Raw genomic sequence first — 144179 nt, 5'->3', positions numbered from 1 at the left:
TGGTGAGTTTATTGTTCACATTTCACTTCTTAAGAAATTGTTTTGAAATTCTTTTCCTATTTCATGGTTAGTTGCTTGGCTCTCCAAGGTATGGAGCAGCACCATGCCTTCAGAGTTGTCAGCATGTCTAAATGAGAAGCCAAGTTCACATCAAGCCATCCAAGCATTATTTTGATCACTGCAAATCTCCTATACCAATTCTCTGCACTGCTGATGTCTGCCTTTCACTCAGTGAGCAGAGAAAAAGAAAACTCAATCGAATCTACATTTTCTTTATTTTCAGCTGGGTGAAAAAAACTCCCTGCTGCCTAAAAAGCATGTGAATACTAAAATTCGCTGCAGAATGCACTTCACCAAGAGTTAGTGTGATTGTCCCAATGGTCAGAATGTCACAAGGAATGGCTTTGTCATTGGTCAGTACCTCCTAGAGTGGGTCTAGTAGATTTGTGTTTCTTAAAATGTTGTTGTCCCCAGGTATCACCAGAAGAATTATGTGGAGTAATTTTCCTGCTGAAAATGCCATATAAAGAGAGAGAGAGATTTATAATAAGAAATTGGCTCACACAGTTGTGGAAATAGAGGCTGGGAAGTCCAAAATCTTCAGAGCCAATGTCACAAGCTGCTGTAGAATTAGGAAGCGCTCACTATACCGATTTGAACAACTTCAAGCAAAAAGAATCAATATTTCAGTTTGAAAATGACCTGGCAGGAGGAGGGTCATTTGTTTATTCTGCTAAGCCTTCAGCTGATTGGATGAGGCCCACCCACATTAGTGAGAACAACTGGCTTTACTCAGTCTCCCAATTCAAATGTTAATATCACCCAGAAGCACCCTCCCTATAGAATATAGAAACACCTGGAACAGTGTTTGACCAACTGTCTGGGCATGTTTTGGCCCAGCAAAATCGATGCATAAAACTAACCATCTCGCAGAGTTCAGTAGTGATCATGTGGCCATAGAAGCCATATACCTCCAGGTCAGTTTCTTCCTCTACTTAATCTTACTTCCTTTACCCATCAAAGACAACATTCCTGAGGGTACTCACCCCCTCCAGTAAACATCTTGCTCACAAAACATCTGTCCCAGAACCAGTTTCTCAGGAACTTGACCTAAGGCAATAGGACATAATTTAATTTCATATAAAATAATTTAAAAACAAAAAAATAAAGAAGACTAAGTGCCGAAGAATTGATGCTTTCTAACTGTGGTGCCTGAGAAGACTCTGGAGAGTTCCTTGGACAAAGGAGATCAAACCAGTCAATCCTAAAGGAAATCAAACCTGAATGTTCATTGGAAGGACTGATGCTAAAGCTGAAACTCTGAATACTTTGGCCAAATACTTTGGCCTCTTGATGCAAAGAGCTGACTCATTGGAAAAGACCCTGATGCTGGGAAAGATGGAAGGCATGAGGAGAAGGGGACAACAGAGGATGAGATGGTTGGATGGCATCACTGACTCAATGAACATAAGTTTCCCCAAATTCCAGGAGACAATGAAGAACAGGAAGCCTGGTGGGCTGCAGTCCATGGGGTCATAAAGAGTCAGACAGGACTGAGGGACTGAACAACATCAACACCAAAAAGAAATCGAACTTCTTCCATTAAATCTATCTCAGTTACCTGTGGGGCACCACAGGAAGCATAAGCTGATGTAATAAATAAAACAACTGTCTCCGTATCTGTAATCCACAAAATTCTTGATACAAATGTCACATATTAAAATATGGAAATAACCATTTTCAAAAGATCCCACATAATTCATATAGTACTCAGGGGTTTCCTCCAGGCCATTATGGACTAAGAATTCTCTTAGGTTCATCCAAAAGACAGATTTTGGAGCTGTTGCTGGGTTCAATTTATGTCGCCAAAAGAGCAAGTTCTCTTGCCAGAAGCATTTAGAGATATGGATATGATTTACCTCTTTCCTAAGGGTCAGTTGATTGGTTCTTTATCAAAATATACAGGATCATCATGTAGTCTAAGAAAGGGAGATGGGTAAGTCTCACTGTGTTCAAAGTTGAACAGATTTCTCCAACTATTTTTCAAATTGACTGCAAATGTAAAGTCACAAAGCCTTAAGGCAAAAGTAAGCTGAATCTTGCTGACTCTTTTTAAAGTACAATACATCCAAATACTGCTATTTTTTAAAATGTCTGGGACAGCTGGTGATATTTCAAGAGGAAAATTGGAAAGATATTTTTTATACCTTTAGGCAAGAGTGAATTATTTCAAACAGCAAGTGGTTCAAAATCCCATTGAGCTCAAGAGGCTGTGTTTCCTAGGATTTCTGGTAGGCACTGTGTTTGGCATAATAAACTTCCTCTCCTGCTTCATTTCCTCCACCTCAAATAGCCACACGCCCTCCAACCAGCCCTCGAGACAGACCCCAATGTTGAATGATGGATAATCGTCATTTTCACCAATTCCCTCTAAGAACTATGTTTAGTTTTCAAATACAAAAGCGACGTGAACCGCTCCCTTAGGAACACAGTAAAAATACAATCAAAACAGTTTAAATTTCAAAGGTCAAATTCATAATTCCACACTCAGTCTAGTTTTCTCCCCAAAGGCAACGTGGTATTGCATTGTGAAGCACTGCATTCACACGCAAGGATTAGTCATAGGCTGTCAGAGCTGGCGAGGACCTGGGAGATTATCCATTTCTGTGCCTTTCTTTTACAGACGAGACAAAAGGCTCCAGGGAAGTGATAGCAGAATGGAGACAAAAAGGGACACAAAGTTAGATAACAAAGTTTCTTGAGTTTGTTTGTGGCCAAGTTGTGACCAGCCTGCTTCTGGAGAGCGTTCCCATATGCAGCACTTTCTCACATTCCCCCTTTCCCTTCACCTAGGCTCCACCTCTCACCCCTCATTTCCCACCCCACCCTGCCTACCCTCACTTTTGACACTTTCTAGGCAAGCTTGGGCTTCCCTGATAGCTCAGTTGGTAAAGAAGCCTCCTGCCATGCAGGAGACCCCGGTTCGATTCCTGGGTGGGGAAGATCTGCTGGAGAAGGGATAGGCTGCCCACTCTAGTATTCTTGGGCTTCCCTTGTGGCTCAGCTGGTAAAGAATCCACCTGCAATGCGGGAGACCTGGGTTCTATCCCTGGGTTGGGAAGATCCCTTGGAGAAGGGAAAGGCTACCCACTCCAGTATACCCACTCCAGGACTATACAGTCCATGGGATCACAAAGAATGGGACATGACTGAATGACTTTCACTTTCACTGTAGGCAAACTTTCATCTCTGTGAAGGCTTAAGATTAGAACATCCCTCAGGGGAGTACCATGCTTGTTATGGTCTTCTACATCAACTTCTTTTACATCAAGGGCTTTCCTGGTAGCTCAGCTAGTAAGGAATCCACCTGCCATGCAGGAGACCCTGGTTTGATTCCTGGGTCAAGAAGATCCCCTAGAGAAGGGATAGGCTACCCACTCCAGTATTCTTGGGCTTCCCTGGTGGTTTAGATAGCAGAGAATTTGCTTGAAATGCAGGAGACCTGGGTTCAATCCCTGGGTTGGGAAGTTCCCCTGTAGGAGAACATGGCAACCCACTTCAGTGTTGTTGCCTGGAGAATCCCCATGGACAGAGGATCCTGGCCAGCTACAGTTCATGGGCGGGGTCACAAAGAGTTGGATACAACTGACCAACTAAGCACACACTTCTACATCAAATGGATGAGTGCAAGGCTCTGGCTGGGCCGGAAGACAGAAGCAGGAAGCAGATTGTATCTCTGTCAATCACCTTGTATGCAGATCCCAGAAAACCAGGCCCTTCCCTTATATAGGACTGCAAAGGTCTCTCCTTTCTTATCTAAATCCAAGCACTGTAATGCGCAGAAAGTGAAGAGGAACTAAAAAGCCTCTTGATGAAAGTGAAAGAGGAGAGTGAAAAAGTTGGCTTAAAGCTTAACAGTCAGAAAACTAAGATCATGGCATCTGGTCCCATCACTTCATGGGAAATAGATGGGGAAACAGTGGAAACAGTGTCAGACTTTATTTTGGGGGGCTCCAAAATCACTGCAGATGGTGATTGCAGCCATGAAATTAAAAGACGCTTACTCCTTAGAAGGAAAGTTATGACCAACCTAGATAGCATATTCAAAAGCAGAGACATTACTTTGCCAACAAAGGTCCGTCTAGTCAAGGCTATGGTTTTTCCAGTGGTCGTGTATGGATGTGAGAGTTGGACTGTGAAGAAGGCTGAGTGCCGAAAAATTGATGCTTTTGAACTGTGGTGTTGGAGAAGACTCTTCAGAGTCCCTTGGACTGCAAGGAGGTCCAACCAGTCCATTCTGAAGGAGATCAGCCCTGGGATTTCTTTGGAAGGAATGATGCTAAAGCTGAAACTCCAGTACTTTGGCCACCTCATGTGAAGAGTTGACTCATTGGAAAAGACTCTGGTGGTGGGAGGGATTGGGGGCAGGAGGAGAAGGGGATGACAGAGGATCAGATGGCTGGATGGCATCACCGACTCGATGGACATGAGTTTGAGTGAATTCCGGGAGTTGGTGATGGACAGAGAAACCTGGCGTGCTGTGATTCATGGGGTCGCAAAGAGTTGGACACGACTGAGTGACTGAACTGAACTGAACTGAACTTTCTCTAACCTGTCCTGTAACACCTACTGTCCTTTCTATGGCTTCCTAAAATGTCAGTTTCTACCCCAGCTCCCCCCATCACCTCTGTTCCTCTACCTTTTCAACTATACTTGCAATCCAGGCACATTTTAGACAAAAGTCTCTTATAATGCTGGACAAAGATCAGGGAGGGATCTAGAGGTGGGAGACTGGGATCTCTTCTTACATGAAGAGTTGAGAGGCTTCTAGAAGCCATGCATGCAGCTGTGTGCTAAGTCACTTCGGTCATGTCCGATTCTTTGTGACCCCATGGGCTGTAAGTCTTTACAAACTGAACACATTCATAGATTCACTACCCAGATCAAGAAATAGAATATTCATAGCACCCAGTGCTGCTTCTGCTACTCCTAGTCACTGTACTTCGAGGGAACCAGTATCTTCACTTCTGTCACCACTGATTTGTTTCATAGTTTTGAAATTTGATATAAATCAGTATAAATGACTTCTTTTTTGTCTGGTTTCTTTTGATCATCATTGTGTTTTTTGAGATTCATCCATCTTGCTACATGGGCCAATAGTTTCTTCAGAGACACTGCTGTATAATATCCCATTATATAAATACATTGTAATTTGTTTATCCATACTTTCTTAGAAAACATTTGTGTCATTTATGGTTTTTGTCTGTTATGAATTTCATTGGACATCTACTTTGGTGTATGTATGTGTGCCAATTCTGTTGAGTATATACTGAAGGGTGCAATTGCTGGCCAACAGTGTATGTATAAAAGAAGCCAGATCTTTTGACTGTGAGGTTAGTCTCAGGCTATAAGTATTCTAAGCATGACCAGACTTCCTTCTGATAAACACATGATACAATGGCAAGATCAGGAGGTGAAGAGGTTAAGATGGACCACAGGCACATTTTGGATGCTATTGGTGTTGAGCAGTATTGCCCCAGGGGTGCCATAGAAGGAACATTTAACAGAGAGCCTGGAAACCACTTTCAAATACTGATTTGTTGCTTAGAAGGTGCACCATCCTCAACAGTCTTAGTCTCTGTAATCATTGTTCCTTTTGTCCAAATTGTTTATACCCTTCTTTTCATCTTGATCAACTCCTGTCCATCCTTCAGCTTAATTCTCATTTCTTCAGCACAGAATTTTCTGATATTTCCTCTCCAGATTCCATTAGCTGTTACTTGTCTCACAGAACTTGCACTTTTCCTTTTTCTAAAAACTATTTATCTTTTTCTCTAGAATTTATTTATTTTTGGCTGTGCTGGGTCTTCGTTGCTGTGACGGCTTTTCTCTAACTATGGCGAGTGGGGGGTACTCTCTATTTGCTGCATGGGCTTCCCATTGCCATGGCTTCTCTTGTTGCAGAGAACAAGGGCTCTAGGGTGCGTGGGCTTTGGCAGTTGTGGCACATGGGCTCAACAGTTGCAGCTCCCCGGCTCTAGAGCACAGGTTTCATGGTTATGGCACACAGGCTTAGTTGCTCTGCAATATGTGGGATCTTCCAGAGCACGGATCAAGCCCATGTCTCCTGGCAGATTCTTTACCACTGAATCACCAGGGAAACACCTAAAAAATATTTATCTTAATCATAGGCTTATAAAAGATCATTTTTATAAGTATTGGTTTATCACCAATATTATTAGATGGTGAGTTCTGTGCAGGCAGAGATGTGTCTTTCTTGCTCACCGCGTGTATTTGGAGGTGCCCAAGATCCCCCTCAAGTTCAGTGATTTGCTCCAAGGACTCATCGGACTCAGCAGTATTAGTGTGAAATGATACCAGGAACACTCAGCAAAGGGAAAACTGGGCACAAGGCTCCTTGCTCAGTGAATCTCATGGATGCACCAAATTTCTCCCACAGTGCATTGTCACAACATGTGTGAGACATTCCAACCAGAGAGATTCTTTAGATACCCCATGTCCAAGGTTTTCCTGGGGGCTGGTAACATAGGTAGCCTCTGCCTAGCACATCCCTAAGCCCCAGACTCCTTCTAGAAAGCCAAGTTTACCTCATAAACCACATGGTTTGTATAAGTAGTTTAGGCACAGTGAACTAGTCTTTCTTAGCAGTTCTGGAAGTCCCAGGAATCCTCCCCAGATTCACGTTCCCAGACACCAGGACATCATTTTCACAGATGGTTCTCAGAATAAGTGTTGCATTCAGGAAAATATCAGAAGGTATTGGTTAACAATGGAGGAGGGCATGGCAACCCACTCCAGTATTCCTGCCTGGAGGATCCCATGGACAGAGTAGCCTCGTGGTCCATAGTCCAAAGGGTCGCAAAGAGTCGGACATGACTGAAGCGACTTAGCACACATGCATGATTAGTTAACACATTTAATTTCTTTTTTGATCTTTCTTTAATTATGGGAACTTCAGAATCTCCAGTTGTATGAATCCCCAAGGCAGCATGTGAAGACAGAGTATATGATGTTTCCCAAATTCTTTGGCCATGGAGAAAAAAAATTTTTTTTCCTCTCTTGTTTTTTAACAGATTAGTGTTCCGTGAAGAATACACTGATAAATGTTCTAATTCCCACCTCTCCTTTCAGGCCAGGCACCTTCCCACATCAGCATTCTGCTGATAAGGCTTACTGCTGCTACTACTGCTAAGTCGCTTCAGTCGTGTCCGACTCTGTGCGACCCCATAGACGGCAGCCCACCAGGCTCCCCCGTCCCTGGGATTCTCCAGGAAAGAACACTGGAGTGGGTTGCCATTTCCTTCTCCAATGCATGAAAGTGAAAAGTGAAAGGGAAGTCGCTCAGATCGCGAAGTCGCTTCGAGATCCCATGGACTGCAGCCTACCAGGCTCCTCCATCCATGGGATTTTCCAGGCAAGAGTACTGGAGTGGGGTGCCATTGCCTGCTCTGGCTGATAAGGCTTAGGTTGTAGCAGTCCACAAAGCTCCTTTCAAGTTTCATACAACGTATTAGAGTTACAGTTGTTTCGCCTATTAATTCTTTTACTTCCTTCTCAGCCACTTGTAATCACGACCTTAACCCCATAACACACATCAGTGATTCTGATTCACAGATAATGGAAAAGTAAAGGGGTCAAGCGTATATGTTCACTGTTAACAAGACGGTATTCATCCAACATCCCACATCATGTGACACAATGTCTGTTTCTTGGCAGAATTTCCCAAAGCTACCTTAGTTTTGTAGAGGTGACTTAATTGAAACTCATTAGCATGTTCCTGACTGTCCAGGACAAATAGTGTAGAACAGAAGTAATTAACCATCACTTTCGACTTCACTTTTCACTTTCATGCATTGGAGAAGGAAATGGCAATCCACTCCAGTGTTCTTGCCTGCAGAATCCCAGGGACGGAGGAGCCTGGTGGGCTGCCGTTTATGGGGTCGCACAGAGTCAGACACAACTGACATGACTTAGCAGCAGCAGCCAGTTGAAAACCTTCATTCGGTTCCTTTTTTTAAATTATTTTCTTCACAGCTTCTGGGATTGAGACTACTGAGGTAAAGTCTGTGTCAAAGAGGTCATAAATAAAGGCACTGCTTTGGATAATTAATATATAGTGCTATGGTTTTTTTTTTCAGGCCAAGACTATTAATTTTTGATAAAATTCTATAGCTATTCATATAGGAACTCATTTAGAAAAATGGCTTTCATATAAACATTAGAAGAACACCTTATTTTTCTTCCCAGGTCTAACTGAACAATTTTAATACAAATCAAATTAAGTAAAATGGGGTCAAAGCTTTTCTGCAAAAAAAAAAAAAAATAGTTCAGCAAGTTTAGCTAGGTGTATGCTTAATGAAGGGTATCCCAGGGAGCTCCGTGGGTAAAGAAGCCACCTGCAATGCAGGAGATGCAGGCAGATGTGGGTTTGATCCCCGGGTTGGGAAGATCCCCGGAGGAGGGCGTGGCAACCCACTCCAGTATTCTTACCTGGACAATCCCATGGACAGAGGAGCCTGGTGGACTATAGTCCATAGGCTTCCAAATAGTCAGACATGACTGAAGCCACTGAGCGAATGACAAACCATAGTTTTTTCCATCGGTGGAGGAACTGAGACAATGGCTGTTAAACAACTCAGACTGGACATAGAGACTCCTCGGCCACTTCTGAATGTGTTGATGAATTAGCTGGCATCAAGTCACAACCATGAGCACCAAATACAAGCAGTACCCTCAAAACTGACAAATGTTCTTGCTGCCCTAAAGATAGGGACCATGACTTTATATTTTTATAATGAGAATACAAGAGAACTGCCTTAAAAATGACATTTGGCTGGATCCTCCTTTATGAGGTCTTGTAACCCCATTCATGAGGACTTGACTCTCAGAACCTCATCCCAAAGCTTCCTGAGACCATCACAATGGAGACTAGGCTTCAGTCTGTGAATTGGAGGTGGGAACATAAATAGCAATCTATAGCAGTAATGGTCTGAAAACTTAGTGCATCAGATTGAACTCGTGGTACATATATAATTTTAATGAAGAAGATGGAGCCCCATCCCAGGTCTGTTTAATCAGAATCAGTGGGAGTAAAGCCTAGACATCTACATTTTAAATATGCTCCACATACGATTCTTATACCCACAAAAACTTAAAAATAATCTTTTCAGATGACCACAGATGGATAGGATTGTATCCTGTTCTCAGGGCCGGCTTAGGTGATTTCTAGCTGAGTTTTGAAGGGTGAGTAGTACTTGAGAGTTAAAACTGAAAGGAAGGGCCCTCCAGCTGGAAACAATGGCACTGGCAGACACACAGGGACCGAAAAATAAATTACATTCATTGAATGGTAAGAAGACCTGATCTGTTGGAGACAAGGTATAATGTAGGAGTTATTTTTTTAGTCGCTCAATCATGTCTGACTCTTTGCAACCCCATGGACAGTAACCTGCCAGGCTCCTCTGTCCATGGGATTCTCCAGGCAAGAATACTGGAGTGGGTTGCATTTCCTACTCCAGGGGATCTTCCCTGTCCATGATGGAACTCGTGGCTCCTGCATCGCAGGCAGATTCTCTACCACTGAGCCACTAGGGAAGCCTCTATAATGGAAGAGAGTGGAGAAATAGGAAAAAGACAGAGGTTGAACACAGGTTGTCTCATTGGAAAGAACCCCCGTCCCATAATATGCAGAAGGTCACCAAGGTACGGGTGACCTAGGCAAATAGAGCCAACTTAACAGGTTCAAAGATGGAGAAAATCCCGTTGGGGAGGGCAACTGGGAGACGAGAGCTTTCTGTAGCCTGTGCACTCTTTTGTTTTTAACTATTTACTTATTAATATTCAGCTTTGATCCAAAAATTTAGGAATAAGCTCTGACAATCTAATTTTGTTCACGGCATTAATAAATGAGCTTTGTTGATGTGTCTGCATTCTAACATCCTCTGATAAAGCAGTGCTAATGGGCTGCTGTGGTGGAGGGAGATAAGCACACAACTGTGATGTAGCTGTCCTCCCACTTTATAATTAACTTTGCAATCTGTTGTGTCTTATAAAATGGTAGGCAGTGAAAGTTTCGTCATCAATTCCATTTCATAGCACCGAGGGATGGTAGTGCTTGCTATTTTATTGAATATTCTATTATTATTTTTTTTAGACTTCTGATTCTATCAGACTCTAAATTTTCATGCTTTGTCACTCTTAAACTACTTTGGCTCCCGATCCAGGAGTGTGTGCAGATTACTTTTGCTGAGTGCATGTTGAACTTTTCATTGACTCTCCTCGGTGGGAAGCCTGTACGCCGGGGGGACAATCTAGTGCTAGGCCACAAGCCCTCTACGCATGTCATGCTAGGAGGAATATAGAACTGTGATCTGATGGTTTTTCCTGCTGAGCCCGTCCTGCCATCGGGCTGTGTCCTAAAGCTGCACCGGAAGAATAGTCCAGGACCATACAATGCAGAGCACGGTGGTAGGGGTGGTGGTGTTAGTCACTCAGTCGTATCTGACTCTTTGTGGCCCCATGGACTGCTAGCCGGCCAGGCTCCTTTGTCCATGGGATTCTCCAGGCAAGAATTCTGGGGTGAGTTGCCATTCCCTTCGCCAGAGGATCTTCCCAACCCTGGGATGCAACCCAAGTCTCCTGCATTGCAGGCAGGTTCTTTATTGTCTGAGCTGCAGGGAATTTCCTGGTTACCTATACGAGCAAACACATCAAAGCTGCCCCAGGACCCCGTTGGAAGGGAGTTGTGGTCATGATAGATTTCACTTCCAGCTTTTCCACTTCAGGGTATAAGATGCTCAGCCCAGGACTTTTCATTATATTAAAAAAAAAGTTTGTTGTTGTTTAGTTGCTAAATTGTGTTCAACTCTTTTGGGACTCCATAGATTGGAAGCCTGCCAGGCTAACCTGTCCATGGGATTTCCCAGACAAGAATACTGGAGTAGGTTGCATTTCCTTCTCCAGGGTATCTTCCTGACCCAGGAATTGAACCTGCATCTCTTATGTCTCTTGCATTGGCAGGCGGATTTTTTTTTTTTTACCACTGAGCTACCAGTGAAGCCCTTAAAGAGCATACTCCATGCTTAAAAATAAAGACAATTCAGCCATCCTCAAATAATGAGGGCTTGATTTGGGATGCTTGACTGTGACTGACAGATTAATAATCCTTCATCGAGAAGTGGCGTTTATCTGATTTGAACCATAAATAATGGTATAGGAAGTAATTTCTGGTTTGAATCTGGTGGTGTCAAATTCAGGTTTATCAACAATATAGATAAGCCCTCCAAGATCTATGTGAAGCTCAACCAGTAGACCAGAGACAGCACAAATTGAATATCTGAGCCTGAATACAAATGTGGCTCCAGGGCTCTAGCGCTTCTTTTCCAAACAGAAAAGCAGGAATAAGCACATCCCTGGGAAGCTGGAGTGACGGTGTCCTCTTCTGCACTTCCAGGGGTTCTTAGCCTCTCTTATTCCACTGCTGGGTTCTTGGCACCCACTGCTGCTAGACGTGGAGCTGAGGAGCACACAGAGGACAGAGCAGCGGTCTCAACTCTCTCACGCTTGGGCTCTGGGCTTCCACAGCACCAACTCGCCACTGGGGAACCCCACAGTCCAGGGCCCCTGGCCAGTGTCCACATGGCTCTGGGCTTCTCCTGCCTTCAGCTGCCGTCTCACTTCAAACTTCGGAGGCTCTGCTGATGCTAATGGTGTTGCAACTGAAACGATCCATGAATGATGTGAAACCATTTCCCCAAAGCATGAAGCAGTTTGCCTTTCTGGTTTAACACCCAAGCTGTTATTTGTAAAAGCTACTTTAACTTCCATATTCTCTCTGTTCAGAAGCCAGCGATTTGTCTTCCGGTGTATTTACCTAATATCCCACCCACTGGGCATGGAGCAGTTTCATTTCTACCGTCCTGTCTAAGGCAAGAGTGGGTTTTACACAGAGCAGGCAGATGGCTCCCCCCATAAAAGTGGTTTCTTCCTTGGTTCTTGGGTATTTTCTTGTCCACAAAATGTCCCTGCCAGGAACCTCCTTTCTGCTTCTCCTCAGGATGCCTGAAGTGGCTTGAGGGTAAACCATGCTATTTAAAGTCTGGCAGATGGGTATTAGTTGTGTGACTATGGAAGCATTGTTAAACTTGGTTCTCTCCTCTGTAAGAGTAGGTCTGAGTGTGAGAACTTTTGAATACAGTGTGTGGCATGGAAAAAGGACTCCAGTGATGGCTGTCAACCTCCCCAGTACTGTTAACATTTATATGTTGGTAAGAGAGACTTTCATGAATCTATGAACTATGATAGATCATAACACCCCATGAATCTACAAAATAAGCCATTGTGAGCCAGCAGTGGGATGGATGGAGTCACTGAATTTGTTCTGGTCCCTGAAGCTACTCCAAGAGTCAAAGTTGGGCTGGAAGAGATACTGGCCAGTTAGCAAATAATCTTCCTCTATCTTGAAATTTGACTGCCTATGTCCTGCCAGACTAGATCCCAGATGGAAACTGAAATACCTCCCAGCATAGGAGGGCTATATTCTGCTTCTTTCCCCAAAGACATCAATATATGCACGTACATTCAGTGGTACTGGGCTTCCCTGGTGGCTCAGACGGCAAAGAACCTGCCTGCAGTGCAGGAGACATAAGAATGACGCGGGTTCAATCCCTGGGTCGGAAAGACCCCCTGGAGGAGGAAATGGCAACCCACTCCAGTATTCTTGCCTAGGACATCTCATGGACAGAAGAGTCTGGAGGGCTACAGTTCATGGGGTCATAAAGAGTCTAAGTGACACAACTAAGTGACTTTCACTTCATTTTCATTGGTACTAAGATTCTGAACTTTAGTTATTCCTCTACCAAAATACCTGCTTTGAAGTACCTTAGAAGCTAAAATCCTCATTGAAATGTGGGGTTGGGTTCTAACATGCTGGTATGCTGGTAAATCTTTTCTCTGAAGAGAACAAATAGTAATTTTTGGTGCTTGACGCTTTCTGCAGGGTATCTATTCCTACCAAGGCTGATTTCAGCCTTGAAACTCTGCTCCATAGAGTTATCAGGAGCTGATATCTCAAAGAATTTTTTGAACTTGTCTTACAGAGTAACAGATAAGAGAACCTCTTTGCTTGTAAACTGCCTTCTTTAATTAAGTTTATTTTAGTTAGTTTGTTTGTTTTTCCCCCCTTTCTTTTTACCCCTGTTTAATTCCGTACCTTCCTACCTTCACACGACCCAGTTGTTTGGTAGGAACTTGGAGTCAACTCCTCCCAGGGCAGGCTGCCCGGGGATTGGCTGGGACCCTAAGGCTGGGCCTCTGCAGCTGTCCAGATGAATGGCCTTTGGGTGTCAAAGGGCTGGAAACCCCACCCTCAGCTCATGCTAAGTGCCGCTATTTGAATAGCAAAAGCACGTGACCCAAATGCGCCTGCGCAGAACATAGATTTCCTCCCCTTCCTTGCCTCGAGTGGTCTTCCGCGAGCGTCAGACTGCCTGCTTATCTCGTAAATACAGCTGGCTTTCTAGGAGGCGGGTCTAAGACTTGTTCTCCCGTCTCCTTGCCTGGCTGCCTTGTGAATGAACTCTTTCTCAGCTCTGCAGCTCTTCATCTCAGCCTTTGGCTTGCTGCCTGTCAGACAAACCAACCTGGTTATCACTCAACACAGGACTGGAAAGAGAGGAGCAACTTTCTTGTGAGCTGGTACCAACCACCTCCAACACAGCAGTGGTTCCAGACCAGCTCTGCCACTTCCAAGACACGTGTTTTTTAAAAAACATTTTAACAGGAGAAAAAGAAACAAATTTTAATTGTGCTCATCGGGGTTTCTTAGAAATAAGAGCTAAGAAGTGGCCAAAGCAGGCAGCTTTTATACTTTTCAGATAAAGAAACAAATACATTTGTGAGGAATCGACAGGACAAACTTTAGGCTTTGAGTTCTCAATTAGTTAAGAATCTAAACCAGTTTTGGGTATGGGTTAGTAAAATTAAAGAAGTAACAAGGTTTTTTTTATATCAGCTTCTCTGTGGGCTTCCTGGCCTGAATATCCCATCTCTAGAGATAGGGGGGTCAGACACGACTCAGCGACTTCACTTTCACTTTTCACTTTCATGCACCGGAGAAGGAAATAGCAACCCACCCCAGTGTTCTTGCCTGGAGAGTCCCAGGGACGGGGGAGCCTGGTGGGCTGCCGTCTATGGGGTCGCACAGAGTCGGACACGACTGAAGTGACTTAGCAGCAGCAGCAGCAGATAGGGGAGTCCTTCTATCTGCAGATGCTGGGACCTTTCGCATGAGAGATTTATTTCCTGCTTTCAGAGAGACAGAGAAGAGTGTCAAAGTGTCCCTCTTGCATTGCCCATGTTGTCAGTAAATTTAATTCAAAATAATCAACATGCAATTAAGGCATATATAAGGGCTGGGCTGCCCTGGGCTCCAACAATATTCCGTTCACATAATTCCTGAATATTCAACAATCAGGACGTGTTTTATGAACCAAATCTTACTCTCTGGGTTTCTGTTTTCTCATCTATACAACAAAGAAGTAAAACTAGACTAAATAGTGGGAAGCTGTTATATAGCACAGGAAACCCAGCTCAGGGCTCTGTGATGACCTAGAAGGTGGAATAGAGGTTGGGATGGGAGGAAGTCTCAAGAGGGAGAGGATATATGTATTGCTGTTGTTGTTATTCAGTCGTTAAGTCGTGTCTGACTCTTTGCAACCCCATGGACTTGTAGCCCATCAGGCTCCTCTGTCCATGGATTTTCCAGGCAAGAATACTGGAGTTGGTTGCTATTTCCTTATGAATGATTCATGCTGTTGTATGACAGAAACTAATATAACTTTGTAAAGCAATTATCCTCCAATTAAAAAAAAAAAACTGAACAGACTAAAGTTTCCCAATCTGGGTGATAATAAACAAAAAATTCTATTTCCTGGCTCAAAGAAACTTGGGTAACTTTGGAGTCCATCAAATAGGTTGATTAAACAAGTTTTTTTTTACAGCAGGACTCCTTCACACTGTAATATGACGTTACTATTTAGACTCTGCCAGAGGAAGCTGTAGTGTTTAGCTTTTCCCAAATAATTTTAATAGCACAGCTATTAACAATAGCCAGAACTCTGTAATGTACTATGATATTTTTGCAAACTCTAAAATCAAAAGGAAGGGAGGAGGGAAGGAAGGCAGACAGGCAGGCTCAAAAATTCAACACCTTCTCACCCATTCCTGTCTCCCAATACAGTCCTCACTTTCTGAGTTAGGGGAGCTAAATGCTGTTGAGAGCTTTTCCTGTGCTGCCTGTGAAACTCAGCTACACCAAGGTTTTCTAATTTAAAGCTGACAGCGATCCTGAAAAATAGGAATTGTTTTCTTCTATACAATTTCCAGATGAGAAACCCAAGCCTCGCTCAAGATCACAGTGTATTTGAAATGAAGGAGGCAACTAATCCTGGCAATCCGAAAGTGCCTCTCCCAAAGACCCTGCTTAAAAACAAAATGAAAGCTGAGTTACACAAGCATAATCACACGGGGATCTGTAGGCCGAGAGCTGTTTTAGCAATAGTGACACCTTGTGGCTACGTCTGCCTCCGCTTAGTAGCCAGAGAGGCTGAAAGCGACCCTCTCTGGGGCAAGTCACCCCGAGAGCTGAGGCACCATCGTGATAAGAAGAGAGCTCTGAGAATTGTGAAAGATGATCCCTTTGTCATTTCAGAAATAACCTGAGATGAAGAGAGTCAGGGCTGTCGTTTCTCTTCTTCCCTTTGCTCTTTCCCTCTTCTTTGATTCCCATGATAGACTGAGAAGCAAATATATTGGCTTTTACATCCTACCCTACCCATATCCAAAACAAAATAGTACATTTTTTTTTTAATTCACGGGTAACTCTTTGATGTCATAAAAAACACTAATGGGCTTTAATTTCAATGGGCCGCTCAGACTCTAGGATGCCCGTTGTATATCCCTTTCATGTGTTTTCAGAGAGATTGCAGATGCTTCTTAATAAGATGGAAAGACAGACACAGTTTTCTTTTTCTAAAGTAGCCTAAGTGATGTTAGTGTCTCAGAAGATAGCAGGGCTGTTGTCATTTGAAGAAATATCTGTAAGGAAATCTTACTAAGATGCAAGGGAAGATAGGAAAGCCAAAACTGAACAATCCAGTGGAGAAGATGGAAGTAAAAAAAAAAAAAAACAAACAAACAAAAAAAACAAAGACATTTTACCAGCCTTTTATTATAAAACCAAGGCCATGAACTGGATCTTCAGATCTCATGGGGATCCCAAACATTGTGAAAGGTTCCATTGCGGGGAGTTGAACTTTATGCAGATTTTTAGGCAGTGAGGCAGTGGAGAGAGGAGAGGTTTTTATTAAACACTGCAGAGGCAAAATACAAAAGTGGAAAATGAATGTTTTTATGTCATGCTGCAGCCACATCAACCCTCAGAACTTCTGCCAGGCACAGAAAAGAATACTAGAGGGAGTTAGGAGAGCTGAGCCATGCAAAAGACCAACTGCAAAGCATTTATCTGTGCGGGAATGCACTGATGAGCTCAGGGTACTGGTGCCCTCTTTCATCTGCAGGGATGAGCAAGGCTTGCGAAACTTAGGGAAAAGAAAAAGGGAAACAGGACATAAAGGAACAGTGGAAAGGGGAGGAATGAAAGAATGGGAGAAAGAGAAGGCAAGCCAATGAGGATTCCTAAGTAATGTCAAAGTTAGGAGACCAACTAAGCTGTTTTTACCAGGAAAGTCTTATGTTCAAATACCTGCATGAAAATCCCTCAGAATTCCTGGTTGAAGTGAGAGCCAGTGAGCCCAGGAAGTTGAGCAGGGATTATCTGTCTCTGGACAGTTGCACATGTATTGTTTTTTGACCAGAATGCTCTTCCAACCCTCATCCCTGACCATCCAGCATCACTTCTCATGACTAGTAAGCCCTTTCTGATTTATATCTGTGCATACTCTGCTCCAAAATAATGGCTTACAAACAGTGTGTGCCAGAGTCACATGAGACAGTCATGGGGTGCAGAGGGCACGATGTCCTAACACCTTACAGTGTTAGGAGTTTGCTTCATGTGACGGGCGGGAGAGCAGTAGAGAAAATTCTCTGAATATCCCCTTTTCATGACACACGGCTGCATCTGTCTTGCTGAGCTTACTATTGTTCTTGAAAACAATTGCTTTATCCCCAAAGCAGGTTCCAAACTACCCAAGGACAGAAACATTTTAATCTTTGCATCCCTGGGCCATTGAAGACAGTAGATGCCTATCCCCCAGAGAAGGAAATGGCAACCCACTCCAGTATTCTTGCCTGGAGAATCCCATGGACAGAGGAGCCCGGCAGGCTTAAGTCCACAGGGTCACAAAAGAGTCAGACATGACTTAACAACTGAACTACAACAAAAATGGTCATTTTTTTTCATTGAATACTCAACTCACTCAGTGTAGGACACATAACTGTTGCTTTCATTCCTAGAGTACCAAACTCCAGCCAATTTGAGATAGAGGTAGTATTTTCCTGGCTGGCTTTTAGCTGAGGAAGGTCAGTGTTCAGCCAGCAAAGAGAGAGATTTAGTAGGAAGGCAGCTGGGAGAGTGACCTGGGGAAGCAGAGATCAGTGGGTGGATAACAAGTCTGATGAGGAGGCAAAACAGAAAGAGAAATGAACCCACCCAAGGGCCACCACAGGAATCCTGCTTGCCTTTGAGCCTGGTCTGCTCATTTCTTTACTCTGCCAACTACAAATTGGCACTTGCCAAGAGCGCCAAAGAATTGATGCTTTTGAACTGTGGTGCTGGAGAAGACTCTTGAGAGTCCCTTGGACTGCAAGGAGATCCAACCAGTCCATCCTAAAGGAAATCAGTCCTGAACATTCATTGGAAGGACTGATGCTGAAGCTCCAATATTTTGTCAGCAAAGAGCCGACTCATTTGAAAAGACCCTGATGCTGGGGAAGATTGAAGACAGGAGGAGAAGGGTATGACAGAGAATGAGATGGTTGGATGGCGTCACCGAGTCAGCGGACATGAGTTTGAACAAACTCTGGGAGATGGTGAGGGACAGGGAGGCCTGGGGTGCTGCAGTCCGTGGGATTGTAAAGAGTCAGACACCACTGAGTGCCTGAGCAGCAACAAGGAGCATTGCCAGCGATTGAACAACAAAGGCATTTGCCATCTGCCTCTGAGGAGACTGAACGCTGCTGCTACAGCTGCTGACCTCCAACGCCTCCTAAAGGAGTTCAGGGTGGAGCGAGGCACTCTGCGCTCCAGGGAATCTGCTGGGACAGGTCTTTAGATAGTTATATATTTTCAGGAGCTGAAAATGATCATGATCCCAATCCTTGCATCCTTTCATATAGAAAAGCACCAAATCCTTTCATGATGACATCAGCTTCTTGTGACTAGCAGAAAACCTTTTGCAAATGAACTCCCCCTTCACCAAAATCTGGTGTATTGACCTACCCCTCTGCCTCTTTGGAGCAGTCTCTCCAGAACTGAGGTGCTCTCTCCCAAGCTGCAGTCCTCATTTTGCCCAAAATATAACTTAACTCACAACTCTCCAGTTGTGCTTTTGTTGACAACTCTTTTACCAAGCCCACCTCTCAAGCCAGACCCTTCTGGACTGCTCTCTTGGTTTGAATTACTTCAGCTGCTGTTCTAAGTAGGAGAAGCTGTCTCATAGGAAGTAATTTGCCGGTATCAAACGTGCAGGGCTAGCAATGCATGATAACTTAATTAACACATTTTCAGATAAGATAGCCCTACGACAACAAAAGAGATGGTAAAAAAGTCCTCATAATTCATCCTTGGAAACTGAAACTCCTTAAACAAAATCACCAAACCATCTGTCAGAAGCTGCCATTGTGCTGCTCCCCAGTGAGCAAGATGAGCTTGCAGAGGGTAATGTTTACCCAGAGATGCTTGTCTGACCTGGGTTCCGAATCCCTAAACCAGCCTCTAAGACCCTCTTTTCTCTAACTGGGAGAAACACAAACTGGTAAAGCTATTTCATTATTATTTTTAAAAAGAAATTTCTGGGCTTGGGAGCAGAAAGATGGTAACAGCAGAATCCTCAACTTCCCTCCACACCTCCTTTTGTGCCTGGCGGAGGACTTCCCTGGTAGCTCAGACGGTAAAGTCTGCCTGCAGTTCAGCAGACCTGGGTTTGATCGCTGGGTCAGAAAGATCCCCTGGAGAAGGAAATAGCTACCCACTCCAGTATTATTGCCTGGAAAATTCCATGGACAGAGGAGCCTGGTGGGCTCTATGGAGTTGCAAAGAGTCAGACACGACTGAGCCTAACACCCTCACACAGAGCTGCAAGGCCACTCTCATGTAATTCCTTCAGGGATGTCATTCATTATCCTGACAAGGAGGACCCTAGATTAAAGAGGTTCACAGTTGTGTGTTCAGTTACCTTGCTCTTTGAAGAACTCAGCTGGACAAACTTGTCCAGCAGTTTCCTCTGTGATGGCCCGAGTACCCACCCAGTTTTCCCCTTCTCCCTTCCAAGACTCCCAGAAGCTTTGCCTGTCATTGACAAAATGCTGTGTGCCATTTTAATTGGTCTTTGACTATATTTTGTGATATGGTTCTCCAATTTTTTCGCTTCTTTTCAGATGTCCACTGAAGCTATGTGCATGCCTCTTGTTCATTATTTTGTATATAAATTATTATTATAAATGTGCACTCTGGAAAATCGTGAGTCTTAAAGATTAATAATAAATAGTGGAAAAATAAAACTGGCCCCAAATCTTCCCACCTTGAATGGACAGTTGAAGCTACTAATATTTCTATAATCATAAAGAATGTGTCAGAATGAACATACTCACCCAGTCTCTGTCTCCTACAAGGATTTTCTAAAATGGACCTTATCAAGATAAAGGGAGGCAATGTTGGGCACCAGGAAAGTCTTAGGGCCTCTTTACTCCCCAGGTCTCCACTCTGAAGTGGGTTTATAAGAAGCCGCTCCTCGATATAAGTATCATTTAGGAATTTCTCACCCAGTTTAGCTCAGCTTCTCACTGGCCTCTTGATACCACTGAACAAGTTGTCAAGAAACAAAACTACTTTGACTGAATGAAGTGACAGGTGCATAAAACACCAGACTATCTCGAGGTTCATCAGAAATGCTGCCTTGCATATGGAAGATGCAACCCATTTTTCCTGCCCAAAGAGGAGGTGGTGAAAGGATTTCCTTCTCAAATATTCATTTTAAGATTAGGGATAGGGAGAAAGAGATCTATAAGCATTTGATTTTGGATGGTTTCTTTGAAGGTTACTTTAAAGTTATGACAGCCCTTTATCAGAACACAAGGAATGTAAGTGACAAGCAGTCATTTACAGAGAATAATGCACAGTCGTCGGAAAAGGAATAAATGTGCAGATACCCTGGGAGAGTGGACTGGGTGCTGCTGCTTCTCTTCCGGTTATCTCTGGGTGGGCGAGGTGCACTTGGTAACTGAGTTTGTTCAACCTTTATATCAGGGTTTTTTTTTTTTTTTCTTATTGTTAAGAAAGAAAAATAATAGAGTAAGTCCTTTGCTGACAGTATTCCTCTCGTTTGCTTTATTAGCCTGTATGTTTTTACTAATGCTGCTGCTAAGTCGCTTCAGTCGTGTCCAACTCTGTGCGACCCCAGAGACAGCAGCCCACCAGGCTTCCCTGTCCCTGGGATTCTCCAGGCAAGAACACTGGAGTGGGTTGCCATTTCCTTCTCCAATGCATGAAAGTGAAAAGCGAAAGTGAAGTCACTCAGTCGTGTCTGACTCTTAGCGACCCCATGGACTGCAGCCTACCAGGCTCCTCCGTCCATGGGATTTTCCAGGCAAGAGTACTGGAGTGGGGTGCCATTGACGATTCTAGGACTGGGATATAGGGATTAAGTTAAGGAAAAGGTTTTTGTGATGTCAACCTAAGGTTGAATTTGAGTTCCCCATATTCTTGTTGAGTGACCTTACCAGGTTGACTAATCTGATCTCATCTGTATAAGGGAGAGAAAACTAGTGCTTACATGCTTATTTTATAGGGTTACTATGAAGATAAAAGGAGATGATGAAATAACATAAGAAACTGAATGAGTTGCTATGAAAGTCTTGTAACTTTCATTACATTTACTAGGAGAGAACATGTTGAGGAGTGTTATTGGTTTGTTTTTGTGTTTTTTTGGCATAGGGCAATAATTCTTAATTTTGGTTGCATGTTAGAATAACCTCCATAATTTTCTGAAAGTAGCAGTGCCCAGACTTCACCCTCAAAATTCTTTACATAACTTATCAGAGGTAGAGTGTATACATTTGTGGTTTTTTAAAAAGCTTCCCTGATACTCTGGTTTCTCTTCAGATCATATAAATCTTTCACCTGTTTTAAAAAAAGCTTCCCATTTGATCTGAACATACAGACAAGGTTGAGAAGTCTGACCTAGGGATGAAAGAGTGAAAGTGAAATCTGTGAGTTCCATCTCCCTACCAATTATTTGGAGGCGGGTGGCTTAGATGGTGAAGAATCAGACTTGAGCTGGATCCATGGGTTGGGAACATCCCCTGGAGGAGGGAATGGCTTACCCACTCCAGTATTCTTGCCTGGAGAATTCCATGGACAGAGGAGCCTGGTGGGCTACAGTCCAAGGGGTCGCAAAGAGACGACTATTTAGATTTTTTTTTTTAATAAATGTTTCTCATTTTCCTATCTCCTCAGTTTCCTAATTTATTTATCATTCTTTTGCATTGTGTGTATTTTTGTGAGCCAACTGAAAGTCTTTTGGGAACAGACAGAGTTTAAATAATCAACTCAGAAGCTGAAGGATGAACCAAACCAGATTTCCCAAGTTATTAAGATGTTTCTCTGAAATATTAAGAAAATATTATAAAAGTCTTGAAATAAAACTTCTTTTGCTATAAAACTTATTTATAGGGAATATCCATTGCATATGAATATTCATTTGCCAATACTTTGAATGCTTCTTTTAGCAAAAGGAAACACCAAAAGAAATAAAGAAATAATAGGCATATATCAAAACTTCAAAAAAACATTTGGATATCTTTAAAACTTAGTTTTCTGAACTCTGCATTAGTGTAAAATTCTGAGTGCAGAGCTTATTAATGTGTTGACTGAGCTTTGTGTGAAGAGGGGAAAACCTGGATTATTGAAATAGCGTAGCCACTATGGTTGTATTGTGAGACTGAACTGAATGAAACTGAATCACAGGGTTCAACTTATGTATTTGGTCAGAACTCCCTATAATGAAGTCAAGTCTCTTGTTCACAATTAAATATTACGATAATCTACTATAATTTTATCTTAATGAAATCCAAGCAGTCATATTAAGCAATTAGGGCACTATTAAATCTTTCTAATATAAGCATAAAAATTACATAAAATTGTCCATAATTGATCAGATTTAATTCCATAGCACCAAAACTTGCTGCTTCAGTTAAAATAGGACATAAAAGGGTAAGTGCCTTTTAAGCACTTCAAAATAATAATGGACATAGAAGGTCACAATCTTGACATAGCAGAAGGAAACATTGCTATAACTGAAACCTTGAACTGTGAAAATACTCCACTTATTCCATTTTATATATTTAAATTCAATCCCTTCCCTATTTAGGTTGCACAGAACTTCTAATATAAAAGTTCTAATACAGAACTTCTAATGTTTTGATATCCTTCCTATCTGTGTTTAAACATTATCATAAAAAAAAAACTACCAGAAAATCAATCTTTTGAAAACTTAATAAAGTACTTTTTTCAGAACAAGACAAAATCAAGAGAAAAATTAGGTCCATTTTCCCGCCAGACAGCTCATTGGGAAGGAAGAGCTCTGACTTGATCATATTTCAGGCATGCTGGCAAACGATGAGGTTGCTGGAGACGTCACAATGTCTCTCTGTGATGGTCTCTCTGTAAAATAGAACCAAGTGCATCTTCTACTTTCCTCCAGCTGGTACAGAAGTTATGTGATACTGACCTCTGTTCTTCCTGACAAGGAAAGAAGAGAAGAAAGAGTTTTCTGTTGTCATTAATCTATACAGTAGGAGCTTTGCAAATATGTGAATTGTAGACATAAGGAATTAATGTGCTTAGTCACTCATTCGTGCCTGACTCTTTGTGACTTCATGGACTGCAGCCCGCCAGGCTCCTCTGTCCATGGAATTCTCTAGGGCAAGAATACTGGAGCAGGTTGCCATTCCCTCCTCCAAGCGGTGTTCCCAATCCAGGGATCAAACCTAGATCTCATTGCAGGCAGATTCTTTATCATCTGAGCCACCAGGGAAGCCCAAGAATACTGGCGTGGGTGGCCTATCCCTTCTCCAGGGGATCTTCTCAACCCAGGGTCTTACAATGTTTTAAAAGCTCATTAAAACTTTCTACAATATGTGCTGATTTATGTGTGTGTGTGTGGCGGGGGGCGGAGTAGGAAATGGCAACTCACTCCAATGTTCTTGCCTAGAAAATCCCATGGACAGAGGAACCAGTCCATGGGACCACAAAGAGCCCACACACTGAGCATACACACACACAGGTATAGATAACATTACTTTTAAATTACAGTAGCAAATTCAGAGATGAATTCATTTTCCCTCATGTGCTCCATCTCATAACCTCTGGGATACAGCACATTTCTATTTCCCTGAATCACCTTCCCCCACCATCCCTTAATTGGCCTCTCTTGATAATTCCACAGGATAAAGAGGGAAATAGTCTCTGGGATTAAGTAACACTGAACAGGTGCAAAATGTACCATTGAAAAGCTAGGGAGACCTCAAAGGTGGAAGCTCCAACTATAAATTAAATGAGAGACACATAGCCTCATCAGTGCCCATCTGTTGGTCAACTGGGGATGCTCTTATCAGAAGAATCTGCAAATGTAACAAGCCTGTTTCAATGCTACCCACAGCATGAAACTTATTTCTATTCTGCATGGTAATAGATTATACAGCTTCAATTTTCAATGGACATGCTCTAACATGTTGGATCTCTCAGGAGGCACAGCAGCAGCATTGACAAGGAGGGGCAGAAGGCTAAGCAGAATCATGCCATATTTAAAATGTTTTGTTCATGATAACTAGCAAACTAAGATTACCAAATAGTATGATTCACCACTTTCAGCTGTCAAAAATAATAACATCTCCTATTAGACCCCCGTTACACAATGACCACCTAAATGTCCAGTTTCTGAAGCATATGTGTGTTCACATATTGATTATAAGATGAAATGTCTAACTTGTAAAATATGGAAAAGAATTATTGCCATATAGTTTTGCTTTTGTGGTGAGAAATAGAGTAAGGAAGAATGTTTCCAGCAGCAAACAACAAATTCAGCACCGCACCATAGGAAATAGTAGTAATACTTGCCGATGTTATGTGGCCTATGCTAGAATGGTCTCTTAGCAGTCACTTAACTAAGCTGGAAACTCATTTCCCCAAGACTGAGTGGTTTCCTGGGACCCAGAACTTGGAGTGGCAACATCAAGCACATCCCAGACAAACAGGGCTAAGTTGATCATCTGCTGGAAACTTTTCACTTGTCATCAGTACCCACTTTGATCTGAAATAGTGTAAAACCATATATCAGCTACCAACAGATTCACTCTCAGCTGGGTCACTCTTCTGGTGGAATTTAAAGGAAGACAAAGTAACAATAGGGCTTCCCAGGTGGCTCAGTGGGTAAAGAATCTGCCTGCAATGCAGGAGACGCAGGAGATGAGGGTTCGATCCTTGGGTTGGGAAGATCCCCTGGAGAAGGGCATGGTGACCCACTCCAATATTTTTGCCAGGAAAATCCCATGGACAGAGGAGCCTGGCAGCCTACAGTCCATAGGGTCGCAAAGAGTCAGACACAACTGAAGCGACTTAGCATGCAAAGTAATAACAGATTTTTCAAGATTACCTAACTATTAGATTTTGGCAAAATAGTTAAAGAATTTCTTCATTTTTTTTTCTAATTTGTACTGATGGTTTGGGCACAGTGATCTAAGAGATAACTAAGAAGATTTGGCAATATGATCTATATATATCAGAGTTAAGTGAAAGTCGCTCAGTCGTGTCTGACTCTTTGCAACCCCATGGACTATATACAGTCCATGGAATTCTCCAGGCCAGAATACTGGAGTGGGTAGCCATTCCCTTCTGCAGGGGATCTTCGTAACCCAGGGATGGAACCCAGGTCTCCCACATTGCAGGCAGATTCTTTATCAGCTGAGCCACCACGGAAGTCTATGCATATCAGACAGAAGTAAAACTGAAAAGGTATTAGGTAGGATTTGGCTAATTTCAACCTAGATTAAATTGTTAATGTTACAAGTTTAGAGTAATTTAAGACCAGATATCATGACCTGAATAGTGTAATGCATATGACTAGGATATTTCAACAAGATTTTCCTTCTGGAGGCCACCAGGCAAGGTGACCAGTTATGAAGAGTGAGTACCCTGAAGGAAGTGAAAATTTCCACTGTCAACCACCCTGGAAACTGGCAGCTCCAGGTCAGAGAATGAAACTGGAGAGGGGAAACGTAAAATGTAAACCACAGACACATCCAGAACGCTCCTGGAGAGAGGCTAGTAATACTGATGAGAAAAACAAATCGATCAGGAACCCAAGCTGAGAGGTGCACTGTGAGGTGTCCTAAGAGAGGATGTGTTCCGAATGGGACTCCATTTAGCACTTTTCCAGGATGTTCATCTGATGTCACTCCCCAGTTCTTTAGTTAAGTAAATCTTGTAAACACCTGCAGGTTGGTCTCAGCTGGGCTATGAAAAGTTAAGAGTTTTTTTTTGAGCATTTTTCCCCCTAATTGCTTCCCTCCTCATGAAATTTTCATGCTGCAGATAGAATATATCTGTTTATGTACTATATGCACTTCTGTGCTTTATATATTAAAAGAGGAAGAGGAGTAAGATGTTCTCAGCCCTCAAGAACCAATTCTCACCCGTGTGGATGCAATATCACCCCCATTGAGGATACATGGAGAAGGGATAATAATTTGAGAGACCCTGCATTCTCAGCCCTGCAGGAGGTGACCTGCGGTGGGGCAAATGGCAACTCAGAGGAGAGATTAGAGGAGGCTGAGACTCCCGAAAACAGCCTGGATTTGCAGAGTATGTAAACCTCCCCAGAAGAAACACTGGAGTCCCTGCAGTTGAACAGAATGCTTGTTCTAAGTCATCAGAATACGGTTATTAACAGAAATGTAATTTTATTTTGTAGGTATAAGCTAGTAAGTCCAGGGAACATTTGGCTTACAAGTGTAAGTCAAACATATTTTGATAAAAATTGATGAAGAAGGTGAAGCTTAAAGCTCTCAGTGATAATGGAACATCATGTATAGTCCCAGTGAAGAGGCATATGTGATGAAATACAACCAGAACCAATAATCGAGATGATTAATGTCTCTGAAAACAAAGGTCAAAGTTGAAATTATTAACCAATAGCGATGCTATAGAGTGTGTCTCAACGGCTAAGGCTGGACTGGTATTCTGGTAAAAGATAACCAGAGACAATAATATAAGACTTGAAATGCACAGCGAAGCCTCCTATGTTATAAACTCTATCCATCTTCAATCTTCGGCACTTTGGACAATATTGCCTGCTCTGCAGAAAGCAGCATGTTGCAGGGTGGGAGGATTTTGATTAGGAGTTCTGAGCTCTGTTTCCAGCTATGATATCCACACTTCTGGTTCTTCACTTGCTGCCCATCAACCCTATAATCTTTAAAGTGCAGAAGCTAAAATAGGTATCTCCCCACCTATAACATAATTTGAAGATATAGAATTATATGCTTTGCTTTCCCATGCCCCAAAGCATCTAATATTTGATGAGTAATCCAACAGTCAGCCATTACGTATTTACTAAGCAGGTCCTTCTTTTCACATTGACTGAACATTGAGACAGGGCTGGATTAACACACTTCATTCAACTGTAGCTCCTTTTCCTACTCACAAATATCTAAAATGTATTGTGTACATAAGTAAAGATAAGACTTTAGAAGCAAGTCGCACAGGGAGAGGTAACGCAATAACAAATTTATCAGATCAGATCAGTCGCTCAGTCGTGTCCGATTCTTTGCGACCCCATGAATCTCAGCACACCAGGCCTCCCTGTCCATCACCAACTCCTGGAGTTCACTCAGACTCACGTCCATCGAGTCAGTGATGCCATCCAGCCATCTCATCCTCTGGCGTCCCCTTCTCCTCCTGCCCCCAATCCCTCCCAGCATCAGAGTCTTTTCCAATGAGTCAACTCTTCGCATGAGGTGGCCAAAGTACTGGAGTTTCAGCTTTAGCATCAGTCCTTCCAAAGAAATCCCAGGGCTGATCTCCTTCAGAATGGACTGGTTGGATCTCCTTGCAGTCCAAGGGACTCTCAAGAGTCTTCTCCAACACCACAATTCAAAAGCATCAATTTTTCGGCACTCAGCCTTCTTCACAGTCCAACTCTCACATCCATACATGACCACAGGAAAAACCATAGCCTTGACTAGACGAACCTTTGTTGGCAAAGTAATGTCTCTGCTTCTGAATATGCTATCTAGGTTGGTCATAACTTTCCTTCCAAGGAGTAAGCGTCTTTTAATTTCATGGCTGCAGTCACCATCTGTAGTAATTTTGGAGCTCAGAAAAATAAAGTCTGACACTGTTTCCACTGTTTCCCCATCTATTTCCCATGAAGTGGTGGGACCAGATGCCATGATCTTCGTTTTCTGAAAGTTGAGCTTTAAGCCAACTTTTTCACTCTCCACTTTCACTTTCATCAAGAGGCTTTTTAGTTCCTCTTCACTTTCTGCCATAAGGGTAGTGTGATCTGCATATCTGAGGTTATTGATATTTCTCCCCACAATCTTGATTCCAGCTTGTGTTTCTTCCAGTCCAGCATTTCTCATGATGTACTCTGCATATAAGTTAAATAAACAGGGTGACAATATACAGCCTTGACAAACTCCATTTCCTATTTGGAACCAGTCTGTTGTTCCATGTCCAGTTCTAACTGTTGCTTCCTTACCTGCATACAAATTTCTCAAGAGGCAGATCAGGTGGTCTGGTATTCCCATCTCTTTCAGAATTTTCCACAGTTTATTGTGATCCACACAGTCAAAGGCTTTGGCATAATCAATAAAGCAGAAATAGATGTTTTTCTGGAACTCTCTTGCTTTTTCCATGATCCAGCGGATGTTGGCAATTTGATCTCTGGTTCCTCTGCCTTTTCTAAAACCAGCTTAAACATCAGGAAGTTCATGGTTCACATATTGCTGAAGCCTGGCTTGGAGAATTTTGAGCATTACTTTACTAGCGTGTGAGATGAGTGCAATTGTGCTGTAGTTTGAGCATTTTTTGACATTGCCTTTCTTTGGGATTGGAATGAAAACTGCCCTTTTCCAGTCCTGTGGCCACTGCTGAGTTTTCCCAATTTGATGGCATATTGAGTGCAGCACTTTCACGGCATCATCTTTTAGGATTTGGAATAGCTCAACTGGAATTCCATCACCTCCACTAGCTTTGTTCGTAGTGATGCTTTCTAAGGCCCACTTGACTTCACATTCCAGGATGTCTGGCTCTAGGTGAGTGATCACACCATCGTGATTATCTGGATTGTGAAGATCTTTTTTGTACAGTTCTTCTGTGTATTCTTGCCACCTCTTCTTAATATCTTCTGCTTCTGTTAGGTCCATACCATTTCTGTCCTTTATCGAGCTCATCTTTGCATGAAATGTTCCTTTGGTATCTCTGATTTTATAGCAGGATGTAAATATGGGATCCTTTACTGAGAGTAGAGTTTGATAAAGAGAAAGGAAAGACCAGAAGATGTAGAACACCTTGACCTAGAGAAAGGACATGTGAGTAAAGGAACAACTAGTCAGGAAGCCAAGGCTGTTTTGCTGTTGATACCCTTGACTTAATGCCCTTGGGTATATCCTGAGAACTCCAATAGTCTAGTGTGACAATGCTTTTGGCTTGAGTTGTATATTAAATATACTTATCTAAAGATAGAGTCAAACCCTTAGCCACCATTCTATTATGGAGGGGAAAATGACAGGAGTTGACTTCAGTTGATTAAAACAGAGCATCAAGTATATGGATGACATAACCTCTAATAAAATGGGATATACCCAAATTAATGAAGTTAATGATACACCTGTTTTATCACTTTAAATTTTTTTCATTCTTTAAAACATAAGTGAAAGTTATGGAGTTAGACTAGGAGAGAGAAGTTAACATTTGAAACCCAAAGTAGCAAATAAATAGAGAAATTATTTTTGACTTGGAGTATTTATTTTTGTATTGGTTGGACTTCCCTAGTGGCTCAGTGGTAAATAACCACCTGCAAATGCAGGAGAGGGGGGTTTGATCCCTGAGTCAGGAAGATTCCCTGGAGAAGGAAATGACAACCCTCTCTAGTATTCCTGCCTGAAAAATCCCATGAACAGAGGAGCCTGGCAGGCTACAGTCCATGGGGTTGTGAAAGAGTCAGACACGACTCAACAGCAATGACAACAATTTTTATTGATTAAAACACCACTGGCCAGACTTGAGTTAAAAAAAAAAAAAATCTGATGTATTTTATTATATTAAGTGAAGTCGCTCAGCCGTGTCCAACTCTTTGTGACCCCATGGACTGTAGTCTACCAAGCTTCTCTGTCCATGGGGTTTTCCAGGCAAGAATACTGGAGTGGGTTTCCATTTCCTTCTCTAGGGGATCTTCCCCACCCAGGGATCGAACCCAGGTCTCTGGCATTGCAGGCAGATGCTTTACCCTCTGAGCTGCCAGAGAAACCCCTTTGTTATATTAAAAAGGCAGCAAAAAGTGTATTAATCCAGCTGTGTATAACTCCACAATGCAGCTGTGAGGAAAATACTTTTTCCTCCTTTTTTCCTATGGACTGCTGATCACCATTGCCGCCCAGCTTCTGTAACTTCCTCCCCCTGTGCACCGTGACCTCCAGCCACACTCCAGAACTGCTTACTGGCCCTCCAGTCCATGGCCTGTGTCCACACAGCTTCTGTGTCTTATCACCTCTGCTACCATTAGTAACCATCTAGTTCCTCCATGGACTACAAGCTCCCCAAGGACAGTGACTATGATTATTCATCTTAGTCTTCCCCAGCACCTGGCACAATATCTGCATAATATATATGCTCAATTAGTGTTAATTGAATGAAAGCAAACTACTTTCATTTTTGGTGGGCTTCTAGTTATGTAAAGCAATGTAACTATAATGAGTACCAGAATCCTAAAAGTAACGTAACAGTGTTTCTCTGTTCAAAATTAAAATCTTTTAGAAATGAAAAAGAAAATGAATGTTTAGTCAAATATGTATTTTCTGATTTATATAAGCACAAGCTATCCTTAGATTACTGTTTCTCATGCCTTCTTTTATATGAATATGTAGAGGAATGAAGCCTCTTGTTACTTTTTATTTGTCCTGTTTGGTTTTAATTAGCATCGTTAACTTTGAACAAAACATGCAAACTTAGGAAACAACTAGATAATGATATTTTTCATTTTTTAATCCCCATATTTGAAAGCCTGTAGATATAGCCGCTTGGTGTCTAAATATTTATCTACAAAATGTCAACAGATAGGAAAAAGTGTAAATAGAAGTGCTAGTGATTTTAATGAGAACTAGCTCTGAAACCTAAGATTAACTGGGTCTCAAGTATTACAAATAAATACTTACTCTTCTGGACCAATACTTATCTGGATCCCACATCAAACACAGCTATGACAAACTTTCTATGACATTTTCCTGAACAATGGGTGAAAAGACCAATATAACAACAAATATTAACTCTATGGTTCCATCTTCCCTTCCTGTGCCCAGGTCTGTATAACTTATCAGCTGTAGTGTCCATGGATAGATTTCATGTGCTATCATGCACTAAAGAACCAGGATATATTTTTGAAGAATTGTTGATATTGCTAGCTAAATTGTTAGACAGGAAAACAAGCTTGGGATGGCAGGTCATTTCACAGATCTCCAGAAGTTCATGTTGAAGTGAAGAATCTGTTAAATTATTTTAGAATCTAGTGCTAATTTATATACGACTCAATCAGTTTCTGAATATTGATCTATGAATGGATTTTTAATAAAGTTGTAATACTCTTTGTTTTAAATGTGTTTATATTTACAACTCCCGTAATTACTTAAGGGGCTTCTCAGGTGGCACTAGTGGTTAAAGAACCTGCCTGCCAATGTAAGACTCAGGCTCGACCCCTGGGTCAGGAAGATCCCCTGGAGAAGGAAATGGCAACCCACTCCAGTATTCTTGCCCGAGAATCCCATGGACAGAGGAGCCTGGCGGGCTACAGTCCATACGGTCACAAAGTCAGACACAACTGAAGTGACTGAGCACGCATGCTCTTTGCAGTGGGATTTTGTAGATTGGTTAGTAAAGTCCCTGGCGTGAAGTAGGCACTTAGAAAACAACTGTTAGCTTTAGAGCAAAATAGGTATCTAAGCATATACAGATACAGCTGATATATCCAATGTACATCTGCATGTTAGATATATGTGCTGGTGAAATGTTGATCATGATTATAAAGTACACATTAAATTATGTGTGTTTAAAAATTGGGAATAACTACTAGAAGAATAGTAATATTCTAAGATGTGCTATGTTCTCAGTCACCAAGTTGCATCTCACTCTTTGTGATTCCATGGACAGAGGAGGCAGGCTACAGTCCATGGGATTTTCAAGACAATAATACTGGATCGGGTTGCCACTACCTGTGTCTCTTGCGTATCCTGCATTGGCAGGCAGATTCTTTACCACTGAGCCAACCTGAAAAGCTCTTAATATTTTAAGATATAACTGTGTGAAAGAAGAGATTTGAAAGATAAGGGTCCTATGTGCAGTAATATACCAATAAATATGAAATAAATTGCTCAATCTACTGGTAAAGTTTAAATGATAAAAACTGGCACAGATAAGTAGAATACCTAATTAAACCATTATCCATTGACTATAATGCAATCAAAATAAAACTATGCCCAACCTTCAAAAGGTACTAATTCCTAATTCCTTTACAGGTGATGTCTACTAAATCTTCAAGGAACATGGAATTCCCAGCTTATACAAACTATTTCAGAGTATAAGAAAATATGGAAAGCAACTAAGTTTATTTCATGATTCACACAAAACACTGGAACCAAATATGATACTGTGAATAGTGGTAGCAAATTACAGCAAACCATAGGACACTCTCATTATGTACAAAAATTGATAGTTTGTCTAGAGACTTACATAATCTATTGTAAAGTATACAAAAAGATGTCATTTTTCGTAGGCACAAACAAAATAGCTAATAATATAACCATCTAGTTTTTAAATCCATGGAAAAATATAGAATGCTACTGAAGGATGTAAAACAACGATTTCATACACAGAAAGATATATTTATGGGTTCATAAACTCAGTATTCGAAGAAGGTAATGGCACCCCACTCCAGTACTGTTGCCTGGAAAATCCCATGGATGGAGGAGCCTGGTGGGCTGCAGTCCATGGGGTCGCTAGGAGTCAAACACGACTGAGCAACTTCCCTTTCACTTTTCACTTTCATGCATTGGAGAAGGAAATGGCAACCCACTCCAGCGTTCTTGCCTGGAGAATCCCAGGGACGGGGGAGCCTGGTGGGCTGCCATCTATGGGGTCGCACAGAGTCGGACACGACTGAAGCGACTTAGCAGCAAATTCAGTATTATGACTATCAATTGTTACCATATTAATTTATCAATTTAATTAATTTCAAATCAAATCCCAATAAAATTTTTCACAGAAGTTGAAAATTTAAAAGTCATGTATAAGGGTAAGTGCAAAATGGTAGCCAAGACAATATTTTTAAAAAAAGATGGATTTTCCCTGTGTGACATTAAAACATATTATACAGTATGCCTCCCTGGTGGCTCAGACGGTAAAACGTCTGCCAGCAATGCAGGAGACCCGCGTTCGATCCCTGGGTCGGGAAAATCCCCTGGAGAAGGAAATAACAACCCACTCCAGTATTCTTGCTGGGAAATTCCATGGGTGGAGGAGCCTGGTAGGCTACAGCCCATGGGGTCGCAAAGAGTCAGACACAATTGAGCGACTTCACTTCACTCACATAGAGTAATCAAAAACGTGTGGAATTAGCTAAGGAACAAATATATCAGTGAAATTAAATAGGTAATACCGAGAATGGCCCAAGTATAGTCGGGAAATTAGGCATTATAGATGTAGCATTTTATACCGGTGGAGAAAAGACAGATTATTCAATAACTGTTTCCCAGCCAATTGTCTAATCATTTTGAAAAATAATTATATTATTCCTTATGGCAATTATAATATTAAATTCTGGATGGATGAAATATGTAAATGTAAAAGACAGCACAATAAACATAATAGAAGAAAGTAAAAATGATTAAGTTTTTGTGCTTGAAATGGGCAAGATCTTGTGACTAGACACCAAAAGTTGATGTTTGATTGTATCAAATGTTAGAACTTCATATTGATAAAATGCATCATTAATAGAAAAAACAAGACATTCAGAGAGAAAATACTTGCAATAATGATAAAGGGTTTTCATCAAGGATATACACAGAATTTCTACAAATCAATAAGAAAAGATGTGCAGTACAATAAGAAATCAGCAAAAGAAACAGTTTACTGGAGTGGGGAGCCTTTCCCTTCTCCAGGGGACCTTCCCAAGCCAGGGATCTAACCCAGGTCCCCCACATTGCAGATGGATTCTTTACCAGCTGAGCCACAAGGGAAGCCCAAGAATACTGGAGTGTGTAGCCTATCTCTTTTCCAGCAGATCTTCCAGACAGGGATCGAACCGGGGTCTTCTGCATTGCAGGCAGATTCTTTACCAAATGAGCTATCAGGGAAGCCCTAATTCAAAGAACAGAAACCCCAAAAGGTCAATGCAGATATAAAGATTTATTCAACCTCACTAGTATTCAGGGAAATAAAAATTCAAACAACATATTCATCTATCAGATTGTCAAATACTTAAACGTTTAATGATATCAAATATTTATGAGGGTGAAAAGAATGCAATACTCTCATAGAGTTTAAAATTTCAAACACTTTTAGCACATTTCCCAGGAACAACTGGACATCTACCCTGAAAAGGTACTATACTTGGGAAAAAGATGTCATGAGTAAAATGTTTGCTACAAAAAGGTAAAATTATCCTATGTATCTCTTAAAATTATCAATACAGATTGGGACCTGTAGATTTCATGGGCACTGATACCATGAAAACTAAAAGTGTACTGGAATACAGTTCCAAATAAAATTTGGAATTGCTACCCAAAGAGGGAGGAGATGCCAGAGAAGCAAATGATAAAGATGTTCACTGCAAATGTCTACCTTTGTAATTAAACATTCATATTTAAAAAGAAAGAAAAATCATGTGTTTGGATTCAAATCGTGTACCTTACTAGTGATGTTTTCTTGGATAAATGCTTGTATTTTGTCCTCTTTAGTAACTTGTACACCATAGAGTCATCTTTAAAGGTTAAATAGGAGCAGATAGGTGGACAGTATGTCCAATCTTGGTATAAAACAGATGTTTAATAACTGTTATGAGATGTTACCTGTTGCCTGCCATGCCTGCTCAGTTGCTCAGCCATGTCTGACTCTTTGCTACCCCATGGACTATAGCCCACTAGGCTCCTCTGTCCATGGGATTTCTCAGGTAGGAATACTGGAGTGGGTAGCCATTCCCTTCTCCAGGGGATCTTCCCAACCCAGGGATCAAAGCCAGGTCTCCTGCATTGCAGGTGGATTCTTCACTGTCTGAGCCATCAAGTGTTACCTATTACTGTCCTAGAAATATGACATAAAGCCAACAACACCCAAAGCCACTGATAATTATAACATTAGTTACAAAGGAGAGAAGGATGAATGACAGATTGTTCCATGATCCGAAGTTAACTTTTGTTTTCTTTGCTTACCACCCACTCCCCGGCCCAGATTCTACCATTTTATGGGGCAATGGTTTTGATGTTGCTGGCCTGTAATAATTTGGAAAAGGCAATGGCACCCCATTCCAGTACTTTTGCCTGGAAAATCCCATGGACGGAGGAGCCTGGTAGGCTGCAGTCCATGGGGTGGCTAAAGTCAGACACGACTGAGCGACTTCACTTTCATTTTTCACTTTCATGCATTGGAGAAGGAAATGGCAACCCACTCCAGTGTTCTTGCCTGGAGAATCCCAGGGACGGGGAGCCTAGTGGGCTGCCATCTATGGGGTCGCACAGAGTCGGACACGACTGAAGCGACTTAGCAGCAACAATAGCAGTAGTAGCCTATAATAATTAGCCTAAAATAAAGTCTTATTTCCCTAAGGCTGTTTATCTCTTCTGAGGAAGACTGGTTGCACTCATGGCTCAAGTAAGGGTCTCCCTACATCCATCATCTTTAGAATGTGGCTTTGAAATTCTTCCCATCAACAGGTAGAGTCTATATCCCTGTTCCTTGAGCATGAGATTATCTTCAGACTTGTTCGGCCAATAGAATGTGGGGGAAGCAACAGCTTACCAGTTCTAAACCTATGTTCTCAAAACATTTATCTCCACTTTCTCAAACCTGGAAGAACCACTATGTTGAACGAGCCTGGGCTAGTCTACTGGACAACGAGGGGCCACGTCAATAAGAGCTGAGGCACCCCAGTTGCTAGCTAGTGGATGCTTGATTTTGTGAGGCAGCCCTACCTAGATCCGGAGAGCTGCTTACCCCACCTGCAGATGACCAGACATGCATGAGTGGGTCCAGCTGAAACTTGAAGAATCACCTAGCTGCCATAGAGGTTTGAACAATAGCAAACAGTTATACTAAACAGTGAGAGCCAGCAATTCACCTTGTCTATAAGATGCAATCTCTTGCTGCTGATCACCAAGCCTCTCAGGATGGTCCTCCTGAGCATCCTTAGAATCCTTCTCTGTGGGCTGGTGTTTTTATGGAACGAGGGGTCCAAATGACACAGGCAAGACAGGCCCCTGATGCCCTCCTGCCTGATGCCCCTACCTTGTCCCTGGTTCAGGAGCTACTAGAAGAAGCCCCTGGCAAGCAGCAAAGGAAGCCATAGGTTCTAGGGCATCCCTTGTGGTAAATACTGGCCTTGTACCAGCATCCAGCTGATGCAAGTTAGCACCCTGGGGAGAATGACTCCACTGCGGCCACCATCTGAGCTTAGTTGCTCAGTTGTGTCTCTTTGCAACACCGTGGACTGTAGCCCTCCAGGCTCCTCTGTCCACGGGGATTCTCCAGGCAAGAATACTTGAGTGGGTTGCCATGCCCTCTTCCAGGGGATCTTCCCAACCCAGGGATCAAATCCAGGTCTCCCTCATTGCAGGTGAATTCTTTACCATCTGAACCACCAGGGAAGCCCAGAGGCTGGTGAGGCCATTGGCTAATGTAGCAAGGCCTCTCAGAGGCCCCTGGCACATACAGACCCTGGCCTTTCCTCTGAGACCAAACTGGGTAGCATATCAGCCAGTCAGAGCCACTGTGGCTTACCATCATCACTTTCACCTGAACAGTGAGGGCAATACAATTCACCTTGTCTGTAACATGCACTTTGGCTTTTTCTGGAAATAACATGCTCAGTTTCCTCATCTCTCTCGTATAGCTCCCGAGTTAAGAAATATTTGTTTTAAAATATGTAACAAAGTAGAAATTTAAATCTCTGAATTTTGGTAAAATTAGGGTCATTCATCACTTTGGACCAACTTTTGGTTGGCCTTTTTGAATTCATGAGAAAACATTTGTGCCTTTTCCTTGTGTTTTTTTGGTTGTTGTTATTTCTGTTGTCATTCAAGGAGAGTAGAAATGTACAAATAGCTGGGGGAAACATGCACGGTTTTTTTTTTTTTTATGTGTTAACCTTTAAAAAGAAAACAAACAAAGAAAATAATAGTTACTTAACTCTCCTTCAGGAATTGTTGTTTTCCACCCGGGATGTTCTCCACAGTTTTAGGTAGAGTTGGTTTTACATCTATTCCCATAACATCTAACTCTTAGACAAGTATGTGACTGAGCATCTTCCTCTTTAATTGATCTAATTTGCACACATAATTCTGATGGAATTATTCATTGTAAAGTGTACCTTTGAGCCTCCCAGAACTCTGCCTTTTTTCTCTGAATCCATTTCATTAATTTATCTGCAAATTTCCCTTCCTCTAGAGTCCTGTCTCGGTTATGTAAATACTTTCGTACAGATTTTTCATTACACACTGTTCTGAAATACTGTGTTCTCTCATTTTTTCCTGTTTAGATTTGGACATAGACCTTGAAGCTTCACAGCTGCAGTTTTAATGATCTTTTTTTCTGATAAATTGGATATGTTTGTTATGTATCTGCTTCATTAATAGCACAGTTGTAATAAACACTGAAATGTTCATACAGAATTCTAGCCCTTAAAGGCTGGAATGTCATTTCCAACACAGTTTAATCTTAGTTTTGAAGGGGTGTTAGTAATAAAGATACATGCTTTTCATGAGAATTTTACCCTGGTCTGTTCCACCATAGACTAAAGTAACAATTGAAGAGAGTGATTATAGAAAGAGTTGTGATGGCAACACAATTTCATTATTTTATTTCTGTGTGGCATCAGTATCATTATCAGTCAATTTCAGCTGTTTCTGCTTGAATTGTGACCTTAAAGAACCCTTGTAAATAGACTAAAGTATGTGGAGACCAGCAAATACACCCAACCTGTCAGTCCATATAAACTAACTTTATATCGCATCAACCTTTAATTATTTTTTCCCATGTTTCTGTCCCTCTTAGATGGTGTGCTTGCAGAGGACAGGGATTTGTCTAAAATACAATGGATATTCTAGACAGTGTATTAAAAAGAAAAGACATCAGTTTGCTGACAAAGGTCCATATAGTCAAAGCTATGGTTTTTCCAGTAGTCATGTACAGATGTGAGTTGGATCATAAAGAACGCTGAGTGCCGAAGAATTGATGATTTCAAACTGTGGTGCTGGAGAAGACTCTTGAGAGTCCCTTGGACTGCAAGGAGATCAAACTAGTCATTGGAAGGACTGATGGTGAAGCTGAAGCTCCAATATTTGACCACCTGATGCAAAGAAACAACTCACTAGAAAAGACCCTGATGCTGGGAAAGATTAAAGGCAAAAGAAGAAGTGGGCAGCAGAGGATGAGATGGTTAGATAGTGTCACTGATTCAATAGACATGAATTTGAGCAAACTTTGTGATATAGTGAAGGACAGGGAACCCTGGTGGGCTGCAGTCCATGGGGTCACAAATAGTTGGACACAACTTAGAGACTAAACAACAAAAATGGATATTCAATTAATATTTGAAGAGAGAGGGAAGAAAGAATGGGAGGGAGGGAAAATTCAAAGCAGGTGCAGATATATAACTATAAGATTTACAAAACGAAGAATAGTCATATTGCAGATATTGCAGCTGGGCTTATGTTGAAAGCTTATATTCATGAGCAGGTGGAGGGGGGGGTCCATCTTTGGTAGAGCACATCGCAGCTGCCACTCTGAATCTTGTTCCAGTCTTAGAGACTGAGATACTTTTTTTAAAAAGTTCCTTTTGCATTTAATTTTTATTTTTTCTATTTTTTATTTTATCTTTTAATTTTATTTTATTTTTAAACTTTACAATATTGTATTAGTTCTGCCAAATATCGAAATGAATCCACCACAGGTATACCCGCGTTCCCCATCCTCAACCCTCCACCCTCCTGCCTCCCCTCCCCTCCCTCTGGGTCGTCCCAGTGCACCAGCCCCAAGCATCCAGTACCGTGCATCGAACCTGGACTGGCGACTCGTTTCATACATGATATTATACATGTTTCAATGCTATTTTCCCAAATCTCCCCACCCTCTCCCTCTCCCACAGAGTCCATAAGACTGATCTATACATCGGTGTCTCTTTTGCTGTCTCGTACACAGGGTTATTGTTACCATCTTTCTAAATTCCATATATATGCGTTAGTATACTGTATTGGTGTTTTTCTTTCTGGCTTACTTCACTCTGTATAATAGGTTCCAGTTTCATCCATCTCATTAGAACTGATTCAGATGTATTCTTTTTAATGGCTGAGTAATACTCCATTGTGTATTTGCATTTAAAAAAATTTTTATTTACTTTTGGCTGCACTGGGTCTTCTTCAGTTTACATGAGCTTTCTCTATTTGCAAAAAAAGTTAAATTCCAAGGAGGATCAGAAGGAAAGTATGCAAAAAATGCTATTTCCCCAGGTTCACTATCTTGTCTCATTAGGAAAGAGGGGTCTGACTGCCAGTAACAGTCTTAAATAAAATAATCAAACAAGCGAGACTGAGAAAGTAGCCTTCTCACATGAGCAGGGGCTACTCTTGGCTGCAGTGCATGGGCTTCTCATGGCAGTGGGTTCTCCTGTTGCAGGGTGTGGGCTCTAGAGCTTGGGCTCAGTAGTTGTGGCACATGGGGTTTAACTGCTCTACAGCATGCGGAATCTTCCCAGACCAGGGATCAAACCCATGTCCCCTACATCAGCAGGTGCATTCGTAGCCACTGCACCACCAGGGAGCTTCAGACCAAGGCACTTTTGCAGGCAAGTAACTTGTTGCTTTTAACTGGTACCAGCTGCGCAACATCAGTCCTCTCCACACATCAGGCTCCTTTTTTGACTCTTGTGTAACTTCAGGCTCCTGGCTGGTGAGGAATGAGGACAGCTCAACTCTTTCCTACCTTCCTCCCTCTTTTCTCTCTCTTTTTTTTCTTTTCCATTCTGCTTTCTTCTACAAAGATAAAAGATCTTTTAAAAGGCTCAGGACATAGTGTAACTGATATGTTAAATATATTAACTACATGTTCAAAAACTTTTTAATTTGGTTCCAATTACAGAATTAGCATGATTTCATACACAGCTAATCAGACTTGAAAGCTTACCATCGGTTGATTTCAGCAATTTCAGATCCCTGAAGAAAACATCATGACTAATCAGTTCTGCTCAGGAGAACAGACCCAGACTGAGTAAAGAGGAAACTTGTAAATTGGTGAATTGTCCTCATATGCCTTCAGCCTCAGATTGGATTATATCTTGAAATATTAATACTCTGGCTAACAGTGCGGTGTGACTCATATAGGCTGAATTGAATATGAATGAGCTTTATTAAGGAGCTGAAAGATTTGCAGCAAATAAACAGCATTATAAATGTTGGTGCTTGTTCCCAGGACAGATGTAATCACCCAGGAAGAGAACACCAATGTGCGTTTTAGGAAGGAGGTAGTTTGAGGTACTACTGCGTAGGAGCTAGATTTCCTTTACTTAATGATATGATGTCATACTCTAAAAATAAGGACAACCAGGTAAAAGGACCTTCTCATGACCTTAACCTTTTGCTGGTTTGAACATAACCTGCATATTAAAGTGTATTATCTTACTATTCAGCATAAAGAAAATGCAGGATAATTCTCCCCACGTGGGGCTATCCACTTCCTTCTCTTTAAGAAAGCAGCCTGAGTCTGTGGACAATGAGGGTATTTACTTTGATGGTGTCATTCCTGAATCACTTATCACTGCCAATGCTCCACAGAACTACTGGGACCCCAAAAGTGTTAAGAAGTTATTATATTCTGAACCTGCTACCTTATTTCTAGTGTGCGGTGAAATGAGCTCAGTATCTGTAACTTTCACATTCATTTCCTTTACTGTTTACTGCATACAAAGATGACTGTCGTAAGTCAGAGGCACTCATCCTTCGCTCCAACTCGCTTATCATCCGCACACCTTTGCCCCTCTACCTGCGGACCTAGAAAGGCTGGAAGAGCACTTTTATTTTCTCAGCTGTTATCTTAACTTCCAACTTTGCCCTGCACCTCTGACTTCCTCCATGACTCCCCTTCAGAAATCTATTCAGAGGCTAGGTCTGACCACCCTTATCTATAAGATAGCTTCTGCAACATAGAACTGATGGGAACATGAGGGCCAGTGGTCACAGTCTAACAGTTTAGCACTGGAGTGAAGGATTTAGAGAGGGTCGCCTCAGATTATACTGTTAATCCTAGCCAAACATGTCATGAAAACATGGTTTTGTCAAATCTTTCTCTCTACTTTTCTTTCCCCTTACCTCCCATCTTCTCCTCATCTATTTTTCATCTCCAAAATTTAGAAAAATTCCCATAGGAAAAAAAGAGGAATTTTTAAGATCCCCTCTTTCTCTAGCATCCCACTGTTTACCCAAACTTAACAAATAGGAAAAGGAGTTCGTCAAGGCTGTATATTGTCACCCTGTTTATTTAACTTATATGCAGAGTACATCATGAGAAACGCTGGACTGGAAGAAACACAAGCTGGAATCAAGATTGCCGGGAGAAATATCAAGAACCTCAGATATGCAGATCACACCACCCTTATGGCAGAAAGTGAAGAGGAACTAAAAAGCCCCTTGATGAAAGTGAAAGAGGAGAGTGAAAAAGTTGGCTTAAAGCTCAACTTTCAGAAAACGAAGATCATGGCATCCGGTCCCACCACTTCATGGGAAATAGATGGGGAAACAGTGGAAACAATGTCAGACTTTATTTTTCTGGGCTCCAAAATCACTACAGATGGTGACTGCAGCCATGAAATTAAAAGACACTTACTCCTTAGAAGGAAAGTTATGACCAACCTAGATAGCATATTCAAAAGCAGAGACATTACTTTGCCAACAAAGGTTCGTCTAGTCAAGGCTATGGTTTTTCCTGTGGTCATGTATGGATGTGAGAGTTGGACTGTGAAGAAGGCTGAGCGCCAAAGAACTGACGCTTTTGAACTGTGGTGTTGGAGAAGACTCTTGAGAGTCCCTTGGACTGCAAGGAGATCCAACCAGTCCATTCTGAAGGAGATCACCCCTGGGATTTCTTTGGAAGGAATGATGCTAAAGCTGAAACTCCAGTACTTTGGCCAACTCACATGAAGAGTTGACTCATTGGAAAAGACTCTGATGCTGGGAGGGATTGGGGGCAGGAGGAGAAGGGGACGCCAGAGGATGAGATGGCTGGATGGCATCACTGACTCGATGGACGTGAGTTTCAGTGAACTCCAGGAGTTGGTGATGGACAGGGAGGCCTGGCATGCTGCGCTTCATGGGGTCACAAAGAGTTGGACACGACTGAGCGACTGGTCTGATCTGAACATTCATTGTCTTTTTAGCTCTAAATTGACCCTGCAAGCCTGCTAACAAAGATCAGGGAATTGAGAAGGTTTAAATTTCAAGTTGTAGAATATACTCAATTCTATTTCTGATTACTAGAAACTAGTGGGGTAGTTAGAGTTGCCTATAATTTGATAATATGTCTATTTAAGTCATTAATTCTGACACAACAGCCTCAATTTGAGGAAACAGTTTCTTTCTGTTGAAGGTTAAAAATGCTCCCTAGTGCATGCTAGGGTCTGTGAGCTGTATGTTGGGTATAAGCTATAATTTATTCCTTTAGGCTGATAGAAATTTAAAGATAGGATTCTTCTGTGTTTATTACACATTTTAAACACCTACTAATTGAACTCAGTAGTTACTAAGTGTTAGAGAAGTATTTACTGTGTTTTCCTGCTTGTGGCTTTGCTGGGGTCAATGAGCTGAGGATAAACCCTTTAATCCGGGAGACAGAGAAGTAATTACTCATTTGCCTAAGTAATTTTGCTTTCTGATTGACAGGTGTATGATGAAAAAAAAAGTTAAAATCCAAGGAGGATCAGAATAAAAGTGTGCAGAAAATGCTATTTCCCCAGGTTCACTATATTGTCTCATAAAGAAAGAGGGGTCTGACTGCCAGTAACAGTCTTAAATAAAATAATCAAACAAGTGAGACTGAGAAAGTAGCCTTCTCACATGGGCTCAAGTCTATTAAATAATATGGGATAACCAAGCTAATGATAATTATGATGATGTCAGCAGTAATGTATTAAATGCTTATTCCATGCCAGGTACTAACTACCTACTCACATTGTCTTGAAAATAACTTTTGGTAAGCTAGTTCTCACCTTTTTTTTTTTTTCATTAACCATCGCAGATATTGAGATAGAATTATAACCAGTATTTGAACCAGTCATTTGACTTGCAAGCCCATATTCTTCAACACGTTTATACACTGTTTCTATAGAAAGAAATTGAGACTAAGTAGCAAAAGCAAATAACTATCAAGCAAAAACCCTTTAACCATATGAGCCAATCAAATTGAAAATGATATTTTTGAGCTTAATCAATCACTCTGTTTTGAATAATTATAAGAAGTTCCCAAAATCCAGATCTGATTTACCACTACTAAGCATAATTTGAAAGAAGCTCTGTAACCAGTGAAAGATATTTCACATGTCTACAAGAAAATAGGGAGAACTAAATGGCAACCCACTCCAGTATTCTTGTCAAGAGAATCCCGTGGACAGAGGAGCCTGGGGGGCTGCTGTCCATGGGGTCGCACAGAGTCAGACATGACTGAAGCAACTTTGCATGCATGCATTGGAGAAGGAAATGGCAACCCACTCCAGTGTTTTTGCCTGGAGAATCCCAGGGAAAGAGGAACCTGGTGGGCTGCCGTCTGTGGGGTCACACACAGAGTTGGACATGACTGAAGGAACTTAGCAGCAGCAGCACAAGAAAATAAGTATAAAAAATTAATTGCACCATTTTTTTATGATAGTAAAATTAGACGTTGTAGGAAACCCTTACAAGAGGGATGTGAATACCTAAAACGTGGTGTACGCCATCAAGGGATATAAGGCAGTGCGGTTGTGCTCAATCACTCAATCGTGTCTGACTCTTTGCAACCCCATGTACTGTAGCACACCAGGCTCCTCTGTCCATCGAGAGTCTCCAAGCAAGAATACTGAAGTGGGTTGCCATGCCCTCCTGCAGGGGATCTTCCCAACCCAGGAATCGAATCCAGGTCTCCTGCATTACAGGCATGTTCTTTACTGTTTGAGCCACCAGAAGTAATTAATTACATTTAAATATAGCAGCATGAGGGCTTCTCTGGTGGCTCCCTGGAGGAGCACACAGCAGCATGAGCAAATCTCAATAACTTAATGTTGATTTAAAAAAATAATAAACATGGGGAACACGTGTATACCTGTGGTGGATTCATTTTGATATTTGGCAAAACTAATACAATTATGTAAAGTTTAAAAATAAAATAAAATTAGAAAAAAAAATAAAAAATAATAAACAATATAGAATTCATTATACAGTGTCAGTTCATGTAAACCCCATCTATATAATAGCACTGTATATTTTTTAAAGGTACACATATATCTGTCAAAGGACTTCTCATTAAAGAGGGAGTGGGTGCCAGAGAGGAATCAAGGAATAAGACTGAGTGTGGGGAAATAAGGGAGAAGAAAAAATAATATAATAGAAAATGAGAGCTTTGCAATTGACTTATAACTTAATCAAATCAATTTGGTGCCACTGTGATTTTTAAACAAACATTTTTTATAAGAAAAGACCCTAAAGAAGGGACTAAAATGAGCATAGTATATTCAGAAGACTTGTAAAGCAACCATTTAAGTCAAGTTTTGAATTTATAGAGGCTCTGGTTTGAGAAGGATTTTCCAAGGAGGAACATGTCATGGTCAAGGCAGGGACAGGAGAAGGATGCATGAAAATTGTATGGGGCTTCTTCTGGCAGAAATTTAATGAAAGCTTGACAGGGTGTGACAATAGATGAAAGCACAAGGCAGAGTTCCTTGTAATCTGTCACCCAAGCTTTTATTTGATCTTCCCATAGTTTTGGAGGCCTTTGGGAGCATCTGAGGTCAATTAGACACAACTTGGTAAAAATGAGAGCCTTGGAAGAGAAATTCTTGAACACGCTGTGCCTCTCCATTCCTTTCAGAAATCATGGCTATCGGAGGGTCTATGAACTTTATTGGCCTGAGACACTGAGAATATGAGAAGTATTAGGAATTATTCATCCCCTGAAATATAAAACAAACAAATAACAACAACAAAACATAACAAAGCAAAATCTTTGGTTGTTGCAGGGAACAACTATTCAACCCACATTGGTAGAAACTATTAAGGGGAGAGCAATTAGAAATAAACCTTACAGGGTTTTCTATTTCATCATCACTGAATATAGCCCCTGAAATTCATTTCTTTTTTAAATTAAAATCTTCCTCCATTGGAAAAATATTTTTTTAAGTACTTTTAGTCACTTTCAAAGAAATTAATAGGCAGAGAAAATTATAAAGGGTAATTTACAATGCATATTGTTTTAAAATGTCAATATTTTAAATTCAATAATTTAACTCTCAGGAAGTGTCTAGTTATAATTTCTAAAGAAATAATTAAATATACACAAAAATATATATGCATAAAAATGTTCATCATAATGTGATTATAATAGCAAAAAATAAGAACTAGTTAAATGAGCAAGAACAAATAGAAGAATTAGGCAGTTTTGTTTGATGAAATGCTATTGTCATGAAAAAAATTGTTCAAAAATATTTAATAAAATGGAGAATGGGAGAAAATCTCTAAATATATTTGTATGTGAAAAGAATTATAAATATTACCAACACTGAAAAAACTTAACAGTGTTTATTTCTGAATGTGAGGCTACATGCAAAATAATTTTTTCATTCTTTCTTTTTCAAATTTCCTTAATGATTGTTTGCTGTTTGTAAAACAAAACAACACATGTTATTTAAAATTATAAAACTGTGTTGAATCAATAAGTTAAATGTTGCTGAAACTGGTCATTTAAATAATCCATAATCATTCATTTGTTAAAATACATGTTTGAATTCCTACAGGCTGTCTTCAAGAATAGAAAATTTAGATATACATTCAGCCGTATTTTGGAAATGATCCAGGAATAACCAAGGTGCATATGCTACACAGTTATGAAAGATTTGATGAAATGGAAACTGTCAAATGAAAAGGGAATCTTACACCCTCAATGAATTACTGAAAGTTGAGAAGGCAACAAAATCCATGTTTTTGCAAAGCATAGGGAGGTTTCTAAAGGTATTTATTCTAGTTTATACACCAAGCTTCAGGATGGAGTCCCACATCAATTCACTGCTCATTAGCCAGGGCCCTGCTCAAGGACCATACCTGCATTGTTGTGTTTTTAGTAATAGCAAAATGAAGAAGCAACTCACTCTGGAAATTAAGAGGGGAATTTAAAGAAAAAAGAAAAGCTATGAAGGCGATGACCATAAACTATTAAATGCGGGTCACCTTCTGTTTTCTCTTCTTATTTCTCCCCTCGTGTTTTGTTTTGTTTTTTTCCTAACAAAGTATCCCCAACAAGAGGGAATATTACATTCAACCTTGTCACCACCTGCAGAATTTCTGTCTAGCAGGAAGCAGAGTATATTTGTAGGAACCAATCATTCAGTCCTCAAAATAGAAAAATGAGCCCCAAAGTATAACAGGTCTAAAACACAGACAATTAACCTTTCTTGCTTAAATGATAAACAGCAGCAGTCATCTAGCTTGATTTCAAGAGATAGTATTGTGAGGCTGGAAACTGCAGTTGGAGTATGAAGGTACTCCTTGATGTTTAGTCTCTTAAGTTTAGTGTCTAATTCTTTGCAACCCCATGGACTGGAGCCCACCAGACTCCTCTGTCCATGGGATTTCCCAGGCATGAACACTAGAGTGAGTTGCCATTTCCTTCCCCAAGGGATCTTCCCCACCCAAGGATCCAGCCCGTGTTTCCTATATTGGCAGGCAGAATTTTTTTTTTTTTTTTTTTTTACCACTGAGCCGAAAGGGAAGTCCCATGAAGGCGCTCACAGAGGAAGAAATTCAACCTTGTAGATTCTTTCCCTTGCATCAAGTGCTTCCGAGGCCAAATGTGTGTGTTTGCGCGGTTCCTTAGGTTATATGAGAGTGAAAGAGAACTTATTGCCATGGTTTGTTCCATCAACATCATACGCCTGCCGTCTCCACGACGAACGCACACGCACTGCCGTATTTCTTTGAAGTTTCAGGAAGCAATCTCACATCAAGATGAAAACAGGTCAGACAAATATTTCCTGTCCCCAGACAAAAGGAAGACCATCTCTCCTCAAGTTTACTTGGAAATTACCAGCTAGAAATATGTGAGAGTACTTCAGTTCCTTCATAATGGCCGAAGACACTGAAAATAAAATCATTATGCATCCTGGGATTATTTGAGTTGTGTTTTCACACAACTTTGCCAGATTGCAAGACTTCTGCTGCCAAATAAGAAACAGCTAAGAATTTACCAAGGACTCAGAGGCTTGGAACGCAGAATAACCCATTCGAACTGGAAACGAACATTTAGGTTGGTATTTGGACAAAGGAGCCTGGGAGGCTACAGTCCGTGGGGTCATAAAGAGACACAACTGAGAGACTAATATTTTCACTTTCAAGTGAAGGCCAAGTAAAACTGTAAGGCATAAAGAAAGCCTTGCAGCACAGATGCAATAGAAAATCATATGGAAACCTCATCAACATAGGAAAGGTCAGAACTGATTCTGAGGCCTAAAGGCCAAATGAGTGTCAACTATGGCTTCCTAAATTTTGTTTTTCTGTTTTAGTAAATGGGGCTGGAATGACTATAACTGTGTGAGTATAGGGCAGAACATCTCTGAAATGCCATCCTCATTTTTTTTCAACATTGCCTTGACACTTTTTCAGCTTTTTCTTCTAGAGATAAATTTGCAGATCGTTTAATGTAGAGAACCTGAAATGGATAACATATTGACAAACAGGCAGCTGGAGGAGGAAGAGAAGATTTGCCCTGAACAAGAAAAATCTTTAAAGATATAAAAGAATGGAACAGGATATGTTTTCTATCTACATTGGAAACAGATAAAGAAAAAAAAAAAGAACTGAATTGGCAAATGGAAGATTTCATTTAGACATCTTGAAGATCTTACAGATTTGCCGGCTACTAATTATCACCACCTTTTAGGAAGAGCTAAATGCTTTAAAAGCATCATAGGTATGAATTTCACATCGCAAACTTGAGTGTGCTGCAAATGTGATTTTCTTTATTGCCAGAATTGTCATATTTCTGATTTGAACTCTGAGCCTGCCTCACGGAAGCAACTTAATAGTGTTTCCGTTATTTTTTTTTCTTTTCAATACAGTGATTTTGTTTGTCCATTCTTGCCTAGAAAGTCAGAAATAGTACAGTTTAATCTCCCTTCCGGTTTTCTTCTCTTTCCTCTGTTACTCCAAAGCCTGCAGGAACAAGACTAGGTGCCACCTGGCATGCTCTGCACTCTCACTTCCCCCAGGGGCTGACTTGGTCTTCCTCCTTCTTAGATTTCTTCTAATTCCTGACCAAGCTCTCTTTCCATCTGTGATGTCTCCCTAATCAGAAAACTGAAACTGAAACATTTCATTGGCCCAGGGAACTCATTTAATTCCCTGAATTCTTCTGAATTCACACCTTTTTTGTATACATATATAAAAGGAATATTATTCAGCCAGGAAGAAGAATGAAACAATGCCATGTGCAGCAACCTGGATGGACCTAGGATCATTATACTAAGTGAAATAAGTCAGAAAGAGAGAAATATCATATGATATCACTTATGTGTGGAAGCTTTTAAAAATGATACAAATGAACTTATATATAAAGCAGAAATAGACCCACGAGCATAGAAATCAAATTTATGGCTACCAAAGTAGAAAGAGGAAAGAGGGATAGATTAGGATTTGGGATTAACATATACACAGTATAAATAAATATATATGTGTATATATATATATAAGGTAGGTCAGTGGGGTAAAGACTCTGTCTGCCAAGCAGTAGACACAGGTTCCGTCCCTGGGTCAGGATGATCCCCTGGAGAAGGAAATGGCAACCCACTCCAGTATTCTTGCCTGGGAAATCCCATGCAAGGAAAAAAAAAAAAAAATTTTTTTTCCAAGCAGTTTTCTATATCTAATTTTTAATCAAATACCACCCATTCTTCAAAGCTCCCCATATTTCTCCTGGATACTTTCAACCAGAAGGGAATTTTCTGAATTCACAGTCTGTCCCTCTCCTGAGAACTTTCTCACCTTCTTTTGGCAAAAACATTCACCCACCAGTCCATTCGGCACATTCATCCACCCTCTACAGGTGGAACACATTGAACACAGGCATCTGTATGATTAGGGCAGTGTTCATTCTGACCGACGCTTGGCCATGTCCAACTGGTTGTTTTGCATTTTTAATACCATCTCTGCCTTCCACCTTCAGTTCAGTTCAGTTCAGTCGCTAAGTCGTGTCCGACTCTTTGCGACCCCATGAAGCACAGCACGCCAGGCCTCCCTGTCCATCACCAACTCCCGGAGTTCACTCAGACTCATGTCCATCGAGTCAGTGATGCCATCCAGCCATCTCATCCTCTGTCGTCCCCTTCTCCTCCTGCCCCCGGTCCCTCCCAGCATCAGAGTCTTTTCCAGTGAGTCAACCCTTCGCATGAGGTGGCCAAAGTACTGGAGTTTCAGCTTTAGCATCATGATAAGTTATATCCATGGCTTTCCTTCTGTGAAGTCCTTGAGGAAAGATAAATGTCCTAATTTGATAGTTCAATTCAATTCCTTGCACATAGTAGGCAATCAAATATATTTATTAAATGAATCCTCAGGTTAAACTAGACTAGACCTCAACATCATCCGTGGTGTAAGAATGAGAAGGGCAGGTGGTACCATTAATCATTGGCATATAAATACAATTTACTTGCCAATGTATTCTGTCTGCTCCCTAAAGCCTACTTAAAGTCTCTTAATTTTTAATTTGAGAAAAAAATCAGTGGGATACTTTTATTTATTTGTGGAGAGAAAAAGAAAATAAAATTATTCAAACTTTTCTGTCCCTGACAATTAATAGCATCACTGTCATCATACAGGGCATACTGAAAAGGCATGTGGGAAATCCATCTTTTCCCTGATTTAACATCACATTTTAATTCTGACTCCCTCTCAGGAGGATTAAAACTCAGCAGCCAGTTGTCACTTTTGTGCTCCTCCATCACTCTGATATAAAAACAGAAATAGTAACTATAGTATAAGAATACTTGCAGGATGTATATATGCATATGACTGAATCACTTCTCTGTACAGCAGAAATTAACACAACATTATAACTGAATTATGTCTGTGTGTGTGCTTAGTCACTTAGCTGTGTCCAATTGTTTGCCACCCTGTAGACTGTAGACTTCCAGGCTCCTCTGTCCATGGGATTTCCCAGGTACGAACACTGGGGTAAGTTGCCATTTCCTTCTCCAGGGGATTTTCCTGACCCAGGGATCGAACCTGAGTCTCCTGAATTGCAGGCAGATTCTTTACCTTATACTTAAATTTAAAAAGAGGACTTATGATTCATAAGGGCTAGATACTTTGACCTTCATAAAATCCCAGATTGTTGTATAGTATCATTGGATGAAGAACTGACTTTTGTTTCAGAAACATTAAGTGAAAACAAAATAAAAATGAGTCAGCTCTTCCACATTGCAGATACTGAAAAGCCAATTTTTTCTTATCACTTTAAAAGACTTAGTTTGTGAGAATAGCTGGAAATATTGGTTGGAGGGCTTTGCCTACCTTCCAGCTAGAAGACGTGTTTACAGCAGCTTTCCAGAGCATGGATTCAATTTCCTGCCTTCACAAAGTTACAAATGATTATTTGAGGTACCCATGAAATCATCTCCAAACTGTTGAAATGATGTTTAATCCTTAAAAGCCAGAATCCTGCTGTTCAGGCAGCCACCAACTTTACACTGACTTTAGGCATTCTCCGTGTTTAAGTGGTGTTTGCTATTATTGCCAGGCTTCCCCGGTGGCTCAGTGGTAAAGAATCTGCCTGCCAATGCAGGAGGCAGGGGTTCGATCACTGGGTGGGGACAATCCCCTTGAGTAGGAAATAGCAACTCACTCCAGTGTTCTTGCTGGGAAATGCTATGGACAGAGGAGCCTGGCAGGCTACAGTCCATGGGGTCACACAGAGCTGGACACGACTGAGCGACTGAGCACACAGGCAAGCTACTGTTACCACTCACATCCCTCCTCAGCCCCTAAACTCCCAAAGGATCTGCCGACCCCAACAGTCCCCCTCAGTCTCCTGGAGTCTAGTGTTCGGAAGAGTTCAACCCTAGGTGTTTAGGATTTGATGAGGTTCAGAGAGCTGTGTCTGGAAGGGGCTGGACTTCCCACTGTAGTTGATAGTCATGATTCCTGGAGTGTGGGCCACAGTCAAATGTAGATTTTTCTTTCTACTTCCTGACCTACTGAACTAAACCCTTTAGTGGGCCAGCCTGGGTATCAGCATTTAACTCACTCCTCATGATTTTTTTTAATTAAAAAAAAGTCAGAGATACTGCATAAATTTCAGATTGCCTGCATCCCAGAAAAATAAGCTCCCCAAATAAATTCAGTCAAGAAACCAAAGTTCCCATCCTGAGTAATGCCTTAAACTGGGTAAAAAAGTGTATGATATTTTAAACCTGCGCATAGAGCAAAACTAAATTTTTTATAAAATGATACAATAAACCAACATTTTAAAAGAATATTTGGATGCATGCATGCTCATTCGTGTCCGACCCCACGGACTGTAGCCTGCCAGGCTCCTCTGTCCATGGAATTTCCCAGACAAGAATACTGGAGTAGGAGTGCCATTTCCTACCTCCAGGGGATCTTCCTGACCTGGGGATCAAACCTGTGTCTTTCGAGGCTCCTGCATTACAGGCAGATTCTTAACCACTGAGCCACGTGCGATTCATGGGGTCACAGAGTTGGACACGACTGAGCGACTGAACTGAACTGAACTGAGCCACGTGGGAAGCCCAAAGGAATATTTAAATGATTCCTTTGTTTCCAAAACATTTCAAGCAAAGAAGTCCATTCGCAGTTGTTAAGCCAGAGTCCTCTAAATCAAATAACCCAGGTGACTATGCAGCCATGATGGGGCCTGAAAAGGGACTGCCTTTGCCTAACTCTGTGGGACCAAAATTATTCAGATAACTTCTACACAAATAGCACAGCTATAGCGAACATTATTTACTGTCAGCAACCCTGAGTGATAATTGCAATAAAAACGTATATTCTCATCAGCCAAATAGAAGAGACTACTGTTTTTCACTTAGAGTTGAAAGATTCTATTTCAGAGAGGAATTGAAATCTTTTGTTTTTCAAATAGCACATTTTAAACATCATTTAGAGCATTTCCTTATTCAGTTTGGTGCAACTAATAGTTTCTTCAAGTTAGTTATGTGATTGCTAGCAATTAATTAGTAAGGTTAACATTGTTTTTATTGATCAGCCTGGCAGCAATGATTGACATCATTAATATAATTGCTTTATTTCTCAGAAAACCTTGACTAAGAACATAATGGTACTGGGAAACGGTTGGGAGATAAAGAAAAATAGATTATATGCTTTAAATTGGGCCAATTACCTTAACTTTCTGCCTGAGCTTTGATAACTGAATGGGGAGCTGAGAATTCCTTCCCTTAGGCACTATGAGCTTGCTTTTCTCCCCCTATTCTCAGCGTGGCAATGAATCTCCACAGAGGACAGAGAAGAGATGGCTCTATGCTCTGGGCTAGGACTCTTCATAACTGTTTCAATTACAATCACCATAAGCAAATAAAGGAATAGATTATATCCAGAATTCGAAAATTCAAAGTTCAGTGGCTATGTTTAACATCTTTTGCTGATGAAATCAAAGATCAAAAGGAAAGGGAGGACAAATTTGCTCCGCTTTCTGCCTCTAAAATTCCAATTACCTTGTACATGTTCTTCCCTGCTTGTCATTCGAGTATGAAATTGATCATGGCGATGTCCCAGAATGATTCTAGACCTGGTTGCAGTATTGTTCCTATAAGTCATCCTTGTTTAAGGGTTACTGGGAAGAGAAGGTAAAACCTGAGGATCCCACCCATCTTGTGACCCGAGTTCTTCTATTTCTTGACCAGAGTTCAGTACGTTCTCTGGGAATTCAGTAGAAACCTTCAGATCTTTGCTGGACTTGACCAACTCCTGCAAAATGACTTTTCATTACTGTACCCAACCTGTCCTTCAAAACTACTAAATTAACATCTAAATAATTATCAAAGCTGCTGAAGATCTTAAAGATAATTTTTCCTTTCAGTTAAAATGGTGGCAAAAGAAGAGGTTTTGTCCTATATTTGCTTAGGGTGTTATAACTGTTCTAAAAGATATTCAAATAAATGTTTCAAGCTACTTACAACAAACAAAATTGTAGATCCCTCTTATTAGAATGACCACTTACTGGGCATTCTTGGTTTCAGATACTTTCTAAGATAAATGGAGTACATTATCTTCAGTTCTTACAATAGTCTGGCAAATTAAAACTCAGTTTGACAGATAAAACTAATAGAATAAATGCCTAGTACAAGGTCAGGCAGGCAAAATTCAGATGTGTCTGGTTCCAAAGCCTACGTCCTTTCTGCTACTTGTTGAAAACCAGTAGTTTCATTTAATGTCCTAGTGTTCAAAGGTCTAATTGTTCCTTTATTGTAACTTGTTAGAGATTTGCCATCTCTCCTGTTGAAGGTGCTGTCACAAAGAAAAAGAGTATTGTGGTTTAGATTTTCAGTACCATGCCATCCTTGTTTGGTTCTGAGACTTCCAAGTTATATATCCCTGTGTAAGTAACTCAACTTCTCAATGTCTCCAGTTCCTCTTCTTTAAAGTAAAAAGTAACAGCCTCTCTGGGCTTCCTCCCTGATGGTTCAGTGGTAAAGAATCCACCTGCCAGAGACTCGGGTTTGATCCCTAGGTTCGGAAGATCTCTTGGAGCACTCCAGTATTCTTGCCTGGAGAATCCCATGGAGAGGGAGCCTGGCGGGGTACAGTCCATGGGCTTGCAAACAGTCACACGTGGCTGAGCAACTAATACTTGCACTTTTTCACTTTCAGTGCATGGAGAAAATTCCAATAATGTCACCTTAATCTAATAGGAGACTTGTACAAAGTAACAACTGTCACAGAGCCTGTTTCTCCAGTTTGGAGTCTTCCCTGATAATTCACCTCGTTTGGGTTCTCTGTAATTATATGGCATTTATATTCTCTTCTCAATGTACTCATATTATTTTTATGTCAGTTGCCAAAATTCTTCAGGGCAGGATAAGTTGGACCTTTACTTCCTTCTGCTGCTTCCCTAGTAATTGTTTGAAGAATGATGTGAAGACTTCTCCTTAATTCCTCTCACTTTGAGGTAAACCTTTATAAAGGCAGTCATAATACAGAAAGCAGAGACTGGTGCTGAGAATGCCATTGTTTCATAAAAATGTCAGTGATTATTAATTCATAGAAGATTTGTGAGGCAAGCAGAGAGACTTGATAAGCCTCATTTCCTTGACCATATTCATTTTTTACCCTGGAATATAAATTTTGCTAATCACTATTTAAAATTGCATTTGCCTTTTACCCAGCCACAACCGTGTTCATTTTAATTAGCTCAAGTTTGAGAGATGTAAAAACGTTTTCCTATTCATCAAGATGTTCCTAGAATAATACTATCCATAGAGTCCTGGGTGCTCTTGAGAAAACCGGGTTCTCTGCAGCAGATCCAAGGGCACATCTAAGGGTACCTTCCCAAGTACTTATATCTATGTGGTTGTTTTTCAGTTGCTGAGTGTGGAGGGTCTGACAGAATGTGGTCCACTGGAGAAGGGAATGGCAAACCACTGCAATATTCTTGCCTTGAGAACCCCATGAACAGTATGAAAAGGCAAAATGGTAGGACACTGAAGGAGGGACTCCCCAGGTCCATAGGTGCCCAATATGCTACTGGAGATCAATGGAGAAATAGCTCCAGAAAGAATGAAGGGATGGAGCCAAAGCAAAAACAATATCCAGCTGTGGATGTGACTGGTGATAGAAGCAAGGTCTGACGCTGTAAAGAGCAATATTGCATAGGAACCTGGAATGTCAGGTCCATGAATCAAGGCAAATTGGAAGCAGTCAAACAGGAGATGGCAAGAGTGAATGTCGACATTCTAGGTATCAGCGAACTAAAATGGACTGGAATGGGGGAATTTAACTCAGATGACCATTATATCTACTACTGCAGGCAGGAATCCCTTAGAAGAAATGGAGTGGCCATCATGGGCAACAAAAGAGTCCAAAATGCAGTACTTGGATGCAATTTCAAAAACAACAGAATGATCTCTGTTCATTTCCAAGGCAAACCATTCAATATCACAGTAATCCAAGTCTATGCCCCAACCAGTAACACTGAAGAAGCTGAAGTTGAACAGTGCTATGAAGACCTACAAGACCTTTTAGAACTAACACCCAAAAAAGATGTCCTTTTCATTATAGGGGACTGGAATGCAAAAGTAGGAAGTCAAGAAACACCTGGAAGAACAGGCAAATTTGACCTTGGAATACAGAATGAAGCAGGGCAAAGGTTAACAGAGTTTTGCCAAGAGAACGCACTGGTCATAACAAACACCCTATCCAACAACACAAGAGAAGACTCTACACATGGACATCACCAGATGGTCAACACTGAAATCAGACTGATTATATTCTTTGCAGCCAAAGATGGAGAAGCTCTATACAGTCAGCAAAAACAAGACTGGGAGCTGACTGTGGCTCAGATCATGAACTCCTTATTGCCAAATTCAGACTTAAACTGAAGAAAGTAGGGAAAACCACTAGACCATTCAGGTATGACCTAAATCAAATCCCTTATGATTGTGCAGTGAAGTGAGAAATAGACTTAAGGGATTAGATCCGATAGAATGCCTGATGAACTATGGATGGAGGTTCATGACATTGTACAGGAGACAGGGATCGAGACTATCCCCACGGAAAAGAAATGCAAAAAGGCAAAATGGCTGTCTGGGGAGGCCTTACAAATAGCTATGAGAAGAAGAGAAGTGAAAAGCAAAGGAGAAAAGGAAAGATATAAGCATCTGAATGTGGAGTTCCAAAGAATAGCAAAGAGAGATAAGAAAGCCTTCCTCAGCGGTCAATGCAAAGAAATAGAAGAAAACGATAGAATGGGAAAGACTAGAGATCTCTTCAAGAAAATGAGAGATACCAAGGGAACACTTCATGCAAAGATAGGCTCTATAAAGGACAGAAATGGTATGGACCTAACAGAAGCAGAAGATATTAAGAAGAGGTGGCAAGAATACACAGGAGAACTGTAGAAAAAAGATCTTCATGACCAATATAATCATGATGGTGTTATCACTCACCTAGAGCCAGACATCCTGGAATGTGAAGTCAAGTGGGCCTTAGGAAGCATCACTACAAACAAAGCTAGTGGAGGTGATGGAATTCCAGTTGAGCTATTTCAAATCCTGAAAGATGATGCTGTGAAAGTGCTGCACTCAATATGCCAGCAAATTTGGAAAACTCAGCAGTGGCCACAGGACTGGAAAAGGTCCGTTTTCATTCCAATCCCAAAGAAAGGAAATGCCAAAGAATGCTCAAACTACCGCACAGTTGCACTCATCTCACATACTAGCAAAGTAATGCTCAAAATTCTCCAAGCCAGGCTTCAGCAATACATGAACCATGAACTTCCAGATGTTCAAGCTCGTTTTAGAAAAGGCAGAGGAATGAGAGATCAAATTGCCAACATTTGCTGGATCATGGAAAAAGCAAGAGAGTTCCAGAAAAACATCTATTTCTGCTTTATTGACTATGCCAAAGCCTTTGACTATGTGGATCAAAATAAACTGTGGAAAATTCTGACAGAGATGGGAATACTGGACCACCGGACCTGCCTCTTGAGAAACCTGTATGCAGGTCAGAAAGTAACAGTTAGAACTGGACACGGAACAACAGGCTGGTTCCAAATAGGAAAAGGAGAACGTCAAGGCTGTATATTGTCACCCTGCTTATTTAACTTATATGCAGAGTACATCATGAGAAACGCTGGACTGGAAGAAGCACAAGCTGGAATCAAGATTGCCGGGAGAAATATCAATAGCCTCAGATATGCAGATGACACCACCCTTATGGCAGAAAGTGAAGAGGAACTAAAAAGCCTCTTGATGAAAGTAAAAGAGGAGAGTGAAAAAGTTGGCTTAAAGCTCACCATTCAGAAAACTAAGATCATGGCATATGGTCCTATCACTTCATGGGAAATAGATGGAGAAACAGTGTCAGACTTTATTTTTTGGGGCTCCAAAATCACTGCAGATGGTGACTGCAGCCATGAAATTAAAAGACACTTACTCCTTGGAAGGAAAGTTATGACCAACCTAGATAGCATATTCAAAAGCAGAGACATTACTTTGCCAACAAAGGTCTGTCTAGTCAAGGCTATGGTTTTTCCAGTGGTCATGTATGGATGTGGGAGTTGGACTGTGAAGAAAACTAAGCACTGAAGAATTGATGCTTTTGAACTGTGGTGTTGGAGAAGACTCGCGAGAGTCCCTTAGACTGCAAAGAGATCCAACTAGTCCATTCTAAAGGAGATCAGTCCTGGGTGTTCTTTGGAAGGAATGATGCTAAAGCTGAAACTCCAGTACTTTGGCCACCTCATGTGAAGAGTTGACTCATTGGAAAAGACTCGGATGCTGGGAGGGATTGGGGGCAGGAGGAGAAGGGGACGACAGAGGATGAGATGGCTGGATGGCATCACCGACTTGATGGACATGAGTTTGAGTGAACTCTGGTAGTTGTTGATGGACAGGGAGGCCTGGCGTGCTGCGATTCATGGGGTCGCAAGGAGTTGGACACGACTGAGTGACTGAACTGAACTGAACTGAAGTCTTGTTTGACTCTGCAAACCCATGGACTAGGCTTCTCTGTCCTCCACTATCTCCCAGTATTTGCTCAAACTCAGGTCCACTGAGTCAGTGATGCCATCCAACTATCTCATCTTTGTCCCCTTCTCCTCCTGCCTTCAATCTTTCCCAGCATCTAGGGAAATTAGTTGGCTAAGGAGTCCAAAACTATAAAGTGAAAGTCGCTCAGTTGTGTCCAACTCTTTGTCACCCCTTGGATTATATAGCCTGCCAGACTCCAGGAGAAGAACTTCTTTTCAAACCTCTTATCACTAAAAATTTGGAATTCTAAGCAATCATTACATTACCTTGCATTGTGCTCTAAATTTGCTCAGCTAAACTTCCAAGAACCCAGAGTGCTTTTTAAAAGTGTACGCATCAATTCCAAAGACTGTTTAACTGCAAATAATGTTTCTTTCTGGTACCAAGTTTTCAAAGCTTGCTTTCAAATGCTGGTAACATCCTCTGAGGCTCCTCTCGCATCTAAAGGTCAAGGAACTGACATTTTAATATCAGCCACATAACTTCGGAAGCTAGTAGAAAGATAAACATGGTGAGTCATTTGTCCAATCTTGACAACTAATATGGCTCGTACAGTGTGAGGCATCCCAGGTGAGAGCAACAGATGTTAGTATCTGCTTTGGGTAAGAGATCCTGGCAGGTCATAGCCAGAATCAGAATGAGCATCTTGAACTTCTTAAAAGGAAAAAAATAAAAAAAGAACACTCAGGCTAAGAGCACCTAAGTCCAGATATTATACCTACCCTCAGAATTCACATCACGAACTCTGAGAATGGCCAGTATTGAACGCTGGTCTTTGGAGACCGTTTTCTGAACCACAGGTTTTTTTTCTGGCAGTCAGTACTGCAATCGAGTCTTATGTGGATGAACCAAGAGAGGAGAAGAACTTTTAACAAAGGCTTTAAGAGGGTTTTCATTCAGCTTAATAATAAACTTTCTTCCAAACGCTGCTCAAATGAACATTTTAAACACATATTTAGGAGTCTGGAACTGACATATACACACCACTATATGTAAAATAGGTAACCAACAAGAACCTACTCTATAGCACAGGGAACTCTACTCCATCCTCTGTTTAAAACTATATGCAAAAGAATCTAAAAAAGAATAGATATATGTATGAAAAGTGAATGTTGCTCAGTCGTGTCTGTCTATTTGCAACCCCATGAACTGTATGTAGCCTGCCGGGCTCCTCTGTCCATGGAATTCTCCAGGTAAGAATAGTGGAGTGGGTAGCCATTTCCTTCTCCAGGGGATCTTCCCAACCTAGGAATCGAACTGAGGTTTCCTGCATTGCAGGCAGATTCTCTACCATCTGAGTCAAGAGGGAAGCCCCAGATATGTGTATATATAACTAAATCACTTTGCAGTACACCTGAAACTAACATTGTAAATCAACTATACTCCAATCTAAACAAAGATTAAAAAAAACACATATGTCCATTCAAATATATGGTCCTAAAACCAGACTTTCTAATCAAGTTCTGATGAATTCTAAACCTTTCTAGAGTAAACTTTGACTCATTCATCTTTCTCTTCCTCACAGAACCGGGCAAAATCTCGTTTGCCCAAAGCGGTGCTATTTGTTGAATAAAGAATGCTTTTAATATACCATTCAGTCTTTGCTACCAAGCTGCTGTACATTTTCTCAAATTGTTTTGAACACTTGGCCAGTTTCTGAACTGCTCGTATATGCCTGGTACTGTTTGTTCTACATGCTGGTGTATCAGTGAACGAAGTGAAGTCTCTGTCTTCGTGGTGTTTAGATTCTTCTGAATGACCAGAACTGACATACTGTATCAGTTCAGTTCAGTCGCTCAGTTGTTCAGTGTCCGACTCTTTGCGACCCCATGAATCGCAGCACGCCAAGCCTCCCTGTCCATCACCAACTCACGGAGGTCACTCAGACTCATGTCCATAGTGATATGCTTTAATCGAGTAACTGCTAGGTGCTACGTGCCTTGTATATCATTTCTGATTCAGTCCTCAAAATAATCCTCACAGGTGGAAATATCACTGTCCTCATTTTACAGAAGAATACACTGAGGTTAAGAAAGGCCTAAATAACGTTCACAGTGTCACACGCGTAATTAGAAGTGGAGCTTGGGTCTGAACCCACTTTCCCAGACTGTTAAGCAGGACAACCAGACAGACTTTAAAACCAGAATGTAACTCAAATCCTCAAGAACACATTCTACTTCATACATGCTGTGTGCTATAGGGAAAAACCCAAGCCGGGAAAGGTTTGACTTGATACATTAAACTCATTTTATAGCATGAGTTTTATTTTACGTAGAGTTTTTGGGATAGTAAATAGCAGGGTTTCTGTTTTCCTGTTTATCTTTAACCATTAAACAAATGTACATTGTATGCCTGCGTGTGTGGTAAGTCGCATCAGTTATGTCTGATTCTTTGAAACCCCAGGAACTGTAGCCCGCCAGACTCCTCTGTCCATGGGATTCTCCAGGCAAGAATACTGGAGTTGGGTGGCTGTGCCCTCCTCCACTGTATCTTCTGGACCCAGGAACTGAACCCGCAGCTCCTGCATTGCAGGCAGATTCTTTACCCCTGAGCCCCCGGGGAAACCTGTACATTATGTAGCCTCTGCAATATCCCCAGTTTTCAATTGAGGGCAACATTTTGCCTACAAAGTACAATTTTAAAACATTTCTCAAAATCTTCAAAGGGAAAGTATCCTGGTGATCAGAAAAGACTGTTCAGTACTTCCCACTGAGCTCTCTTTACCTTCCCTTGAAGTCGAGTCTCAACTGTCAAGCTTTCAGAGGCATCTGAACCGTGATCCAGGGAGCCCATGGACTGTGGCAGGTGGAGCTCCAGACAGTTCTGGGCTCACCACCAAGCAGGCAGCTGGCAGCTGTGGGCACCATCATTTCAGATCTTTCCAGAAATGTGTGCTGTTTTCCAAGATGTTAGGATTCCTTTACAGGGACAAGTGCTTAGCTGCCTGGGAAGTGTTCCTGAGAATTTTGCAAGGGGCTAGGGGAGGCCCAACCTCGGGGCCTTTTCAACTCTCAGCTCCTGGGACCCACTTAGAGTTCCTAGAAGCCCTCTGGGAAAATGAAAGACCGAAAAATCCAGACAATAAGACCTCCTGTGGATCTGCAGCTTACAGAACAGTTGTGCTACAGCTCAAAGAAAACAATACACATTGTCTCTGCCCCTGAGGATTTTATTTTCAAAGGAGGAAGGAAAATATTTTGAAATACCAACTCAGTCAACAAGCCATACATTCCAATTAGAGCTATGTAACCGCTGGAGAAATGTCTAATAACTATAGCTTCCTCCTTCCCCGAAGGACAATTTCTCTTCAGAAAAGCATAGTATCACAAGTTGATATAGCCTCTGGAACCAGACAGCCTGGGTTTTCTCCTTGTGTGACCTGAGCTGAGTCATATAACCTCTCTTTTTTCCCCTTTCCTTTCCACTTTTTAAAATTGTTTTGGTTTTTTATTTTTACAATGTTATGTTGGCTTCTCCTGCACAGCAATGTGAGTCAGCCATCATTATACATGCATCACCTCCCTCTGCACCCTCTCCTTTCCCCTCCCTCCAAAGCTTCCTTCCCCTGCCCCCTCCCACCCCTCATGGTCATCACAGAGCTGACCTGTGCTCCCTGTGCTCCCTGGGATCCCTGTGCTACCTAGCAACGTCTCACCAATTATCCATCTTACATATGCTACTGCGTATATGCTGATGCTACTTTCTCCATTGTCCTATTCTCTCCCTCCCCCACGGTGGCCACAAGTTCATTCTCCACGTGGGCACCTCCATTCCTTCCCTGCAAATAGGTTCATCAATTCCATTTTTCTAGATTGCATGAATGCCAAGGCGGTTCAGTCCTGTCCAACTCTTTGGGACCCTATGCACCTGTGTGGCCCTCCGGGTTCCTCTGTCCATGGGACTCTCCAGGCAAGAATACTGGAGTGGGTTGCCCTGCACTCCTCCAGAGGATCTTCCCGACCCAGGGATGGAGCAATCGTCTCTTAGACTTCGCATTGGCAGGCAAGTTCTTTACCACTAGTGCCACCTGGAAAGCCTGTTGACTCCATAAATGTGTGTTAATATACTATATTTGTTTTTCTCTATCTGACTTACTTCACTTTGTATAATAGGCTCTAGGTTCATCCACTTCACTAGAATTGACTCAAATCTGTTCTTTATATGACTGAGTAGTATTACATTGTATACATGTACAACATCTTCTGTATCTATTCATCTGTCGGTGGATATCTAGGTTCCTTCCATGTCCAGGCTATTATAAGTGGTACCCAGTGAACACTGGGGTGCCACAGTTTCCCTGTTGTCATTTTTCCAATAATTAAAGTACGTCACTCATGGTACTGTTATGAGTACTAAATGAGTTGATATGTAAAAGCAACTTATATAGATGAGCTAACATATTGAAAGTGCTTGTAACAGTACTTGAATAAGAGCTATAGTAAGTCTAGGTAGTCTCACATTCTGTTTATTTTTAAGGCAGATCTAAGATTGAGTGAGTTATTATTCTACACTAATAATAATACTTCAAGTGTACCCAAGGCTGAATGTTGCAAATGGGACATGTCCTAGCTCACTTAATTTACAAAACAATCCTAAGTAGATACCATTTTAAAGTTCATTTGAATATGAAGAAAACAAAGCTTATTGAGGTTTATATAACTTCTCAAAGGCTCAATGCAGATTTGTCTTGCTCTTCCAGAACCCATACTCTATTAAGACCTCTTGCTTCCTCCCCTCAACCATGAAAGGATGTTGGAGAATATTTTGGCATTTGGTATGGGACTTGATACTAAAATAAATTTGGTAAGTGGGCAGAGGGAGGAACTGAACAGCTCTCTGCTGCTGCTGCTGCTGCTGCTGCTACTTCTGCTGCTAAGTCGAATCAGTCGTGTCCGACTCTGTGCGATCCCATAGACGGAAGCCCACCAGGCTCCACCATCCCTGGGATTCTCCAGGCAAGAACGCTGGAGTGGGTTGCCATTTCCTTCTCCAATGCGCGAAAGTGAAAAGTGAAAGTGAAGTCGCTCAGTCGTGTCCGACTCTTCAGGACCCCATGGATTGCAGTCCACCAGGCTCTTCCGTCCATGGGATTTTCCAGGCAAGAGTACTGGAGTGGGGTGCCATTGCCTTCTCTGAACAGCTCTCTAAGTCTTATCATTAAAAGCAACCGAGATGGAGTTAAAGCAGCAGAGCTTTGTTGCCCCTCAAGTTTCCTGAAGACTCTGAACCACACACTCAGATTATGTTCCCCATTTCTATATCAACCCTGAATATTTATTGGAAGGACTGATGCTGAAGCTGAAACTGTAATACTTTGGTCACCTGATGCAAAGAGACAACTCTTGGAAAAGACCCTGGTGCTGGGGAAGATTGAAGGCAAAGGGAGAAGTGGGTAGCAGAAGATGAGATGGTTGGATGGCATCACTGACTCAATGGACATGAATTTGAGCACACTCTGGGAGATAGTGGAGGACAGAGAAGTCTGGAGTGCTGCAGTCCATGGGGTCACATGGAGTCAGAGACGTCTTAGCGACTGAACAACAATAACAGCAAAAACTCCCACTATTATTTGACAGGAGAAGGAAACATGGATTAAAAAAGCAGCATTTCTACAGCCAGAGTTACTGCAATCTTACACAGGTTTTGATCAGAAAAAAAATAAAGAAAGAAAGGCTGATGGAGCTATTAGAAACCTTGTTTAGGTAGGTGGGAGGAAGAAAAAGGGTCTGTGTCTTGAGGACAGACACTCTGGGCCGCATTAGATTAGCAGGTGACTCTCTTCAGTTGGTGACTGCATCACCCATGGTCAGCCTGGTCTAGTTTTGAAAGATTTAAATTGAGGAGAGTTTCCAAGGGACATTAAGGTAATGCTGAAGTTTCAGTCAGTCCTTTGGGGGCAGACTGAAAGAATAATCATTTTATTAAAATTGCCTATTTATTATGCTATGAAAACTTCTACAAGGGGGCACAGATGGGCTTCAATTTGGACAACACTGTTGCTGCATATTAAAGGCCTTTGATTTTAATATTCAGTAATGAATAAAACCGCTGGTGGGTGTCCTCCTGAGCGATCGTGTAATCAGAGAAGGAGTCTGACTCTCATTTCTTTCGCTACTGAATATTCGCTCTCAGCCAGATGCACCTATGTTGAAAATGCAACAATGGATCAGTGTGTGTTGTGGGGGAAACCAGAGGGATTTCCTCAACAAGGAAGCAAGAACTGACTAGAGTCAAATACAAATGTGGCTTGGAAATGATTGGATTTTCTGGAAGGGATCAACAGTCCTTCAAGTAAGCCAAAACTTGCTGCAATAAAACACAGTTTGCTGAGAACTGCCACCTCCGCTCCACCAATCGGCTCAGCCGGGTGCTGGTCTAAAGGTCAGGTTTAGCACTGGAATTTAACACTCCCTGCCTATGCTCAGAAGCCTCAGTGCTGGCTGCTGTTCCCCTAGGTTGGTGGTACCTGATATGGCTTCTCTTTGCGGTCCTGAAGACATTGTTGCCTGGATGGTAAGGAAGATATCCGTGTGCTTTGCATCCTGTGCCTTTCTTACTTGGCGAATTGCATTAGTTGAGGTGGTTTGAAGTCAAATTACACTTCCCTTAAGTTCCTCCCTACCCCCAAGCAAAACCCATGTGTGGCCCCAATTATCCAAACTTTCCTCTGTGCACCTTCTCCATGTGATTTTTGCAGTCCCTCCCTTCGGTGGTGGAGTCTATCCCTCCACTCTCTGGCCTGACTGATCCACTGATCTGTTTTTACCAGGAGACTGCAGAAGAAAATGCATACAATGCCAACTTTAGGTTTAGTCCCAAGAGGACATGGACATGTTGATGGACATGGACTCCGTCGTTCCCCTTGCTTCGTCATCTCGTGATGAGCTCTTGTCTTGACAAGAACAGGCTAGTCTGCTGGAAGATGGGAGGCCACATGCAGCCGAGTCAAGTGAGTTCAGCTGACCCATCCAAGGTCCCAGAAAGGATCTAAAGAAAACCAGCAAGATCATCCTGCTGACAGGAAGCTGATGTTACTGTGAGCTAGTGTCCAGAAGAATCACCCAGCCATCCTGATGACTCTTGGGGAGAGAGGGAATAGAACTGATTCAAGCCAGTAAATTTGGAGGTAGCTTTTATATGACAATATCTAACATACATCCCTGGTGGCTCAGATGGTAAAGAATCTGCTGGCAGTGTGGGAGACCTGGGTTCTATCCCTGGGTCAGGAAGAACTCCTGGAGAAGGAACTGGCAACCCACTCCAGTATTCTAGCCTGGACCAGTCCATGGACAGAAGAACCTGGTGGGCTACAGTCCATGGGGTCACAAAGAGCCAGACAAAACTGAGCAACTAACACACACACACAGCATACAACCACCCTGGCATATCCAGCTCTGAGCTATGACATGCATGCTTGAGTGTGAGCTGGTATCTCCATTCCTAGTATCTAACACTCAGTACCTCTCATGATTACCAAATAAATGATACCATTGAATTCATATCAGTGAGCATCAGGACTACTCTCTGATTTATAATTCTATCTAAGTTTATTTTTCTTATTAATTAGCATCCTCCTTTGTGGACTGTGTCTCTTTTGTATTCTTAATTTGATGTCTTCCCTGTTTCTGTTTCCCTTTCACTTATATAGAAATGAATAATATACTTGAAAAATTAATAACCTTTTAAAATCTCAGTAGAGGAATTTACAAAATAGAAGGAACTGCATTAAAGGAAGGGCAAACAATCCATAAGCAAGTGTGAATGGAAAGTTTGCCTTGATCTTATGAATTTGATGATGAAATTCTGAATCACAAAACAATGATTAGGGATATTATTGCACAATAACGAATCCTTATGTTTTTATTTATGTGGTTTCAAATATTTGCTACCTGTCCTACATTTTATTCATTATAATATCATTTCATTTTTCTTGAAATATCATTCAGAAGCCTAGGCATTAAAGACATTTGTAAATCTTTCATTAGGTGACTGGGTCCCTCTGCTTAGTAGAACTCGGGAGAAGGCTATATTTTCTCCCATCTTCTAATATGCTGAGATCATCAGCCAAGGAGCTACTTGTGTGTGTGTGTGTGTGTGTGTGTGTGTGTGTGGTTTCAACAGTATCCACTGACAGAATGCACAAAGACACACTTTCTTGGGTATGAAGTCTTCAGAAGAGAACATTCTATAGATGAATTCAGGACTGGATAGACAATGCAACTTTTTGCATCATTTCTTCTTTGGGATAAGATCCATCAAACTTTCAAATTAGCTTTAGGTGGAAAGTCGGTGCATGCTTTTCAAGATATTTGCTCTTCTTTGCATCTAAAGCAGTAGTTCAAGGTAGACATTAGAAAGCTCTTGCACTCTGTAGAGATGTCGAGGGTGCTGTTCCCTTGCTATGTTTGAAGACTCAGGGTTTGTTTCCCCTTCCTACAGAGACAAGAGATATTGCAATCAGAAATGGGAAATTTGGAAAGGGGAGAATAAAAAGAAAGTGGCCATGTTGTTCCCTTAATTATCACATTAGACTGCAGCCATTTAATAAGGCTTGGCACTTGACTGCATTTCTTGTCTCCTGAGTTGTAGGAGCATTTCCCATCGTGGCTTGGCTATTGATGCAAAGATGCTGTGAAAGCCTTGCTCTTGTTTCATTCTTTCTCTGCCTCATTAACTCGTTCATTTCAATGATTACATCTTCATGAAGTTGAACATGTCAATATCAAACGTCCTGTTCTTAAGCATTAAAATATAGAGAAGGGAGGGTTGATCACCATACAATCTGTCTGCACCTATTTCAGCACTTATAATGATTCCGCTTCATTATTTGGGACATGTACAGAAGCCTGCCTATTCCTATGTCTTTACCATCTGTTAATACAACTCCACTTCCGTTTATCTCTGTGTTTAACACACATTTATTCAGTTCTTTCAATGTTCAAGACCCTGGGGAGAGGCTTTGAGGTGAAGAAAAAGTTTCGAACCTTCCTTAAAAGGGCATGTGTTTTATGTTTCTAACACTGATTAAGCACAATTAATTATACTAATCCTTTCAAACTATTCTACTGATGTTAAGAATATATTTAATATCTTCTATTTGAATAAAGTGTAAAAATTCCCCAAATGCATCCCTCTTCCATGTTATTATACTTAGTTTGTATGCTTGTGTGTACGTGGTCTTCCAAATTTTTCTAAAATTCTTTATGGTAGTTTTCAAGAGGTCCTGGAAATAACTTTTTTTCTTTTTTGGCTTAGAATGATTTCTATAATGTTTTTGGCTTAAATTTTAATGATAATATTTAAAGAAATTTAATAAAAATGATAACTTATGATTTAAAGAAAAGAGCATGTATCTCGTTCCCTTTGTCATTGCTCAGCTGTGAAGTCATGTCCAACTCTGTGAACATATTAGTTGATCAGTCAGGTCTGACTCTTTGAGACCCCATGGACTGTAGCCCCCTACGCTTCTTTGTTCATGGAATTCTCCAGGCAAGAATACTGGAGTGGATTGCCACTTCCTTGTCCAGGGGATCTTCCTGACCCAGGAATCCAATCCACATCTCCTGCATCGGCAGGCAGGTTCTTTACCACTGAGCCACCAGAGAACCCTAGATGGGATCGGTTTTGAGGGAAGCCTGATGAACAAAGATAACACACTAATGTAAAGGAGAAAAGGAGAAAAGCCTGAAAGACCAGGATTAGACAGAGGAGAGGAAAAGTATATTAGGGAATTCATCAGGACTTGTCTCCGATACTTGTTAAACTCTATATCCACTTACTTTTCTCTAGATTCATTGTATCTTTAATTAAAATATCAATAACGTTAAAGTATACAGATAATGCTTCAAAAGAAGGGGCAGGGGTATAGTTACCAGAAAATGACTGGATAATCTTAGGAAGCTAAGGACAGTCAATTTTCAGTATTTCACTTCAGTATAAATTTAAATTCTTATTTCACTTCAGTATAAATTAGACACATGGTAAAGTGAGAAGATAGCAGGTATTTTATTATTCTCCCCAAAGGACATAAAAATGGCCCCTGAGTCAGTGTCATTAATTAGCTTTCTTTTATACCCTACTCTGAATGCAGTCTGTCAACATTAACTTTTTGTATGGAACACAAGTTAACAGATGTTGAATATTTGATCAATTAAATATCGGTATGCTAGTTTGTTTTCAGCTCAGTTCAGTCACTCAGTCGTGTCCGACTCTTTGCGACCCCATGGACTTCAGCACGGCAGGCCTCCCTGTCCATCACCAACTCCAGGAGTTTACTCAACCTCATGTCCACTGAGTCACTGATGCCATCCAACTGTCCCATCCTTTGTCATCCCCTTCTCCTCCCGCCTTCAATCTTTCCCAGCATCACGGTCTTTTCAAATGAGTCAGTTCTTCTCATCAGTATTGGAGTTTCAGCTTCAGCATCAGTTCTTCCAATGAATATTCAGGACTGATTTCCTTTAGGATCAACTGGTTGGATCTCCTTGCAGTTCAAGGGACTCTCAGGAGTCTTCTCCAACACCACAGTTCAAAAGCATCAGTTCTTCGGTGTTCAGCTTTCTTTATAGTTTGACTCTCACATCCATACGTGACCACTGGGAAAAGCATAGCATTGACTAGACCGACCTTTGTTGGCAAAGTAATGTCTCTGCTTTTCAATATGCTGTCTAGGTTGATCATAACTTTTCTTCCAAGGAGTAAGCGTCTTTTAATTTCATGGCTGCTGTCACCATCTGCAGAGATTTTGGATCCCCAAAAAATAAAGTCAGCCACTGTTTCCACTGTTTCCCCATCCATTTGCTATGAAGTGATGGGACCAGATGCCATGATCTCAGTTTTCTGAATGTTGAATTTTAAGCCAACTTGTTCACTCTTCTCTTTCACTTTCATCAAGAGGCTCTTTAGTTCTTCACTTTCTGCCCTAAGGGTGGTGTCATCTGCATATCTGAGGTTATTGATACTTCTCCTGTCAATCTTGATTCCAGCTTGTGCTTCATCCAGTCCAGCCTTTCTCATGATGTACCCAGCATATAAATTAAATAAGCAGGGTGACAATATACAGCCTTGATGTACTCCTTTCCCTATTTGAAACAAGTCTGTTCTTCCATGTCCAGTTCTATCTGTTGTTTCTTGATCTGCATACAGATTTCATAGGAGGTAGGTCAGGTGGTCTGGTATTCCCATCTCTTTAAGGATTTTCCACAGTTTGTTTTGATCCATGCAGTCAAAGGCTTTGGCATAGTCAATAAAGCAGAAACAGATGTTTTTCTGGAACTTTCTTGCTTTTTTTTGATGATCCAACAGATGTTGGCAATTTGATCTCTGTTTCCTCTGCCTTTTCTCAATCCAGTTTGAACATCTGGAAGTTCTCAGGTCACATACCATTGAAGCCTCGCTTGGAGAATTTTGAGCATTACTGTGCTAGCTTGTGAGATGAGTGGAATTGTGCAGTAATTTGAGCATTCTTTGGCATTGCCTTTCTTGGGTATTGGAATGAAAACTGACCTTTTCCTGTCCTGTGGCTACTGCTGAGTTTTCCAAATTTGCTGGCATATTGAGTGCAGCACTTTCACAGCATCATCTTTTAGGATTTGAAATAGCTTAACTAGAATTCCATTATCTCCACTAGCTTGGTTCGTAGTGATGCTTCCTAAGGCCCACTTGATTTTGCATTTCAGGGTGTCTGGCTCTAGGTGAGTGATCACACCATTGTGATTATCTGGGTCATGAAGATCTTTTTTCTACAGTCCTTCTGTGTACTCTTGCCACCTCCTCTTAATATATTTTGCTTCTGTTAGGTCCATACCACTTCTGTCCTTTATTGTGCCCATCTTTGCATGAAATGTTCCCTTGATATCTCTAATTTTCTTGAAGAGATCTCTAGTCTTTCCCATTCTATTGATTTCCTCTATTTCTTTGCAATAGTTTGTTTTACATGGGAACAATAACCTCCCAGTGGTCATGTATGGATGTGAGAGTTGGACTGTGAAGAAAGCTGAGCGCCGAAGAACTGATGCTTTTGAACTGTGGTATTGGAGAAGACTCTTGAGAGTCCCTTGGACTGCAAGGAGATCCAACCAGTCCATCCTAAAGGAGATCAGCCCCGGGTGTTTTTTGGAAGGAACAATGCTAAAGCTGGAACTCCAGTATTTTGGCCACCTCATGTGAAGAGTTGACTCATTGGAAAAGACTCTGATGATGGGAAGGATTGGGGGCAGGAGGAGAAGGAGACGACAGAGGATGAGATGGCTGGATGGCATCACCAACTCAATGGATGTGAGTCTGAGTGAACTCCAGGAGTTGGTGATGGACAGGGAGCCCTGGCGTGCTGCAATTTATGGGGTCACAAAGAGTTGGACACGACTGAGGGACTTAACTGAACTGAACTGAAATACCTCCCTATTTTACATTGTTGTTGAGTCATTAAGTTGTGTCTGATTTCTTTGCGGACTGTAGCCCACCAGGCTCATCTGTCCATGGGATTTCCCAGGCATGATTACTGGAGTGGGTTGCCATTTCCTTCTCCAAAGATCTTTCTGACCCAGGGATGGAACTCAAGTTTCCTGCTTGGGCAGGCACATTCTTTACCACTGAGCCATTGGGAAGCCCCTCCCTATCCTATGCAACCGATCTTTTTCATCTAAATCTAGGTCTTTACAATATCCAGGAGAATTTGATCTGCATGGTTCCAATCTATGTAGATTGTCTTTTTTATTTAGTTTTGGCTGTGCTGGCTCTTCTTTGCTGTGTGCAGGCTTTCTCTGGTGGCGATGCATGGGCTTCTCATTGTGGTGGCCCCTCTTGCTGTGGAGCAGGAGCTCTAGAGTGCCATCTCAGGAGTTGTGCCGTGTGGGCTTAATTGCCCTGTGGCATATGGAATCTTCCCAGACCAGGGATCGAACCTACATCCCCTGCAATGACAGGCAGATTTTAAATCACTGGACCACCAGGGAAGTCCTAGATTATTTTTAAAATGCTGATTCTATGTCAATTATTCACTCTTTCTATAAGGTTTTTTACTCACCATTTACTAAATTATTGAATAAGTATTAAGTACTTCTCATGTGCTGGATGCTGTTTTAGGTTCTGGGGATACAGCAAGTAAACAAGAGACAAAGTTTCCTACCTTCCTGGAATTAAATTGTAGGAGGGGGGGACATTCATTAAAAAGAAGACAGTACATATGGACCGTAAAGAAGGCTGAGTACCTAAGAACTGGTGCTTTCAAACTGTGGTGCTGGAGAGTCCCTTGGACAGCAAGGAGATCAAAATAGTCAATCTTAAAGGAAATCAACCCTGAATATGCATTGGAAGGACTGACACTGAAGCTGCAATACTTTGGCCACCCGATGTGAAAAGCCAACTCACTGGAAAAGACCTTGATGCTGGGAAAGACTGAAGGCAAAAGGAGAATGAGGTGGCAGAGGATGAGATGACTAGGTAGCATCACCCGCTCAATAGGCACGAATCTGAGCAATCTCAAGGAGATAGTGAAGGCGAGGGAAGCCTGATGTGCTGCAGTCCATGGGGTCACAAAGAGTTGGACACAACTTAGCGACTGAACAACAATATTTTTAACATATTGTTACGTGTAGTTTTGGGTCATTTTTAAAAATGATGTACCACATTTTATTTTAAGGATATTCTGCAGTGCATTTCCCCAAATATTTTTTTTAATTTTATTTTATTTTTAAACTTTACAATATTGCATTAGTTTTGCCCAGCATCAAAATGAATCTGCCACAGGTATACCCGTGCTCCCCATCCTGAACCCTCCTCCCTCCACATACTCTCCCTCTGGGCTGTCCTGGTGCACCAACCCCAAGCATCCAGCATCGTGCATCGAACCTGGACTGGCAACTCGTCTCATACATGATATTACACATGTTTCAATGCCATAAGCAACCTAGATCCCCAAACATTTTCTGCAGGACCTTCAGGCTGTCCCCAACAATGATACTGCAAATGTTCACACGCTGACTTTAATGTAGCAATGTGTGTGCTTTCTCTAGCCATAAGTTCAGAAGTGGAGCTGTACATGGTATGTGCCATTTCATCTTATTGACTGTCATCATATTCTCTTCAAAGTGGCTGTGCCAATTTCCACTGTTATCAGCCGTGAATGGCAGTTCTGGATGCTGGACTCCTAGGCAATCCTTAGATGTGATGGGACCAAAAGCTGCCCATTGTCATTTTAATGTTTTCTTCTCTGAGTTCCCATGAAAATAAATTCACATTCTCAAAAGTTTACTGTCCGCTTGGGTTTCTTCCTCCCTGAATGGCCCGATCACTTCTTTGTCCATTTTGTGATTGCGTTTGTCAATGTTCTACATTCTACATGCGGAAAAATTCACATTAAATGTTGGTTTTTGTTTTTCTTGAGAAATAAGATCTAGCAGTAGTCACCAACTTTTTTTACAAGGCAAGATTTGACGGGACCTGTTCAGCTGAAGAATACACATTTCCGCTTGCCAGTCTGATATACCCCTAATTGCATTCCAGCTAGCATACTTCACTCATTTACCCTATGTTCCTAACCCCTAGAGGCATATGAGTTGGGGATCCTGTCTTGGAACCACCAGACTCCGGGATTCATAAGATTTCTCTTGAAAATATTTTTTAACAAGGTTAAACATGTGTTTAAATGGCACATTGGAATGCTATTTTTAAAAAACAAGCAAACAAAACCCCCTTAGTTTATTTTAGAGACATATTCCTGCTTTAGGTAATTCCAAAGCATGAAAATCAAGATTTTTAAAAGCAAAGGATAATTATTCTCCCTGTTCTAAATAATTCTGTAGGTGGATTTTAAAATTTATCAGAACTCACTATGAGATTTCTTAGCAACACAGACTTAACAACCTACCAAAAAGGAAGTTACATGTATACTTAGATTGTGACAACATCTTCAGCTGGTTAAAAAAATAATACACTCATTAGCTCCTGCCTTGCTTAAAGGTTAGAGTGATGGCAGCCCTGGCAAAAATAATAGAAAAGCTAGAAATGAGAGAAAGAGGAAAAAGGTGTGAGGCATTTTGAGTGGCAATCAACAAATGAGCTATTCTGGGGCATTTCTTGACTGATAAGGATCTGGGGTGCAAGGCTGATCCGAAGGAAGGGAATTATTTCCCCAGGGCACTATGTCTGCTCCTCCGGTAGCCGCTACCACATAAATATTAATGTCTGTTTTGGGTAGCAGAGCCTCAATGACTGTGCTCACTTCAGGCATGGATAATGCAGAAAAATGAGGATATGATACATTATTAAGTTCCCGATGTTCTTTGCACAAAATAAACTTTAAAAATGAATCTACCTAAACTGATTAATTTCTGTTAAGATGCTATTGTTGCTGTTATTCAGTTGCTAAGTCATGTCCAACTCTTTGGGACTCCATGAACTGCAGCACGCCAGGATTCCCTGTCCTTAATTATCTCCTGGAGTTTGCTCAAACTCATGTCCGTTGAGTCAGGGATGCCATCCAACCATCTCCTCCTCCATCACCCTCTTCTCCTCTTGCCCTCAATCTTTCCCAGCATCAGCGTCTTATGCAATGAGTCAGTTCTTCACATCAGATGGCCAAAGTATTGGAGCTTCAGCTTCAGCATCAGTCATTCCAATGAATATTCAGGGTTGATTATGATGCTATAGTTGCATTATTATTAAAGCAAGTATGAAAGAAATCTTTCTACACTCAAACTGAATACTCATCACATGTTTCTAAATTTCTTTCAACAAATATTCTTTGAGTACCTACTATATGCCAGGAACTAGAAATAAAACCATCAAAAATCCCTGCTTTGTAGAGCTTACATAATGCTTGTCCAGCCCATAATATGGCTATACTTCCACGTGTGTATTCAGATATATCCTCAGCTACTGCTTCCCTGGCATGTTTCTACTCCTCTTGGAAGTTTACTGTTCTTTCTGTCTTCTATATTACTTTTTTGTCTTCAAGTGGCCAGTTCTAAGAAGTGACAGAATTAGAGGCCTGAGGGAAAAGATGAGAGAGCATTGTCTGAAAGTGGTGCCATTTCAAAAAGATATCGAAACAAAGGTAATACTGGCCCATTTCCTATACTCCAAGACTTCAGAAAGACACAAGTATGTTTATTTCCTCCTCTGCTAAGCCGAGACTGTCTTAGGGCAATAGTTCGACCTTCATTTGATGATTTCAACAATCACACTCAAAGCCACCAGAAGACACAGGGAAAGAAAGGAAAAGGATTCAGAGGTAAATGAACAAAGAGCAAAACAAATAAATGATTGCAAAGATGAGGAAGACTAGCAGTTGGGAGACTGAGTTGCTATTAAATTGAGACAATGGGCAGAAGCAAGATGTCTGTGGTCCTGGAACTAACAAGGAATTTTGTTGTTTGTTTGCTGTTTAGTCACTAAGTCACATCTAACTCTTTTGCAACCCCAGGAACTGTAGCCTACCAGATTCCTCCGTCCATGGGATTCTCTAGGCAAGAATACTGAACTAGGTTGCCATTTCCTTCTCCAAGGGATCTTCCTGACCCAGGGATCAAACCTGAGTCCCCTGCATTTCAAGTGGATTCTTTACCAACTGAGCCACTGAGGAAGCTCTATAACTGGGAAGTTTACCAGTTCTTTAATGGAGAAAAATTGGGAGGACGTCAAGAGTTGAAAGCAGTATTGAAGGATATTAAAGAAATTTGAAAATATCTGAGTTTTCTTCTTCCTATACCACATTTGAATTTCTATCTGAAGAAACATTCCCTGCACAGCGTATCTGAAATGCGTGGTAAAATGTAAGCATCATCTTTTGAAAAGCATGACTGAGCTTCTGGGAAAGCTGGGGAAATCGTCAGAGACCAGAGCTGCAAGGAATCATGAATCTGGAAAGATAAATAAGTGCCGTGGATCAAGAGGTGTTTATTACGGGCATATCTGAAAGTTCCTCGTGGTTAAGAAGGTTTTGAAGGTCTATGTATGTAGACGACAGAAGTCAAACCTGCGGGCTAGATTGGAGACCAAAATAATAAAAAAGTGGTACTCTGAACGGCAGCCAGTGAAGAAAATCGGTGAAGCTGAGGAGAAAACTAAGCATACCTATGTCAAATTTGACTCCCAGGTGAAGTTGATAGCTAGCTGGTTAGATAGCTAGTCAGTAGCTAGACACATAGATAAACAGATAAAATCTCTCCATGGGTAATGCCTAACTGTATAAATGTAGATATTCCCCATACAAGTTTGAAACTAATTTATAGTAAGTATATGATCAAAAAGCCCAAGGTAAATGTGAATTTTAAACTGTCTCAAATTACCTACAAGAATGACAATCAAACTGACTCTGCAGCAAGAACAACAGAGACTGGGAAATTTTTTTTTTTTTTTTTTTTATCTTGAGAGAAAATAGTTATCATTCTAGAATACTCAGAAAAATGATTGTTTTTATTTGGATGAGGGCAAAATTAAAGATGTTTTACAGCATTAGTAACAACAAGAACTGATTTTATGAGGAATGAACCTTCACTAAAAGAGCTTCTAAAATGATACTTTTTCAGGAAGAAGGAAGATGATTCTGGAAGCAAAGTCTGAAATTCAGGAGACAATGGTGAGGGAAAAAAAAAAGCCGGTAAGGCCAAGGGAAAAACTAAGCAATATTGACTAAAATAATAACAACAGCAACAATAATAATATAATCTCACTGTGGAGTTAAAATATGGGGGAGAGGTGGGGCATGGAAACTGCCTCACAAGGCACAAAGCTTTTGTGCTATGAGGCATCAGTATTTAAAAGACAGGTTTGGACTTCCCTGGTGGCCCAGTGATTAAGGATCCACCTGCCGATGCAGGGGACACAGCTTCCACCTGCGCTGTTGAGCCCACGTACTGACGCTACTGAGGCCCCCATGCCTATGGCCTGTGCTCCACAAGAGAAGCGACCACAGTGAGAAGCCAGAGCACCGCAACTAGAGTGGCCTCCACTCGCTCCAATTGGAGAAAGCCAGCATGCAGCAACGAAGACTCGGCACAGTCAAAAAAAAATGTAATAAAATTTTACACTGTTTAAAATTTTCATTAAAAAACACATTAAAAGTTGAAACGAGTCGCCAGTCCAGGTTCGATGCACAATGCTGGATGCTTGGGGCTGGTGCACTGGGACGACCCAGAGGGATGGTATGGGGAGGGAGGAGGGAGGGAGGTTCAGGATGGGGAACACGTGTATACTTGTGGCGGATTCATTTCGATGTTTGGCAAAACCAATACAATATTGTAAAGTTTAAAAATAAAATAAAATTAAAAAAAAATTAAGTATCAAGAAAGAAAAAAAAAAGAAAGAAAGATATGATAATTCAGAATGGCTTACTGACACAAGAAGAGGTAAATGAAGCAGTGAAATAGGACAGGGAGCCCAGAAACATTTCCAAATGTATGTGGAAACTTGATATTTGCCTTGGCAGATCAGTGGGGGGGAAGATGGACTGTTCAGGATATTGATTTTACAAATGGGAAAAAATGAATTAAGACCACACCAGGAACTATGACTCACACCATACATAAAATTCAGTGCCAGGTGGACATACATCTGGAAAGCAAAACTCTGAAATGCTTGCAAGACAATATAGGAGAATACTTGTATGCCCTTGAGACACAAAAATATTGCATTTAAGACCTTTTACAAAAGCACAGAACATAAAGGAAAAGAGTGAAAAAAATGTCAGCATTTATATCTGAAATTGATTATCATCAAAGACATCATAAGGAGAATAAAAATATAAGCCTCCAACTGGGAGAGATTATTTGCAAAACACACAACTGTCAAAGATGAGAAATCAAACGTGGCAAAGGCTTGTGTAAATCAACCATAAAAAGTCAAACTAAGAGAAAGAACAAAAGGCACTTCATGGAAGAAGGAACACTGAGCGGTTCGTAAGCAAATGAAAAGATGCTTAATTGAATTAGCAGTCAAGGAGAAGCAAAATAAAATCACAGTAAAATGCCATCTCACCTCCCACAAACCAGGGAAACAGAAGAAAACCTGATAAGAGTACACAAGGCAACATGAACACTCTCCGAATATCAGAGAGAGAAGACATCAGCACAACTTGGAGACAATTTTCACGCCTTGGTCATGTTTTACAATGCTTTGATGTAGCAGTAACCCTCTTAGAAGCATGCTCTGTGAGTGAGAGAACATACCTCATTTGATAACATGCTTCTAATATAAAAGTCAAGCAACAATCACAACATTTGGTATATTCCATTTCTTAAGCTTGGTGGGTGTTTCATTATTTTTATTTTCTGGCCACACCGCAGGGCATGTGGGATCTTGGTTCCCCGTGTGAAGTCGCTAAGTCGTGTCTGACTCTTTGCCACCCCCTGGACTGTAGCCAGCCAGGCTCCTCTGTCCATGGGATTTTCCAGGCAAGAATAATGGAATGGGTTGCCCATTTCCTCCTCCAGGGGATCTTCCCAACCCAGGGATCGAAACTGAGTCTCTTATGTCCCCTGCACTGGCAGGTGGATTTTGATATGTACTGTTTTATAATTCTGATGGGGTTGTGATGACCACAGCAGGTGGATTTTGATATGTACTGTTTTATAATTCTGGTGGGGTTGTGATAACCACGGCAAGCAGAGCTCATCATCATTAATGCCAGATGGTTGCAGAAAATATCAGAAGGGCAGAAGCCGCAAAAAAAGTTCCCAAGCCTCATGCCTCCCCTTCAAAAATTATTAATTATACACAACTTAGAAGCTTTCATTTGAATATGGATGACTCACTGCAGCTGTGCCCCTGAAATCCCCTTTATCCTTAAGATTTTCTGTGGTCTGACACCAACAGCACTTTGGCTTGCAACAACGAGTTAGTCCTGTTGCTCTTCCAGGTTATGTAAGACATATTTCCTCCTGAATTGATCCCCCTGGACAGCGGTTTCCAGACTTTTTAGCTTACAACTTGGTATTTGATTTGAGGTAGACACACAGCTTTCCAGAAAGTGTTGAATGCCACATAAATATTTAAAGACGATAAAAAGGAGTTTTGAGAATTTGAGGTTGAGTTCTCACAGAGCTAAAAAACACAGTTGAAAGCCACTGACAGTGTATAGAAAAGCACACGAAGACAGACTTGTCTTAATTAGGATGTCACTGTTCTGGTGTAGAATCTTCTGAAATGAGAACATCACTGTGCCCATCTTTCTCATAAGTTCAGAATAACAAAGCCCGCCAGCCTGCACGGACATCCTCCGTTCCACATGGACTAGTCATTCTTTTATTCACTGTGCTCTTTATGAATTTCATGATCCCTAATCTGACTCATATTTCAGTAATGAAAGAAAAACTTAGCTATGGCTCTCAAAAACAAACAAACAAAAACCCATGTCTCTGGCTTTCAGCTATTTTTGTTTCTGTGTTCTTCATAAACTTTGGGAGTTTTCACAGTAAAGAGAAAGATCAGTTGTGGCGTCCTCTTTAGGGAGATGCATCTCTTTATACTGGCTTCTCTCAACAAATATAGGAAGTATATTAAAAATGCAAAATATCATCTCTGTGTCGCCTCTCATAGAAACTGTTAAATGTTATCATCCATAATGCACAAGAATTGGTAACTTTGTGCACATTTTCATTTTCTCACTATTTCCCTTCCCAAACTTAGAAAATTAAGTTGGCAAGCTGAGATTTATCAAAAGCTTCAGAAGGTGGTTTCTTGGTCTTCGAGGTATTGACTTCATCAGCATCAAATAAACTGTAGAAGAGTAGAAGAATTGAGTGAACATGACTGATATAAGTAACATAGATGTAAGTCCAAATCTTTCCTTTTTCCTCAAATAACCTTTATCAAGGCTCAGAAAATTGCTGTATTTCTCATTCCACTTAGCTTCAGGAATTGGCTTCTCTTAGTTAGGTTGAATTACTATTGTTTTCTTTTAATTATAAAATAATTATTGTTATTTTTTGACATTTGAAAAATATGAGAAACTAAAGAAAAATATGAATATTAGCTAATGTTCCACCTTCTAGGGACAACAAAAAGCTTCTGCACAGTCTAGGGAATAATTAGAATGAAAAGGCATTTCTATGGGATGGATGGAAGAAAATAAGTGATAAGGAGTTAATATCTGAAATATATAAGAAACACCTTAAACTCAGTAGCTAAAAACAAAAACAAAAACAAAAAAAAAACACCTAATTTTAAAATGGGTAAAGGACTTACTTGAATAGACATTTCTCCGAAGAAGATATACTAATGCCCAAAGGTTTACGAGAATATGCCAAACATCACTAACCATGGAGAAATGCAAATTGAAACCACAATGAATTATCACCTCAGACCTGTTAGAATGACTACTATATATACATATATATATATAATATGAATAGTGTTGGAAAGGATGGGAGAAAGGTGGAAATCATTTTCACTGTTGTAGCAACCTAAATTGGTGCACTCTCTATGGGAAACAGTATAGATGTTCCTCAAAAAAACTAAAAATAGAGTCAGTGTGTGTGTGTGTGTGTGTGTGTGTGTGTATGCTCAGCTGTGTCTGACTTTTTGCTGCATCATGGATTGTAGCCCCAGGCGTCTCTGTCCATGGGATTTCCCAGGCAAGAATACTGGAGGAGGTTACCATTTCCTTCTCCAGGGGATCTTCCTGACTCAGGGATCAAACCCAGGTCTCCTGTATGTCTCCAGCATTGACAGGTGGGTTCTTTACCAATAGGGCCACCTGGTATGACCCAGTAATGCCACTTCTGTGTATATATCCAGAAGAATTGAAATGATAATCTCAGAGAAATACTTGCACTCTCACGACATGACAGGCTTTCCCTGTGGCTCAGTGGTAAAGAGTCTGCCTGCCAACACAGGAGATACAGGAGACACAGGTTCAACCCCCGGGTTGAGAAGATCCCCTGAAGTTGGAAGTGGAAACCCACTCCAGAGTTCTTGCCTGGAAAATTCCATGGAGAGAGGAGCCTGGCAGGCTACAGTTCATGTGGTCAAGAGAGCTGGACACTAGTGAGCAACTGAATACACACACAAGATGTGGGAACAAGCTACATGTCCTTTGACAGATGACTGGGTTAAAAAAACGTGGTTCATTACAATGAGACGTCATTTAGCCCGAAAGAAGGAAATCCTGCCATTTGCCACAACATGGGTGAACTTGGAGGACACTCTACTAACTGAAATAAGTCAGTCACAGAAGGACAAATGCTGTGTGACCCCACTTACATGAGGCATCTGAACTAGTCAAACACATGGACGCAAGGAGTAGATTGGTGCTTGCCAGAGTCTAGGAGGCGGGTGAAACGGAGGAGCCGGTGTTCAGGCGTAAAGTTCCCGTTATGCAACATAACTGACTAAGTCCTGGAGATTTGCGGGTGGGCTTCCCTGGTGGCTCAGACAGTAAAGAATCCGCCTGCAATGCAGGAGGTCTGGGTTCGATCCCTGTGCTGGGAAAATCCCCTAGAGAAGGAAATGGCAACCCACTCTGGCATTCTTGCCTGGAGAATCCCATGGACAGAGGAGCCTGGTGGGCTACAGTCCATGGGGTCTCAGTCAGACATGAGTGAGAGACTACCACTTCACTTCACTGTGCTTACTAAAACTGTATGGTACACAAACAATTTTGTTGAGAAGGTAGATCTCGGCTCAAATGTTCTTATCACAATTAAACAAGAAAGAAAAAAAAACGTTTTATTTTAACACTCTCTCTCTCTGTTGAATTTTGTTTTGTTTTCAAAACAAAACTTGAACTCTTTAATATTGCATTACCACTGAATTACCTTGAAATGTAAAGTTGATTTTTTTTTTTTTTGCAAACTGGCACATTGTTCTTCCTCTTGAATTTTAAAATTTGACTTTGCTGAGGGGAATTTCATTTTCTCTCATCTGAAATTACAAACAGATCTCTTCTGTGCCTGAGTTAAGCATGAAATTGAGGTAATTAAAGATGAGTAAAGCTAAAAGTTCCCTGAACAAAATCAAAGTGAAAAAAAATAAAAAAAGACTGTTGTGACTCAAGTGGCATTGCTCATAAATCTTCTGGGGATTGTGCTTTTGTCTTTGTTTTCATTTTCCCCCTGGTTTCTTTTTCAAGAGACTGGTCAGAATGATTGCAAGCAGGTGGATTATTGCAAAGGTCTTTTCTTCATTTCTGTAAGTGCTGGCTTGTTTGTCTAGCAAATGTTCATGGTGTGCCTTTCCACCGCACTAAAATGCCAATGAGTCACATATAGGCAGGCAGCTGCCGATTTATGAATTCCTAACCTCCTGTCTGTGCCCTCAGCCAAAGACCACCAGGACCCCCTTTGCAGCTGACCAGGTTGGGTTTATGCCTCCTCACTGCAGTGCTGAAGAGCACAGGACATGGAGGACCAGGGAGCAGAGGAGTCTCAGCAAGAGGGAGTCAGAAAGAACATGTTATAAGATTTAGACTTGGATTGGGTGATTGGTAAGAGGATCTAAGGAGGCAGAGTTGGCAGCAGATTGTATGTTTCTGGAAAAAGAGACCATTTCTATGTTTGGGTGTTTAGTGGGTGGCACAATAACCTTTTTTTTTTTTTTTTTTGGTCTGTGCTTAGATAGAAGGTAAAGAATCCACCTGCAATCCAGAAGACCCAAGTTTGATCCCTGGATTGGGAAGATCCCTGGAGAAGAAAATGGCAACTCACTCCAGTATTCTTGCCTGGAGAATCTCCATGGATAGAGGAGCATGGCAGGCTACAGTTCACAGGGTCTCAAAAGAGTCAGACACAACTGAGTGATTTTTTTTTTTTAAGATAGAAGCATGAAGCAGTCTCACTCTGTTCCATTTGATCCATGTCTCATCATGACCTCATCTGGAGTGGGAGATTGTTTGTGTCCAACGGGAGAATAAAATGGCCTGGCTCTGAATGTTAGACCAGCTTGTAATGACATTGCAGTCTACCTGTAAAATCAGTCCCTAATATCAAGGGCTTCCTTCTTTGTTTTTCTTCTCTGCTGGCCTAGCCAGGGACTCTCCTCCCCACTGGGGACAGGACCCCATCACTCTGTTCCTTGGCCCTGCTTTGCTTAGGGTGGTTCCCTTTCCACCCTCGCCTCTGCTGTGGCCACCTGCCCAGGGACTCCTTTCCTGCCCTGTGGCCTGTGCCTGAACAGGGACAGAATCCACCCCACCCCCAACCCCTCTGCACTTCTGGGATCAGATGAAGAGACAGGGCAATTGTGGACACCCCTGCAATCTCGAGCGTGCAGGCCATCCGGCCCCAGCTCCTCCCGCACACCCCCCACAGTTCACCCATCTCCATCATCCATTCTGTGGACTTGCTTCCATGCACTCCTACCCACCGCCATTGCCAATACCTTAGATCAACCTTCTGTGCACTCTCAATAGCTTTTTTAGCCGCTGATCTCCCTGTGTCCCAGGTGGTGCTAGTGGTAAAGAATCCGCCTGCCAATGCAGGGGACACAGGAAGCAGGGGGTCAATCCCTGAGTGGGGAAGATTCCTGGGGAAAGAAATGACACCCACTCCAGTATTCTGGCCTGGAGAATCCCCTGGACAGAGGAGCCTGGTGGGCGACAGACCATGGGGTTGCAAAGGGTCAGACAAGGCTGAGCACACACACACCCTCCCTGCTGTTACTCTTGACCCTTATGACTCCTCCTGTACACTCTTTCTAGAATAATCTTCCACAAATGCAAATTAGTGGCTGTACCCCCCACCTCTAACTCTCCGTGGCATTTAAGATAGAAACCAATCTGACTCCAAAGCTCATGGTGATTTGACCTTTACATGTCTTTCCAACATGTAGCTCTGCCTCATTTTATTCTCAGTACTCCAGCTGTCAGACAGTTCTTTGCACTCCTCACGTGGCGTCTATATGCACATTTTCTCCCAAGACTTGACCTCAACACACGATCTTCCCTCTACTTGGAACCATTCTTCCTCCTTTTCCCTCCAGCCTCCAGTTTCCATCTATTATTGTTGTTTAGTTGCTAAGTCTGACTCTTTGTGACCCAGTGGACTGTAGCTCTCCAGGCTCCTCTGTCCTTGGGATTTCCCAGGGAAGAATACTGGAGTGGGTTGCAATTTTCATCTCCAGGAAATTAGCCCAACCCAGGGAGTGAACCCACTTCTCCTGCATTGCCAAGTGGATTCTTGATCACTGAGCCCCGCCTGGGAAGCCCCCTTACAACCTCACCCTTACAACCTCAGCCTAACTCTGCCTTAAATAAGAAGCCCTACTCAAGCAACTCCCTTGTTCAGTGCTACCATCACCACAGTCGCCTCTTCACAACACTTAGCACCTTTATTATGATCACTCAATGCCTGTTTTACCCAAAAGACCGTTTGTCCTGTGAGGAGGAGCCTATCTGACTTCATAGCTATATTGCAGTGCCTGGCATGCAGTGATGCTAATCAGAATATTTGTTGAATGTGTGAATATATTAATCCATTAATTAATTGTGGTATCCAAATAAAAATGCTATAGTAAGTGCTGCTACATTATACATCACTGTCAGTCCTAAAACTTATATTACATTTCACAAATAGGGTTATATAAGCTATCTAGGGAAATCAATTAGTATATCAAATATGGTTCTGTGGGCAGATAGGACCTGAACTCTGGTCAAAAACCATCATAAATAACTTTCTGTAATGTATCTCAGTTATAGTAGCTGGGCTGTCTGTGATTTCTTATGTATCTTCGTATTAAATTCTATTTCAGGTTTTTATAATTTTTGTCTCCTTTTGATTCAAAGAGATCATAGGACCCTTAAAGAAAGGGAATACATCTCACATTATTTGTATGTTCTAAAATTCCAAGCAGTTTCAGGACTAGGGTGAATGTTGGTCTATTAGATTTGATTTCTGCTGTTAATGAATTGGGCTTGCTTAATCAGATAATCAGTTTCCATGAAATAAATAAGTGACATCTGCTTCCTCTTGGTCTTGTGAATTATTGCTCATTCATTATTCATTTGGCCACTCACTGTTCATAGGACCTTTGCATACTGGCTCTATGTTAAGTATTTGTTGTGCAATATGAAGGAAAAGCAGCTATCTTCTTTTGGAGAGTTAATAAATAAATCGATAATTGTAACGTGAAATAAATGCTAATGGTATAAGAAAAGAAGCAGCATTAACTCTGACTAAGGGAGTATAGGAGGTCTTAAAGGGGAGAAGAGGGTGTGTCCGGGTTATTGCTTTCAACAGCATAAAGGTCTACAAGAGTAGAGGAGCTGATTGGCATCAGGATATAGGTAGGCTAATAGTAGGGAATAAATTGGGAAAAGTATGTTGGATCTGGCCTGTGACTGGGAGCTATATCACTGTTACGATTCTATCCTGTTGCGTGATGGGTAGATGCCATAATGTGCAGCCCACATCCCCCTTGAAAAATAAATGATTTAGCTTTCCAATTGCTAGGAGTACTGCCAGAAGAAAGCCCTTGGCATGCATGCCTGCTAAGTTGCTTCAGTCGTGTCTGACTCTTTGTGAGCCTAGGGATTGTAGCCTGCCAGGCTCCTCTGTCCATGAGATTCTCCAGGCAAGAATACTGGAGTGGGTTGCCATGCCCTCCTCCAGAAGAACTTCCTCACCCAGGAATTGAACCCCTGTCTCTTACATCTCCTGCACTGGCGGGTGGGTTCTTTACCACTGTCTTTACCTGGGAAGCCCAGAAAGCCTTCCACAATTGGCACCCTCCAAGGATTGCCTCAGCTGCAGGATGCCATCTCATCCAAGATCATGCCTCCTATGGTGGTGGTGTTGTTGTTCAGTCACTAAGTCATGTCCGACTCTTTGTGACCCCATGGACTGCAGCATGCCAGGCTCCTCTGTCCTCCACTATCTCCTGAGTTTGCTCAAATTCATGTCCATTGACTCAGTGATGCTATCCAACCATCTAATCCTCTGCCACCCTCTTCTCCTATTGCCTTCAATCTTTCCCAGCACCAGGGTCTTTTCCCATGAGTGGGCTCTTCACATCAGGTGGCCAAAGTATTGAAGCTTCGGCTTCAGCATCAGTCCTTCCAATGAATATTCAGGGTAGATTTCCTTTAGGATTGACTGGTTTGATCTGCTTGATGTCCAAAGGACTCTCAAGAGTATTCTCCAGCACCACTATTCAAAAGCATCAGTTTTTCATAAAGCCTTCTTTATGATCCAACTCTCACATCCATACACGACTACTGAGAAAACCATAGCTTTGACTAGACGGACTTTTGTTGGCAAAGTGATGTCTCTCCTATGGCAGCCCACCCTCAGTGACTGACATGGCAACAAAGCCTGGTTCCTTGACCCCAACTCAGGATAACTCAGAAAAGTTATCCCAACCTCAGGACTCCTCAAATGAGGCCCCACAGAGACAGATTCTCAGTTTCACTTCTCCTCCTGCTTAATTCTGCAATTTTTTCCCTTCCTTTCCATCAGTGATAATCTTAACACCATTCCCTAATAAAACTCCTACACAGTAACATTTCCAAGTCTGTTTACCGAGGAAACCAACCTGTAACAGGTGGTTGTAGGGAGTCATCAAGGGGTCTTAGGCAAGAAAGTGACAAAGCCAATACATATTTCTTTAACATGAACTTTCCTGCACTTAGGAAAACCAATTAGGTTTTAAAGGAAAATGCACATCAATTAATTTATTTCATCAGGGATTATTCCTGAGGGCTGAAAAACCTGGTATGGCAGCTGCAAAATCATATAGTGTTGATATTTTTCAGTGATGGATCATTTTTATTCATTATTGACATCATATTCATCTTTTTAGGATTTTTTTTTTTAACCTCAGGATTTGTTAAACTTTGTTTCCGAGCAAAGGCACTACAAAGTAAAATCTTTATACGTAGGACTTGATAATCAGAAAATTATCCTAAGATGCAAAATACATCTCTGATTTTCAGAACATCATCCTGGGGTATAACAATGGGAAAACAAAAAATTTTCCACAACAGGTATACAGGCTTTTAAAATTACTTGACTTTACTATGACTGAAATTGTTTAAATTCTACAAAGTAGGATTGTTTTGCTCCACCATCAGATGACTGAAAACTGCATCCTTTTAATTTTTTCTTTCAAATGGTTAAATCCTAATGACAGATCATGTAGATCAATGGAGAATTATATTAAATAAGGGATGCAGTTGACCAGTTACATTCTCAGTTTTTTTTCTTCCACCTCTGTTGAAAATTCTCAGATTACCTTTATTTATTCAAACTGCAGTTATTGAGAATCTATTATAAGGGAAGCACAGAGAATGGTCATAAATAAAACCCATCCAAACCTATCAATGGAAAACCCAACTCCTGGCTTTTCCTTCTCATGTATTATTGAGAGTGTCTCATGTGAGCTTCCATAAATCCAAACGCCATGGGGTCGACTGCCATGTTGGGAATCCTGTTTCTTTCCTCCCCTGCTTTGGCGCCCTAATGCTGAACATCACTACCTGTATTTCCATGCGAGTTTTTCATACTCTGCCGGCACAGCAGTCTCCTGAAGGCACCAGCGGAGTTCCCTAAGACCTCAAAGAGTGAAAAGTCACTTCTGCCAGTCTCTCCAGATTTTACACAGCCCCAAGTTGAAGCGCTGGTGTCCAGAAGTGGTCAAAATGTTGTGTTTAGTTCAAATAGAGGACCGACTCTTTCCCTGTTCTGGTTTCATTCTGCCACAGGAGTTTTCACGTTACTCCCGCAGATGTGAGTCCTCTTATCTTTACAGGAAATGAACCGGCACGCAGACACCATGCTGAATGCAGATTTGCCCTTGCTTTCAGTAACTAAGGCTTTGTCAACCCTTTTCATGTCCAACTCCTTCTCTTGGAATGATTTTCCTTCCAAGAATCCTCTTTGTTCCTTGTATGCAGAGATTTGTATGGATCTAATGGCAACCCATTCCAGCATTCTTGCCTGGAGAATCCCAGGGACAGGGGAGCCTGGTGGGCTGCCGTCTATGGGGTCGCACAGAGTCAGACACGACTGAAGCGACTTAGCAGCAGCAGCAGCAGCACCCATATTTTGGAGGCTTCCCTGGTGGCTCAGATAGTAAAGAATCCACCTACAATTCAGGAGATCTGGGTTTGATCCCTGAGTTGGAAAGATCCCCTGGAGAAGGGAATGGCAACCCACTCCAGTACTCTTGCCTGGAGAATCCAGAGGTGCCCGGAGGGCTACAGTCCATGGGGTCGCAAAGAGTCAGACACAATTGAGCGACTAAGCACCGCACAGCACCCACAGTTAACTCGGTAATTCTGAAGCCTGTGGTGATCACAGTTAGACTGGGGATACGACAAAACAGTAAATTATTATCCAATGTCTGTCTTAAGTGATTCTAGAATTTTTTCTAATTGCTAACATACCTCCACATGGATTGCATCCATCAATTTGTAAATGGTAAGGAGAAGAAAACAAATTGCTGCTATTTTCAAGTACTCCAATATCTTTTCTCTCTCAGATGATCATAAATTACAGATTTTTATTAATATATTTTTAAAAGAAGAGCTGATTCAGTACTGTTCCAAATTTTGAGAATCGTCTTATCTTATAGGAAAAAGATTTAGGCATTTGAGTGGATGAGGGAGATTTATTTAAGAGGTTACTGAGAATTTTAATACTTTAGAGTCTTTCTTAACAAAAAGTGATGGTAAAACGTTAAAAGGGTTATCATCTTAAAAGTGGAAAGAGGATTTGTGACACAAAGTCAAGCAAAAAAAAAAACTTTTTAAAATTGTATTGTATGAAAAAATTATAACTTCTCAACAGAAAAAAATTAATCCCTATTCATCATTCAATATATCATTATTTAATATGAAGGACAGCAGAATGCACTTATAAAATACTGAATAAATTTACATTTTAAAGTAATTTAATTTTCTCTAACATAATTTGGATGACTCAAGTGAAACATAAAGGAGTTAACTGAACAGATTATTTCAAGTATAAATTTTACAGGCAAAATATATGTCAGGTACAGCTCACATTTTTATTCCTAAGAGAAATTTTGAACACTTTACAATGATAATCATGATGCAAAAAATCATAAAATTCCAATATATTTGAATGATTTAATTTCAATAAGACTTTCTTTCTTTTGTAATCATGAGTTTAACTTCTGCCTCCAGCACGTTCATTATTCATAAAACTATTCCATGTCACTCAGAATTGTTTCTTCATACACTGAGGGCTTATTGCAGAGAATTATACAAGATATTAAGATTTGTTAGAATAAAAAAAACAATCAAAATTGCAGTCAAGTAGATGGCAACACTGATAATAGCTATCTGCATTTCCAATTCCAGATAGCTAGGACTACTTGATCTTTAAAGACATATAAGGAAGAAGAATGGAGAAGAAAATGGCACCCCACTCCAGTACTCTTGCCTGGAAAATCCCATGGCAGAGGAGCCTGGTAGGCTGCAGTCCAGGGGGTCGAGAAGAGTTGGACACGACTGAGTGACTTCACTTTCACTTTTCACTTTCATGCACTGGAGAAGGAAATGGAAACCCACTCCAGTGTACTTGCCTGGAGAATCCCAGGGATGGAGGAGCCTGGTGAGCTGTCGTCTATGGGGTCGCAGAGTCGGACACGACTGAAGTGATTTATCAGCAAGGAAGAAGAATACTCAAGTGAGTAGCCATTCCCCTTCTCCAGGGGATCTTCCTGACCCAGGGATCAAAGCCAGGTCTCTTTCATTGTAGGCAGATTCTTTACCGTTTGAGCCACCAGGGAAGCTCCATATAAAGAAGTCTACAACCACCCTGTATCACTACCTCCAGCAAAGAACAGCCCATCCTGCTGAAAGTTGGATATAAATGCTGGTTGTGAAGTACAGAGTTATATCCTGTGTGTCTTTTAAAAAAAAAAAAAAGTCAATGTTATCCCCTTGTTTTTTCTTGAACAACTGTGGGTTAAAAGCCTAAGAGACAGAAGTCAAAAGGTTGGTGATGTCTAACAGAAGCAAGATCTTTACAGAAAAGCAGCAGTACACTAAGACATTTTCTTGGCTTAGTTACAAGACAGAAAGATACTCAGAGAATGAACTTAAGGTTACTTGTACACACTGCTGTATTTAAAATGGGTAACCAACAAGGACCTACTGTGTAGCACTGGGAACTCTGCTCAGTGTTATGTGGCAGCCTGGATGGGAAGGGAGTTTGGGGGAAAATGGATACATATATGTATGGCTGAGTCTCTTTGGTGTCCACCTGAAACTATCACAACATTATTAATCAGCTGTGTACATGTTCAGTTGCTCAGTCATGTCCAACTCTTTGCAACCCTTTGGACTGTAGCCTGCCAGGCTCCTCTGTCCAAGGGATTTTCCAGGTAAGAATATTGGGGTGCGTTACCATTTCCTCCTCCAGGGGATCTTGCCAACCCAGGAATGGAGCCAGAATCACCTGAGTCTCCTGCATTGCAGGTAGATTCTTTACCTTGAGCCATGGGAGAAACCCATTAATTGGCTATGCTGCTGCTGCTAAGTCGCTTCAGTCGTGTCCGACTCTGTGCGACCCCATAGATGGCAGCCCACTAGGCTCCTTTGTCCCTGGGATTCTCCAGGCAAGAACACTGGAGTGGGTTGCCATTTCCTTCTCCAATGCATGAAAGTGAAAAGTGAAAGTGAAGTCACTCAGTCATGCCCAACTCTTAGTGACCCCATGGACTGCAGCCTACCAGGCTCCTCTGTCCATGGGATTTTCCAGGCAAGAGTACTGGAGTGGGTTGCCATTGCCTTCTCTGATTAATTGGCTATATTCCAATGTAAAATAAAAATTTTAAATAAAAAATAAAAGTTACTGTCTATAAAAAAAACTTATTTTGAATTTGGAAGTGGTCTTAAAAGAGCTTAGAATGCCTAAGAAAGACTGATATATATATATATATATATATATATATATATATATGTTTAGCTTGGAACTATACAATCCTATATGGAGCTATTGGACTAATATAGCTATGAGCCAACTGGTTCCTTACAAGTGGAGCTCACCAAGTCTGTGCTACTAACAGATTTCTGGACAAGTCTATCTTACAACTTACCACTTGAAATATGGTCATAAGACAGCTCATTCTTATTTTTTTAGCAGATACAGAAACAGTTATAAATTCTAGGCCAAGATGACAAAAATATTTAAATTATACATTCTAGGTTTGTATCTTCCAAAGAGCACTTAACTTAAAATGTGTATGACTATTACGGTTTTTATGGGGGGAAAGTGTGTAAAACATGCATACATTTGCAAAATATGTCTTTTAACCTCCTTAATACCTCTAAGTATTTGAGAATACTTTTCTCATTGTAAGCTGTATTTTTTTTTTTTTTTTTTTGCTTTTGGTCTGCCTGATTTCATCATTAAGTCATATGTAAAAATTAACTGTGATAGTATTTATAATCCCCATGAAGTGTTATTAGAAATTTAAAATATAGCATTAGCAACACTGTTGGCTGACAGTAAATGGTACAAAGAGAGTCTTTTGAAAGTTTGCTCATGTTTCCATCAATAAGGTATAACTAGACTTATTTGAGATGCCCACACTCTTTTAATTGAAAATATTTTTGTAATAAAATATTTCTTCCATTGTATTTTCATGCATTTAACTTATTAATGATTTAATAAATCATCTATTAATATATTAAATATTAATATCTAAATAATGTTGTAGTGTTTAATATTGATTAATGTATTATTATTACATTCATTTAACTTAGTTCTTTGCAGAATTTTAATGACCATGGTTTTTGTGGTCTCTTCTGTTGATGTATAATTTACATAGTTTTAAATTTTATAAGGATTCTTTGTAAGAAGCATGTGCTCAGTTTTGTTCACTGTGAACAAATCTATTTTTTGTGGTGCTCATATTTCCACATAATTCTCACAAGTCACTTTTTTAAAGTAGAAAGGCAATTTTAATGTAATTTGTGTGATTTTCCAGAAATCCATGAAGTTTAAGCAGATTTAAACATTCACTTCATACCATTTCACAAATGAACCTCATGCTGTGGCCAATTGCATTTAAATCTTATGACAATTCTCATGACAAGAATTTGTTCTGTTATTTGAATGTTTTGTGCTTTGTGTATCAACTTGGTTTCTGGTTTTGAACACGACCAACCATTATTTTAATCATTATTTCTGGTTATTATGCCTTTGAATCAGTAAGAAACTCTTTCTCATTAGCCATTAATTTTTTATTTTATAGGCCAAGCAGTTTAACTGTATACCTTTAAAATAAATGTGATGAAGTTGAAACTATTCTCTGACAGAAAATGTACTAATATTATTAGCAAATTTACTAATAATCACTGGCATACTACCATTCATAACTATTACAGATCAAATGCAAAAGGTGATTCATATATTCATATATATCTTCTTTTAATAAAAATATATGTCTGACACAACATAGTCTTTTGGGTGTTCAGTTCAGTTCAGTTCAGTCCAGTTCAGTCGCTCAGTCATGTCCGACTCTTTGCAACCCCCTGAACTGCAGCCCGCCAGGCCTCCCTGTCCATCACCAACTCCCAGAGTCCACCCAAACCCATGTCCATTGAGTCGGTGATGCCATCCAACCATCTCATCCTCTGTTGTCCCCTTCTCCTCCTGCCCTCAATCTTTCCCAGCATCAGGGTCTTTTCAAATGTGTGACAAACCTTAATACAGACTCTCAAATAACAGTTCATTTCTCCTGTCAAATTCTAACTTTACTACCAGAGATTTGGGGATATGTTACTTAACATCTCTGTGCCTCAGTTTGCTTACCTGTAAAATGGGGACAGACAGTACCAACTCAGGAGCTGCTGTTAAAATTCGTATTCATTTTCTATTGCTGCTGTAGCTAATGATCACAAATTTAGCTTCTTAAAACAATACCAATTTACTGTATCTCATGGTTCTCTGGGTCAGAATTCCAGGTAGAACACACCTCAACTGAGTCCTGTACTTAGAGCTTCACAAGGGCAAAACCAGCAGAACTATATTCTTTTCTGGGGGGTTCTAGGGATGAATCTGCTTTTGAGCTCACTCAGGTTGTTGACTGAGTTCAGTTCTTTGCAGTCATAGGACCAAGGTCCTCATGCCTGTGGCCTGTCAGCTTGGGGTCAGTCTTTAATTTTGCAGGCTGTCAGTGTTTCTTCTCATGCTTTCCCTGTGGCTCTCTGCGCATTGAGTCCCTTTCATGCTTCGAATATTTCTCACTTCTGCTACCTCTCTCATCTCCTGCCAGAGAGAGGTCTCCGTTTTTAAGGGCTCATGTGATAAAATTGGCCCCATAAAGATAATCCAAGATAATCTCCCCAATTTATGGCCCATTTGTTGTTGTTCTTAAGTTACTAAGTAGTGTCCAGCTCTTGGGCAACCCCATGGACTGTAGGCGTCCAGTCTCTTCCATCCACGGGATTTCCCAGGAGAGAATACTACAGTGGGTTGCCATTTGCTTCTCCATTAAGGTCCATAATCATATTTTTATCTACAAAATGATATGTAACATATTCACATGCTCTGCAGATTAGGATGTGGGAATCTTTGAAGGGCTATCATTCTGCTTATACCACAAGATTAAATAAACTAATTCATGGAAAATGCTTAAAACAGTGATGCAAACTTGGTTCTTACTGTTTATATTTTAATAACTGTGGCATTTCACATATACACTGTTCCATGACATCATCCGCATCCAACATTTTGTACTGACCCATTATTAGCATTTATTAGTGTGATGGGCTGTGGGTGCATTATTAAACCACAATATTTTTAAAAAACCATCCCTCTGCCACAGTCGTTTTGGTGGTGCCAAACTCAAGTGATGTTTAAAAATATATTTAAAAGCTGAAGTCAAATTAGAATATATCTGTCAACTGTGAATTATCACTCTAAAAGAGAAATTTTGTGTTTGTAACTAGGAAAATAATCCAATCTGAGCACTTGGCAGACTGGGTTTTTGCTATCACTGACATTAGAAAATTAACAAAAACTAGGCAAGCTTATTAATGCATTAAAAAAAAGCTGTCACTTTAGGGCTCCAGTTTGATCAAAAACTCAAATGCAGACATATTTTAAGTCCACAGTGGTTCTTGGTTATAGGAAAGTCATCTCAATGTCCTTCAATAGGATTTTCTTATTTCCAAATGATTTTTTAAAATTAATTAATTTATTTTAGTTGGAGGATAATTACAATATTTTGATGATTTTTCTCATACATCGACATGAATCGACCACAGGTGTCCCCCCATCCTGAACCCCCCTCCCACCTCCCTCCCCACCCTCATCCCTCTGGGTTGTACCAGAGCACTGGCTTTGGGTGCCCTGCTTCATGCATCAAAATTGCGCTGGTCATCTATTTTACAAATGGTAATATACATATTTCAATGTCATTCTCTCAAATAATTTTAAAATTACAGCACAAAATGTATAATAGAAAACTAGAAGACCCCTTGAAAATACATGGAGTCCAGTTGGAGAAATATTTAGGCCTGAAGAAGGTTTTTAAACAAAAATATATTACATAAATATATTTATGTGAATCCTTTTCTCTGGCTTAATCTTTGAAGAAAGAAATTGCACTTTTTTTTTACATTTTGGAATCCTTATTTCTACATAGAAACTTGCTGTCCAGAGTTGGTTAAGTGGAATTTAACATGTTGCTTAATAAACATAGCAAAGTAAAAGGAGAATTAGCTAGGTTTCAATATCCATAAATATGTTAGGATTTTCACTTTGGTTTTCATATAAAGTATGACTAGTTCTTCAATTTCACAGAGTAAAAATTAAAATGAAATAAACAGGAAGAATTCCTAAGATACTATTTCCCTCCAGTCACATCATAAGATTAAAATCTGTATATCTGGAGTGTTATATATTTTCCAGATGCTTTTCAAGCATTTAATTTTCTATTTATTGCCATAAGAGTCTGTCACTTCACTGTGGCAGATAAAGAGGCCAGAAAGCTATTTAACATGCTAAAAGCTAATAGACAAAGCAGAGCAAAAAAGGAAAATATATATATATATATATATACACACACACATACACACATACACAAAATGCCCTAATGATCAGTATGACCCTCATCGACTTTAAGCCTGACATCTCTCAAATCCTTTAAGTAACAAGATGACTGATAAATAAATACATACCTTGTTAAATACAATGGCAAATTGATTTGTTCTGGAAATAACCTATAGGGCTGAGAGGAACTAAGACTCCCAGGTTCTGACTCTGAAATATATGCTAAATGGAAAAGTTCAAATAGAAAACCAAAACCTCAACAAAGGGGGATTAAGAGAACGCTAAAAAGGAAACATTCAAAAAGAAAAACAAACCTCAAAAAAAAAAAAAAAAAAAAACTGTTTAAAACATGCCTACAGAGCCATTTATAATTCCTGGATATAGCTCGGTATTTGAATTACTTGTCTCTTAATTATCTAGGCTGCAATTTATCACCTGGTCACGTGTTTCAGGCAGAACACAGACTAGACCAGAACAAAATAGTGATCAATGGGAATTAGTTCCATGATGTACCATTGATTGCATACAAAACAAGAAGGGTTTAGGGTTTATCACTTTGCTGAAAACAGTTTGTTTTCTTCTACAGATGCAGCCATTAGTTAGCATAACATATGGCTGGAGGGTAATTAAGAAGCGGGTGCCTAACAGAATATGAATAAATAAACCCCACTCCATCTCTCTGCCCCTACTGGTCTTTATAACAGGACTTTGGCCCATAAATATTGGTTCTATTTAATGACATGGGGAATTTCGAGGAAAAAGCAAGTTTTCAGGAGAGGAAACCCAGTGTAGAGTTTGCACATGCTAAGTCTAAGATGTCTGTTCAACATTTGTCTCCTGGGATCAAATAGATAAATCAAGAAAAAGTCTGGAGATATGAATTTGGGAGTGAAGCATATGATGATATCTGTGACCACAGGGAAAGGACAAAATTACCCTGGCAATAAGTACATGAAATAAAAGACAGCTGAGGACTGAGTCTGTGGTTCCCCAGCATCAGATGTCAGGCAGAGAAGGAAAGAACAAAGAGAGACTGATAAGAAGAAGCCAGTAGGTAAGAGGAAAAAAGAATGGTGCCCTGCAATACCAGTCCTGAGGTGTTCCAAGAAGGAGAGTGACCAATGATACTAAATGACAGTGAGAGGCTAAGTGAGCTGAGGACTGAGAACTGACCACAATGCTTGGGAACATGGAAGTCTTTAATGACTTGAAAAAGCAGTTTTAGTGGAATAATGGAGACTGCAGTAAGATAAAGGGCTAGCAGATGGCACCAGTGGTAAAGAACCCACCTGCCAACACAAGAGACAGAGATGCGGGTTCAATCCCTGGGTCAGGAATTCAATCCCTGGGTCAGTAATTCAATCCCTGGGTCAGGAGGGCATGGCAACTCACTCCAGTATTCTTGCCTGGAGAATCCCATGGACAGAGGAGCCTGGTTGGTTACAGTCCACGGGGTTGCAAAGAGTCGGACGTGATTGAAGTGACTTAGCACACATCCAGTAAGATAAGAGTATCGGGTAAGGAAATAAACAGCATGGCTCTTAAGGATGTTTTGCCATAAAGAGGAGGAGAGGTATGTAGTAGTAGACAGAGGATTTACCCTCGAGGGGCAGAATTGTCATTATTTTATTAGCGATTCTATAGCATTTGTGTTTGCTGCATTAGGAGGGAAACATTGATAATGCATAAGAGAAAGGATAATCACTATAAGGTCAGAGTTCTAGGGCAGGTGAAAATGACATTCCAGGAGAGATTAGTCCTAAACAAAGTTAGGAGGTCATTGTCTATTACAGGAGAGCTGTTATGGGTAAGGAGAAAGGCAAGAAGACAAGAAGGTCTTGATCACTGGAGTGGGTGACTGACATTGGGTGGAGGATGGGATCATTGGAAATGTGAATGTGAAGGAATTGGGTGGAGGGTAAACTAATGGATGAATCATCTTGGCACAATTTATTCTCCATGGGAAACAACGTTTTTCACACACCCATGAATGAGAGCGGAGTGCCTCTTGCCTTTGATCATAGCTACTCCCAGGTGGTAATAGCAGCAAAGATCTGCCTGCCAATGCAGAGGACCTAAAAGATGTAGGTTTGATCTCTGGGTCTGGAAGATCCCCTGGAGGGCATGGCAGCCACTCCAGTATTCTTGCCTAGAGAATCCCATGGACAGAGGAGCCTGGTGGGCTAAGTCCACGGGGTTGTAAAGAGTTGGACATGACTGAAGCGGCTAAGCAGGCACACAGGCACGCGCTGTGTACTCTTATGTTGGCTACTGCTAAGTCACTTCAGTCGTGTCCGACTCTGTGTGACCCCATAGATGGCAGCCCACCAGACTCCCCCATCCCTGGGATTCTCCAGGCAAGAACACTGGAGTTGGTTGCCATTTCCTTCTCCAATGCATGAAAGTGAAAAGTGAAAGTGAAGTCGCTCAGTCGTGTCCGACTCTTCGTGACCCCATGGACTGCAGCCTACCAGGCTCCTCCGTCCATGGGATTTTCCAGGCAAGAGTACTGGAGTGGGGTGCCATGCTGGCTACAAATGCTCCTGACTCAGAGTTGGGGGCAGTTCTGCCTCAAAACAAGAAAGGGAAACGTTTACTGCCTCTATGTTACACTGTTTAAGTGTGGGACCTGAAGACACTACTCTCACTTTCAAATAACAGCATGTTTCTTTGTTTCTTCTTCAACTTCTTTAAACAGTCTTCTGGTTTTTCTGTATACAGGTCTTTAATCTCCTTGGTTAATTTTTTTCCTAGGTATTTTATTCTTTTTGTTGCCATTGTAAATGAGATTGTTTTCTTAATTTCTCTTTCTGCTCATTCATCATGAGTACATAGAAATGCCCCAGATTTTGGTATATTGATTTTGTAAACTGCAACTTTATTTATTTGCTGTTTTTAATATTTTTGTGTGATATCTTTAAATGGTGAGAAAAATGGGGACACACCCTGGCCAGAGAGACAATGTTATCTTTTGAAGAATGAGTGACAGATACTGGAACTCAATCATTTTCCCAAGCAGGAGGCTGAATTCATACTCCTAAACTTCTGGGGACAGCCAATTTGGGAAGGAAAGCAGGAATAAATGAAGTTGGGGCAGATGTTGATAGTATATGATCTCATTGTTAGTATTGCTGATGTCTGACAAGGCAATTGATTAGAGATGTCAAGAAGGAGAGGATAAATACATTAGCAACTGATCTGGAGTTAATAAATAATCTATGGATATTAAAATGTATAATGGATATTGCCATGATTTTCAATATAATCCTCCATAATGAAATTAGAAATCATATAAAATTAAAGTCACAGCTAAAAAAAAAGTCAGAATTAACTTTTTTTCCTTTTTGAGGCAATAATATTAAGACTTTATAGCTCATGGAGACATGAGAATCTAGGTACACATTTCAATGAATCTCAATTTATTAGACATTTAGCCAAAAGGGGGAAAAAATGTACTTGTTGAAAGTGTATCCTTTTCTCTTTTCCTTTCAACAGGGAAAGTTCAGCTAGCTTGAGAAAGATGATTTGGAAGTCTACACTGTTTCTATAATTCACATCATGACATTTGGCTGTCAGCTATTATTTCTAAACTATTAACTTTTATGAAAGCTTTTTGGACAATGATGTGAATGGTTAGTAATATTGGCTTCAAAAATACCAGTGGATAAAGGACACAATTCTTATGGCAATTCTTAAATTCTGAATATTTCCTTTCTTTCTTTTTTTTTGGAGTAAAAATTGAGGCAATATTTCTAAAATCATCACATTTTCTTTCACTAAGAAGCATTATTTTCTTTTATTCAATATTAGACACCTTTCAGAGTGATGCTTCCCTGAGAGCATCATAAGAAGATTTTTCAAACTTCAGGTTGAGGTGATCCCTCCGGTGCCTGGCACTCAGTAGGTACTCAAGATCCAGCTGCTGAAAGGCTTATAATAACTGGAGCAGGTGCTTTATCCCACTTGAGACTTGATAGTGATTCAAGTATTAGGCAGGAAAAGCCAAAGGCAAAAACCAGCACAAAATATACCTCTTATTTCATTAATTTTTTGGCTCTACAATTCCTTTCACAGTTTCTGCTCATAATGTTGTAAACAGCTCCAAAATTCCTAAGCCAAGCCAGTTATTAATTCCTTGAGAAAATTCAATTTTATTTTATTAAAAAAAAATCACAAATTTCTCTAAATCTTGTTAGCAGAGTTATTTAGTTTCACCTAACAAATAATAAAAACTCAGAGATTTTAAGGGTATTAATGAGAGATAATTTTAAGGATACTTGGCGATTTTATGAACCATAAAAAGGACTTGTTACACCCTAACTTTTTAAATTCATTTTTCAAATATTAGCCCATTAAGATTTCATTTCTCTGATCTGATTTTTGTTTTTCCTGAGGCAGTAAAAAGTGATATATTTGCTTATGTAAAGGATCAATAAGAAAGTGATTCTCAGAAAGGAAAATCATTAAATTCTTGTCCCCAGAGGTAGATAGAGCTCTACTCAATAAGGCACGAAGTAGTTGTATTTCTTATTAATAACTCCAGACAAACACTTCTTCTCTAGGATTAAGGTGAAATGCTCACATTCTTGTTGGCCACTGTCTCTCACAGCACAAAACAGAGGCTCAGTTTTTGCATGTCTTCATTGGGAAATGTTAAGAGCATCCACTCAGGAAAGCTAAGTCCTCTGCCTATGATCATAAAAGAATCTCGGACTTTCAGAAGATGTCAAGTCCATGGGACAGGAGCCTCGAAACCATCCCTAAGAGGTTTTGATGCAACACAGAGGCAATTTCAAGGCATTGAAAAGCCACATTCAGAAAATAGCCAGAAGTAACCAATCCTCCTTGGAAAAATAAGGTCTACTAGAGGCTGAATGGTCTCAGTCTAAGCAGGTTATCATTTTTGTTCCCTTTATCAATGTGTATTAGTAACTCAAAAGTTTGAAGAAATATCACCTGGAACTCATATTGTTGTTCAATTGCTCAGTCGTGTCCAATTCTTTGTGACCCCATGGACTGCAGCACACCAGGATTCCCAGTCCTTCACTACCTCCCAGAGTTTGCTCAAATTCATGTCCATTGAGTTGGTGATAGCAACTTTCAATTTTCAAAAATATTGTTATTGATAGCATCTCAATGTGATCCTCAGAACATATCTGTAAGAGATATTTTGTAAGTGGGATCACTGGTATATAGAAGAGGAGAAGCTATTCTGTTGAAAAAAAATCACATGGAAACTGAGTGTCCAGGTGACACTCAGATCTCATGATTATGAACATCAGGCTCTGTGCATAGCTCACTGTTGCCCTTTTGCAAGGAAAGAATTTAAAATTCTCATTTTTGCCCTCATGACAGAGACATTTGGAAAACACAGACTCACTAATTATCTACATCCTAGAGCAAAATTTGAGTTAATTGTCATCATTTATTTTCATGGAGGAATTTAGTCAAATAATTACGAAAATTATTTCAAAGAACAAATCTGTTAGCAATGATGGACTCTAATGAGCAAATATTAAGCTGTTACTTTAGTTTTCCAAAACCGGTGCCCTTTTTGTTTCTTTCTTAAATGTAACAATTTCTGCCAAAAGAATTAGATACTATTAGTCATTGACATCAGAAACCCACAGGGAACTAATTGCATAAAGTTGAATGAATACCTTAACTTTGTTGTGTGGAAGGCCTTGGCCAAGCTGATTCATGAAAAGCCCCTAAATAGATATAAGACTCAACAGACACAAAAAAAGAACTGTGTGACTGTGGCTGAAGATGGCCAAATGTCCAGAGAACCCTTTTTCTCTTCCTATTGTTCTACTCACCTGTGCTCCTGTGCTGCTCACTCGAGCTGCAGGTAGCCACCTGATTTACTAACAGCCAAATCGAATCTAGATACAGAGTGCTGGGCATCAATTTCAGGCCTGGCACATTAAAAACTTTTTAAAGCCCTTTCCCATTTGCCAGCTTGATGAGGCAAGCCCAGTGGCCTTAGAAGCCATGTGCTAAAGATGACCAAAGCTGCAAAACAGAATAAATTCAGAACACTGATTAACATATGGACAAGAGTTGTCTACCAATCAGGAGCATCAATTTTGAAAGTGATGTAAGCACTAAACTTCAATCATGTTTGAGCTATTACACAGGAAGGAGTTTGTGACAGCAGGTAGCATTATTTTAATTAATTAATGTGCGTAACCGCAGCATAGGGCTTCCCTGGTGGCTCAGATGATAAAGAATCTGCCTGCAGTGTGAAAGACCTGGGTTTGATCCCTGGGTTGGGAAGCTCCCCTGGAGAAGGGAATGGCAACCCACTCCAGTATTCTTGCCTGGAGAACCCCCATGGACAGAGCAGCCTGGCAGGCTTCAGTCCATGGGGTCAGAAAAAGTTGGACACAATCGAATGACTAACACACACACAGACACACACACACACAAACAACCCCAACATACGTAGAGAAAAGAGTAGTTTGCATTAGAATGGCTCAGCAAGATTTCAGGGCTTGGAATGTGAACAATTTCAGGCCGTGATTGTGCTGAATCATTGTCCTACATGGACTCATATTCACATGAGTATCAGTGTGGGCCTTTCAAGAGGAGTGAAGGTCGAAGTCCAGTGTAGCCTCTGTTCTGGTTCCCTTTTGTTGTTTAGGTGTGTTCAGTCGTGTCTGACTTTTTTGAGCCCCACGACTGTAGCCCACCAGGCTCCTCTCTTCATGGGATTTCCCAGTGAACTTGGTACACTTCATTCTTCTGTAGGAAAGCCATCTGCAGAGGAAGGGGGGAGAATCTCTCTTCCCCCCACTTATATTTAAAATTTGTTATAAAGATTTAGACTGAGAGGAATAAGGGCCATGGTGATTTAACTACATGGAAATATAAAACCTGATATCTAATCTTCCAAAAGTATAAAAGCAATATAACAAAAGTGACAATATCTAAACTTAGATAAAAATTATATGAATTTTTTTCTCCATTAATGGTTGTAGTCATATCTTATAGCTACTACCTGTTAGAAGTTGTTGGACATCAGCCAAATAATAATTTCAAATTCTAGACCTTAAATCCGAATTTCATCCAGAAACACTAGTGTTTGTTTTTAGGAAAAAATAATATATTTTCTCACTGAATTGTAATTCAGTGTGAGGATGTGTTACCTCAAGCAACCATATGAGATACTATTAAAAATGCAATTTATTCTACCAAATAAAAAATAAAAATGCTCCAAATCACAGAAGTGATGTAAGCAATGAACTGAAACATATTTCAAATCCATTAAATTTCAAAGTATGTTCATTCTAACATACATAAATACAAACTAGCACTCAGGAAGGTCAATGCTGTTTATACAAAACTAAATTTCATTAAAAAGAGAAATGTTTTGAAAACTGGTGATAATTGTTGAAGCTAGGTGAGGAGTGCATGGTGATTCATTATATATTCTCTCAATTTTATTTATGTTTGAAGATTTAGGTCCATGAATCAAGGTAAACTGGAAGTGATCAAACAGGAGATGGCAAGAGAATATCAATATTTTAGGAATTAGTGAGCTAAAATGGACTGGAATGGGCGAACTGAATTCAGATGACCATTATAACTACTACTGTGGGCAGGAATCCCTTAGAAGAAATGGAGGAGCCCCCATAGTCAACAAAGGAATCTAAAATGCAGTACTTGGGTGCAATCTCAAAAATAACAGAATTATCTCTGATCATTTACAAGGAAAACCATTCAATATCACGGTAATCCAAGTCTAGGCCCCAACTAGTAACGCTGAAGAAGCTGAAGTTGAACAGTTCTATGAAGACCTACAAGACCTTCTAGAACTAGTACCAAAAAAAGATGTCCTTTTCATCATAGGGGACTGGAATGCAAAAGTCGGAAGTCAAGAGATACCTGGAGTAACAGGCAAATTTGGCCTTGGAGTACAAAATGAAGTAGGGAAAAGGTTAACAGAGTTTTGCCAAGAGAACACACTGCTCATAGCAAACATCCTCTTCCAACAACACAAGAGATGACCCTACACATGGACATCACCAGATGGTCAATAGTGAAATCAGATTGATTATATTCTTTGTAGCCAAAGATGGAGAAGCTATATACAATCAGCAAAAATAAGACTGGGAGCTGACTGTGGCTCAGATCATGAACTCTTTATTACTGACTTAAATTGAGACTTAATTCAGACTTAAATTGAAGAAAGTAGGGAAAACTTAAATTGAGACAAAACTTAAATTGAGACAAAACTTAAATTGAGACAAAATTCAGACTTAAATTGAAGAAAGTAGGGAAAACCACTAGACCATTCAGGTATGACCTAAGTCAAATCCCTTATGATTATACAGTGGAAGTGACAAATAGATTCAAGGGATTAGATCTGATAGAGTGCCTGAAGAACATTTGTAATACGGTACCGGAAGTGGTGATCAAAACCATCCCCAAGAAAAAGAAATAAAAAAGGAAAAATGGTGGCCTAAGGAGGCCTTACAAATAACTGGAAATAGAAGAGAAGCAAAAGACAAAGGAGAAAAAGAAAGATATATCTATCTGAATGCAGAGTTCCAAAGAAAAGCAAGGAGAAATAAGAAAGTCTTCCTCAGTGATCAGTGCAAAGAAATAGAGAAAAACAATAGAATGGGAAAGACTAGAGATCTCTTCAAGAAAATTAGATACCAAAGGAACATTTCATGCAGAGATGGGCTCAATAAAGAACAAAAATGATATGGACCTAACAGAAGCAGAAGATACTAAGAAGAGGCAGCAAGAATACACAGAAGAAAGATGCAAGAATACACAGAAAAAAGATACAAAAAAGATCTTCATAACCCAGATAACCACGATGGTGTGATCACTCATCTAGAGCCAGACATCCTAGAATGCAAAGTCAAGTAGGCCTTAGGAAGCATCATTATGAACAAAGCTAGTGGAGGTGATGGACTTCCAGCTGAGCCACTTCAAGTCCTAAAAGATGATGCTGTTAAGTGCTATCCTCAATATGCCAGCAAATTTGGAAAACTCAGCAGTGGCCACGGGACTGGAAAAGGTCAGTTTTCATTCCAGTCCCAAAGAAAGGTAGCGCCAAAGAATGTTCAAACTACCGCACAATTGCACTCATCTCACATGCTAGTAAAGTAATGCTCAAAATTCTCCAAGCCAGGCTTTAACAGTACATGACCCAAGAACTTCCAGATGCTCAAGCCGGATTTAGAAAACACAGAAGAACCAGAGATCAAATTGCCAACATCCATTGGATCATAGAAAAAAGCAAGAGAATTCCAGGAAACATCTACTTCTGGTTCATTGACTACACTAAAGTCTTTGTGTGGATCACAAAAAAACTGTGCAAAATTCTTAAATAGATGGGAATACCAGGCCACCTTACCTGCCTCCTGAGAAACCTGTATGCCTGATCAAGAAGCAACAGTTAGAACCAGACATGGAACAACAGACTGGTTAAAAATTGGGAAAGAAGTATATCAAGGCTGTATATTGTCACCTTGCTTATTTAACTTATATACAGAGTACATCATGGGAAATTCTGGACTGGATGAAGCACAAGCTGGAATCAAGATTGCCAGGAGAAATATGGATAACCTCAGATATGCAGATGACTCTACACTTATGGCAGAAAGTGAAGAGGAACCAAAGAGCCTCTTGACAAAAGTGAAAGAAGAGAGTGAAAAAGCTGGCTTAAAACTCAACACTCAAAAAACTAAGATCACGGCATCCAGTTCCATCACTTCATGGCAAATAGATGGGGAAACAAAGAAAACAATGAGAGACTTTATTTTCTTCAGCTCCAAAATCACTGCAGATGCTGACTAAAGCCATGAGGTTAAAAGATACTTGCTCCTTGAAAGAAAAACTATGACAAATCTAGACAGCATTTTATTTATTTATTTTTTTAATTTTTTTTTATTTTTATTTTTATTTTCTTTATTTTAAATTTCAGGTATACACGTGCTCCTAGACAGCATTTTAAAAAGCAGAGACATTACTTTGCCAGAAAAGGTCTGTCTACTCAAGGCTATGGTTTTTCCAGTAGTCATGTACGGATGTTAAAAATGGACCATAAAGAAAGCTGAGCACCAAAGAATTGATGCTTTTGAACTGTGGTGTTGGAGAAGACTCTTGAGAGTCCCTTGGACTGCAAAGAGATCTAATTAGTCCATCCTAAAGGAAATCAACCCTGAATATTCATTGGTAGGGCTGATCCTTAAGCTGAAGCTCCAACACTTTGGCCACCTGATGCGAAGAGGTGATTCATTGCAAAACACCCTGATGCTGGGAAAGATTGAAGGCAGAAGGAGAAGGAGACGACAGAGAATGAGATGGTTGGATGGCATCACTGACTAGATGGACATGAGTTTGAGCAAGCCCTGGGAGTCAGTGATGGACAGGGAAGCCTGGCGTGCTGCAGTCCATTGGGTCGCAAAGAGTTGGACATGACTGAGTGACTGAAGATTTACATAATAAAAATTTTGTTGTAATAATCATGAGCACTCTTATTCAAATCAAAGGTATTTATACTTGAGACAATTTATTTAATGACTAGTAGGAAGTCAGTTCGGAGAAGGCAATGGCACCCCACTCCAGTACTCTTGCCTGGAAAATCCCATGGACGGAGGAGCCTGGAAGGCTGCAGTCCATGGGGTCGCAAAGAGTCAGACACAATTGAGCGACTTCACTTTCACTTTTCACTTTCATGCATTGGAGAAGGAAATGGCAACCCACTCCAGTGTTCTTGCCTGGAGAATCCCAGGGACGGGGGAGCCTAGTGGGCTGCCGTCTATGGGGTCTCACAGAATCGGACACGACTAAAGCGACTTAGCAGCAGCAGCAGCAGGAAGTCAGTTCTTTTCAGATGGCAGTAGTGGTAAAGAACCAGCCTTCCAATGCAGGTTAGATGTAAGAAATGTGAGTTCTATCCCTGGGTCAGGAAGATTCCCTGGAGGAGGGCATTGCAACTGACTCCAGAATTCTTGCCCAGAGAATCCCATGGACAGAGGAGCCTGACAGGCTACAGTCCATGGGGTTGCAAAGAGTCAGACACAACTGAGGACTCACTCACACAAATACGCACACACACACACATACACACACACATAGCTATGTGTAACCAGAATCCTGACTTTTATGATAACCAGTGCCCTGTCTCTTAATATTGCCATATATAGATGCATCCCTAAATGATATATTGCTTAGTTTTATCTACTTTTGAACTTCATGTAAATGGAATAATATTATATGTACACATTGTTGACCTGCTTCTTTCATTTAAAAAGGCATTTGAGAGGTTCAGCTGTGTAGATGTGCTTAATAAGTGGTAGTTGTTCAGTTCATTTCAGTCCAGTCGCTCAGTACGACTCTTTGCAACCCATGGACTGCAGCATTTCCTGTCCATCACCAACTCCCAGAGTTTACTCAAACTCATGTCAGTTAATCAAAAAGCCAGTTTAAAATGAGTAGGCATACAAGGAATACATTACCTTAAGCATTTCTACATAAAATAGACAAATGCATGTTTATTTGCCAATTTTTTCATTAAGCATGGATCAGAAGATCAAAGTTCCATATCATCTTCAACCAAACCAATATTACATCATCCTCAAGTTTCAATTTCACTTTCTTTAACATGGAGCAAGAAACTTAAAGATGCTTGTAAAGCAATCTTAATGCAAAAAATTCCCCTACACATACCCCTTATTTTACAGTATTCTCAGCCACAGCTAATATGGCAAGAACTATGTGAACAATTCACTTTATGCAATATTTTCAAAGTATGTGACTTAGGTCCCCTAAAATCCAGAACCCTTCAAACATATTTCATTGGTTTGTTTATATCTAATGAAATATCGTAATTTCAATATCACGCACATGTGGTGCTCACAGGTTTGGTAACAACCACAGTGACACTTAGAACATGTATAACTCAGTTGGAAGCAGCAGAAACATGTGGACTGGCCACAGAATAGCCTCATAGCTGTGAGTGTCTTATATACACTGAATGTCAATGGGCTTGACTTACAGAAGGAATGGAGAGTGGCAGGAAAGCAGGCCAAGTGGTTAATTCAAGGAAACTTTTATTGTATTTCTAAACCTGAAGTGTCAAGTGAATTATTCTCAGGTTATCTGTATTCGTGAAACATTAATTTACTCACTTTTCCAAAATGTTATTTAATTCTCATAATTTTTATTCAATATTCCTTCCTCAATATACCTACCAGTAATATCTATTGTTTCTAAAGTATTGTGGAAGAATTCTGTTCTTCGTGATCATCATGTTACCATATATTTTCATAGAATGAACACAGAGAATTAGCCAAAGTATGTGAGTGTGTTTGTGGGTGAATGAGGGAGTATGTTATATTGATGGGGCCAAACTTAAGAGATATTTCAAACATTATTCATGTTTTAAACCTTTGAATTCTTTTCTGAAGGAATATCAGTGATTCCTGGTGACTGATTGAATTTTGATGTTCTTTTCTCTATCTTAGTATCTCAGGGAATGGGGATGAGCTTGCAAACTAATTTTAGCCAATTTGGGATTATTTTATCACTAATTACAATTTTACATACTGTGGTTGAGAAGAAACTGTTTTTCTCAAGGAATCAGAATGGATAACATCTTAGAAAAACATAAACACTAATCAAACTCTCTGACTCAGAATTAAGAATGAAAACTTCTAAGTAAATTTATGAAATACACATATACTAATTTTTCTCTAAAAGTAGAAATATACAGTAGGAAAAGTGAATGGTAGAGAGAGGTAAAGTGGAAGGCACTCAGTTGTGTCTACTCCCTCTGTCCATGGGATTCTCCAGACAAGAATACTGGGGTGGGGAGCTATTCCCTTCTTCAGGGGATCTTCCCAACCCAGGAATGGAACCTGGATATCCTGCAGGGCAGGCCATCTGAGCCAGCAGGGAAGCCCAGAGAGAGGTAAGAACCACCTCGATGTTCAACGTGTCTTCCTTTCCTCAGTTTCCAACTGTTCCCAAAGTATGGATAAGATTAGGTCAGAGCTTTCTAAGAATCCCAAGAAGAGAGAAATGAGTAGCAACTCCTCTAAATGCTTGGCTCCCAAACAGGTCAAACTGACAATACAATTCGTATGTGTGCGTGCTAAATCACTTCAGTTGTGTCCAACTCTGTGCGACCCCATGGACTGTAGCCCACCAGGCTCCTCTGTCCATGGAATTCTCCAGGCAAGAATACTGGGGTGGGTTGCCATTCCCTTCTCCAAGGGATCTTCCCTGCCCAGGGAATGAACCCACATCTCTCATGTCTCCTGCAGGTGGTTCTTTAACACTTAGTGCCATCTGGGAAGCCCTAATACAATCTACACACACACAAAAACCTCTAAATGTCATGCATGTATTATCTGAAAGTATGCATTGTTAAAAGAGACAACTAAACTTTAAACAAGTTTTATTTATTTATTTACTTATTTAGTTTAATTTTTGGCTGCACCCTGCATCATGTAGGCCCTTAGTTTCTGCTGCTGCTGCTGCTGCTAAGTTGCTTCAGTCGTGTCTGACTCTGTGCAACCCCGTAGACGGCAGCCCACCAGGCTCCCCCGTCCCCGGGATTCTCCGGGCAAGAATACTGGAGTGGGTTGCCATTTCCTTCTCCAATGCATGAAAGTGAAAAGTGAAAGTGAAGTCGTTCAGTCGTGTCTGACTGTTAGCGACCCCATGGACTGCAGCCCACCAGGCTCCTCCACCCGTGGGATTTTCCAGGCAAGAGTACTGGGGTGGGGTGCCAGTGCCTTCTCCAAGTTCCTGGACCAGGGATCACCTGCACCCACTGGCATTAAAAGGCAGACTGCCCAAGACAACTAAACTTGATGGAAGAAGCTTTGGAGAGTTCCACTGTGTCTGGTGACTACCTTAATGATTCCACCTCCCTGCCCAGCAGGGAACATTTAGTGAACCTGAAGAGAAGTCTCAAAAGGTCTCTCTTTCACCTTGGATGGCAATTCTTGACCTGACATTGGGCAGATGGTCCTCACTGTGAGGGAGCTCACATCTGCAGCTACCACAAGTGGAAAAAGGTGTTAACAAGATTGACTCGTGACTGTCAGGTTCTGTCATGATTTTTCTCAGTCTCTAAAAAGCACCCACAGGAGACTGAATCAAGTATACTTACTTAATCTCATAAGTCATAATAAATTATACTAGACACATTTAAAGAAATGATGGATGTTAACCTTTTCTTACCCTTTTAATAGCTTTTGGACATTCTGAAATTGTCTGAAAAAATCTAGCAAGATATTTGAGACCCTAGCCAGGAGGCTGTTACTCCACTGTATGAAAAAGGATCCAGCATTGTGAGAAACACACATTTCTTCCTCTTACTACTAATTCGAACTGAACCTTTTTAAAGTATTATATTATTTTAAGTGCTTAGAAGAGGGAAAGAGATCTATTGGCAGGAAGTAAGCAACACAGTATTCTTTCAATACCTGTAGTATTTATGTGATAGCCAAATTTACCAAACTCCAAATCAGGAGATGTGTTCTGATCAATATGAATATACTTACACTAACATACAGAGTCAGATATGACTGAGCGACTTAGCAGCAGCAGCAGCAGCAGCAGCAACATACCTGAACAAATAGATTCACCAAAGACAAAATGACACAATCAAAAATTAGGACAATTTTCAGAAATTCTCTAGAAAACATATCTTAGCGTGTTTGCAAATTTCACATTGACATCCAAAAATTTTCAGGATCAGCCTTCAATGGACCTACATTTTAGAATATGACTTCAATTCTCTCTGTAATTTCTAGAGGTCGTATAATAGAAAGATCTGTAGAATAACAGACCTGATTCCATACCTATTGATTACTAACTAGCTCTTTTCATCTTCAGCAAGCCTCTTAAATACTCTGCTGCAATTTCTTTCACTTGTGAAATGAGCAACAATGATTCCTATCTAGAAAGTCAGACTGAGAATCAAAATCTACAAAAACGATTTGAAAATGAATCATCAGATCAGATCAGTCGCTCAGTCGTGTCCTACTCTTTGCGACCCCAAGAATCGCAGCATGCCAGGCTTCCCTGTCCATCATCAACTCCCGGAGTTCACTCAGATTCACGTCCATCGAGTCAGTGATGCCATCCAGCCATCTCATCCTCTGTCGTCCCCTTCTCCTCCTGTCCCCAATTCCTCCCAGCATCAGAGTCTTTTCCAATGAGTCAACTCTTCGCATGAGGTGGCCAAAGTACTGGAGTTTCAGCTTTAGCATCATTCCTTCCAAAGAAATCCCAGGGCTGATCTCCTTCAGATGGACTGGTTGGATCTCCTTGCAGTCCAAGGGACTCTCAAGAGTCTTCTCCAACACCACAGTTCAAAAGCATAGGGCTTCCCAGGTGGCGCTAGTGGTAAAGAACCCACCTGCCAATGCAGAAAATAGGAGATCTAAGAGATGCAGGTTTGATCCCTGAGTTGGGAAGATCTTCTGGAAAAGGATATTTCAACCCACTCCAGTATTCTTGCCTGGAGAATTCCATGGACAGAGGAGCCTGGTGGGCTAGAGTCCATAGGGTCACAAAGAGTTGGACATGACTGAAGCAATAGTTACAATTATAAAAAGTATTATTGCACAGAAACCCTTCATTAAGGTAAGGAAAGAATCAGTTCAAGCTATCTCATTTCAGGGTGTGGTATAGCCGCGAGCCTGACTGCATAAACAGATCACCCATCACCATTTTCTTTTCTCCCTGTCTTTCCTAGTAAAACAGAGCTCCTTTCTTTGGACTTCTTCCACAGTTTCTTAGGCAATTGCCATACTCTAAACACTTGTCCTGACATTTTTACACATCTTCCTAAATCATCTTTGATCCCTTTAGATTTTCTGACACTTGATAAGTAGGAGAACACAAATAGCTTCTATGAATTTAAAAACAAACTGGTGGGGGGAGGGGGAGGGGACTTCCCTGGTGGTTAAGACTTTGCCTTCCAAGGTAGGCAATGCAGGTTTGCTCCCTGTTCAGGGAACTAAGATCCCAGACACCTTGCCGTCAAAAAACCAAACATAATACAGAAGCAATTTTGTAACAAATTCAATAAAGACTTTTAAAAAAATGGCGGTGTTTTCTTTTAACCGATTTCACATTGACAAAAGTCATTCTGATATTTTTAAAACTGCTTAGTTCTATTTCAAAATTCAAAACCAGCACAATTTCACATAAGCAGAATGGGACATCTAGATCTGTAAGCCTATTTATTTTTGAACAGGGTAAAGGGCTTGAGTTTACCAAGCCCTTGAGTTCCTTTCTCAAATCTTGTGCAATAAATCATTCACAATGATTTATAAGAACTAGGGCACTGTACGAGACAGCAAAAGAGACACTGATGTATAGAACAGTCTTACGGACTCTGTGGGAGAGGGAGAGGGTGGGAAGATTTGGGAGAATGGCATTGAAACATGTATAATATCATGTATGAAATGAGTCGCGAGTCCAGGTTTGATGCACGATACTGGATGCTTGGGGCTGGTGCACTGGGACAACCCAGAGGGATGGTATGGGGAGGGAGGACGGAGGAGGGTTCAGGATGGGGAACACATGTATACCTGTGGTGGATTCATTTCAATATTTGGCAAAACTAATACAATATTGTAAAGTTTAAAAATAAAATAAAATTAAAAAAAAAAAAAAAAAGAACTAGGGCAGTGACCACAGGAAGAAAGGGAGTATACAACAGGATCAAAAGCCCTAAAGAAAATGGAACCAACAATATTGATAGGGACAGTATTTATTTAAGGAGGGAAAAGTCAAATGTCTTTTAGGTAAATAATCCAATAAATAATGGTACTGTGAATCCCAGTGCAGAATTCTTCCCTCCCTCCCCAAACATCTAAGCTAGCAAACCATAGACTATCCTGGGTTGCCATTTTCTCTCTTTGAAACCTCTGCGCATTTGCACAAACTTTTCACCAAACGTTTCTTTCTTCCCTGATCTGCCTAGGAATCTCCTTCAAAGTCATCACGTAAGTTTTCATCTCTTCTCGGGAAATTTCTTTGAGGCATCAGGCAGCTGCAGGCTCCTTTTCTCTTGCTTCTTGATCTACTTTATTCACTTCTAATACCTATGTTTTATACTATAATTATTTACAAGTCCATCACCTGATCCCCAAGGACAGAGTTGGGTTTTACTGATCAGAATGTCCCCAGGGCAGCCAACAAGGCCTAGAATATGCTGTAGATTCTGCAGATATTTACTAAAAATGTGAATGAAAAGATAATAAATTGGATTTGCTTTCTTGACTATCTATGAACACAGAGATGTTAATTACACAGTTGAAAATAGAAATCAGGACCAGAGAGATGATGCATTCAGGATTGCATGCATTCTGCATCCAATCTAGAAATACGGATTCAGGCTTAATTTACATCACAGAAAAAGAATGTGCTCCAGAGGGAGGGAACAGAAATGGGCAAAAGGTAACAGAGACAAGAAAAGAGGGCAAAACAGTCTCCAGACAAGGTAGAGAATCAGGACAGAGTCATTTTATAGAAACTCTGAGAGGAAGGTACTCCAGGTTTAGGAAGCTGTTAATGGTATCAAGCAATGCTGTTTCCTTTTCTAAAAAATATGTGGAATATAGTACCTAATACACATGACTATGTTGAGGACTAAAGAGAATATGTGACAATTCCTAAAACAATGCCAGGGACAAGATGATGCCTGAATAATTATTTCAGAATCAAACACAATGAAAATGGAGATGAGAAAGTCAGATCTGTCAGTTAGGAGGCAGATGGAGATGACCACTGCGAGAAGGGCTTCATTAGAAAGAAGGGGACTGAAGCTAACTTTCTATGCGATTGGGTAGCCATTCCCTTCTCTAGGGGATCTTCCCAGCCCAGGGATCGATACCGGGTCTCCTGCATTGCAGGCAGAATCTTCACCATCTGAGCCACCAGGGAAGCCCATCTATGGGATAAGCAGTGAAAATGGAGTGAGAAAATAGAACGCACAAAGATACTTTTCTTTTAAGAACTGTGCTGATGAAGGAGGTTGGTGTCCTCGGAGAGAGGCAGACTTGAGTGGGAAATGTTTGGTTATAGGAACTTTGAGCATGTATGTGGCAGAGGCAAAGAAGCCAAGAGGGAAAGAAATATTAGGCCAATAGGAGGACAGGAAAGAGGTTTGGAGAGAGCTGTACATTTAATGGAAAATTAAGAGAAGTTACAAGAGTTCTCTCTTTTCCATAGGGTGGAAAGTTCCCTGATAATGATGAGGGTGGCTTGGGGTTTAAGAGGAGTCGTACGTGTGTGAAGTAGCCACGATGAGACTGGGAATGGAAGTTGTTAAGGGGTAGGTAAAATCAGATCATTAAACTGCTTAATTTAAATTAAAATGTAATTTAAATTCATTAGTAGTTTATCGCTGTCTGCCACTCCAGTCTTGTCCATCTGACCCCAAGTCTTGCTTGCCACCCACAGGGCCACCCCTTCATCACTGAGGGGCCGTTTGTCCTGCTAAGGAAGGCGGATCATCAGGTGATCATCTCTTCTTGATTAGAACCTTCCCCGCAAGGCCAAAGTCACAATGGGGCAGAGCCCCCGGCACTGGGAGCTGGTTCCTGTTGCCCACAGGACTGAACCAAGCAGATGAATCTCCAGAGGGTCAAGCCAAGTGAAGGCTAGCTAACCTTACCTGGATTCAGGGGATAATTTTTTAAAAGGTCATCTTCACTTAAATAACATAATCTAACCCTAGTGTTTTGAATATGATGTGCCTAGCCTCCCAAAGATGACACAGGGACTCTGACTCAAGGCTTTACCAATAAAGCCTTTTCTAACCTTAATAACAGGAAAGTAATTTTCATGGGCTTTCTAGGTTGTGCTAATGGTAAAGAACCTGCCTGCCAGTGCAGGGGACTTAAGAGATGTGGGTTCAAACTCTGGGTCGGGAAGATCCCTGGAGGAGGGCATGGCTACCCACTCCATATCCTTGCCTGGAGAGTCCCATGGACAGAGGAACCTGGCGGGCTGCAATTCATAGAGTCGCAAAGAGTCAGACACCGAAGTGACAGCACTCACTCACAATTCTCATGTGCTTTGCCTCCTCCAAGTCATTTCAGTGTTCAGAAAAACTCTGCCATGGGAGTCAGGGTCCTCAGCTCTTCTCTTTCTGTAGTAACTTCCTTACTACCCACATCTCCCAATCAATTTCAATCAGGGACCTTTATGGAACAGACTTCATTGAATCCTTGACTTTTGAAATAAGATAGGTCCATAAAGAGAATATGACCTGCAAGAATGTTACTAGTTTTAGATCTGTGCAAAGACTAACCCCAAATTCTGTTTCTCCACGGTTTTTCAGAATTTTAGTTCTGAAGAGCAGACAGCAGGATTTAAATTGCTGGTTCATAAGCAATGAATTATACAAGTTGTTCATTAGTGACACTGGCCTAGGATTTATTGGTTAAGAATGTCTTTATTGTATTCAAGTGGATATAAAAAAATGTTTTACTATCATGTAAGAAAAGTTCCTGGCAAAGGAAATTTGCATAATCTTTAGGAAAGGCTGCATATAATCAAAAATAGGTATTTATCATAAGTCTTACTGGCAAGCACCTAAAATGAAATCCTGCGGAGTTAGTAATGATGTTAAAATCCATAATATTCTTCAATTATTAGAATAATATTTTACCTTTAGCAAATGCATTACAAGTTTCAAAACACTTCAATTTACATTAGTTCACTTTTAATGCGCGCATGGTTCTTGCCCTAATCTCATTTTCAGTTGGCCCAGAAATTGATTTATTTATGCTACTTAGCCCTTGGGATTAATCATCCCTCCAGGTGTTTTGAATTTACCTAAATAAATAGAGCTTTCCTGATACAATTAGTTCAGATCATATGAAATAACAGGGGATTGAACATGAAAAGTGCATGTCTTCCTAGGAAATGTCAGACTTTTCGGCAGTCTAGTCTAGTCAATGTTAGCCTCCTGTCTCAGCCCATTTAGCATTTACAGTATATGCATAACAGCAAACGGTGCTGTTATCACAACTCCTAATCAGATAAATTTTACTTAATATTGATTGGATTTAGGATTTTTGAAGATGGTGTAAGAATTTTACTACTCTATTGCTGAATCCACTTGCCAGAACAGAATCCTACAACAGGGGTTTCATGTGCACTGAGCCATAAGCGAGTATCAGTTTGGCTAAACCAACTATCACAGCCCATGGCCACCTCTGGCTGTGGGTAACTTATGGGACGGACTCCTCTCTGTAAGTCCCAGGTCATCTGAGCTGGACCTGTAGCATGTGCTCAGCATTTGTTTCCTAACTCAGAAATGTTCCAGTGTGATGATGCAACTCTCTTGTGCTCCATCCAGAACATTCTATGTGTATCCTCAAAAGAGATAGATGGGAACTTTGGCACATGCCTTTGGCACATGATGTGTCTCAACACCCTGGACTGGAGCAGGGGCTGCCCGCTTTCTGTTAGGTCAGAATTCTTGGAGCTGTACCAGTGAGGGAGTTCCATCTTGTTGGAAATCACTGACTTTATACTTAGGATCAAAACTGAAAATGGCTTCTCTCTACTGCATGGAAAAGTGGGTGTAAAACATTTCCACTGACCGAGTGCCTTGGCATGCTTCCGAAAGCTTCACACCCAGTCTTACAGAGCAGAATGTTAGAAAATGGCATGCATTACAGTGTAAAGCATTTAATTTTTTAAAAAAAAATTTTGACCACACCTTATGGCATGCAAGATCTTAGTTCCCTACAAGGGATCAGACCCTCGCCCTCTGCAGTGGAAGTGCAGAGTCTTAACCACTGGACTGCCAGGGAAGTTCCTTTTAAAACTAATCTTTTAAAAACAATGTAAAGCATTTAAATAATCATTTAAAAATAACTTTTTACAAATGGTCATATGAATATCGAGTTTATGGACAAACTATGCATTTCATTTCAAAAATTATTTTAGTTTTTAAAATTCTGAACAGTCTGTTATCCAAAAGACTTTTAGACAACTTAATAGTAACAGTAATTTCATCTCTTGCCCTGTTGCAGTAACTGAATTCTTACAAACACTCTATGTCTATATCATGAAGACATGTTCACACATGCATGTGTTCACACACACACAGAGCTTCTTGTGATAGCATTTCCCTCAGCCCTGTTTGTCTTATGGAGAAAAATATCCAATTTTAAATAAACATAGGACATGAAGGTAATTATTTTGAGATTTTCTTTGTAGTCCCTGGCATAATTTTTGTAAACAATCTAAGATCACATCTAAAATACATTTATTTTTAATATAACCATTTGCTTCTAGCCAGTTCAGATTGAATTATTAACAATTTTCCCTCTTTATTTAAACTTACTTGATAATGAAATGTCACTTTGCTGTCTCGTTTTTTAAAATATTTTTAAAATAACAACACATGAAGGTGAGACTCCTGTTGCAGAGAGTTTCAGAAAAACAGGTCAGGTCAACACACTGATACATCATTTCCTAGGACCTCATGAGAAAACTTGTAACAAACAGAGAAAGTAAGCCTAAGAGACACAAACGAGTCACCACCGTGCCCCTGAAATCCCTGAGAGGACCATGGAAGCACTGCCGGCCCCTGATGCACAGCCCTGCCCCGACCTCGGCACCACTGCCCTTTGCTCTTTTGCAGCCGATGAAGTGGAAGAAGCTTCCTGTCCAAACCACATGTGGATACAGCTGCCTGATCTCTAGAGCAATGATGAAAAAATAGGAAAGCAAGTTGACTCCACTGCAAGTTAACCACCAGAAGAAATTCTTCTGTGTTGATGAATCATCTTTCTGCTATTGAAGCTTCCTGTCTTTAAGAAATTTTGTCTGCGTCACTCCAAAGTGAGATCCAGACAGCACTGTCTTGCATAATGAAACAAAAAGAAATTACAGGGAACACGAGGCACACATGTTGAGTTTACTATGTGTTAAGATAAATCTGAAGTGGTGCTATTTGGTCAAATTCCCTGTAATATCAACAAGCAATTTGGAAAGAGCATTTGTTTTCACCAAAATCCTGTTTTGCACAGGATCATTGTTTACAATGAACTTTTCTAAACTCAGTTTATTGGATAAAATATTGTTCAAAGTTGAATGAATTTCAGCTGGAGACTGAGCATCATTTTGCTACATGGAGACTTGTTTGGGTAATAGCTTTACTGAGATATAAGTCACATACTATACAATTCATCCATTTAAAGGGTACCATTCAATGGTTTTAGTATATACACAGTTGTCTAATAATAACCACAGTAAGAAATTTTCATTACCCAAAAAGAAATGTCTTAGCCTTTATCTACCACCCTCACAATCATCTCCCAACATCCCCTAAACCCAGCCCCCAGCCCTAGCCAAGCATTCATCTACTTTCTGTCTCTATAAATTTGCCTATTTTGAGCATTTCATATAAATCAAATATTATAACAGCTGGTAGTTTGTGACTGTCCTCTTTCATTAGCATGTTTTCAAGTTTTATCCGTGTTATAACATGTACTTTATTCTTTTCATGGCCAAATAATATTCCATTGTATGTATATTCAATAAAATGTGTTTTATTTAACTATTCAGTAGTTAATGGACATTTAGTTTGTTTCCACCCTTTTACTATTATGAATAATGACTACAATGAACATTCTTGTACAACCTTTTGTGGGAACATGTTTTTATTTCTCTTGGTTATATAACTAGGAATTAAATTGCTGAACCGAATGATAGCTGTTATTTACCTTTGTGAGGAATAGTCAGAATACTGTTCAAAGGAGCTACAGAATCTTACATTACATGGAGCTTTAATTTATCAGAATTTGACCTTGTTATTAACTGTTGCTTCAGTGTTTTGAACTGGTACTTAGTCTAACATATATTATGGAGCAGGAAATGGCAACCTGCTCCAGTATTCTTGCCTGGAGAATCCCATGGACAGAGAAGCTTGGCGGGCTATAATCCAAAGGGTCACAAAGAGTCAGACGCGAGTAAGCATGAGCACAAGAGCCCTAGAAAAATTCCATAAACTCTCACTCTTAGTAAATTCATTTTTTGTTTGGGCTCATTTTAAAAGCTTTTTTTCCTGATTTACTAAACTCATAAGTATTAGAATAAACCTATCAATAGAAAATTGGTGAGAGTTTCTGGAGACCAGATTATCAATGGCAGCAAGAAAGGACAACTATATGCCTCACAGTGAGCAAAGAAACTGAACACCCAACCATAAAAGAAGACCTATTCTCAGTGAGAACTATTTAATTCCAGGGAAGAAGTCCTTACAGACATGTAATTACTCTAAGATGTCACTGTATTGTATTAATATCATGGTGCAATTATTACTTACTTTTTCTCTTTAGTAATTAAAAAGGGATTTAATTATACCATTAAGAAAAATGTGGAAGTTTTCAATAACACTTTTAAGAGTTACATCCAAAATGATATGATTTTTTTAAAGCTCATCTGTTAAAATCATAGACTCTCAGGGCTGAATCAGACTTTCATGATCATCTTAGGGCTTCCCAAGTGATGCTAGTGGTAAAGAATCCTCCTGTTAATGCAGGAGACTCAGGTTTGATCCCTGAGTCCAGAAGATTCCCCAGGAGAAGGGAATGGCAACCCACTCCAGTATTCTTGCCTGGGAAACTCCATGAAAAGAAGAGAATGGCAGGCTACAGTCCATGGGGTTGCAAAGAGTCAGACATGACTGAGCAACTGAGCACCACCACCACCTACTTAATGTAATGCCACAGGAAAATCTAATAGTGGGAATTACAGACAGAACTGGTTGCAGGCTTTCAGCTTTGTGAAGAGCACAGAATAGTGCATTTGGGTCTTTACTAACACTTTCACTGTCTTTCACTTTTTAATCATACGTGAAGTTATGGGAGGGCTTCCCTGATGGCTCAGCGATAAAGAATCCCCCTTCAGTGCAGGAGCCACAGGAAACATGGGTTTGATCCCTGGGTCAGGAAGACCCCCGGAGAAGGGCATGGCAACCCACTCCAGTATTCTTGCCTGGAGAATCCCATGGACAGAGGAGCCTGGTGGGCTACAGCCCATAGAGTCTCAGAGAGTAAGATACCACTGAAGTGACTTAGCACACAAGCATGCACAAAGTTATGGATATGAAATAGACAACATACAAAGCTTCTTTTAGATTTTTTTATTCTAAAAAAATACTAGTATTTATTCAACCTCATTTTCATAAGGAAGGCTCTATGAAGGATTAAGAATATTCTAATTTTCCCAAAGAAATTAAAAGAACAAGATACTTCAAGAACTTAGAGAATGTTTTTGATCTCATAGACTCTTCATTTAGAAATGGTCATTCAGGAAGCTTTAAATATCTAAATGTCAAGCTTTGTGATAGGCTCTTGAGACAGAAAGATGATGAATGAAACCTAGTTTTTTCCCTCAAGGGCATGCAAAATATTTATCCCATAACTATCACTACAGGTGATAGAAGTTACATGGAAGTAATGATGCTGACAGTAGATCACATTTATTGATCATTTATTATGTACCATAATTTAATTCTTTAATTCTTATGGGCTTCCTTGATGGTTCACATGGTAAAGAATCTGTCTGTAAGGTGGGAGACCCAGGTTTGATCCCTGATTCGGGAAGATCCCCCGGAGAAGAAAATGGCAACCCATCCAGTATTCTTGCCTGGAAAATTCCCTGAACAGAGGAGCCTGGTAGGCTGTAGTCCATGGGCTTGCAAGAGTTGGACACAACTGAGCAACTAAACCAGCATCACTCTATGAGGCAGACACTATAATTATTTTCAGGGACAGAGAAGTCCAATAAGTTGCCAAGGATCAAAGAGGAGATGGACAGGTTCTGATTCCAGAGGAAAAGCAATAGAAAGAGAACAAGTATATGGGGTGAAGGGTGGGAAGCTGAACATTCAATACATTTAGTCCTTTTCTTTCTAAGTCCTCCAGCAGGACTACACTAGAAGCATATGATAAAGATGTATTCTACTATTGTATAAAAATTCAGCAGCTGGTAATAGAAAATATGCTAGGTGTTTTTAGCAGAAAAAGTGAAAATGAAAGTTTCTCAGTCATGTCTGACTCTTTGCGACCCCATGGACTGTAGCCTGCCAGGCTCCTATGTCCATGGAATTCTCCAGGCCAGAATACTGGAGTGGGTAGCTGTTCCCTCCTCCAGGGGATCTTCCCAATCCAGGGATCAAACCCAGATGTCCCTCATTGCAGGCAGATTCTTTACCATCTGAGCCACCAGGGAAACGGAAAATAATATATTTTTAGCAGAAAAAAATTTAATAAAGGAAATCTTAAAAATTAATACAGGAACTAAGGTATTTACAAAATTGTTATAAGAGCTGAAGGATCAGGTCATTCAGGAATGACTCCCAGAACCACACAGTAGATGTGACCTGCCAAGAGAATTACAGCTTCTGGGAGAGAATTCAAGAGCCAATTCCTGACTCCAAAATCACCCTTGGCTTGGCTGTGATCTGGGACCAAGAGACCCATCCTTGCCACTGTTGGCCCCAGAGTTATCCAAATCCTGCTGAATCTGCACCCACAAAATTAGCATCTCACATACTCCATGAACTCAGTTCTGAACACGAGAATCATTTGACAGCATCCGATTGGCAGGACCTAAATCACATCTGGAATTTTCACTTCAAACCCATCTGGGACTTTTAATTTTTATTTTCAGCCTCTGAATAATAGAAGAAAGTTGAAACAGATGTTTAAAAGAGCCAATCTAGCATATCTACCACAACCAAGAAAGAATTCCTGGACAAGCCCACAGCCCTCATCGGTATTTCATTTCAATATTTAAAAAATCCTTGTGGTTTCCTCCACCATTCTTGATGGGTCTTCCCACATTTCAAAATGCATTTCCTTTTTTAAAATTTATTTTTAATTGGAGGATAACTGCTTTACAATATTGTGTTGGTTTCCGTCACATGATGACATGATTCAGCCATAAGCATACATATATTCCATCCTTCCTGAACCTCCTCCCCACCTCCCAGCCCCGACCCCATCACACTCCTGTGGGTTGTCACAGTACCACCTTGAGCTCCCTGTGTTATACAGCAACTTCCCATTGGCTATTTATTTTACATATGGTAGCATGTATGTTTCAATGCTACTCTCGAGATACCTCCCCCTCTCCTTTACCCACTGTGTTCAAAGACTGTTCTCTATGTCTGTGTTTCTATTCCTGCCCTGCAAATAGGGGCATAAGTACCAGTTTACTACATTACATGTACATGCATTGACATTACCTATACATGCGTTGATATATGATATTTGTTTTTCTCTCTCTGACTTACTTTAGTCTGTATAACAGGCTCCAGGTTCATCCATCTTATTAGAACTGACTCAGATGTGTTCCTTTTTACGGCCAAGTAATACTCCATTGTATATATATACCACAACTTCTTTACCTGTTCATCTGTCAATGGAAGTCTAGGTTGCTTCCATGTCCTAGCTATTGTAAACAATGCTGCAATGAACACTGAGGTACATACATCTGTTTCAGTTATGGTTTTCTCAGGGTATGTGCCCAGTAGTAGGATTGCTTGATCATATGGTAGTTTTATCCCTAGTTTTTTAAGGAATCTCCGTGTTCTCTGCCATGGCTGTATCAATTTACATTCTCATCAACAGTGCAAGAGGGCTCCCTTTTCTCCACACCCTCCCTAGCATTTATCGTTTGTAGAATTTTTGATCATGGCCATTCTGACTGGTGTGAGGTGATACCTCACTGTCGTTTTAATTTGCGTTCAAAATGAATTTCTTTTTAAACATGCCGCATCATTACAACTTCAATTTTCATTGTTGTTGTTTTGTTTCTATGTATAAATCGACAAGCAAGAAACATTTTAAATAAAAGTATGTATTTGGTGGCTTATCCTTGAAATTTAACTCAAAAATTACAGTATTTTTTGAAAGAGTAAGCATTTTCTAATGTTCTTATTGTTTCCCCTCACAAGTTGTTGGTTTTGGCAGTAAAACTGTTATTTGTATTTGAGTCTAGCAAGCTGCCTGAGTTTTTACGATGCTTATGAGGTCAGGGGAGAAACAAATAGAGAAAGCTCCAGGTTTCTTATGCTCCCTCTCTGTGGAGGACATCCCCAGGGTTCTGACATTTACTTTCCTAATCCATCCTCAGGACTCCATTGCAATGGTGGATGTCACTGGGGATCTGAGCTCCATCAGCAGTGCCCCCTCTTAGAGATCATTGGCTATCACTAAGATCCTTCACTAATCAACCCATATTCTTGTCCTTTGACAATTCATTTCCTTGACTCAACACACAAATACACATCTGTGTTAAGCAGAAAACTATACTAATGTACAAAAGGTACATGTATCACCTAGTGAAACCAGTCCATCTTTATAGAGGGTCTGAACAGATATTTCAAAAATGCGTGCAAAAGAAAGCTAGGGTCCCTCCAATCAGATGAAATCTTGATGAACTCCTGTAATGTATTCCAGACTTCTAAATTTGTAATCCCATATCTTCAAAAACAGTTAAAAGAAAAAGATATTCTGTAGGACATGTTAATGAAAGAAGGCTCATGCCTAGTCCCTAAAACTTGGAAAGAACATCATCATTAAAAGCAGAACACTTGAAAATGCTGATAGACAATCCATTCTTCAGCAATGTCTGCTTCACTTTTTATATATTTAAATGGTTGGTTTTTTCCCTGATATTTAAAAACTTGTGTCATTTAAAGAAAGTATCCTGGAGTACCCCTGACACCCAATCTCTGCTGTTATGTAGGAAGATAATGAGGCTGCAAATATGTTGTGTTTCTGTAGCCTATTTCCTGTTTTCCAGCTCTGCAGGGCTTCTTGTGCTTTAGGTTCTTGTGTTTGCAACCAGAATCACTACATGCTTCTGATTTTTTCTAAATGTCATATTTTTCTAAATGCCTAAATATCATAAAAGAAAAGAAATAACAGGACTAGTATACCATTTTCATCATTTAAAAAACTACTTTATTACTCTCCTAAGTTCCAGCCTCTGGGTTCTGCTAAAAAAAATGTAGTGCCCTAACAGAAAGGCCAAGATCACACGTTAACAAAATGTTCATATGACCAAACACACTGTTAGGTACTTACAAACCTGGTTCTTATGAAATTAAGATGCATAAATAAAACTATATGTATATGTGTGTGTAACTAGCTGTATGTATGTGTATGTGAACAGTGTGTGTATATACGCACATACGAGTGGGGCATTTTTTCACTTGATCAATCTCATCTGTAACAAAAAAAAAGATTTGGAATCTCTTTTGACAGTAAGACTATCCAGGATTCATGATGAGTTTCAGTCTGGTCTCCTCTATCCTGACCTACACAAGCATGGGAAAGCTGCTGATGCCTGTGGGATCCACACTTTTTCATAGGTAAGAAAGGAGTTAAAATAAATGCTAAGAGTCTGTGTGTCTATAACTGAACATGACAGAACACTGTTAACTCAAAATAGAGTATTTGAAAGGTCTCTTAGAGGAATCTATCAGAGATGCAAGTTTATCCATTATCTGGTCCCTAACTGCTTGACTTCATGTTTTATATTTTCAGCTTTCTATAAATGTTTCAATTCAGTAGGCTACAAATATTATAATTTGAAGTCTACAAAAGAAAAAATATTTGGGGGAATAATGAGAACGGTATCGTTCTTACTAAATTCTATCCCATTGTTGCATTTTCTGAAATACCTAAAATAGCCATTAATCACCACAAGGGCTCCTTTCCTTACTGTACTCATTCGAGTTTTTGAGGAATAAAGTAACCCACTGGGTTACCCCAATCATAATTTCCCTACATATGATTGCAGTTTTCTAACAGCTAGTTTTCAGAGTCTTTCATAAACTGTATTCCTTGGAAAACAGAAAATATGTTCCATTATCATCTTGAAATCTCTTCTAAATTATGCCTTTTTTGATCAACTCAAGTAAAGTGTTTCTGACATTAGTTTAATTGTATCAACTATTTCCTGTTTATAATTGTCCTAGAATTTAATCCTTTTTGGGGATGATCCAATGACTTTCTTCTTTCATATAATTATGGTTTTAGCAGCAAACAACATACATTGCATACTAAATAGCATCATTTGTTTTTAAGGAACATTTACATAATGTTGCCATATGGATATCGAAAACAAGATGGGTAATGCAAGCCTATTATGTTGCTTAAAATATATTATGAGCATAGCTAAAGGAAATATTGAGCCCATTTGCCACAGTTGTTTATTCTAAAGTAAAGGGGGGAAAAGTCTTTGTTTTACAATAAACATATGGCTATATCAGTGTTGGAATTTAAATGACTTTGGTACTCCTTTTTCAGATAGCCTAGCTTATTTGTTGTAACTTTATCAATTAGATATATTTCAAAAGAGAAGTTTTAATTGATAAGTCCATTGAATAAATATTAAGATGTTCACAGTTGTGGATGTGAACATAATATAATGACTTCTTATAACATATAGCTTATCCCAGAGTTGAGCACATTCTTTCTCACAAAGGCTACATTCTCTTTTATGGTTACAGCCCACTTGAACCTCTAAGACCTTCTGGATACTCAACATGTTTTTGCTGAGCATCTTGTCGGGGGAGTGTGTAATTTCCTTAGTTCTGTCTTGTGGCAGCAACAATTTACACAACGGATGGACCAGTCTTACAGCTCAGTTTTATCTATCTGGCAAGCAAAAGAAAATACAACCCTGAGGCGTGAGGGCAGGCCAGCCCAAAAGACGTGAAGAGAAGAGAGGCCAGAGGCCCAGTTTTGGCTCCTCTTTTTATATGTTTTCCCCCTGAGCCTGCCTATGTATCAGGCTAGCCAGGAAGACTGTTTGTTTCATCTGAGGTTATCACTCTGGTCCTCGGACCTTCCTTTGGTCTATTTTCATGGGTTTTTCCCTTCTTTGTCTTTTAACCATCACCATTGTGGACTCCTTTTTCCTATTCTAACTACCCAACATTTCCTCCTCAAGAGATGGGTGGCCCAATTCTTTGGGAATAGGGGCATCAAGATCTCTCACAGAGAGATCTCTGTACATTTTTAGAGATGCTGAAGAATCAATAAAAGCAATAAAAGCATGCTTTCATGGAGGTAGAATTCTAATGGTGAGTGCAAAGAATCCACAAAACAAGTAAAATTTATTGTATTTTTAGAATGTGATGAGTGTCTTAGGGGACAAAAAGAGGGGGCTATATGAAATATCAGTGGAGGTAGCTACTAGGGGTTAAATGTTTGTGTCCCCTCCCGAAAACTCATACATTGAAATCCTCACTCCCTAACTCTAACTCCCTAAAGCCTAACACCATCACTCCTTAAGTGATAGTGTTTTGAGGTGGGACTTTGGGGAAGTAATGAATTTTGGATGAGCTCCTTACAAGAAGAAGAAGAGATGGGAAAGCTCCCTCTTGCTCCAGGCACACCCACCAAGGACAGGCCATGAGAAGCCTCAGCAGGAAGGCAGGTTTCTACAAGCCAGGAAGAGGGGCTCACCAGATACCAATTCTGCTGGCACCTTGGTCTTGGGCTTCCAGTCTCCAGAATTATGAGGCATAAATTTCTATTGTTTAAGCCACCCAATGGATGGTATTTGGTTACAGCAACCAGAGCCAACTAATACTGGCTGAATTCGAAGTTTTAGGTAGAGGAGCCAGTGAAGTAAAACAGTGAAGGAAGTGAGGAAGAGCATGCGTGCTAAGTCGCTTCAACCATGTCTGACTTTTTTCAATCCTATGGGCTGTAGCCTGCCAGGCTCCTTTCTTTGTCCATGGGATTCTCCAGGCAGGAATACTGGAATGGGTTGCCCATGTCCTTCTCCAGGGGACCTTCCAGACCCAGGAACTGAACCAGTGTCTCCTGCATTGTAGGTGGATTCTTTACCACTGAGCCACTGCCGATACTGGAGTAGGAGTATTTCAGGCAAAGAGAATAGCAAGTGCAAAGGCCTTGAAGGGAAAAGAAAATGGAATGGAGAAAATAACAGAGAAGGTGGTACAATATGAGGACAGAAAAGTAACCATGAATGATCTCGTAGCTCAGAGCAGCTGCTTGTGTCTTTATTTTGGGTAGGGTGGGAAACCATTGAAAGGCATCAGAGAAAGGAGAGAGAGAATCTGCTCTGCGTTCTAACTGTATACATTTTGCTGCTTATTGAGAATAGATTGCAATAAACCAAGGTCAGAAGTGGGAGACTAGTTTGGATTCTATTATCATCAGACAGGTGTGAAATGGTTAAGTCAGGCTAATAGCATTTGGGATGGTAAGAAGTGGCGGGATGCTGAGTGTGTTTTGGAGCCAGAAATGACAAGATTTACTGTCAGACTGGATCTGGTTTATGCAAAAGAGAAATTAAGGATGACACCAAAGTTAACTGGAGCAACTGAAAGAGTAAAGTTATCATTGAAAAGAGTTGGCTTGTGGGAAAAAATTATCAGAAACTCAATCTGAATCATGTTTCAAAAAGTAACAAGTGACCAAATACTTGTTTTATCCTTTAAGACGAAAACAGAGAATGATTTTTGGCCCTGATAGCTGTGATAAGCACAGTTTTAGGTTAGTCATAGAACAAAAACTAGATTCTAGTCTGTTTATGAAAGTATGAAAGGAAAGAGATTAAGGATAGTGAGAAGAGATTCTTCTTTCAAGGAGTTTTGCCATAAAAGGGAGCACTCTATGGGTGTAGTGTGTGTAGAGGGAAGGTGGTTTAATAGAACTTTTTCATAGTTTTTAATTTTTTTAAGGGGGGGTTGTTTTTTGGTATTTTTGGCTGCATCCCGAAGCATGTAGGATCTTATTTCCCCGACCAGGGATTGAACCCATGATTGGAAGCATGGAATCTTAACTACTGGACTGCCAGGGAAGCCCCTATAATGAATATTTTTAGAGGGGAAAAGTAGCAACATATACTTAACCTGGTAGGAATAATCCAATAGTGAGTGAGAAGTTGATGGTCCCCCAAGGTGAGAACGATGAATGAACAGGTGAAAGAGCATGTGTAGGGGATGCTGCTGCTGCTGCTGCTGCTGCTAAGTCGCTTCAGTCGTGTCCGACTCTGTGCGACCCCATAGATGGCAGACCACCAGGCTCCCCCGTCCCTGGGATTCTCCAGGCAAGAACACTGGAGTGGGTTGCCATTTCCTTCTCCAATGCATGAAAGTGAAAAGTGAAAGTGAAGTCGCTCAGTTGTGTCCGACTCCTAGTGACCCCATGGACTGCAGCCTACCAGGCTCCTCCGTCCATGGGATTTTCCAGGCAAGAGTACTGGAGTGGGGTGCCATTGCCTTCTCCATGTAGGGGATGACTGTAGCTTAAATAAGCTTCTTGGGAAATAGGGTGAATCTAGGTCAAAGGTTAGAAATGTGTAAAGCGAGCCTAGGAATTGAGACGGAGAAGGCAATGGCACCCCACTCCAGTACTCTTGCCTGGAAAATCCCATGGACGGAGGAGCCTGGTAGGCTGCAGTCCATGGGGTCACTAGGAGTCGGACACAACTGAGCGACTTCACTTTCACTTTTCACTTTCATGCATTGGAGAAGGAAATGGCAACCCACTCCAGTGTTCTTGCCTGGAGAATCCCAGGGACGGGGGAGCCTGGTGGTCTGCCATCTATGGGGTCGCTAAGAGTCAGACACGACTGAGTGACTTCACTTTCACTTTTCACTTTCATGCATTGGAGAAGGAAATGGCAACCCATTCCAGTGTTCTTGCCTGGAGAATCCCAGGGACGGGGGAGCCTGGTGGTCTGCCATCTATGGGGTCGCACAGAGTCGGACACGACTGAAGCGACTTAGCAGCAGCAGCAGCAGCAGCAGCAGCAGCAGCAGCAGGAATTGAGATGTGCCAAAAGGCAAGACACTTTTCAGAAAACCATTGGAGTTATATCAAAAGAACAATAGAGTCAATTCAAAAGGGTTTCCTCTAGGCCGTTGTAGATTGTGCAACAAAAGGATAATGACTGCAATACATTGAAATATATTAGGAATGTGAAAATCCACAAGTTAAAATGAAATAAGCACCATATATGCATTCAGTGACAACTACACTTCTTGGAAACCAACTCACTATTCTAAAAAAGTAACAAGTAGAGGAAAAGAATCAAGCCACTCTTAGCCATACAAAGTCTATCTCGGTGTATCAATTAGTTGATAAGGGAAAGTTCTTTAAAGAGTTCCAGCTAATAAACACAAAGGGAATGACAGAAAATCACATTTTGCAATCCTTAATGAAATAATGGACCTATGCAACTATCAACATGGAAATAGAACAATTATTGAGGAGTTACTGGGGCACTTTATAATGCATGCATCACTCTGACATCATCTGAACCCATCTGGATCTTATCATTTAAACAGAACAAAGCATTTTGCAACAGGAAGTGCAGGGCATCGTTTATGCAACACTGCGGTCATAAACTTTTAACCAATTCTATCATTTCACAGCAAATATAAGGGAAAACAGTTAAATAGCATATTGGAAAGCAATCAGCTGAATTCAGTATGTGGGAAATTCCACAGTATAAATGAGCAAGTTTTTTCAATAAATAAATGGCATTTAAAAGGAGGGAGAGGAGGAACTGTTACAGATTTTTTTTTTTTTTAGACTTTACATAATTGTATTAGTTTTGCCAAATATCCGGCTGCAGCCGTCTACGGCCATACCACCCTGAACGCACCCGATCTCATCTGTTACAGATTTTTAAAGAGAAGAAACTCCAAGGCATAATGAACCAAATGTAATATATGAAACTTAAGATTTTAATTCAAGCAAACCAATTCTAAATATATTTTTGAGAAAATTCGGGAAATTAAAACATGGGCTGGGCATTAGCTAGTATTAATGGCTTATTCAAGTTATGTTTTATTCAAAGTCTTTATTTCTCAAGTGCACATACCAAAGTTTTTATGGAATATATTATATTGTTTAGGGCTTACTTTAATAAACTGTATATCCATACTCAAATGAAAGTGCAAGCTTTCCCAAATAAAAGTGCAGAAGAGACAGACAGATTTAGCAAAATGTTAATAATTGTTGAAACTGGGTGATTTAGTTAATTATACCATTCTCTCTCTGCTCACGTATGGTTAAAATTTTTCCATAAAGGAACCTGAACCTATTTTTTTTTTTTTTAACAAAAGAGAAATACAGAAGCAGTGAACATCATTGTTCACGAATCCTTGCGCTCGTATTTATTTATCCACTTAGAATAATTACTTAGAAGTGCAATTGCATTATTTCAAGCTTTGACATACATTTCTAATTTGCGTTCTGGAAAAATGTGTCAGTTTTTATACTCTCTCCAACAACACATGAAAAAGTCAATTTCCATTCTCTTGCCAGTCTATGTTTGATCAGTCTTTTAAAATTTACTAGTCAGAAAGGTGGCAGTATCTCATTATTGTGTTTGTTTGCATTCATTAGATTACTAAAAAGGCTGGAAAAAATACATAAAATTCACCGACCATTTATATGTCTTCGGTGATTGCCTGTTTATATCCTTTTGCACATTTCTTTCCAGATATTATCTATTCTGTTTTCAGTTTCTACAGTGCTTTGAATATTTTAAATATTAGTTGCACATATTTCATGCTCATCAGCCTTGTTTATGGTGTTTTTTGTAGTATAAAAGTTTTCAATTTTTATGCAGTCAACATTTTAAATCTTTGGTTAGTTATCTTTCTGGCTTTTATTTTAGGCTAAGAAAGGTCTTTACCCTTTATATATTATAAAGTATCCCTTTATATATTCTTCTAGTTTTTTGGGGTTTTTTTGTTTGTTTGTTTGGTTGGTTGGTTGGTTTTTACCAATTTTATCTTAACACTTAATCTTTGTTCAATCTGGAATTTGTCTTTGTATGGAATGCAGTTATCTAGCTGTATTTTTATTTTCAAATGGTTGGTTAATTATCTCAAAACTGTTTATTAAAAAGTCTTCTTTTTTTACAAATTGTAATGCCACTTTTACATATGCTTATTTCTCAACTATACCTAAGCAAGCAAGCTAAGTCACTTCATTCATGACTGACTCTTTGCAACGTTATGGGCTTTGCATGGGATTCTCCAAGCGAGAATACTGAGGTGGGTTGCCATTTCTTCTTCCAGGGGATCTTTCTGACCCAGGGATCAAACCTGTATGTCTTATATCTCCTGCATTGCCGGGCAGGTTCTTTAACACTAGCGCTACCTGAGAAGCCCTATGCATACCTAGCTCTATTTCTTATCTGCATTATTGATCTTCTATCAATTTATGCATCAAATTGACACTGTTTCAATTACTCCAGCTTTACAACATGTTCTAAAATGTAGTAGGTAAAAGTCACTTTTGCGAGCTTTCCCTTTTAATTTCTGATTATTCTCATATTTTGTCTATATGAACATTGAAATAAACCTTCATGGTTCAAAACTAAATAAAATTTCATTAGGATTGGAATTCTTATGGCATTACAACCACAGATTAATGTTTAAAAATGGACAATTTTATAAAAATGAGTCCTTTTATCCAATATTAATGATGCAAGATGAGTCCTGGTCTAGCCAAATATTTCTATCCCCAATTAGAGTCTTGAAGTTTCTTCATAATTGTCCCTGATATTTCTTGGTAAATTTATCCCTAGGTAATTTATACTTCATGTTGTTATTCTAGATGGCACTTTTTTCTTTTATATACAATAAACTGTACTTTGTGTACAAATTTTTAAGTTTTGACATATATATGTATGGCTGTGAATCCAACTCTACAATCAATACAGTGAACATATCCATCACCTCAGTTTTCTTGCCCCTCTGTACAGCCACCCTCCTCACCCATGCCCTGCACCTCACACAACCATTCGTCTTATCCTTCTTTTCTTTCACCACAAATAATTTTGCATTTTCTCAAACTTTATATATATGTATGTATATATATATACATACATATATGGAGTAACACAGTATGTACTTCTAGTTTTTTGCCTAGCTCATTCCACTCAGCATCATTATTTTCAGATTTAACTATGTTTTTAGGTGCATCAACATTTCCTTCTTCTTTTGTTTGTGTTTTGCTGAGTAGTTTTCTATCGAAAACATTTATCTGTTGATGGACATTTGAATTGATTTCTATTTTGGCTATTACAAACAAAGCTGCTATAAACATTCTTATGCACGTCTTTGTATGAGCTTGTGCTTTCATTTCTCTTTGATAAACCCCAAGGAATAACATGGCCGGATCATATGGTAGGTATATGTGTAACTTTTTAAGACATTGCCAGACTGTTTTCCAATGTAGTGTCATTTCGCATTCCTACCAATAGAGTATGAAAATTCTAGTCCCCCTATATCCTCACTGATACTTGCTTGCTATGGCCACTCTTTTTACTTATAATTATTATTTTTTTTAATCTCTTGACCCCACACATGGCATGTGGGATCTAGTTGCGTGACCAGGCACTGGAACCTGTGCCCCCTGCATTGGCAGCAAGAAATCTTAACCACTGACCACCAGGGAAGTCTCATAGCTATTTTAATAAGTATGTGATGGCATATCTTATTTTAAATTGCATTTCCCTATTCACTAATGCTATTGAACGTCTTTTCATGCACTTATTTGCCATCTGTATATCTTCTTTGGTGAAGAGTCTGTTCAAATCTTTTTCATGTTTTTCTTGGGTTGTTTGTTTATTATTGGAGTTTTGAGAGTTCTTTAAGTATTCTGGATACCAGAACTTTTTCAGCTGTATGATTTACAAATACTCTCTCCCAGTCTGTGGCCTGTCTTTTCATTCTCTTTACAGTGTCATTGAGAAACAGAGACTTTACGTTTTATTCATGTATAATTTATCAAATTATTATTTTATGGGTCATGCTTTTGATTTTCATATCTAAGAAATTTTTCCTAACCTAGTGGTTTTCAAAGAGAGCTCATTTTTCTCCCCAGGAGAAGTCTCTGGAGACTCCAGACAGTCTGAAGACGTTTTTGCTTCACACAAATGGAAAGGGACTACCAGCTTCTAATGAACAGCGACCTTGGATGCTGCCGAGCTTCCCCGAATGCACAGTTCAGCCCCTCACGAAAAGAATTGTGTGTATATGCTTAGTTGCTCAGTCGTGTCTGACTCTTTGGGGCCATTTAGAAATTGTAGCCCTCCAGGCTCCTCCGTCCATGGGATTCTCCAGGCAATTGAGGAGGAATTCTCCAGGCAATGGAGTGGGTCACCATTTCCTTCTCCAGGAGATCTTCCCAACTCAGGGATCAAACTTGTGCCTCCTGTGTCTCCTGCATTGCAGACAGATTCTTTATGGGCTTATCTGGCCTCAAATGTCAATAGTACTGAGGTTTGGGGGGTATTTATTTTTAATGGGTTTTACTGTTTTCTTTGTGTTCTTATCTCTTATCAGATAATTACTATGTTGTTGTTATTGCTGCCAGTGCTGCTGTTTTCCGTCTCTACCCTTTGGAAGGTATTCAAGCAGTTTTCAGCTCCATTACCTATTCTTGAGGGAAAAACAGGCTAAACTTTCTATGTGGGAAACATGCCGCTTTATAGTCATTATTTTTCACAGAAACCTTTTTGTGGTTATTTAATTACGCTTGTGCCTGTCGTGTATCTACGGTAATCAAGGACCTGTAATCTATGCTTATTTGGACCATGCATTGGAACTTTTTGAACAACATCGGGATATAATGACAAAGCATCATCCAAGGGCACTTTACACACATTTCATAACAGGATAATCTTTGTCATGTTTTACTACCATCTGTTAAAATACAGACAGCAGTTTTTCCTCATGAAAGAGTTTCAAGGATCTTATTATTCCAAGGTGATTATCACTTGTCCTAAAATGAATAATAACTATCTTGGTCTATTGCTAGCCAGATATGAGTTACATTAAAAAGGAATATAGTCTGTGGAGTTGTTATCCTGGCAAATGTTTTTATCAAGCATCTGCACTAAGATGAATATGGCTCCTAATTTATTTATCTTCAGAAACTTGTTTCAGTGGATCAGTGTATTGTTTACTAAGTGGACAGAAATGATGGTCTGGCTGAACACTCAGATAGCTTTTGATTTCCACACAAACAGTCTGCTTTTTAAGCAGACTACTAATTTCTTGGCTCAGTTCTGAGTTAAAATCTAACTTTCAAAGAATATGTGCTATTGTTGTTCAGTTGAGTCCGATCCTCTGCGACCCCTGAACTGTAGCATGCCAGACCGTCCTGTGCTTCACTGTCTCCAGGGGTGAAATTTGCTCAGATGATGTGCTCTAGGTGGATACATGCAGCAGGCCTATAAGACCTGTAGGCAGCTTCAGCACCTGTCCTCAAAGTTACCCAAAGGAAGGTTGAAGGAGAACAGAATATAGTAGAATATAAGATTTAAAAGTCAGCTAGTTCAGTCAAAAATAAGTTGAATTAATAAGTAAAGAAGTCTTTGAGAAAGCCTTCATGTGACAAAGTAGAAGTATCCATCTTCTCTCTCATTTACACCAGGACTTAGGAAATACATTTATATTATAAGTCATTCCTTAGACAGCGCATTGAGATAAATAGATATCAGAAAGGGCGCTGAGATAAATAGATACCAGAGCTGGCTCTCTTTTTTGCCTTACGAAGCTTTATTTCCCGAAGGCACATCAACAACGTGAACTAAATGGTATCATTCCACAGTTCACTTCTCGGTGCTTAAGTCAGGTGGTGGCAATCCTGAGTTTAGCCACCCTGAATAATAGGTTGGGGGAAAAAAAAATACAAAGAGTAGTTGGAAGCTGATAAATAGACTCAATTCTTCTATTTCTCAGATGGATGAACTAAAAAACAAATCAGGCTAATCTGAGACTTCACTTGGGAGCTATGTGAGTTCCAAGTTTTAAGCTGCCACTGAATAATGTCTTGCCAAAAACTAAAGTCCTGCAGTCAATCCTTCAGAGTATGTCTCCTTCCAGGGCACTGCCTTCATGATTTTTTGTGCTAGGTTGTCACGATGATTGAATTGTGAACTTGTTCTCTTTGACCTCTAGAAACTTGGAGACTTGTCTGAAAGATTTTTTTTAAGGTCCAGATTATACTGAGAGACATTATTCTATGTAGATAAATCCCATGGAAAGAAGGATAAAGGAATGAGTTGTCAAAACATAAAAGATTAGAGAAAGAAATATGAAATGCAGAAAATGTTTTTCACAAACGGTGTGTGCGTGTGTGAATGAGAACCTTCTTCAGAAAGCAAGCTTGCATTCTGAAGGAAGATTTAGAAAAAAAGGTTGGAGAGTTTCCTCATATAAAGAATTATTATAAACCTTCTTGTATCATAAATGAAAACATACTTATTGATTACAATTTAAAGATTCTTAATTTAAGAATGTAAAATTATTTTTTTCTGAGAAACTACCCCAGAGATTGAAACTGCTCAAAAGGACATCTGTTCTTACGCTTTGAGTTAATAGCTAGTTTTGGTTCAGATGGTAAAGCGTCCGTCTACAATGCCGGAGACCTGGGTTCGATCCCTGGGTCGGGAAGTTCCCTGGAGAAGGAAAGGCAACCCACTCCAGTACTCTTGCCTAGAAAATCCCATGGACGGAGGAGCCTGGTGTCCATGGGGTCGCAGAGTCGGACACGACTGAGCGACTTCACTTTCACTTTGAAGTTAATAGCTAGTCAGTATATTGTGTGAGTTTCCCAGGTAGCACTAATGGTAAAGAACAGAACTGCCAATGCAGGAGACCCAAGATCAGACCCAAGAGCGGGTTTGATCCCTGTGTCAGGAAGATTTCTTGGAGAAGGGAAAGGCTACCCACTTCAGTATGCTTGCCTGGAGAATCCCATGGACAGAGGAGCCTGGTGGGCTACAGTCCACAGGGTTGCAAAGAGTCAGACACGACTAGAGTGACTTAGCATACACACACACATATTGTGTAATTGCTAGGCATAGAATGAATTAGGTCTTTCATAATAATTACTTTTTTCCAGTACTAGTACAACATTGATATGGTGTTGGAATTCCCTAAAAATGTCATTGGAAATTCTCTGTATATCTTTTGCACTGGGAAAAGTCAGGAAATTATTATGAGATTATCAAAGTGATATGCTTGCTAATCCCAAAGCTAAGAAATCCAAATTCCTTCCAATATATACGATATATGGTGGAAACAGAACTTTCAAGAATGATATTCCACTAGGTAGGACGTATGTAAAGAAGGAGTCGGAAACTCCCTGGTGGCCCAGTGGTTAAGCGTCTGCCTTGCAATGCTGGGGACACGGGTTTAATCCCAGGTCAGGGGACTAAAATACCACATGCCACCAGGCAACCAAGCCCACTCACTCGTAGCTGGAAAGCCTACATGCTACAGCTACTGAAGCCAGAGGGCCATAACTAGAGAGTCCATGTGCCACAATAAATGATCCCTCGTGATGCAACCTAGATCCCTTGCACCACAACGGAGACCCAATCAGCCAAATAAGTTAAAAAAAAAAAAAAGAAGGAGCTATGGTAAAAGGGAAGGGGAAAAGAAATGCTCAGACGTGATCTGATGATGAAAGGATTTCATGCCAAAGAAGATTTAACACTAGAAATGTCAGATTTGCATTTGATTCTGCTGTTTCTATGCAATGGAAACATGGGAAATTTGATGGATCTCTCCAAGCCTCAGTTTCTCCTTTCATAAAATGCATTTAATGTTACTTATCTTGCTGTATTAATATGAAGATTAGGCAAAATAACACAGTCAAAAATACATCAAAAACTGCAAAGCAGCTGCTGAAGTTGTTGCCATTCTGCTTTTCTTGTGGTTTGTATACACTTTATCAATTTTTCTAAAACAGAGCTGTGTATTAACATCCTCAGTGAAACACCTTCAAGAATCCATTTGAGTGTTGAAGGTGGGCTCAAACATAACTATTTGGAAAAGGCTATCTAGACGATTCTAGTGTGCAGCCCTTGTTAAGAACCATAAGGTTTATACTCTACTCTCCAGCCTCAGATGCGCTGGTTCCGAGTGTGTTATAACAGCCATGAACTAGACTACAAGCAGGCATCATTTCCTTTTCACTCCCAGAATTTAATCAAGGGTTATTTTGTCCTCTAAGGTTTAAGTGAACTGCTGAAAAGTAGAACTTACTACAGTGGTGAAGAGTTGTAGTTTGGGGAGTAAACAAGTCAGCAACTTAAAGAATGTCAGTTAAAGTGAAAGTGAAGTCGCTCAGTCATGTCTGACTCTTTGAGATCCTATGGACTGGACTGTAGCCTACCAGGCTTCTCCGTCCATGGGATTTTCCAGGCAAGAGTACCGGAGTGGGTTGCCTTTTCCTTCTCCAGGAGATCTTCCCGACCCAGGGATTGAACCCGGGTCTCCCACATTGCAGGCAGACGCTTTACCCTCTGAGCCACCAGGGAAGCCCAAGAATGTCAGTACTTACCCTCTAATATCTGCTGCTGCTGCTGCTAAGTCACTTCAGTCGTGTTCGACTCTGTGCAACCCCATAGACGGCAGCCCACCAGGATCCCCTGTCCCTGGGATTCTCCAGGCAAGAACACTGGAGTGGATTGCCATTTCCTTCTCCAATGCATGAAAGTGAAAAGTGAAAGTGAAGTCGCTCAGTCGTGTCTGACTCTTTGCGACCCCATGGACTGCAGCCTACCAGGCTCCTCCATCCATGGGATTCTCCAGGCAAGAGTACTGGAGTGGGTTTTCTAGTATCTAGCTAAATATTTATTTCATCTCTATGTGATCTACCTATCACAAAACCTTGTTCCACAGTTTGTTTGTTTGTTTGTTTGACAATGGTCTATTCCTGAAGATTAGGCATTCTTTTCTTCATGTCACTATTAAGGGTTTGGAGGTATCAGGGTACAGGGCTCTCTTTACTGCTTAGGTTCACTGCTTATATTACTGTTTGTTTCCAACATCTTTCAGGGGGAGACAAAGGAGTTGATAACTGCCCTCTAAACACACAAACACACACACACAGAATCACCAACACTACTCATTTTACTATATCCATTTAGTTGGCATACTCTATTGAAAGGCTGAAGGCACTGGATTCCAGTTAGGGAATACATGTAAGTTGGGTTTTGCTGTTGAGGAATCGCTATTGAGTGGATTCACCAGATAGAAATAAGAATGCCAGCAATTATAACTTTGTGTAAATATTCAATAAAAGGAAGATGAATAGTGTCTTCATGTTAATTTAAACCAACAGCAGGGTTTGAATAGTGTATTGACCATAAGGAAAACCCACATCCAAAGCTGTTATGTTTAATATTGATTGTCTGCACTAATGGAAGAGGGATGGTGGGATGAACTGGGGGGTTGTGACTCATATATACTATGCTGCTGCTGCTGCTAAGCCACCTCAGTCGTGTCCGACTCTGTGCGACCCCACAGACGGCAGCCCACCAGGCTCCCCCGTCCCTGGCATTCTCCAGGCAAGAACACTGGAGTGGGTTGCCATTTCCTTCTCCAGTGCATGAAAGTGAGAAGTGAAAGGGAAGCCGCTCAGTCGTGTCTGAGTCTTAGCGACCCCATGGACTGCCGCCTACCAGGCTCCTCCGTCCATGGGATTTTCCAGGCAAGAGTACTGGAGTGGGGTGCCATTGCCTTCTCCGCATATATACACTACTATGTATAACATAGATAACTTAGGAGAACCTACTGTATAGCACAGGGAACTCTACTTAATGTTATGTGGTGAACTAAATGGGAAGGAAATCAAAAAAAAGAGGGGATATACGTATATATGTATAGCTGATTCACTCTGTTGTACAGCAGAAACTAATATAATATTGTAAAGTGACTATATGCCAATCAAAATTAATTTTTAAAAATATTGGTGGTATCCACTAAGGCTTCTAACCCTTTCCAAGGCTTATCTCTGCTTAAAGTAACACTTTATTGTTCTTTACTGAAGGTAAGCTTCCCAACTGTTATGATCCTTTCCCACCAACACAGTGTGTGCCGTGGTTCACACTGGAATCTTTTACCTGACCAACTCATAGCCATCCTTCAAGTTCATGTCAAGTCTCTTCTCCTCTAAGTTATCCCTGGTCCATTTCCTGTTCCCTAAACTTAAAAAGATGCTCCTCTTTTCACCCCTCCTTGCTGAGTTCATAGTATGCTACTAAAAGCTGACCTCCTGATCAAAGTGCTACTTTTCCAATTCGTGAGTATGGAAAAGATCTTCATTACTTTAACTTTCTTTCATTCCTAGAACTCTTTGCCTTTCCCTTCCTGACAATTATCAATTTTCTATATTCTTCATTTTTATGGTTTTGTACCAGTTGTTAGGTAATTTTTAAGCATTTATAATTTATCTTTTAAACTGGCTCAGAGTTGACTAATATGTGACACCACATCCTTTCACTAAAGAAATAATGAATTGACATGATAAATATTCATAAATCCAATAACACTGAAATACTGTTTTGCTCCAAACTCTCAAAGAAGATAACTTAAAGATAAGGAAACTGTGGCTGTGTGTGTATGTGTGTGTCATCTACAAAGCAGGACCACAACATTGTCCCTTTTTCATAGTTATGACACCAACTCATAAGTCTGAATCAGGCAAATAAGTCATACATCAATTTGGAAATCCACTCTTCTCACTCAACAATATATTATAGACACATTTCTGTGTCATATATAAGATATATTTATATGCATAACAGTGGTATAACATACTAATGAATATATTCAGTACTCTTAGAAGAAATAACGGTGATAAAATACAGTGAAATAAGAGAGCATCAAAACTGCAGGGTCATCGCTGACCTATCTATGGCAGGAAATGACTGCACTGAGCCATCCGGGAAGGCCCTACACCGTGAGCCAATATCCTGACAGGCCACTGTTGTTCATGCCTCAACCATGTGAGGCCCCAAGAGAAGAAATCAGATCCGTGATTCCTCAGCCTAACTCTGAACTCCTGCCTAGCCATATGGCTTCTTCATCATCCCTGGTTTGACTTCATAATCTATCTTCAGGTTTTAATTGAAACTTTCATTGATACCACATGGTCTTTCAATCAGCTTCAGTTTTTGTTCCACACGTGCAACAGATACTCGTAAATCCAGCTCAAATGAGTGGCTAGTATACATATCTTGAAGGCTCCACCATGAGTAGACCTAATAAGAACAGACTGATAAACATATCCACACTAAATATTCACTAAAGACAACCAAGGAGTCAGAAGACCACACACACACACATTTTCTCACGTCCCATATACCCTCAACCTAGGAAGCAGGACTGATGTTTTCTTGTTCTCCATTGCTACTTTTGATCATTAATCTCATAATCCTGAAATGGAAAAGGAAGGGAAGGAAAGGGAAATACTCTTTGAAGCTTGCATCATTCAATCACATCAAACTCCCCACCTTTTAAACACTGTTATCTTCTGAAGTCAGTAACACTACCTGTAGACCACCAGAGACTTTAATTCCTGACTTGTATTTGTCCCCAGCATCCACAAGACACCATGCTTATGTGTCCTACAAGTTCCCTTGGATCACCCAGCCCCGTGCCTTGGCCTCTTAGTTCTTCAGTCTCTACATCTCCAATGAGCATGACCTCACCTTGGACTTCTCTACATCCAAAGAAGTAATTCACATATATGCTACCCTTTGACTGAGTCTTATTATTTCAGTTTGTTTTTTTCACTTACTTCTGCTACAACAATCCTTTAACTTCATCATGGTCTCCAGTCTAATGCTCACTCATGTATGTGTGTGTGGTGAGGGGTGGGGGGTATGTGTGTGTGTGCTAAGTCACTTCAGTTCAGTTCAGTCACTCAGTTGTGTCCGACTCCTCGCCACCCCATGAATCACAGCACTCCAGGCCTCCCTGTCCATCACCAACTCCCGGAGTTCACCCAGACTCACGTCCATCGAGTCAGTGATGCCGTCCAGCCATCTCGTCCTCTGTCGTCCCCTTCTCCTCCTGCCCCCAATCCCTCCCAGCATCAGAGTCTTTTCCAATGAGTCAACTCTTCGCATGAGGTGGCCAAAGTACTGGACTTTCAGCTTTAGCATCATTCCTTCCAAAGAAATCCCAGGGCTGATCTCCTTCAGAATGGACTGGTTGGATCTCCTTGCAGTCCAAGGGATTCTCAAGAGTCTTCTCCAACACCACAGTTCAAAAGCATTAATTCTTCGGTGCTCAGGCTTCTTCACAGTCCAACTCTCACATCCATACATGACCACAAGAAAAACCACAGCCTTGACTAGATGAACATTTGTTGGCAAAGTAATGTCTCTGCTTTTGAATATGCTATCTAGGTTGGTTATAACTTTCCTTCCAAAGTCACTTCAGTCATGTCCAATTCTTTGTAATCCCATGGACTGTAGCCCACCAGGTTCCTTTGTCCATGGGGTTCTCCAGGCAAGAATAATGGAGTGGCTTTCCATGCCTTCCTCTAGGGGATCTTCCCAACCCAGGGATTGAACCCATGTCTCTCACATCTTCTTCACTGGCATGTGAGTTCTTTACCGCTAGAGCCACTTGGGAAGCCCAATGCTCACTCTTTTTTCCCTCCCAGTTTATCTCCCTCTCTTCTCTGTGTTTTCCTTCTGAGACCATTTAGAATACATGCTTCACTGCTTCAATCATATGCTTGACAACACTATACATTTCATTGCCTTTCTGCTGTGTTCATTACTGCCCTCTAGGAAACCCCCAAACTGAATCCATGTGACTGCTTTCCTGATGCCTACCTCTCAGCAACGGAGTGCAGTCAGAAAAGTCACACAAAGCCAGATAATCTCCATGGTAAACCCACAATCCCCAGCCTTCGATGGGATCTTCAGTACCACCTGACAGTCTCATCATCTTTGTCAGGCTGAGTTCATCCACTCGTACACTCACCCCAGTGACAGCGTCACAAGTCTTCTTTTCTCCTCAAACCACTCTCCTCGTCTCTCAAACTCAGCAAATCACCTTTTCATAAAGAGGTAGGAACTTTACAAAGAAGAGCATCGAGAAGGATTTGCCTCGTTTCCTTGATATCAGACAAGTATCCATCTACATGTCCAATCACCTAGATTTCTTTCTTTCTGGAAAAATTAAAGAGCTCTCTCTTTTCCTAACTCAATCTAAATTCTCTGCTTTGGACCAGGGCTTTCCTGTATGATTTAAGAACCTTTTGCTGCTGATTATCTTTTCTCTCTTCTGTATATTCCCTTCCTGTTGTTTGAACTGTTCAATTAGTTTTACATGAAATTTCAGCCATTAAAAATGGAAAAAAAAAAAAAAAACTTCATCAGTTCCATATTCCTTTCCAAGTACTGCTTCAATCTCTCCTTTTCCTCACAGGCTTCTCAAGTTGTCTGAACTTTTTGTCTGTGTCCAATAGATTGGATTTTGTCCAATCCAATCTATTATCTGGCCAAACAATTCCCTGAAATGGCTCCCAGTAAAGCAACAATGTCCACAATAGCCCTTAGCCCAGCTAACATTTTCATCTTACTTGATTCTTCAACAAAGAATGTCACCACTAACCACCATGTCTCCTTCATGAAATACTATATTCCCTTGATAGATTAGGGGAGGGGGAATTGGACTCAAGAAGCCTCATCATTGGGACTTCCCTGGCAATCCAGTGGTTAAGACTTTACCTTCCAGTGCAGGGGATGAGGGTTCGATCCCTGGTCAGGGAACTAAGATCACACATGTCTCACAGCCAAACAAACCAAAAGGTAAAACAGAAGCAATATTGTAACAAATTCAATAAAGACTTTACAGATAGTCCATCTTAAAAAAAAAAAGTCCTGGGGGAGAAAAATGGCCTCTTGAACATAGCAGACTAGGCCTATGCCTTGTTGTTTTTCCACCCACTTAAATTTTCACCTTGGTAACGTTACCTGTATCCACAGCTTCAATAGCCAGTACTTACATGAGGCGAAAACTTGTACCTCCAACCCATGTGTTCCCTCAGAATATCGTACTCAGCTATCTACACATTTCATTTAGGATATTTCAAAAACATTTCAACACATATTCAAAACCAGTCATCAAATACTCCCCCAACCCTGATCATTTTTCATTATTTTTTAAGCTCAGGATGTGGCACCACCACCCAAACAATTGCTGAAACCAGAAACCTACCTGCTTGTATTGACACCTCACTTTGCCTCTACCCTTCATTCCAAATCCTCATCAATTTCCGTGAGGATCGTGTCCTAAGTATTCCTTAACATGGTCCATCTTCTCCATCTACACCACCAGCTCTCTGCCCTGAACACACAGTTTCTCCATCTTGATTCCTCATCCACCCTCTTCTTACCTAGCTAATGCCTCGGGTCATAACTCAGGCATCGTTTTTCTCAGGGAAAGTGTTCTCTGATCTTCCCCGCAAAGTCAGCACCCTCTGTTCTCTACCCTGCCTCTCTACACAACTGCATTTATACAGTTGTTTGTGAAATTATGTGATTAATGTCTGTCTCCCCATGTCCAATGGCAACTGACCTAAGGACAAGGACAAATCTGTTTTCTGCTCATGGATTTGTCCATGGATTTAGAACAGTTTTTTAAGCACACAGCCAGCCGTCAGTAAATATTGGTTGAACTGGTGAGTTGCCTGAAGAGGATTGAAACCCTCCCAACTCTACTGTGACACTGTTTTATCCCAGAGGATTATCTTATGAACCAAGCAGCTCCCAGACTCAGTCCTCAGTTCTCTGATTCTATTCCCTGTGATTCTATGTCTCCTCTCAGAAGTAGGCACTTCTCTCTGCTCATCCATCTAACAAACATCATTGATATGGAAGATAAGTAAGGAAAGGATTGAAAACATCAAGAGAAGACATGCCCCTAATTTTTCTATTAAAATTATAAAAGTTAATTTTGCTGTGTACCTGGTTCAATGTCATCTCCTCAAATGTATTCAAGTGCACCCCAAAGGGCATTAGAGGCTATAGACAAGTTGTCCCTCCATCCTAGGGAGGAACAATTTAATGGAAATCCATGCATGGCATAGCTTCCTCTAGTATTTTAGGAAACAATACCTTGAAACAACTCAGCACTATTTGTCCTTATGATACAGTGTGGAACCCTTGGCTTTAATTGTTTATCTGACATATTTGCAAATTCACATGGCATGAATTTCAACGTTGCCAATCATCACTTCTACTTCACTCTATTATGAAGGGTATGGTCTGCGTTAGTCTATTTAGCACATTATATTGGATGACATTCCAAAGGCACACATGATGGGTTATAGTCCCAATAACATTTTTAGGCACCAGTGCTGACTCTGGTGATTTAACCATGACCCTGTCTCTGAATTGGATTATACAGCCCTTGTGCACTTGGGTAAAGCAGTAAGTCTCCAGTAACCAAAAAGAGGCAAAATTCTAAAACTATAATACTCTAGTCTTGGAAGCAGCCATTTTTAGAATAAATCTCATAGATAAGGTCTCTAATTTTAAAAGAAAAGGAAGTAAAACCTTAGTAACAGTGGGTATAAATTGGTGAACTGGCACACCCCCAGGGTGAGGCAGTAGAGGTGGCATGGGAGAGAGGTGTGTGTTGCAGCCTGACTCCTGTGCTACGCTGGATCCTTTCTTGGTCTAACTTTGAGCTACCAGCTAATCTTTACATGAAAGGAAAGCCCCAACCAGTGTAAACTGGTACTGTCTTTCTGGGAAGAAGTTTAGCAGAATGCAACTAGAGATTTGAAAACCTTCTGCTTCAACTCAGAATTTCCATCCTAAGGAAACATTGTGGAAACCTGTAAGAAGAATATGGTAGCAAAAGTACAGAGATTCTAGTTAAAGTATGATTTATAACAACAAGAAAAACAATTGGAACAAACAGAGTTGCTAAAATAGGAAAATGCATATGATAAAATAAATATAAAATGCCAAAGATAGTTATTTAAAAATCACTAATTTAACAAACTAGGAAATTTAGAATATTTAGCTCCTAGGAAAATATCATAAAATATTGAATTTAAAAATCATGTTAAAATTGTAATTATGGTATTAGCTTAATCAAAGAAATATAATAAGCACATAAGGTATCAGAAAGTATTAGTTGCTCAGTTGTGTCTGACTCTTTGTGACCCCATGGACTATATATAGCCCACCAAGCTCCTCTGTCCATGGGATTCTCCAGGCACGAATACTGGAGTGGGTTGCCATTCCCTTCTCCAGGGGATCTTCCAGACCCAGGGGTCAAACCCAGGTGTCCCACATTGCAGGCAGATTTCTTTACCCTCTGAGTCGCCATTCTACTCAACAAGATATCAGAACCTGCCCCCCCACCTCAATATTAAATGGTTATTTGTGGGCAGTGGAATCATGGGGATATTTATTTTCTCACATGTATTTTGGTATATTTTCAAAACTTTCTTCAATAAACAGTCCTACTGTAAAATATGATTATTTTTTAAATGAACAGGAAAAATTAACTTGTGAAGATCTTTCCACCACCCTAGCAAATCACAGAATCAGCTAAGAAACATGCAGTGTAGCAAGAGAGGAACCTAGGTTATAGCAGTGGGAATATACCAGCAGAAAAAAAAAAAAAAAATTTAACAGAGTCCTAAGTCAAGGAAGAGACTCCACTTGTTCATTCAGACTCACGTGTTGAAGTTTAAGTGCCAGATCCTGTCCTAGCTGCTGTGGGTACCGTAGTCAAACGAAATGGACGAGTGCATCACCGAAGTCCGATTCTCCTGCCCAGTATAGGATGGTGAGGCATATAAGTAGGGAAAGAAACAGTAGATATATTACATAGACAATAAAATGAGGACAGTATGTCCCCTGGCCTTATCTGTATGATTTCATGAATTCTTATTGAGGAATGACTGGAAGTTACTGTCACAATGCCACTGTTTACTCGTTGCCATCGTGTTGCTCATTAAAGGCATGCAACTTGTGTAGAGTTCATTGTTCACTCTTGGCTCAGCCAGTCCTGTCTAGTTATCTTGATGAAGTTCATAATAGGAGGCCCCTCGGATCATAGTAGAGCTAGAATTCAAACAGCTGATTTTAATCGTCACTGTAGTGATGATTCCAGCACCTAAAATAAGTCAACAAGATAAACTGCAATTCTTAGTTAGTAAATGGCAGTTTTCCTCTGATTGTGCCAAATATAACAGCAATTGCATGCTATGATAAAAAGGTTTTAACTCTCTTGCTTTTTTCCTTAAACCTGTTTACTGTTTAGATACTGACTGAAGTTACTGTTCCCCAGAGGAAATGGAGTTTGACAATCTTTTGAGAACCCCTAGAATAGGCAATTTCTGAGCTTTGCAAACTGAAACTGTATTTATCTTTCCAAACATAAATATTAAAGTTAACAACTACATGCATTTCCTAGAAAAATTAACCATTTCCTAAAGACCAGCAATGGTTAGTAGTAATGAAAATCACAGTCACCTGGTATATCCTTTCTCTAAACAAATCTGAATACTTACACAACTGTCAGGCTAACCTGCTGAATAAATACACCCTGGAAATGCTGTCAACACTGGAAAACCATTTCAATGACTATAGC

The 144179-nt window shown here is 40.5% G+C and overlaps 1 long non-coding RNA gene across 1 annotated transcript; it reads right to left on the bottom strand.

The window, feature by feature from the left end:
• Nucleotides 1–22738: 22738 nt before the first annotated feature.
• LOC147374659 (uncharacterized) lies at nucleotides 22739–143389 on the bottom strand. Its single transcript, XR_015163009.1, has 2 exons — nucleotides 143264–143389; nucleotides 22739–22996 (listed from the first exon to the last, which is right to left on the bottom strand). It is a non-coding gene; the product is annotated as an uncharacterized LOC147374659 (long non-coding RNA).
• Between the last annotated feature and the right edge of the window lie 790 nt (nucleotides 143390–144179).

The sequence above is a fragment of the Bos grunniens genome, chromosome 4, assembly GCF_055505025.1.
Source record: "Bos grunniens cultivar Pamir isolate PY7600 chromosome 4, Bosgru_T2T1.0, whole genome shotgun sequence".
Classification (NCBI taxonomy): domain Eukaryota; kingdom Metazoa; phylum Chordata; class Mammalia; order Artiodactyla; family Bovidae; genus Bos; species Bos grunniens.
This window is presented reverse-complemented; position numbering and strand designations above follow the sequence as displayed.